Source organism: Periplaneta americana, chromosome 16, assembly GCF_040183065.1.
Source record: "Periplaneta americana isolate PAMFEO1 chromosome 16, P.americana_PAMFEO1_priV1, whole genome shotgun sequence".
Taxonomy (NCBI): domain Eukaryota; kingdom Metazoa; phylum Arthropoda; class Insecta; order Blattodea; family Blattidae; genus Periplaneta; species Periplaneta americana.
The window spans coordinates 165,729,625-165,866,601 of NC_091132.1; the positions used below are offsets into that span (position 1 = coordinate 165,729,625).

Sequence of the window (136,977 nt, forward strand, 5' to 3'; positions counted from 1 at the left end):
CGTCTGGGAAGGGTCCTTTATTGGGAGGGAGGCTCCCCAATCTAACAGTAAATTCATAATATGCATTATGTATCCCGTCATGCTTTAAATAAAATGTATTACTGTAGTTTAATTCTAAATACAGTCTACTGTACTACGGTAAATTCTTTGCAACTTTGAACTACAGAAGATAAGACCGAAAAAGGAAAATACAGCACTGTGCCATGCAATTTATTCTAGGTCTACAGATATGCAGTACTGTAATTTACAGTTTTCAACTTAACCTTTACGTTCAGGTGCCATGTCTCTCGAAACAGAACAACTGATTGAAGTGAAGAGAATAATCCTATTAATCCTATCATGTGTCGAATACAATTTCATGATCGTGGAAACCTTGGACCCATCAGACAGGTTAAATTTTATGACTTTGTTTATCCACCCACTTTCAGCTAACAAGGGGTAGCCGGCTGGGCTAATGGTAGCCTACGAGACCCTTATGGTCTTCTTTCATGTTAAGGAATTTCTGTACATCTCTCAAAACTAAATTTTCCATTTTTGTAACACATTAGGTCTTGAAATCCAAGTTCTGTCCGCAGTCAGGAGGTAAAGCAAGCTTTAGGACTGTGAAACAGCTGTCCGTGTCTGTGTCTGAGAGTATCCGTAAACGATGGTTAAATTTATCATTATTTCTATATTATTTCAGTTGGGACATAAAAATCTGTTGATATATGAGTGTCCGTATCTTGGAGGTCTCCATAAGGAGAGGTTTCACTGTATAGCAATAAAAATAAATATATTTTTTTTAATTACAAAAAAAATGATGGGTGGTAGAAAAATTCTGACTTTATTTTTGGAATCGGCAGCAAAAATTACATAAGAAATAGCGGAAATTGTACATTTAACAAAATCACTGTTGACCAGTAAGGTTATAAATATTTTTGTTTCATTCTGTTTATAATAACGTTAAGTATTGTACTAGTTTCTGTTTAAGTCGTGTTTCATGGTAGATTTGGTATGATGTGATAGAATTTTGATCCAAGTGATATTAAGAAATAACTACCAAAAATTTGATATAAATGAGGAAATAATGCTTATTCATGTTAAACATTTTGGTGAAATAATAAACCCCTTGGATATTGTACAGCTGAGATGGTTTTTAACTAATGTTACCGAGTAATGCCATATTTGCTCACAGATCTTTCGTAAAATAGCCGTTCATATCTTAGGATATTAGGAACAGAAGAACACTTTGAATATATGCTGCAAGGTCTGTCGTCTGTTACAGAAATTTCTACTTGGACTTGGTAGGATTTAAATGCAAACTGATGGCATGAAAATAAATGCAGTCTTTGTGTAAACTTGCGCCATCTTTCTGTTCAATTCTCTCTTTACTTTTATAGGAAGAGTTGTGTGACTTGGGCATGGTAAAAGACGAACTGAAACTGGAAATTACGACAGAGGAGAACGAGATACTGACCGATAGGTGAGTGTGTTGTACAAGTCTTGACATTGTCATTCTTTCATTGCTTTATTAAAATTCTCACTAATGACGTTAATTTCCAATCTGTTATGACATGGGTTAGTTTGTCATTGTAAATATGAGTGAGAATCATGGCGAAGAATCATGTAGGAATGGGAAGCTAAGGTAGACCATGGATATCATGGAAAGAGAAATTGGGAAAAACGTAATACGGCGAACGCAAAGCTCCGCCCACGTCCCCTTTCCACTTTTCCCCTACAAGCTCACCACACACCCTAGCAGGAAAGAGTGGAAATAGGGGTTTAGGGTGGGGTGACATCTAGTGTAGGAAAGTGGAACAAAAAGAGTAACGACACCTACGAAGCAAAAGAGGAACTTCGTCCAGTCACTCTCTCTCTCTCTCTCCAGTCTCTCCTTCTCTGTTCCTTGCTTAATGTCTCTCTCTTTTTTTTTTTTCTTACGACTTCGCACGAGGGGAGATTCGATCCGAGAAAGTTCGTAACTAAACCTAAACGCACGCTTTTTGTTCACGCTTTAGACCTCTCGGCTACCGAGGCGAGTTGGGGGTAGAAGGGAAAATGAATCTATTTATGTTTAAGGGAACTGCCATAACGTATTGTAGAAGGGGACAATGACCGAATAGCGTGGGTAGAAACTGGTGGGCTTGTGAATGTCGCTTGGTAGGGGTTGACTACGGGGGTGGCTTCATTGTGTCCGTGTCCAACTTCGTGTACAGACGTAACCACGTATAGTGATGATCCGTACCGAAGACGTGTACTCATTACAAGTGTCCAACCTGTGGGAAAAAAAAGACTATTGTGTTACTTCGAGGACGTGCAAAGTTAACAGGTGAGTGTTGTTCAATGAAAACCACATTACATAGTGTTGTGTTGTGTTGTGTTGTGTCAGTACATGTTGTGGACAGTTGTCTAATGCGTATTGCATTGTGGTTGTGGACAGTTGTCTAATGCATATTGTCTAATGCGTATTGCATTGTGGTTGTGGACAGTTGTCTAATGCGTATTACATAGTGGTAGGCAGTGATCCATCGAAGCGGGACAGATAGTAGAGAGAGAGAGCATGCAAGCGAGGTGCCAAGCGGCGCGGGTGGGGATAACTTCCCCTACTGGCGTTCGCCATAATACGTTTTTGCCGAGAAAGTTATGAAGGCATTGTTGGATAGACAGTTGTTGTTTTCAAATACCAGGTGTTTGACAATAAAGTCATTAGATCTCTTACACTCTAATATTTTTCAAAGATATTTTCATGGTCAGCCATTGACGCACAGATTTTGATGTGTTCCGAATCCATTTCTTGGTTTGTGTTGCACAATGGACAGTTAGGGGACTGATATATTCCAATTCTATGCAGATGCTTGGCCAAACAGTCATGGCCTGTTGCCAATCTAAATGCAGCTACAGACGATTTGCGTGGTAAATCGGGAATTAACTGTGGATTTTGATACAGAGAGTTCCATTTTTTTCCATTTTTTTCATAATTTGGGGGTATGCCGGGAATCGAACTCCGTTCGTCCAACCAGATGTACATCCTTTTAAAAATATGTAACATTAATCTATATTTTTTCAAGTACAAAATATTAATATATTGCTTCATTATCGTTTTCATCATAAGAAAGTTCTTCAACATATAGAGTAATTCGATAACTAATACCTCTGAGTCGACCTGGTTGGCGAGTTGGTATAGCGCTGGCCTTCTATGCCCAAGGTTGCGGGTTCGATCCCGGGCCAGGTCGATGGCATTTAAGTGTGCTTAAATGCGACAGGCTCATGTCAGTAGATTTACTGGCATGTAAAAGAACTCCTGCGGGACAAAATTCTGGCACATCCGGCGACGCTGATATAACCTCTGAAGTTGCGAGCGTCGTTAAATAAACCATAACATTAAAAATACCTCTGACATATTTCAGTGTGACCATTTTCTCTATATACTGTATGTGGTAATTCCGGATCATTCCTTCGATGTGTCGAGAATTTAAAGCATTAAATGAAATTAAATTAAATCAGATCCCTGGAGTGACAACACAATGCCGAAAAACTGGCTACTGGTGTAACGTCCACCTGCCTCAGCGGAAGCGAACGATCATCCAATCAAATCGGATGTGGTTAGCATGATGATCCTCCCAGCTGTTATGTTTGGATTTTGTAACCGGATTTCGTTACCTGTCATAGCTCCCCAAATTCTTTACAATGCTGGTAGGGCACCAGTCTAATAGAGTGACCGAAATTTCATGAGAAATATCCTTCCCTATGACATTAGAGCAAACTGGACAGTGTGACTGCAATTCTACTATTATATTATATATTATATACCCACATTCCATCTCTCACTCACTCAGTCCCAAATATACATGGGTCATTCAATAACTAGTGGCAACAATGTTTTATGTGGCACTGTCAGTGGTAAATGATGCAAGCTGATAACAGTGAGAAAGAAGAGCATCTGATGTATGTTATATATGAGTTTGAAAACAATAATCTCTCATATAAGATATTTGTAGTGAGTTTAATTTGTAGGCTGTTAGCTATAGTGTTCTAAAATGTTTAGCAAATACGAACAAAGATGCTTCATTGAAATTGAGATTGCAAGAGGCAAGAATGCTCGACAATGCCATACAGCATTACTGGAAGATTGTGGTAGAGAGACTTCACCATATCGTACCGTGACTAGGTGGGTGCTTGCATTTCGCAGCGATGTTCATAAAAAACGTGGAGCTGGCAGACCGTAATTAGCAAGTGAATGCTGTAAGAGCTCTGCTGGAAGAACACTGGTGTTGGTTATGATTTTGACGGAGTCCTCACTCATTCAGTTCCTGTCGAAAATCGTGTGAATGGTGCATACTACAGATACTTTCTGGAACACCATTTACAACCAGCAACGTCCAAATCTCCTGAATTCTCATCCTATTGTGCTACATGATGGTGTTCACTCTCACATAGGTACTGCTCCTGTGGTTAATTTACTTCGCAGATGAAACTGGGAAGTTCTAAAGCATCCTCCATCAATAACCACAAATATATTTAATACAAACTGGTATTATATATTAAACAAATGCTGTCAAATAAAGCTGTGAAAGAAGGGAAGAAGTAAAACCAGCACACTACACTCACCTCTCAGTCAACATTTCATCCTCCTCTGAAGATACTTCCAATTTCTGTTCCTGCTGAACTCTGTCCAGATCGAACAAATCTTCCTGGAAAAGTGAATAAATATTGAAGAGAGCTTTAGTTGACCATTTAGAATCACGTTTCAACCTTAAAAATATGTGCATCTGATGTATGAAGATTCTGCAAAATATCTAACCGAATTTGTTAGGATATTGAGTAAAGGTTTATACAATAATGCTTGTATCTGATGCTATCAACTGTATCTGATGCAAGCTAATAACAATGAGAAAGAAGAGCATCTGATGTGTGTTATCTGTGAGTTTGAAGACAATCTCATTTATAAGATATTTGTACTGAGTTTAATCTGTAGACTGTTATCTGTAATAATAATAATAATAATAATAATAATAATAATAATAATAATAATCCGTGGCGCTACAGCCCACGAAGGGCTAAGACCGACCAGCCGACTGCTGGCCTCACGGCCACATGCCGAAGCAGAGGTGGACGATCATCCAACCATAATGGAGGTATCGTGTGGTTAGCATGATGAGCCCCCCAGCTATTATAGGAGGTTTGCGTAACCGGATTTCACTACCTATCATAGCTCCCCAAGTGCATCACGATGCTGGGTGGGCACCGGTCCAATACACTGGCCGAAATTGCATGAGAAAATGTCTTCCCCCACGAGGACTCGAACAAGTGCGCATTCCGTAACACGAGGTCCTAGGCAGGATGCCTTAGACCACGACGCCATGGCGCGGGACAGACTGTTATCTATAGCATTCTAAAATGTTTAGCAAATACGAACAAACATGCTTAATTGAAATTCAGATTGCAAGAGGCAAGAATGCTCGACAATGCCATACAGCATTACTGGAAGCTTGTGGTAGAGAGACTTCACTAGGTGGGCGCATGCATTTCGTTAACAGGAGGGAAGATGTTCATCAGAAACGTGGAGCTGGCAGAATGTAATCGGCAAGTGAATGCTGTAAGAACACCGTTGTTGGTTATGATTTTAAACGGAATCCTTCTCACTCAGTCACTTCCTGTTGGAAATCGTGTGAATGGTGCATAGTACAGTTACTTTTTGGAACACGATTTACACCCAGCGGTGTGGCGTAAACATCCAAATCGCCTGAATTCTCATCCTATTGTGCTACATGATGGTGTTCGCTCTCACATAGCTGCCCCTATGGTTAATTTACTTCGCAATCGGAACTGGGAAGTTCTGGAGCATTCTCCATACTCTCCAGATACGAGTCCACGTGATTTAGACCTTTTCCCGAAAACGGAATTACCATTTAGAGGAGTTGGCTTTAGAACCAGACAGGCAATTATAGCAGCAGTAGAGCAGTCTGTTCGAAGATCAGTACAACAAGACGCTGTGGATGGCATCCGTCGTCTCTCTGAGGCAGGTTCTTCATGTTGGCGGAGATTACTTCTGAGCACTGCAACAATGTGACTGTTCCAAAAATTGTTAATTCAGATGTTGCCACTAATTATTGAATGACCCATGTTTATGCCTTCTTCACTCATTAGTTAACCATAAACATGTCCAGACCTCACATAACATATATACTCATGTATTATTTTCAGAAATAACATAACCTTTAAAAATCGGGCAATAGAAATATAATAACAATTACATGGGAATATTTTGTGATCGTTTTCATCTACACTCTCGACCACGACGTTATGGCAGTACTTGCTGTCGTACATTTAGCATTAATCAGTATCCTTAAGGGCACCATTAAGAACTTCTGGCAAATGGCAGCGTGTCTTTCTCTAATGCCCTTAGTAGATATTAAATACAGTACTGTTATGGATTTACTTGAAGTAGACTCCTCCACTTCCTGTTTTAGTAGTCACTGCTATAATCAGACAGCGCATTTTGGGCCTCGATACAGAAGGTTAGGTGTACGTCATTGCAGGGACGTCATTGTACCTATTGCTACTCTTACTTCGTGCACCAAGACATGTTACATCTTGTAACAGCATAGGAACCGATAATTCGATGTCTGGTTTTGTTATGTGATAGTTCATCTTCAGTAGTTTTATTTTGTAGCTGTGCAACCTCCCTTGGCTTTTAAAATGTCATCTGGAATAATTTCACCATAATTAAAGACTCCGTTTTTAGTATGATGGCAAAACTCAGAGTTTGGAAAATGATAAGCTTAAAAAAAAAAAAAAAAAAAAATTGCCTAGTATATAATATGTTACTGCAACTTAAATGGAATTCAAACTCTATTTGTGTATATGTGTATAGTGTTGCTGGTATTATTATTATTATTATTATTATTATTATTATTATTATTATTATTATTATTACTACCTCCATGCCCCCCAAATGCCTTCATGGCATGTTACTGGGACACCTTTAACTTTGTTTTTTACTACTGTTATTATTACTATTATTATTATTATTATTATTATTATTATTATTATTATTATTAACTGTAATTGGCCACTGACTGTTGTACAGCACATTAAATATAAGTAAATAAATTATTATTATTATTATTATTATTATTATTATTATTATTATTATTATTATTATTATTATTTCATTGCACAAATAATGTAACCATAGAAGATCCATGACAACTGGTCAAGGTTGACTGTGCTCGTCACTAATGACTGGACCATACGGATTCATGTGAAACAAATTCACATGTAATGTTGATAGTAAAATTCACGACTATTTTTTTTACCATTGGTTACAGTGGTCAAGTTCAAGATTTGAAACAGTGGTCATTTGAATGAACTAAAAACAAATGCTGAATTAGTGAGATATATCTGGTTATGACAGCAAATTGAGCAATAATATGTTGTGGTTCACGGAATATAATATTGAAATCGACGAAGCGACATTTTAGATAAATATTCGCTAAAGCATTAAGTTCGTAATTATCACTGCTTTGGCATTTTTATCATGTCTTTTTCGAAATTAGTTCTAGCAACCATTATGTTATTTACCACTTTGGTCATAATCTTGATCAAATTTAGGAAACAAAACTCATGAAGCGCCATGACCTTATCAAAAATCAGTAGCAAAGGTGTGCTGAAACAAGAGAATCCCAGCGAGCAATATGTTATCTTGTCACTTAAGTCTCCCCTCAAGTAAATCACTTTCATCTTGCAAATCAAGCTTTCAGGTATAACTCCCTGTAAAGTTGATTTGAATAATTTTGAGGGAAAAATTGTTCCGGTTCCGGGTATCGAACCCGGGACTTTTGGTTTAACGTACCAACGCTCTACCAACTGAGCTACCCTTGAACTCTACCAGACACCGATCCAATTTTTCCCTCTATATCCACAGACCTCAAAGTGGGCTGACATTTGTTGTTTTCAAATGCCAGGCGTTTGACAATAAAGTCAATTTTTCGCCATGATTCTCACTCATTCTTACAATGACAAACTAACCCATGTCATAACAGATTGGAAATTAACGTTATTAGTGACAATTTTAATAAAGCAATCATGTAGGAATGGGAAGCTAAGGTAGACCATGGATATCATGGAAAGAGAAAGTTATGAAGGCATTGTTGAATCAGTGTCTGGTAGAGCTCCCGGGTAGCTCAGTTGGTACGTTAAACCAAAGGTCCCGGATTCGATACCCGGCCCCGGAACAATTTTTCCCTCAAAATTATTCACTTTAATCTTATCACAATTCTCTGTATCCTGTCACTTATCTGTGCCGTCACCGATCCATTCTCTAACCTTGTCACATTCCTCTTTCTCGTGTCACTTATCTAACCTACGTAACATTTAAGTCGCAATATTTACGCAAATAAATGCCAGTCGGGTGTAAAACATAATCGAACACAAGGTTCTTTTCAATAACATATCGACAGTATGATGCTAATGTCAGTACATTTCAAAATATTAATAGGAAATAACATAATGCTAAGCAGACTATATTTCAGAATATAAATAAAGACCGATGTAATGCTAATGAGGGTTTATTTAAAAAATGAATTACCTCAACTTTGTCAGTGCACAAATATATGTCCTCATCAAGCCCTATCTAACCTTGTCGGTAACAGTGCCACTAGCTCTTAGTAATGTTCAGAACCAGGGAAGGAGAGAAAGAGAGAGAGCGAGCGAGAGAGAAACAAAAAGACATTTCTTCTTGTAAGTTGTAACGACATTACAAGAAAACGTAATGCCCTTACGTCGGTGACATTGTGTACTGCATTGCACTTAGAGATGGCCGACATTTCACAAACCGATATTTTGTCACACGTATTTTTTTTGTCACAGATAAACCTGTGACTGATGACGTGAAATATCTGTGACAAAATATCGCTATCGAAATCTGCTCCATATTCAGTACTCTGCGACTGATATTTTCTCCTCTACGTCGTAGGTTTCTGCCTGCGCATGATACAATAACAGCAATCGGATGGTAGTTTCTCCATCTTATTATAAATGATGTAGTTATTACACGATTTAAATAATAACACCATTGGTTACCAGTACTTAATCTTGTGTAAAATCCTGTCTGAACAACTGTGTTGTTTTGTAATTATTTTCCAATGTTTTTCCGAATACTTTTGTTTAATTAATTTTTATTCTCTGACTTAATATTATAATGTTAATGCACGACTTAAAATAATTTATCCATTATATTATATACAATAAAAAGGATCAATTTTTAAAACGATTAGGATAATCACATAACCTGAATTTCTCCATATGCCACTACATTTAAAAATGATCAACTGGTTCAATATCTATAATATAACCTCTTGGTACATGAGGTTAAGTTTCGACACGTTACTGTTCAGTTAGGTAACTATTTATTTGTTAATGGTACATGTACATAAATTCTTTGTTGGATTTTCCCATATATATCACTGATGAGTGGTGTGTATAGAGAAATCGTATTCATATTTCACTTCTCTTCAATATTTCCTGCTAATTTTTATCGGTGTGACAAAATATCGGTGTAATTCATGCATATTGTGCTTATTTATCGATATAAAATATCGGTGTGACAAAATCACCGATAAAAGTCACAGATATTTAATTGTCACAGTCACAGTTGTCACAGATACTCGAAAATATCGTTTAAGCTCATCTCTAAGTGTACTTATACTTGGTTATAATATTATTCACAGTCTAGTATATACAGTCACGAAGCTTGAGTTGTTGAGGATACAAGGAACAATAGACTGCGCAGGTACTGTTTCACATTGTATGTGATGAGGTGATAGTAGCGATCATAGTGGTTAGCAACTATTTATGGATGCATATTCCCTACATATTTAGCTTCGTGACTGTATATACTAGATTGTGATATTATCATAACGGCATTGTGTGAAAGCTACAGGTACTCTTTGTCCAGTTTAGCAGTAGACCCTTCTTCACTTTTCATTCAGTACTATATCACGAAATTAAGTGCCTAATAATGAAGTTCTTTCGATGATGATTGAAAATTCTTAGTGCAGCCACCTCATATTGTCTATTGTTGTGCAGTGCAGTTTAGGGAATTCTATTTTGTTTGTCCATCAGCGATAGAATAACAGTATTTTTGGTCTAAGCACCACCTACTCACCTACTTACTTCTGTAACAGCGAAAAGTATTGCATTTTGCCAAAAACATTATTTGTACATTATACATATTTATATAAGAAGGTATATTTAAAAAATGTCTGTACTAATTTTGGAGAAGCTGCGTCTTGAAATCGCACTCATTTATATTTGCATGCCACTTTATATTCTACATCCAAAGTTGGGCTGTGATCCTCATTAATACAGAAGTTTAAGGATTTACGCAATGAGCTTCCGTTACTAGCCTAATTTAAGACCAGATTTTTTCCAATCATTATTTTCAATAACATGGTTTCTGCAGTGTCTATAAGCAGATTGCATAAAGTAACCAGAGCATTTACGGTACCGATGTAAGTTGTTAGTGTTGATTTCTACAGTTCAAATGAGAAACAACTCAAAATTTAAAGCTTTGAGAATCCTATACTTTAAAAGTGTCATGTTGCTTTGAAAAATCCTAAGTTCATTGAAATTATTCAAAATTAATGTTAGTAGTGTTTCATATATACTGCAAGTTTCAAATTAGTGTGTATGAATTGGATTTTTCACTGCGGCACGAAGCTTTAAAATGCAATGTTCTCAAAACTTTAAATTTTGAGTTTCCCTTGGGAACTGGCCCTTTAATATATGACTGAAGTTGCATTTAATACAGGTACGTAAAATTCCAATTTTCCGTAAAGTATGATTCCGATCCTGCAACCTTCTCTTTAAATGTGATTCCTTTTGCGATTCATCTTGTGTGACTGCTGATTTCACGTCATTTTCATAGACTGATGATACATTTTTATGATAGTTTTGCAGACACGCATGATAACACTCTACCATCGTACTGCGAAGGATTTGGGAAGGAAGAGAACACATGTATTCACACGACTGACAAGCCATTCAAGTGCAGTGCTTTTGGAAAGTGTGTCTCGGATTTAAGTGCTTTAAAGTGTCGTGACCGCAATCATACTGGTGAGAAACCATTTCAGTGCGATGTATGTGGAAAGTGCTTCACTGGGATGAGTGGTTTAAGCGTTCATAAACGCGTTCACGCTTGTGAGGAACCATTCAAATGCGAAGTGTGTAATAAATGTTACAGCGATCTGAGTGCCTTAAAGCACCATCGTGCTCGCGTTCATATGGCTGAAAAAGCTTTCAAGTGCGATTTTTGTGGGAAATGCTTCTCCCAAAGGTTTTCTCTAAAAACACATGAACGCGTGCATACTGGCGAGAAACCATTCAAATGCAATGTCTGTGGTGCTAGTTTTTCTCAATCAGGTTCACTAATATCCCACAAACGCCAGCATACTGGCGAAAAACCATTCAAATGCGAAGTTTGTGATAAGTGTTACTCGTATCGGAGTAATTTGAGGTGTCATGTTCTCAATCACACAGGTGGGAAATCTTTCTTCGAATGCGGGTTTTGTGGGAAAAACTTCTCGCACAGGTCTGCCCTAAAAACACACGAACGCGTTCATACTGGCGAAAAACCGTTCAAATGCAACGTATGTGGTATTAGTTTTTCTCAATCAGGTTCACTAATATCCCACAAACGCCAGCATACTGGAGAAAAACCATTCAAATGCGAAGAATGTGATAAGTGTTACTCATATCGGACTAATTTGAGGTGTCATATTCTCAATCACACAGGTGGGAAATCTTTCTTCAAGTGCGGGGTTTGTGGGAAAAACTTCTCGCATCGGTCTGCCCTAAAAACACACGAACGCGTGCATACTGGCGAAAAACCATTCAAATGCAATGTTTGTGGTAATAGTTTTTCTCAATCTGGATCACTAATATCCCACAAACGCCAACATACTGGTGAGAAACCATTCAAATGCGAAGTTTGTAATAAGTGTTACCCCTATCGGAGTACCTTGAAGTGCCACATTCGCAATCATACAGGTGGGAAACCTTTCAAATGCGGTGTTGTCAGAAATGCTTCTCCCAGACCTCTAGTCTAAAATCACACGGACGTGTTCATACTGGCGTGAAACCATTCAAATGCAATTATGTGGAATTAGTTTTACTCAATCAGGTTCACTAATGTCGCCATAATTGCGAGACGAAGCTATAAACTGCAGCATGTTAACACACTATTCTTCTGCTATTTGTGTGGTAAGAGTTTTTTTACACTCAAACACTCTAGAAATTAATCCACGTCAATTTTCAGGCGTTAAGTTAAATGTATCAAATTGTTTTCCCTCATATTCTGTAACTGAAACACCCATTATATCCCGTGTATAGATGTTAAACTATTTCAATGCCGTATGTATTCACGTTTGTGTGACCTTAAAAAAAGGTTATTAAAGTAAGCGTATTTATGAGAAACCATATATTTCTCTTAATAATGGAACGTATGTGTTGAACTGGTTTTAACACAGCCTTGTATTCTAGGTATTAAAGTTCTCTGTAGTACAGTATTATTCTTGAAACGGATGTACAAGGTGTTCCATTCAAACGTCCCTCATTTCAATTCAAGCAGTGAGATCAGTAACCATTCAAGTCAATTTCTGGTCAGTCATTTTGTTTGCAAATTTGAAATTAAATTTTGGATATTTCCACACTTGTTACGACTTTAAAAGTTGGTATTCTACTTTGTCTTGATCTCTAAAGCAACCAGAAATATTACGTGCAAAAAATACTAATTCGCTAAGAAATAAAATAAAAAGTTTTTTTTTTTTGCATTTTTCTCGATACTTGTGTAAATAGACTTGAATGGTTATTGATCTCACCACTTCAATTAATCATTACTAACAAGGTAGCCACCAGCGTAGCCTGATCGGTTAAGGTGCTTGCCTGCCGATCCGGAGTTGCGCTCGAGCGCGGTTTCGATCCCCGCTTGGGCTGATTACCTGGTTTGGTATTTTCCTCGGTTTTACCCAATCCTAAGGCAAATGTCAGGTAATCTAACGCGATTCCTCGCCCTCGTATCGCCATATATCTCGCTATCACCAATTCCTGCGACGCTACATAACCTAGTAGTTAATATAGCGTCGTTAAATAACCAAGTAAAAAAACTAACAAGGTATGCGGATTTATGAAATGAAACTGGTACTAAAAGAAAGAGAAACTCGAAGAATTTGTATTTTATTTGTTTGAAGTTGATTGTTTTGTCACTGCATTGCGCAACATTCGCAAAAGCAAAAATGGCAACTCCAAACTCCACAGCAACGCGGGCAAACGGTGATGTAGTATGCGGAGACGAAATCCATGATTTTAACGCAACGAAATTACAGAGGTATCGGAGGCACGTTGAATTGTCTTGATGCCTGACGAATCAATTTACTCGGGCTTCTCTGAAATCCCGCTCGAATTTCTTTAATCTTTTCTTCTGCCACGGAACACCGAGTTCCACCAGATTGTTTTAGGACACTGCCGGCCGTGAGCAACTATTGAACGAGTTCCTAATTTATTTTGCATCAGGTGCAACTTCTCCGTACACCCGTCTATAATTTCGTTGCGTTTAAATTACGGATTTCATCTCCGCATACCACACCACCATTTAGCCGCGTTGCTATGGAGTCGCCATTTTTGCTTTTGCGATTGTTGCGCAACGTACTAGCAAAACATTCAACTTCAGACAAATGAAATACAAATTCTTTGAGTGTCTCTTTCTTTTAGTACCAGTCTCATTTCATAAATCCGCATACCTTGTTAGCAATGATTAATTGAAATCAACGTGGTTTGAATGGAACTTCTTCGTACTTGAACTTGTTTGTACTTCGCAATTCTCTATATGAGAAATATTTCCAAACCACGGACACTTCAATATGATTGAATGGCAGCAAACTCGCTGGAAGATATCGAAATGAAAGTGTCTCTCTTCACCCTGGACATTCTAGTCCTTAGCGAATTGCCGTATCAGTTAATCTATCTGGCTGCTATGTAAATAATTGCAGTACAATTTAAAACGATTGTAAGTTGTTGGGAATTCGTAGAATTCCTTATCATTTCTTCGCACGTTTAAGTGGTTGCGGTGTGTGATTGTATGGATCTTGATGCTTGCAAATTGTCGTATATCATATAATTGTTAACAGGTATAATAATAAAAATCGTTTGGTTAATAAGTTTATTCTTTACCATGTCGAAATGTAGTAATTATACACCTGGTAGCAGTCCTTTAATGCATGTCATTAAAGTACACCTATTCGTTAAAATTCAGATTTTCGATTATTCTCGGATATGCAATCGAAAGACAACTAGCAAAACTTCACGCAGGCTGGAAATGCAATACTGTCGCAGAAGGTTATGTTCTGTTACTATAATAATTAGCGTTAATTGTAAATAATATTCAAATAAATTCAATCTGTCATCTCGTTTTTCAATGTCGAATTCAATTTCAAGATTATATCAAGGTTAACGTTTATCTTAGTCTCTAAATTATATCAAGGTCGTCGACATTCGTTGCCCGGAAAAAATCAATACTTACGCGTCAGCGCACATCTCAGTTTACCAGATTGCACAAGGTCAGTTTGCTCCGCAGTCACATAAGAATAATATGAATACTTACGAATAATTTCAAGTTAGAAATATGGTCGAGCATAAAAAGTCGTATGAAACTTGCCTATAATGGTAATTAAGACGCTCGTATGAAAATTATGAACTCGCTTGCGCTTGTTTCATAAACATCCTCTCGTCTTAATTACTATTATTACAGGCTCGTTACATAATGTACTATTCAAATATTGTTCTTGGCATAACAATTAATTAATGAATTGAAATGTTACTCTATAGTGTAATTCCTGCACTAAAAGTGAACGGAATTTGGCGGTCAAACATCTAATGATATCATGAATGTAATACATTTTCAAATTTCATTTATTTTTTCAATAATTTAATTTTGTTTTTACTGATGAGCTCTCGCTAAGGACAAAGACGGGCATGGAGTATTACAGAAATGGTAACGAACACTTTTCCTAAATTGGTGCCGACTTATACTTTCGATATCACAAAATAACAGGTGATATATGCAATTTGTAGGTTCTGTAATTGATTTGAAGGTTTAAATTAATACTTTGAGAGGCAGTAATAGTGTACGCTAATCATTAATTATAGTCCACTATATTTTTGGGGATGATTCTAAAAATAAACAACTGCATTTGTCCACAATAGTGATCTTTATGTTGGAAGCAGTAACACAGGATATAGTTAATATTTGATGACCACGGGGGGAAAACTTGCTAAGTTACGTTTCACTGTTTTTACAGGAGAACAAAATCTGATTGGTTTGACCAATATTTATTGGCGATTGATTCATGTCGACTGCATTGCCATATTTCCAGCGACTTTACTCTGATGAAAAAAAGTTTCTTTTGGAGACAACCTGTCCAGCCATCTTTCACAATAGGTGATCAGTATTTGTCAGACCGAGGACATAAACTTTGTGGTGTTAGTTCCAGCACTTATTTGCATTTCTTGCTCCCTCAAGAAATCATGGCACGTTGTTCTTTTGGCATGAAAGAAGAGAAACAGAGGTTGTTTGCCGAAAGAGCTGTAATGATAAATTTATATAATATGTTCTTGAATTTTTTATTCTGACATTTTGTTTAACATTTCTATGTTTATATTTGTGTTTCATTTATCTTAAATTTGTTCCTAAATGTGGTTTTTATTCATAATGTTGCATATTAGGTAGTTCTTAAGTGATTTTGAAATTTGTGGATGTTTCTGACTTTCAAATATTAAAAACAAAACACTATATCTGTCTCATTACACCCCAAATGGCAGTGTCATTTAAGATTTCAATTGATTCTTATGTGTCTCTCAAGTCACCCCCACTAACAAGGTGACATAAGACAACATATTTCTAAAAAAAAAGAGGAAAGACACACTTGAGATATATAAGTGTAATGGAATGCTGAAATATATCCTGAGATATGAATTTCACTATTGGATTATAAAAAATATAAAAAGAACTATTACTAAAACAATATAGAACATAATATATAAAATGTTTCAATTCACCCCATTTGACGGTATATTAGCCACTAATCCAATAGCTAATATTTTGTATATTGTTTGGATATTAGTAGTCCTAGCATTTTACATGATATTCTAGCAATACAGAATCAGGTAGGCTATAATGAAAATATTTTGTAGACCTAAAGGTAAATATGTTGATTATCTACCATTTCACAATTTTTAATGACGTAGGTAGCCTACCTGTACAGCATTCCAATAATGATTAAGAATTAAATAATAAATAATGAAACGGGAATGTATTGTTTTCATTCCTCTACTTATTATATTTACAATTACAATGCAGACCTGAACTGAACAAGATTAGACCCAATTTTTTCTCATTTATTTAGATACCTAACTATCTTCTGATATGTATAAGCTACTATGTAAGTGGTTATCAATTTGTTGCCATTAATACAACCTAAAGCTTTTACATGTAACATAAGCATAAATAATAAGACCGCAAATTTCTTTAATGTTTCAGTATATTTTGTCAGTGGATACAAAATGTACCATAGGAGAGTGTGGCATTTGTCCTTTTCGTATAACCCTCCACTTGTACACCTAATGAGTTGTCCTTCATTCTGTACAACAGGGTCTCATAGACCCTCCGTTAGAAAATGTAAAATGTGTGTTCTTTTTTGTTTTATTCGTTTTATTAAATCGCATGTAAACCTTCATTGTATTTTATTTATTATAAGAATTGGAACTAATATTTTTACAACTTTTGTGAAAGAAAAATGTTAAATGTTATGTTTTATTTAACGACGCTCACAACTGCAGAGGTTATATCAGCGTCGCCAGATGTGCCGGAATTTTGTCCCGCAGGAGTTCTTTTACATGCCAGTAAATCTCCTGACCAGTGGCGAAGCCAGTATTTAAAGAGTGGGTAGGCAGAAAGTCTTACCTTAAATTTTTTTGTACAGTAGTTCCAAACTGAGAGTTTTCTTGGTGGCAAAACTGTCAATGAAACAATCCTTGTATATCTGGTCACTCATTAGTTCTTTCACTAGCTTCTTCTCAATGGCAATGGTATTAAGACACCTGAGTCTTTCATTGGTCATAGTATTACGCAATTATGTTTTTATTCTTTTCAAAATACTCATACTCCTTTCAGAAGAAACTGTGGTCACAGGAAACGTATAAAAAAAAAAAACGAACTAATTTGAACACTTCCACATACACACTTTCCAGGTCATTTAGGACAATATAATCTAAAAGTCTTTCAGGAGACATGTGTTTTCCTATGTCAGAATAAATGTTAATCAATTCATTTTCCAATCTCTCTCCATTAAAGAAGGGGTATTTTTTCAGAAGACTATTCAACTTTGTAGAAGGAAAATTTTATTTGTACACAATGAAGTGTTTGGATCACAAGTTCAACAAATTGAATACTTTCGAAATCACCAAAACGCACTTCTATCTGCATAATCAAAGTGTCAAGAATTTCGTAGGTTAACGTTTTCAGCATTTGGAATGTCCTGTCATCAACATTTTACCTGACTATTTATTTGGTGACATTTTTCAATGCACGAAGAGACGGTGTTTTCTGATCTCATGTCTTTAAGGACAGCAGCGGTTTTCTTTATTTCAGAGTTGCACAGAACTACATCAGAGGCAGTTTTATGTTGCAAGAGTGCAAAGAGATGATCAGTGTAAATGAATATTTGTTTATAGAGACAAACCAAGTAAATGAAATGGATCTTTTTGAGTATACTAAGCAACCCAACAGCAGAATTATATGACTCACATCCCAGCCTCATCATTCTCTGAAATGTCCTGAAAAACTTGTCTTAAATCATCATAGTGGAAAATATTGTATGGACTGCTCTGGAATGGAAGTTCCAACGGGTAGTGCATGCTTGTGGAAGTCCGAATCCTTTAGATTCCAGAAGCTGAGTTCTCTTTGAAGATCTGCTAAAAAATGTATGAAATGCTGTCAGATTATGGATGAAGAGCCTAACTGATTTTATTGTTTTGGAGCAATGAAGAAGAACGAGGTTTAACTTGTGAGCATAGCAGTGTAGAAATAATGCTCTTGAACAGGTTTGTTTAACATAGTGCTGAACACCTCCATGCTTTCCGGCCATTGCTGAGGCCCCATCATATGTTTGACAGACTATCTTGTCAACTACTCCCCACTTTACAAAACACTAACAATTAATTCTGATAAGCCTGATGCAGTCTTGTCTATTAAAACATCATAGAATCCCATAAATCTCTCTACTGGATCTTTTTTTGAGCAGAATCTGAAAATTATGCTGATTTGGGACTTATTTGACACGTCTAAAGTTTCATCTGCCTGAATGCCAATGAATTCAGAAGAATTTAACTCTTCGATAATATTCTCTTGAATTACATCAGTTATAGATTCAACTAACTAATTCTGTATGTCACTTGAAGTACCTTTAAAGCCTGACGCAGACTGGAGATGATCTCGAATGTACTGCTCCTGCTTAGAAAGCAGATCTAACAATTCTAGATAACTGCCCCTGTTGACTGAGTCTTCTCCTTCAAAATGACCTCTAAATGCAAGTTCCTGTTTCCAAAGAAAACATACAATGTCAACTAGTCTCTCAACAAAGAGTCTATTTTGTTTCACGGCTTCATTATGTTTCAGAGCCTGAATTCTTGCCCCTTCAGATAGAGCATGTTCTATTCTTCCACGTCCTAGTAAATGGAATCCCTCTTCATTCTGTATATGTTTATTTGAATTCTGATGTTTCTCCGTTTTTCTAACGAAGTTTTTTGAAACAGTTACCCCATGCAAAGCCCACTCTTTTTCACCACCAAATAAAACACACGTATAACAAAAAAGTTTGTTGGTGTCCGAACAGCCAGCCAAAGTTTCTAGATACTTTGCTGTCATAATATTTAAAATCTAAATTCGGGGTAAATCTTCTGCTTTTCGTATGTCCAAGAAGAAAATGGCTTACTTTTCAGTAAGTTCAGAACACTCGACAAATTACTACAAGAGTCTGGTCCACTCATTATTTCAGGCTCAGTCTGACAAATACACCTAATTCTCACAAATAATACAAAAATGGTCTTCACTCACTCATTATTTCGGGCACAATCTAGTAAACTCACACTTAATTCTCACAACAAAAATGATCTTGAGTAACTTTCGCGCCGACTAAATCAAAAGGAGCATTTCCCACTAAAGCAGCGTTGCCAACCGTATTTGTGACAAAGTCCTTAAACAGCAGTAAAAATTCATTATAAATATGTTATCAATGGAGAAAATTTTTATTCCTGTCGCTAAGAGGGCTTTAAATACTCGCTAAATTAACAAAAAATATATATATAATACAAATCTTTCATCAATGTTGCCACTGAAAATTTGTTAAACATAGTTAGCTCTAGCATAAATTGGCAACACTAACTGCAAGAGAGAGAAAGTTTGAATATTCTTTGTTGGTCACTGCGGTTGGTCGTGAGACATGCCTCCTTGCGACGTGGAGGGGGTTGCTAGAAATTCAAACAACCTCACGCTATTTTCCGTCCCCTCCAATCCCTGTCGTAAAGCCAAAGCCTGTTGAAGTGGCAGAAGAGGCAAGCGAGAAATTGTCTTACCCACAGATGCCCATCACCCCGGCCGAGCACAACACACAGATCCTGTCGTTGACATGTGCCACTATCTAGCGGCCGATGAGCGAAGAATCCTGTATGAACTTCTGATTTTCTCAATAACAACAATGATTACGGTCGAGAAATTTATTTTAATAGGCCTATTTATAATTCTTCATCTTGAGATTATTTTTGGGTAGGCATTGCCTCAATTGCCTCCATGTAGCTTCGCCACTGCTACTGACATGAGCCTGTTGCATTTAAACACTTAAATGCCATCGACATGGCCCGGGATCGAACCCGCGATCTTGGGCATAGAAGGCCATCGCTATATCAACTCGCCAACCATGTCGACTGAAAGAAAAAACAACAAAATAAATAGATATAGTGTTTTTGATTATATACATTGTATCAATATTTATTATTTAATTTGCTAACATTAACGTAATCGTAAAGTACTGTCTTCACTTAGAAAGTCAATACTGAAAATCTATTAAATACTAAAGAAAGCAAAATCTGGCAAAACTATATGTACACAAGTTCACAAAAGTCTGCATACTTTGTCAAAAGAATTACACTACAATTTCAATAACAGATTTTTACAAGGTTATCTAGCGTCTAATCCACACAGTTTACACATAGCTGTCCCTGATGTTCTGGCTTAGTACATATTTTACTGCAGGTAAATCTAGTTTTTTGTCCTCTGCATAGGGGCACAAATGGCATCTTTTTCTCTTTGTTCCTTCCAGCGCTGCAGTCGTGCGGGTTGTGTCACTACCAGATGCATCCTTTCCTAGAACCTGGCGAATTCTTGTTTTCACATGTTCCTGCATTCCAGGCATTCATATACTGTTTTCGCTGTAAGAAAAATCCTAATGTATACACAAGCACGTGGATGTCATACCCGTGATTAGCTCACAGTCGAAACACTCACACGACGCAGGAAAATGTAGTCCGTATTTGGAAACTATCATCTTGTATTATTTGAAAATAAAAATTGAATTCTAATTTTCTTAAATACAATGAAACATATAACTTCACCCATATGTAAAACAACATGTAAAAGAAAAGCTACTTTTATATTTTCTTAAGTACTATGACCGCGGATGAATACAAACAGTAATACCGAGGTAGTCTGTTCTTGTAACAAGTTGGCGTCACTTGAATTTGTATTTGTTCACGTAAGCACGTGGTACTGAAGTTTGGCTTCTGCATCCTCGGTGTGTGTGTGCGTGCGTGTGTGTGTGTGTGATTATTAAACATAAGATTGGAAACCTTCTCAAAAGGGGAGAAAAACAAATAGTCTCTTAAATGTATATAATAAGTTATGTGAGTTTTAATTAGAGTAATTATAAAGTAAATGTTTCCTAAGCAAATGAATGCATAGTAGTGAGGTTAGGCCTCCTTGACGAGTAACGGGAAATGTTTAACATGAAACAGAATGTACAACAGTAGGCGAGAACACGTACTGAGAATCTATGGCGCCAAACAGCGGCCAATGAAGCCTCACTTCAGTCACGTGCTATTGTTTATATTAGGATTTTTCTTACAGCGAAAAGGTTATAGTCTACTTTCAAGATGTTGTCTGGACAATTTCTCCACAAGGGTCTTCAGGAATTCCCTCCTAGTGTTCCTTGGATTGTTCTTCCATTCATGATTGGCCATAACGAATAGAATCATGGCATTAATGCCAGCATGGTCCATGATCGCAAACTAAAAGCGGAGTGGCTACCTGTTAGTACCTCTAGCTACAATATATGTATTACATAATTTGTCAAATGTATCGGTGCCATCTTTCGTCATGTTGTAAGTCATGATCATTTCAGGTTTTCCAGAGTCCTTATCCACAGAGTCATCACGGTGCATAGTTGAAAGTAGCAGTACTATTTTGTTTCGTGGAACAAAGGAAAGTAATGTTTTCTCCTTGTCGAATGCAAATAATGCTGTTCCCATTGCCTTTTTGTTACAAAAATGGGAGGAATTCCCCCCCCCCCTTAGTGTGCCGAGAGTTGTAAGCTTGTACTCTTTCAGCTGTTGGTATAGATGAAAACCAGTCATCGTAAGTTAAATTTCTCTTTGTTCCATGCACCGGTTCAGATAATTTCCGGACATAATATTCGGGAAAAGATTCATTGCTTTGTTTTTGAACTGTACCAATATATGTACGGTTCAGCAGATAGTCTTACTGTCGTTCATCATAACAATTTTCATTTTGTACTACGCCGGTTTATTTGGCATGTAGACTTTAAAAGGGCATCTATACCGAAAATCAACAAGCTGCTCATCAATTGTAAGGTACTTGTGGGGACTGTAGTATTGTTTGCAGTTCGAAATGAAAGTTTCCCATATACCACATATGGGTGCTAATTTGTCGGTTAGCCGTCTATCAATTGTGGTCAGCTTTTCATCACATCTTAGATAACAACACAGAAACTGACAACGTGTGAGACTCATAGTTGCTCTAAATATATCTATGCCAAAAAAAAAAAAAAAAAATCAGACCACAATTCATTTACATTTACTATGCTGCCTTTTAACGTTCCGGCAGCATAAAGCAAATCAAACAGGGCATTGATTCGAAATTCATTAGTAAGCTTTGTGAAGCTATACTCTATCCATATAACTTACTGCGCTAAATCTCATTGTCTGTTCTTGTAGTTATTTCTTTTGCAATTTCATCACTGATAAACAGCTTCCAAGAATCATTAGGTGATTTAACACGCTTTGCATCACCTTTTACATGGGGTAAATGAGTCACAATATTATCTGCAATAGGTCTTCCTCTCCTAGTTGGCATATGACAACTCCAGCAGTGACCATTTTTACCTTGAATAGATGGACCAGAAATAATTATTTCACATTAACAATCACTAGCTTTTTCCACAGATTCTTCACTGTCACTGTTTTCAATATTTTCTTCACAATTGTCGACCTGGTTGGCGAGTTGGTATAGCGCTGGCCTTCTATGCCCAAGGTTGCGAGTTCGATCCCGGGCCAGGTCGATGGTATTTAAGTGTGCTGACAAGCTCATGTCAGTAGATTTACCGGCATGTAAAAGAACTCCTGCGAGACAAAATTCCGCCACATCCGGCGACGCTGATATAACCTCTGCAGTTGCGAGCGTCGTTAAATAAAACATAACATAACATCTTCACAATTATCCTCTTCTTCGCTTTCAGGATCCAGTGCAAGATGTGTTTCCGCCTCCCAAAGTTCATCTTCGTTCTCACTAGCTGAACTTTCCAGCAGCCATTCTTAAATTTTACTCGTTGACGCCATATTGTATGTTATGGACACTGTAGATATAGATCGCACTGTACTAGAATAACTTTGAAATAAAGAAATGGTTACTGTTACAAAAAAAAAAAAGTCGCGTACCTATATGATACATCAGGGTCGCACATACTCATTTACGAAAGTGCGCGTGCGCCAAACAAACAAATATGCTGGAGGGTCTCACAGATCCTGGTATCTGGATGAAGGGTGAAGTTCTCGTACGATTTTCTTATTGATTTACGTGCCGTTCACGAGTGCGTTATAGTGAAGCAAGCTGGAGGTTGTTCGCAAAATAACTACAGCAATAATCAGCATCGCCTGGCTGTGATCGCCAAACTGTGGGAGGAGTCTCTACATCTGAAAATATTATTCTCTATCAGTATTTTTCAATAATTGTCACGGCATACTTTATCGCAGTGGAAACTGTACATACCCTGGAATCGTGTATTGTACAAACCGAATGGGTATGTGAGGTTATCGCTAATGAAATTGTGATTCATTTTAACTTTAATACTTCATAAAGGTAAGTCTTTATCTGTACATAATGCAATTTTTTCTGTTTTGTATAATTATGATTCGAATCTTACTTGTTTATTCTTTTATTGTGCTGTTACAGTCATTCATTAATTTTATTTTCATGCTACTTTTTAAGATGGATGTATCATTTAGTGTAAGTTACAAGTTATAAATTTTATACCTTGTAATTTATATTGCTTGAGGGCACTTGTAGAAATGGCGAATTTAAAGTTTGCATATATCGTGAAACTTCGGTATCTCCCCACAGCTCAGAATTTCCCGGCCTCGTGTCATTTAAAGAATCCCATCAACTAACATTGTTACATACCTCGACTTCATGTCTCCGCTCATTTAACCCATACAGAAACTTACATTGGACGTCAGCCCCGTGTGTGGTGCGGGGCGATATCGAAGATTGGCCCATAGAGTTAATAGGATTTATTTCCTCAATGTACTATGGCTTTTATGTAATCTAGGTAGACCTACACATAATGTAGTCAACAGAAATTACGATTTTTCGTGGTTGAAGCAAATACCTTATAATAATAAAACCGGGCTGTTGTATTTGACGTGAGTGCGAAATATCGCGGACTTGACATCTAGCGGAACGGCGTGGAATTACGTCCACAAATACAAATATTAACATAGCGGGATTCGAACTATTGTTTAAAACGTGAATTACTAATGTGAAATATTATTATGAAACACTTAAGAAATGTTGAATAATATTTAAGGTAAAATTATTATCTTATATCAAAGCTGCATATTATGAGAAATATTGCATACTTCATATTACATTCCGTAATAAATTGTTACATAATTGTTTTCATTGGTTTAGTGAGACAAACTCAATTCTTATATTAGGAATGAATTTACAATAATGCTTTATATACGCATTGCTGACAACTGCAAAGATAAAATTGATAGTAATCTGATGGTTGTAATAATTAGTAAAGGCATGTGGACAATAATAAAACTTAATTTGATAAAACCTTAAAATTTCCGATACATTTTAACTTCTATTCATTTATTAGGTCTAAATAAAAAGGCTAATTTGTATTTTTTTTATCATCACAAAGACGAAGGAATTAGGCCTACTAAAGAATGTTGTTGACTCACACTTTGTGATCTCTCGGAAATCGAAAATACGATTTGGAGCAATTTGTAATGCTGTAATTTTGTAGCAATTATAAACAGCACATAATATACACCCTGACGTTTTAACACAGCACTAATTAATAAAACTATTAACTAGCCCAGCAACAATATACATTGCAGTTGATTACAGCGTGCTTCGCGAGTATTGCCACACCGGCCGCCTAGGTAGCAGCACCAGCGTCGTTCGCGCGCAGAACTACTAACTGTCCGGTATTATTATAGTAAGGTATTTGGTTGAAGTAATGTGCCAGTACCGGTAAAATGGCCGCTAACAATGACTGCATTGTTTACATGTTTTCAGTGCCATCTACGAGTCAGGTCACGAACATATCCAACGCATCTCGTATTGTAACCTCTGAGCATAAGTCTCTTTCAGCAGTTTATATTCTGCAGATATGTCAATACTTAGATGTCTGTTGATGGCTGTAGTCAAGAAGGAACCCGAGGTTGACCCTTTGGCTATGCAATTGAGTGATGAGACTGATACAGCTGAGGAGAAGCCCTTGTCAGAGGTAAATTGAGAGACACTAGTTGTAATTTCTATATGCGATGTGTTTATCAAATTAAAGTATGACATGAAGTTTTATGAAAATATCTTCGAGTTTATTATCAGCAGACTTTCAGTATAGCCTAAGAAATTTCAGATTTAGATCACATGTTACATGCTTCTTTTATACTCTTTCATAATATTTTAATAGTCTATAATGGAAGATGGTTTAAACTTCGTTTTAAGATGACTTTGAATCAAAATGTTTTTCATAAATCCTCATGTGTATTAATGAATAATAATGTGTAATATCAAAAATAGAATTCTGTTGAAACTGAATAGCCAGTTGCATATCTCTCAAATACATGTTGCAGGCCAGATAAACCTACAGAGCAGCACCATCACAACAACCAACGTGAGCCCTTGTGATGGTGTTAGTGAACTATTACTGAAACGGGACATGTTTTGAATAATTTCTCTACACAAGATAATATAATTGTAATTTATAATAATTAATTAAGATTAGCAGATATTCCAAATCCGTTACCCTTTTTCACTTTCCTGGTCAGACGTGTGATCTACATGCAATATAAATCGATGTTAATACAAGTGCAGCCAATTATTTCCAACTGAAACAGTAGCAGTAGTAAAGCATCTTAAGGTACGGTCACACGTCGCTACTTTTGCAGTGCTGGAGTACAAAAAACTGCGCAACTCTCGTACTGCGACGTGTGAACAACGGTGCAACCCGAAAAGTAGCGTTTGCCGAACCTGCTGCCCGCTACTTTTCCATGCTGCGCGCAGCTTAGAAGTAGCGACGTGTGAACAGAGTTCTCAGGGTTGCAGCCGTAGCATTTTTGATATCGGTTTTGTTGAAACTTTTGCTGCGGTTGCGACCATTGTTGCCACCCAAATGTGCCAATCATACTGTTATTGTTTGGATATATTTTAATGTTATATGTGATGAAAATAAATTATTTGTAACAGTTATTAAATGCACAACACAGTCTGAGCATGTTTGCTGACGATATAATTCATTTTTTTAATTTTCCGTAGCGTAGTTTCAAACAGGAGGGTTGCCAACATTGATTACGTGAATATGCTGTTTGTTATCATTTAAGTATATAGGCGTTTTAACAGCTTTATATTAAAAATAATGCCAATTTCTAAATACTAGTTAGGACTGAAAAGCAAATAGTAGATAAGTAAGCTTTCGTGTGAGTTTCTTAATAATGCGAACATAACTACAAAATGTATATTGAGAAGTCAACACGGAGATGGAAACCTGCAGCATGACTGCGGCTGCAAAAGTAGCGCCTTGTGTGTGAACAGACTCGCAACCTTCAGTTGCAACTTTTGCAGCACTCGGGTTGCGCAGCACGAAAAGTAGCGTGCAGCGCGCTACTTTTGGCTTACGTGTGAACACGACACGCAACTTTTGCAGCTGCAGTACAAAAGTTGCTCAGCAAAAGTAGCGACGTGTGACTGTACCTTTACGCTGCTTGATAGTACGTACAGGGACATCATTTTATTTTTACTAACATTTTTAATATTAACCTGGCTATTCTTCGGATTAAAGGACTGGAACAGGAAACACCGCTTGCTCCCCCTTCCAAGACTGCAGTTCAATGATACTGGCGTAAAATACAAATCACTTTACTACGTATAGGAGGGAAGAAAAGTAGTTCATCCATTTATGTAAACTAGGATATATCGCGATTTTGAGTTTGATAATTTTCATTAGGTTTTTGTTTAATCAAAATACAGTACCATATTAACACTTTGTGTTTTTACTCACGAATTGAGCTATCCATTTGGACGTATTCATTATGCAGTGTATATTGTACTGTTACAGCACATTAGCATACAATTTAGAGAATGAAGTTAAATTAAAAAATAATCATAATATGGATATTTAAACACATTTTTGAAAATGGTGACCGTTCATTTCGATACAGGCTTCAGTTCTTTTGTACATATTATCGCACAGTAGACCATTGTACCTAATTTCAATGACCAGTTTCGGCCTTCGTACTAGTAACTCATGTTGAAATAATTCTGTACCTACTCTATAAAAGAGTACTTACGTACTGTAAATTCAATCTTCATTTCTGCTCGATCCGAAAAGATAAAATTACTCAGACATGGTATCTACTGTCCGTTCAAGGGGTTTTGTCGTAGAAAGGGGGGGGGAATCACGTGACAGTTAATTACTTAACGAGGCCCTTTTTATTTAAGTTATTTTAAACAGTTTTATAATATTACGTAGACGTCCAATTCCTAACAGAAATGAATGTTTTCAGAGAGGAGCTAAGACAACGCAGCTACTAGACTCTACAGAGGGGCGAACAGAAGCAGGCGGGGGAAACCGGGATGCGACGTAGGCAAACGGACGACAATACCTGTGCGAAAATATGATTCAATATTGAAAGCTCTTTCGTCACTGGAAAACGGGAACATATTTCTGGAACGTACTATACTCACTAACTCAGTACTGCATACGCGGCCTTGGTTCTGTGTGGAGAACGGTTGGAAGTTTACTAGTAGAGGGGGTGGGAGTGAAGTACATTCAAAAACTCAGGTACAATAAAAATGTAAGTAAAAATAAAATGATATCCCTGTATATGTATTAGTGTTCTGCTTGTATTATTAAAGAGCAGTTTTACGCATTACTGTTTTAGTGTGTTGACGAAGAATAAATAGTATATGACACCTGAATTCTATTTGGCAAGCATTCGACTTTTTTGGAACGGATAATTGAAGGGAAAAAATTCCAAATGAAGAAGTGGACTTCAAATAATGATCAAAATTGCGAGAATGAAGTAACAACTATTCGAGAGATCATTCGTGAATAGAAACAATCGTAATAACTTAGATATAACAGGTGGTAAAGGAATTTTGTATAATTGTAAAATTCTTTTCACATTAAAATAACACAGTTTTGTATTTATTTCTGCAACATATGCAACAAGAAGTAAACGGAAATTTGGACACATTACACTAAATAAAACTTAGCAATGGTACGCAAAAAAGTTGTAATATTTCACTGAGCTCCATACACTGAAATAGATAACCCGAACATACATTACGACCTGGTCTAGATCGAAAAAACATTGACTGTGCCATATTCCACACTGCTATGAAAAGTTGTGTAAACTGTGAAATGTTTGTTATCGGTTGTAATAACTGTAATTGACTTAAATACAATAATTTGAATAGTAATATGGGACAAGGAGACGTTTGTAGTACTGTACATTGTAAGAAAAAGAGGTCAGAGTTATCCTTCTTCCGAAAGATCCAGGACAGTGAGTTTATAATAGTACATTATGCAACGAGCCTATAATGGTAGTAATTAAGACGCGAGTATGTTTATGAAACTCTCTTGCGCTCGTTTCATAATTTTCATACGAGCGTCTTAATTACCATTATAGGCAAGTTCATACGACTTTTTATGCTCGACCATATTTCTAACTTGAAATTATTCATAAGTATTCATGTTATTCTTATGTGACTGATCTTGTGCAATCTCGTAAATTGTGAGATGTGCGCAGACGCGAAAGTATTGATTTTTTCCGAGGAACAAATATCATTGACCTTCATATAACCTAGAGAGTTAAATGAACATTAATCTTGATATAACCTGTAAATTGATTTAGACATAGAAAAACGAGATGACAAATTGAATTTATTTGAATATTATTTACAATTAACGCTAATTATTATAGTAACGGAACATAACCTTCTGCGACAGTATTGGATTTCCAGCCTTTTCTTTTTCAAAAGAACACGATATCGAAAGTACAATACATTTTATCGTCTGCTAGGGAAAAGGTCTGTGATGAGGCGATAGTAGCGATCCTGGTAGCGAGTAACTATCTATGGGTGCATATTTGTTAAGTATTGAGCTTCGTGACTATATACTAGACGGTGACTGTGCTTTCTGTAATATGAATTAGACTCCATTCTTTATGTGTCTGCTTCCTACAGAAGGCCAATTCGTTGGACCTCAACACGACTGGGCTAAAAGAGGACTGCGTGGACTGCAACTATGATCTCACATCAGAGATAAAATTCGAGGAAACTGCAGTTCCAATTGATTTTACTACGGTGAAGAGTGAAGCTAAGGTGAGTAGAATTCATGGGGTGTGCAAGCGCATTTTCGTTACCCAAGAAGTTTAGGAATGTTATCGGTTAGTATATCCTGGACCCAAATGCTTACGTGAGAACGCCAGTGAAAAGGGATAATAAAGAATGGACACTGAGCAAATTTTCTTGTGTTTTGTTTCTCTGTCCGTCGGCGTTTAGTTCCACTTTCAAGCGCTAGAGGTTAGTGTAATCGAGCATATGCTAAGATAATAATAGAGAATAGAGTTGAGACACAGGATCCAAACATAGCCTACCTTATTGCATAATCCAGTGATGCCTTGCTTCAAATAAATTCAAGTTAACAGCTTTTCCTTATTTCTCAGTGGCAAACTAGTTGTAATAATAATTTTTTATATTTCAGATATAATATATTATATTATAAAATAATATAATACATCATGTTGTTTTCTAATGCCAGGCATTTGACAATAAAGTCATTTGACCTCTTGCACTCCACTATTTTTCAAAGATATTGTCATGTTTAGCCACTGACGCACAGATTTTGAGATGTTCTGAATCCATTTCTTGATTTGAGTTGCACAATGGACAGTTAGGAGACTGCTATATTCCAGTTCTATGCAGATGCTTGGCCAAACAGTCATGGCCTGTTGCCAATCTAAATACAGCTACAGACGATTTGCGTGGTAAATCGGGAATCAACTGAGGATTATGATGCAGAGAGTTCCATTTTTTCCCTTGAGATTGTGTTATGAAATTTTGTTTGTTGAAGTCTAAGTATGTAGAAGTGCAACAGGAGCAAATAGCATCTTATTACTACAAAAAAGAGCACTGAGGGTAATATGCAATAAAAGTACCAAGGAATCATGTAAGCCACTATTTCGAGAGTTAAAGGTAATGTCAGTTTACAATCTATTCTTTTACAGAACCTTGATATTCCTTAGATCCAACATAGATTTTTATCAGACTAGATCAGATATAATTTTGGCTGGTGTATTACTAAAGTTAGGAGGATATGGCTTATTACGTGTATTTGTAATTTTAGTTAATTTTTCCGTACTTAATTATATTTGAATTTCTATTAGATTGGTTGGTGGTGTAATTGTTAGATTAATTTGTAAGCGTCAAACAGATTGAAAGCCATTAATTGCTAATTCTTCTGTAGCTCATATAGGAATTGTTATTGGGGGGTTAATAACTTTAAATTATTGGGGATTTTGTGGATCATATGTTTTAATAATTGCTCATGGTTTATGTTCTTCTGGTTTATTTTGCTTAGCAAATATTTCTTATGAGCGTTTAGGTAGACGGAGATTATTGATTAATAAGGGTTTAATGGGATTTATATTTTTTCAACACTAGAAATAAAGATAAATTAGATTACACAAAGTGCAGATTAAGTGTGAGCTCAAATACCTGCTTTTTTAATGGCATAAATATATTTAATAAGCTACCATTGGAGGCGAGAAAGTTACCAATAAATAGATTTAAGTCCTGCATACATAGATGGTTGCTGAACAGACCTTTCTATTCAGTGAGTGAATTCATGGAGTGTGATGTAAATATTGTATTTTAGAAATGTAACCCTTTCTTTATATTTTAATTTGTCTCTTTGTATTTTAATTGTTCCTTTTGTCCTTATATAAATGTGTTAACCTACAGCATACTCTGTATATCTCACAGTGTTTGTTTTGTTTATTTCTCAGTGTTTGTTTATTTGACTATGTATATTTATTTGCTTATAATTATTTGTTTATTTGTCTATATTTATTTGTGCTAAGTTTGTTTGTGCATGTGTGAGTGTATGTGTGCGTGTGTATACTATCGAACCTGACGATGTCATATCTAGGCCTTGTACACTGGTTTCTGACAAATAATATTATTATTATTATTATTTAATAAATCTTTTCACAGAGTAATACGTAGATTTGGTAGCAGGTCTGTAATAATATATTATAAAATTAAGTATCGAATACGTTTAATATTTGTATATAATATAATATAGGTATATGGTTTTACTTCTCATAAGAGTTTTGTTTTTCCATTTTCAGCGCTATCAAATCATTACATATTTTAATTGTTGTTGGGGTCAACGTCTCAACTCTCATTATAAAGGAACTCTAGAGTGTAGACATTACAGTTAATGACTGATTTATTATTTTATGGATCCAATTTATTTTATTTGAGTACATAATGTACCTAGATGTATTAATTATGTGTGTTATATTTCCGCTGTGTCGACTGCTAGCTGGTGTGATGTCAGCGCCAACTCTAGGTAGAAAGCAGAATCTCATGCTCTAGCTGGCTTGAAGGTCATTGAAATCAGTCCGGCTACATCAAAGGTACCGACGCGAAGTGTCCATTCTTTATAATCCCTATTCGCTGAGGACACTACGAAAGGTATCACGTATTGTAACCTAGTTCGGAACATAACAATAATGGAGTATGACAACTGTAAATGACATTGCTACTAAATTGAAATAGTCTGTCCAGCTACTTTTTAACCATATAAACGCATTAACGTTACGAAACTAGCGCTGTACAAAATATTAGTGCTACATATGACACGAAATGTAATTAGTTCGATGATAATACTTTTTTTTTAAGTTGATTATTTAACGACGCTGTATCAACTACGAGGTTATTTAGCGTCGATGAGATTGGTGATAGCGAGATGGTGTTTGGCGAGATGAGGCCGAGGATTTGCCATAGATTACCTGGCATTCACCTTACGGTTGGGGAAAACCTCGGAAAAACCCAAGCGGGGATCGAACCCGCGCCCGAGCACAACTTCAGAATGGCAGACAAGCACCTTAACCGACTAAGCCACGCCGGTGGCTCCTGATAATACTGAATTAGTATATACAATACATATTATAGAACATATTATTAACATGGTACACATTAACTGTAAATACTCTTTGTATTATATAATACCTATGGAGTAACGGTCAGCGCGTCTGGCTGCGAAACCAGGTGGCCCGGGTTCGAATCCCGGTCGGGGCAAGTTATCTGGTTGAGGTTTTTTCCGGGGTTTTCCTTCAACCCAATACGAGCAAATGCTGGGTAACTTTCGGTGCTGGACCCCGGACTCATTTCACTGGCATTATCACCTTCATATCATTCAGACGCTAAATAACCTAGATGTTGATACAGCGTCGTAAAATAACCCAAGAAAATTAATATATATATATATAATTCATTTAACGAGATCAACTCCGTTATGGTGAACAAAAATATATATTCTGAACTTATGAAATGCATATCTTTTACTATAACTACCAGTAAAAATTTGTTTAAGCTACGAAAATGTTCTTCCTACGTCACATTACAGGGACGAAATAATAATAATAAAAATCAATATACAAACTAGCAATTTTTACATATTACACAATATATCCAAATAATTCATTTATCAAAATCTATTCCGTAGCAGTGTATGAAAACATACATTCTGAGGTTCTAAACTGCAAATCTTTTACGAACATCACATAAATATGTTTAAACTAAGATAATGTTCTTTCTACGTGACATGACGTTACAGGGACAAAATATACAAAGTAGCAATATTTACATATTACACAATATATACAAATAATTCATTTATCAAAATCTATAACGTAGCAGTGTATGAAAACATACATTCTGAGGTTCTAAACTGCAAATCTTTTACGAACATCACATAAAATTTGTTTAAACTAAGATAATGTTCTTTCTACGTCATATGACGTTACAGGAGCATATTTATAATACATTACATCATTGTTATTTAATGACTCCATGTGTACCTGCTTGCAACCCTACTATCCTGCTTATGCATCCACATTACGTAATGAATGTACCAGAAGAAACTACTCGATCCGCTGTATATCTGGGAATTGGTATGCGCTGCCTGGGGCCTGTTTCTCAAAACTCATGAATTAGTATTATTAGTCTGTACAGTAGTAATATTAGTTTATTTTACAAGTTTGTGTTTCTAGAATCTACAAGGGTAAAGTAGTAGTTACTAGTTCACAGACTAGTAATATTGGTAGATTTCACCAGTTCATAAGTTTCTCAAAATGCTAATCTAGTTGATTATACTGGTATTCAACAGGAATATTACTACAAAGCTCTAAAGACTGGTGATTTCTGTATTATCAGTTACCAGTGACAATCTTTCTCAGACAATCAAAACAAAATATTGTACTGTAGTTGTTTTTTTTTTTTAATATGTGGTTTAGTGATTCCGATTGAAGTGATGAAGAAATTGTTGTGAGAGAGCTAAAATTATATCGAGAAAGAACAAATATTATTCATTTAAGGGAGCATTGTTTAAATATAATGAACGGTTTAGGTAAAGTGTTGAAAAGCTTGAAGAGTTGTTAAATGTAGTGGGACCTATCATAACAAGACAAGCAAATAGAAGTCATACATTATCAGCAAAGCTTCAAATACAATTATTGCTCTACAAATCGGGATGTTGATTATTTTCCAATGCCATCTGGTCTTTCTATCCTAGACCAGCAACATTTAAAGAATTTTTTCCCAATAATCTGATACCAATTCATCAACTGCAGTAATTTTTGCTGGCTTTCCTCCTCCACTGCCGGTTATTCTGACATTGTCAACTTTAGCCTACAAATTAAATTTAAAACGACACTATTTATAAATAGATCAAATATAAAACTGAAAAAAAAAAAAAAAAAATGAGTGAATTTTTCATCAAGTCATAAGTGGCATTCATGTCGGCAGTAGACCCACTTGCTACGTAATATGTTCACATTTTGATACTGTGAACTTGAATTGGTACTTATCAAAGTTGCTTTCTTAATGTTGGGCCAGTAAGTGTCCCTAACGTATGCATAATCTTTGTTCTGATGTATCAGTTCCATACACATTACAAAATTGTTTATCCATTCGTTTACTTTATCAGTTTTTGTTAATATGCTTGAAAAAGCACCCAATAATATATCCTTTGATTCATTAATCATATTGAGTATAGTTAATTTGCTTTCAATTGATAGAATTTGAACTGAAAAGAGAAATAAAAACCAAAGCACAAACAACTTAGCCTTCTAACCTCAAATAACAATACCTATCAATGACTATAAACAAATGAATTCAATCAGCTCACTAGTGAAAGAGATCATGTAACTAGTGAAAAATTGTCACAAGTTACTAGACTGGTGAAATAGTTTGAGAAACGGAATCTACTAGAGCTGGTGAAATGTACTCTGCCAACTAGTAACTGGTGAACTACTAAACTAGTACCGTATTTTTAAGAAACAGGCCCCTGGTGGTTATGTATAGACCTGCTCTGAAATGGAGGTGTATGGGTTAGTATGAACGTGACTTGTGCTGTGAAATTGTCTCTCATGCTGTGTTACTATCCCATCCTAAAATATCAGTTTTTTTGCTTTCTAAATTTCACGTTTGAATGTTGGTTTTTCAGTTATTCGTTCTGTAATTAATGTAATACGCTATATTTAGATAATTTCGATTTTAGCGTGTAGTATATATTTAGTGTGACCATCAGTGTGGTTTTAGATGTAATAGATCGACTATTGATCAGATTTTTTGTATTCGACAAATATTGGAGAAAAAATGGGAGTATAAGGGTACAGTGCATCAGTTATTCATAGATTTCAAAAAAGCGTATGACTCGGTTAAGAGAGAAGTTTTATATAATATTCTTATTGAATTTGGTATTCGCAACAAACTAGTTCGATTAATTAAAATGTGTCTTAATGAAACTTACAGCGGAGTCCGTATAGGCCATTTTCTATCTCATGCTTTTCCAATTGACTGTGGGCTAAAGCAGGGAGATGCACTATCATCTTTACTTTTTAACTTTGCTCTAGAATATGCCATTAGGAAAGTCCAGGATAACAAAGAGGGTTTGGAATTGGACGGGTTACATCAGCTTCTTGTCTATGCGGATGACGTGAATATGTTAGGAGAAAATCCACAAACAAATAGGGAAAAGGCGGAAATTCTTCTTGAGGCAAGTAGAGCGATAGGGTTGGACGTAAATCCCGAAAAGACTAAGTATATGATTATGTCTCGTGACCAGAATATTGTACGAAATGGAACTATAAAAATTGGAAATTTATCCTTCGAAGAGGTGGAAAAATTCAAATATCTTGGAGCAACAGTAACAAATCTAAATGACACTCGGGAAATGCCTGTTATTATTCGGTTGAGAAGCTTTTGTCATCTAGTCTTCTGTCAAAAAGTCTGAAAGTTAGAATTTATAAAACAGTTATATTACCGGTTGTTCTGTATGGTTGTGAAACTTGGACCCTCACTTTGAGAGGGGAACAGAGATTGAGGGTGTTTGAGAATAAGGTTCTTAGGAAAATATTTGGGGCTAAGAGGGATGAAGTTACAGGAGAATGGAGAAAGTTACACAACGCAGAGCTACACGCATTGTATACTTCACCTGACATAATTAGGAACATAAAATCCAGACATTTGAGATGGGCAGGACATGTAGCACGTATGGGCGAATCCAGAAATGCATATAGAGTGTTAGTTGGGAGGCCGGAGGGAAAAAGACCTTTGGGGAGGCCGAGACGTAGATGGGAAGATAATATAAAAATGGATTTGAGGGAGATAGGATATGATGGTAGAGACTGGATTAATCTTGCTCAAGATAGGGACCAATGGCGGGCTTATGTGAGGGCGGCAATGAACCTACGGGTTCCTTAAAAGCCAGTAAGTAAGTAGTATATATTTATTAATTTTAGTGTTGAGTTAGCATAATGTCATCTTCTAAGTTACGGAACAAAAAAGTAATTCATTCTTAGGAACGAGAAATTATTAATAATGTGTGTCTAATGCCTACCCACTTCACTTGCGTGATTCGGGTTCTGCATACTGCGGCTAGATGGCAAGACTGTGACCCATTTTCAAGTTGCACACAACTTCGGAGGGCCACATTATGCATGATGTGTATCTGTGAGGAGTTATATCATGTACTAGAGTGAGTGTGTGTGTGTAAGTGTTCCTGTAAGTATTGTGTAGGGAAATGGGTGACGGTGTTGATGGTGAGAAAGAGAGAAGGGGAAACCCGGTGCCAGCATGTAGCCTACTCCTAACAAATAGCACCAAGGGGGCTGCCGGGCTTAACGTCACCATCCAACAGACAAATCACTATGAATATTGACATATGCCTTTCCTTCATATGCACTGCAAAAAGATTTGGGATTTAACCCAGGCATATTGGTGCACAATTTAGTGATAAGAATTTGTGCATTGCCATCTCTCGTAGTCCCTAGATAGAAATATTACATGAAAAATTCTGACCCCTCCAGGAATCAAATCGGGTCTGCTAGTCTGGAGGCAGACGCACTACCGCAGAGCTATCTCGGCAGACAATTGTTAATAATGTATTTGTATGAAAACTCATGCGTACTGAAACTGTAAAAAACTGCATATTTCCCTAAGATGCGTAGCAGAGTTGTGGCTGCTACAGGGATAGCTAAACGCACTTACACTGTATTGTAAAGGAAGGCAAGAAGGTAGACAATGGTACTTACCCATACTTACAAATGGCTTTTAAAGAACGCGCAGGTTCATTGCCACGTCATATAAGCCCGCCATCGGTCCCTATCCTGTCCAAGATTAATACAATCTCGTCATATCCCATCTCCTTCAAATCCATTTTAATATTATCCTCCCACCTACGTCTCGGCCTCCCAACTAAAACTCTATATTCATTTCTGGTTTCGCCCAGACGTGCTACATGCCCTGCCCATCTCAAACGTCTGGATTTAATGTTCCTAATTATGTCAATGCATGCAGTTCTGCGTTATGTAACTTTCTCCATTCTCCTGTAACTTCATCCCCCTTAGCCCCAAATATTTTCCTAAGCACCTTATTCTCAAACTCCCTCAATCTCTGTTCCTCTCTCAAAGTAAGAGTCCAAGTTTCACAACTATACAGAACAACCGGTAATATAACTGTTTTATAAATTCTAACTTTCAGATATTTTTACAGCAGACTAGATGACAAAAGCTTCTCAATCGAATAATAAGAGGCATTTCTCATATTTATTCAGCGTTTAATTTACTCCCGAGTGTTGTTTATTTGTTACTGTTGCTCCAAGATGTTTGAAATTTTCCACCTCTTCAAAGGATAAATCTCCAATTTTTATATTTCCATCTTGTACAATATTCTGGTCACAAGACATAATCATATACTTTGTCTTTTCGGGATTTACATCCAAACATATTGGTTTACTTGCTTCAAGTAAAATTTCCGTGTTTTCCCTAATCGTTTGTGGATTTTCTCCTATCATGTTTACGTCATCCACAGAGACAAGAAGCTGATGTAACCCATTCAATTCCAAAACCCTGTCTTTTATCATGAACTTTTCTAATGGCATATTCTAGAGCGAAATTAAAAAGTAAAGGTGATAGTGCATCTCCTTGCTTTAGCCTGCAGTGAATTGGAAAACCATTAGACAGAACCTGGCCTATACGGACTCTGCTGTAAGATTCATTGGGGCACTAGTTTCGTATTTCACTGTCGATTATTTTCATAATATTTTGTATTTCGCATGTGCCATAAGTAGCAATCAGTCCCATTAATGTATGCCATGTAAAGTTTTACACCACTTATTTCAGTTTACCCTAAATATCATGTGTGATGTCTTAATAAATATATCTAAAAATCAATTTCAGGTAATACTATAATACTATATTACTTTCTTATGGAAATGTTCTTAATTAGTGCAAAGATGCATGGAGTAGGGGCATAGTTTCATTTCAGCTTTACGAATTTAAACCTGTACTTACATTCTTATATTATTTCCCATTAATGGAGTGTTGTTGTACGTGTAAAAATTAACTGTTATGATAAATGAGTACCTCTGATTGAGGTTGTCGCTGATATGTATATCTATATATATTATCGGGCAATACATTTCACGTGACAATATATGTCAGAGGAAGTACAATTGTTAGTATGCGTCTGAAGTCTGATTAGTGAATATGTAGCTAATCGGCGATGTATGCAATGGAGGGAGCATTATGGCTTCAAATGGAAAGATTGATTTTATTGTCAACAAAAATATCTTTAGTGGTGTAAACAAAACAAACTTATTTGCGTCTGCCTTACAAAATTCAAACAATTAAAAGTTCAAACAACGAAACATGCTGAAGTTGAGGTTTAAAGTATAATGCGATTTGCGGTGCGGAACAGTGATGTTGGATACTTCAATTATTACTACTGACCTAAATAGAAATCGATCTTCATATACATTAATTTTCAGCTTGATAATGTGCACGATTTGAAGTAAATAATTGAGAACTGAGAATGGAAGTATTTATTGTTACAATGTGTAGAGGAGAAAAGACCTACATTGTGTCCACAGAAATGTACTGGGGTTATAAACTGCTATAATTTTATCAGTATGTGTTTTACGATATTCATACCAGTGTCATTAGAAAGAACGGCTTAAAGAATTTCAGGAAATGCGTAATTGATTATTGTTGATCGAAAAAACAAATGCCAGCACAAGAAGAAAGAAAAAAACGCCGTTTCCGCTATTTCGCTTTTCATTAAGCAAATTGTGTTAAATGATCTGAATGTTATATTCATTTTTGTTGACCGGAACAACAGATGGCAGCACAAGAAGAAAGAAAAAACGCCATATCCGCTATTTTGCTTGTCATTAATGTATTGTTGGATATAAGCAAATTGTGTTAAATGATCTGAATGTTAAATTGATTATTGTTGACCGGAACAACAGATGGCAGCACAAGAAGGGAGAAAAAATACGCTGTTTCCGCTATTTCTCTTATTATTAAGGCAATGTTGGATATAAGCAAATTGTGTTAATTGATCTGAATGTTAAATTTTCAAGTCTGTGTGAATTCTGCAGCATTTAGAGGGTTATTTAGGTTAGGTTTTTAGTGACAGGGCAACGTTTCACGTCAGTGAAAAAGTAAACAAGCATAATGTTAGGATTTGGGGGAGCGAGAATCCACATTTCATTTTAGAGGTTGAACGTGGCTCCCCTAAGCTAAATGTGTTTTGTGCCATTTCGAAACAGTAAGTGTATGGCCCATTTTCCTTCCAAGAGAACACTGTCATCGATATGAGTTATCTTGATATACTTACTGAGTGGCTCTCTCCACAATTGGGAGAAGAAGGCAACGAATTTCTTCTCCAACAAGATGGAGCACCTCCTCACTGACATTTTGATGTATGGAATATTCTATATCAACAACTTGCAGGAAGATGGATTAGGTGCGCTGGGAACCAAGATGTCTTTTGCACCTGACCTCCAAGGTCCCCTGACTTGACCGTCTGTGACTTTTTTATGGGGTCACATAAAGAATCTTGTCTATATACCTCCACTACCTAAAAATCTGCAAGAGCTCCAACTTCGTACCATGGCCGCGGTCGAGTGAATCCCTATAGATATGTTGGAATGTGTGTTGCATGAGTGGGTATTTCGCCTTGACAGCGTGACACGTGGAGCGCACATCGAGTGTTTTTGTGGTAGGTAAAAAAATGTTTGAGTTTCTCTTTCTAATGATACCAGTTTCGTATAAATCTGGCAACTGGCAGCGACACTATAGAAGTTTATACCCCCAGAATGTTTCTGCGGACATACTGTATTATAATCAACTTTACCGATACTGCTCTTTTAAACAAACTGAAGTTTCATACAGAAATAATGAAATGTTAGAAGAGAAGTGCTTCATGCTTCATGCTTATGTTTGTCCAAGATATTAAATTTTCTGTGTGTGTGCGTGCGTGCGTGTGGAAAAACTATTTTGGACAACTACTAAATATACTTAGGCCAAATAGAAATGATCAGGAAGAAATTCATTTATACCCGAATCCACATTTTCAGAAGTCGAAATTTCGATAGAATATTTGAAAAAGTACAAGTCTCCAGGTATCGATCTAATTCCAGCAGAATTAATACAAGAGGGTGGAAGTGCATTGTCTAGCGAAATTTATAAGTTTGTACATGCTATTTGGGAAAAGGAAATTGTACCAGAACAATGGAAGGACTCCATAATCATACTTATTTTTGAGAAGAGGGACAAGACTAACTGTAGTAACTTTCGAGGTATATCACTTGTTGACGTCCTACAAAATTTTGTCGCATATCTATTTGAGAAGATTAACTCCATATGTAGATGAAATTATTGGGGGTCATCAGTGTAGTTTTAGGCGTAATAGATCAACTATTGATCAGATTTCGTGTATTCGATAGATATTTGAGAAAAAATGGGAGTGTAAGTGTACAGTATATCAGTTATGCATAGATTTCAAAAAGGCATATGACTCGGTTAAGAGAGAAGTTTCATATAATATTCTTATTGAATTTGGTATTCCCAAGAAACTAGTTCGATTAATTAAAATGTATCTTAGTGAGGAACAGAAATTAACAGTGTTTGAGAATAGGTTCTTAGGAAAGTATTTGGTGCTAAGAGGGATGAAGTTACAGGAGAATGGAAAAAGTTACGCAACGCAGAACTGCACGCATTGTATTCTTCACCTGACATAATTAGGAACCTCTAATTCAGACGTTTGAGATGGGCAGGGCATGTAGCAGTATGGGCGAATCTTGAAATGCATATAGAGTGTTAGTTGGATGGCCTGGGGGAAAAAGGTCTTTGGGGGGGGGCCGAGACGTAGATGGGAGAATTATATTAAAATGGACTTGAGGGAGGTTGGATATGATTGTAGGGACTGGATTAATTTTGGTCAGGATAGGGACCAATGGCAGTCTTATGTGAGGGCGGCAATGAACCTCCGGGTTCCTTAAAAGCCATAACTAAGTATATAATGTGTGGATTTAAATGGTTTCAGTTTTGGTCTCCACTTTAGAAAATAGTGCTGTAGTTTTTCAGCTACCAATTTGTCATCTCTTTTTTATTACTTTGTAGGATGAATCATGTGACAAGGACACAGTGGAAAGAGATCTGATGCCGAAGCCATTCAAATGTCATGTCTGTGGAAAGTGTTTCTGCGAGTTGGAAGATCTCAATACCCATGTACGCGTGCATACAGACGAGACGCTATTCAAAGATGATAGTTGTGATAAGTCTTCATCCAGTTCGTCAGAATTAAATAAACGTGTTCCGAAAGAATCAAACAAGAAATCATTTAAATGCAACATCTGTGAAAAGCGTTTCTCGTATTATTCTAGTTTGAGATTACATACACGCGTGCACACTGGAGATAAACTATTTAAATGCGATATCTGTGAGAAGAGTTTCACGCAGTTGTCTCATCTTACATTGCATAGACGAATACATACGGGTGAAAAACCATTCAAGTGTGATGAATGTGGAAAGTGCTTTTCGAGGTCCACTATTTTAAAAAAGCATTTACACATGCATACAGGCGAAAAACCTTTCAAATGTGATGTCTGTGAAAAGTTCTTTACCAATTCGTCGGTACGAGATGCACATGTTCGTCATCATACCGACGAGAAACCATTTAAATGCGACGTGTGTGGAAAGAGATTCTGGCGGTATTCACAACTAACAATGCATGCACGGGTACACACTGGTGAAAAACCGTTCAAGTGCGATGAATGTGAAATGTGCTTTTCTAGGCCGGGGAATTTGAAAGAACATTCACGCGTGCACACTGGCGAAAAGCCTTACAAGTGTCCTGTATGTGAGATGTACTTTTCGCGGTGGCATCATTTAAAGAAGCATTCTACTATACACTCGGGTGAAAAGCCATTCAAGTGTAATGTGTGCCAAAAGTGTTTCTCGTCCTCTTCGTGTCTAAAAAGGCATTTTACAATTCACACTAGGGAGAAGCCTTTCAAATGCTATGTTTGTGGCAGAAGTTTTTCACAGTCGACACTCCTAAGACTACATTCACGCACGCATACAGGGGAGAAATCATTCATGTGCGATGTGTGTGGTAAATGTTTCTCAAAGTTGAGATCCTTAAGATTACATTCACGGAAGCACATAGACCAGGGCTCATTCATGTGCGATTTGTGTGGTAAATCTTTCTCAAAATCGGGATATTTAAGAATACATGCACGTTCTCACAAGCGATATGCTATTCTTGCAGCAAATAATTCTCGCAGTCGGGACAATTCGGAATACATTCACGCAAGCACACAGACGAGAAATCGTTCAAATACGGTGACTGAAAATTGTTCTACAGAGGAGTATCAATAAACTATTCATACGTGAACAGGGATGTTGCAATTTAAAAAAACGTTTTTTTTTACTATAGCGTTATCATTTTAAGATGCAAATTTATTTACATTCTTGGGTTCTAGACTCATAGGTATCGTAAAGAAAAAAAAAAAAAGAAACTGAGTGCCGACGCATTTTTAACACCCAAAATAAGGGTCGAAATTTGCTGTGGAAGTGCAGCCTGTGGAGATTGCGCTGCTTCCTGCTTTCGCTATTCTACTTGTTAAGGGTATATGTACCTGAACGACCACAAATATTATCAGAAAATTCAGGCTCTAAATTTCTATAATTTTATAAATGAACTCACAGTTGGTCAAAAATTACAAGGTACCATAACAAGACTTATTAGAACTTAAATATCTGATAAAAGTATCAGAAGATTACTAATAATATTTTTCATACAAGTTTTATCAGATTATGAAAAAAAAAAAAACAAAACAAATTATTTCTGCAGTTACATTATTTGGTAACCATAACATTGTTATGGTCTCTCTGACATCTTTAATATTTTTCCTGCATATAATAAACACTTATTTCTGAAAAGTAGACTACTCTCAGACATGTAGAGTTGTTTATTTTAATACAATTAATTTTTTATTTGTTCTATATAAAATATATTGAAATTTACATAATGTTGTGACCTAATTTTTCTATTTTAAAAGAAATGGGCATTATTGCAGTCTATCTTTTGCATAAATGCATGGTATATCAATGTTCAAAATTTCAGAATTCGTCTCTAATGGTTTTGAAGTTATGAAATAATGTGTGAAAATTGTCAAATTTTTGGAAAATTTAATTTAAAATAAAAAATGAATTCTTAAAAATGTTATTAGTAACCTTTTTTAATACCCTTATCAGATATTTAAGTTCTAATAAGTCTTATTGTGGCATCTTGTAATTTTTTGTCCAATTGTGAGTTCATTTCCTTATAAAATTTTTAGAAATTTAGAGCCTGTATTTTCTGATAATAATTGTGGTCGTTCACGTACATATACCCTTAATGGATATGTTCTCGGAAAAAGTGCGAAGATATCTTGCCTAGTTACACTGTTTCGTGTTGATTTTACAGTTTCTTGCTGTAGCCCGAGTTCTTGATGCGTCTAAAAATTAACTCTCTTCGTAAATCGTCTCTCGAATAACTACCTTTTTTTTTTTTTTAATTTTAATTCATCTGTAATATATTCTAGTCACGAGATATGTACGTAATGTACGGTTATCTCATGTTTTCTGACTCCATCTGTTGAATATTTTAAAAATATTTGCCAATATTGTGATATAGGGAAAAAAATTTAAACCGTGCATAGCATTATTGGTTTTATGTACTTTTTTGATACCAAAGTGTATTTATTTTAAATAGAGTTGAGAACACTTACATGCAAAAATGTCTGTACATTCCAGTCTTCACATTACCACAGTCTAGTATATAGTCACGAAGCTTGAGTTGATGAGGATACTAGAAACAATAGACTGTGCCTGTACTGTTTCTCATTGTATGTGATGAGTAGGGAAGGAAGTTCATGCATTTGCATATTAGTTCTCTATCGTTGTGTGAATGTGCTGAAAGATTATCCACATGAATCGTAAATTTCTGAATACAATGATACTACTTTTATTATGCATAAAAGTGCATATTTTGCCTTTATTTATGAAATCATCATATTTTAACATTTATGCAGGGAAACTGCATATTATGTTTGTTTATTTGTCTTTCCCTCATTTTTAAAAGTGTGTAACCTCGTAAACACGACTAATTTATGTTTATGAATTTTTAACGTAACGATGACGCCTTCATAGCAAGCCTCTCAAGTTAGCAATTGGTATTCTTTTACTGCAGTTTTTAACAGATTTCGATAGAACAATATCCAGTTTAACATCAGTTCCAGGAAATGTAGGAGATAAAGTGAACTAGAAAACAGCAAATATTCTTTCCAAAAACCCTGGCTATTACCAACTTAAAGAAATTCAAGATATTCTCGAAGGAAAAACACCCCAAAAACCAACAAAATTTTCTATAGAACAGTTCACAGCTTTTGTGCAAGCCCCTCTTACTTATTGTAATGTAGAACGAAGTTCTTTGCGCTACAAAGCTATGCTGAGAGAGAACAGGCGAAGAATGACAACAGAAAACATACGTCACTGCTTAGTTGTGAACTGTAACAGCATAAATTGAGCATTCAGCAATGAGGCAAGCACTTCAAAATCCATAGACTAAACGTAACTTACCTATAGCCTATTATTCTGTTAATATAATCTCAGACTGACAATGCATTTTTTGTAGCATATTTATCTATTTTTACGGCATAAATGCATACATATTCTTCACGTTTGTAGGGCATGAACTTTCTTTCTCTGGTGATGAAACGATAGTAGCGATCCAAGTGGTTAGCAACTGCAACTATCTATGGATGCATATTCCCTACGTATTGAGCTTCGTAACTGTATATACTAGACTGTGACATTACTGTCACTAAAGCATAGATGCAATGCCTTTATAACTAATTACAATTTTTAACGTTTGTCAATTTTGTTAATTTAGTTTCTACTAGACTCATGCCTGGTTGATTATTCCAGCTCTTTAGTTTTATATTAAGACGCTTTGGAGTGCAAAGGGAGTTCAGTATCAAAGGCGAGAGGTCGCCGTTTAATTTTGCCTGCAATATTCTGTCAGGCACCTACAGGGTTATTTCACGTGCTATGAATATACAGCTTGGAACCCTGAGTTGTTTCCCTTCCGAAGGGTTTTACCACCCTGTAAATTACATCACTCTCATCCATAAGAAAAATCACGAAGATCGGATTCAATGGCCAGTATGGTTAGTTTATAAGAAGTCCAAGTATTGTTTGTTGACGATGAATCTCTCTCCACTGAAGAATTAAGTCCTAGGAAACACAGGAAATTCAAAAGACTTTGAATTTTGAAGTGAGATAACTTATCAGTAGAATCCTACTGAAACGGGTTATAAAATAGTGCCTGACATTTATGAACTTTGGTACTGTTTAATATCTTTGCGCAATAAAGATATGGATTTATGAGTGCATTCGAGTTTGCTAAAGGATCACCCTTCAGTAAAATTTAATGGTTTTATTTATTGTATGCTATTTCCGTATTATAAATATTTTTATGCTCAACCATGCCGAAATGTAGTAATTATACACCTGGTAGCAGTCCTTTAATGCATGTCATTAAAGTACACCTATTCATTAAAGTTCAGGTTTTCGATTATTCTCGGATATGCAATCGAAAGACAACTAGCAAAACGTCATGCAGGCTGGAAATCCAATACTGTCGCAGAAGGTTATGTTCTGTTACTATAATAATTTGCGTTAATTGTAAATAATATTGAAATAAATTCAATTTGTCATCTGGTTTTTCAATGTAGAATTCAATTTCAAGGTTATATCAAGTTTAACGTTTATCTTACTCTCTAGATCAAGGTCGTCGACATTCGTTGCCCGGAAAAAATCAATACTTCCGCGTCTGCGCACATCTCACAATTTACGAGATTGCACAAGGTCAGTTCGCTCCCCAGTCACATAAGAATAACATGCATACTTATTAATAATTTCAAGTCAGAAATGTGGTCGAACATAAAATGTCGTATGAAACTTGCCTATAATGGTAATTAAGAGCTCGTATGAAAATTATGAAACTCGCTTGCGCTCGTTTCATAAACATCCTCGCGTCTTAATTACTATTATTATAGGTTAGTTGCATAATGTACTAATATGCAAAAGATATAATTCTATTAATCTGAACCAGTAATGATTTTCTGTTGATGACTCTTTTGAGGAGAAAATTCTTGATTCTTAAATTTTAGATGCTTCACAATATTGTGATGTCCTTTATACAGTTGAAAACGATTGCACATGGTATGTTGAACACCATGAGTTTGGATATTGTACCTTTTTTTGACTCCTTTAATGTGCTGTATAATAAAATTTCACTTTCGCACTTTCCTGAGTACCTAATAATATATTCGAATAGACTTTATTATGCATGGTGTCCAACTGAAATCATCTTCTATTAGAGATATTACAGTATGGAAATTATTTCTATAAGGAAAACCTCAAATATTATCATACATTTCTTGTTTACTTTAGAATCTCATTTCAATTTTGCCTTAAATTTTCCTTTCTAATTTGTCGCTTGAGTTGACGGGGTTAGTCAATGATTGCCCTGCACAACCATTACAAGTGATGCCAACATTAAAATAGCTTAATAAAATTATACACGATGTCTTTATTTTCTGTAGGAAGGATATTTATCGCATCTGGAAGTGATGGACATGAAAACAGAATCGTGGACCACAGTTATGATATAAAAACAGAGATAAAGGTTAAAGACACCACTCCAGTGCCTATTAGCTTTATGGTGAAAACTGAAGTAGATGTAAATGGTTCACTGTCAGAGTATACTTATAGGATGGAAGGCGACTGATGCACCAAAATTTAAGAATTGATTCTAGATACAATTTTATTAACCTACATTTTTCCTTCGATCAACCACAGTTGAGAAAAAAAAATAGCCTTTGTCCAATGTTTGCAGCACTTTATTGAGGTAACTGCACGAGAGAAATGGCTGATTGATATACAAGCAAATAACAATAATCTGAACAGTTACTGTCTTGAGTCTTTTGTTTAAACCGTTTGGCATTAATTGAAATTAAAGAATTGCAAAAATTGTTAAAATAAATCTTGCAACGCAGCTTGCTGTTACGTGCCTGTGACTGAGTACAGCAGTGGAGGAGGGCGAGGTAAGGGATGAGGCAATGACGTAGTTTGACCTTCACTTGCTCTGTTGACATTCACGTTAATTTTAACATTTTATAATCTAAAATTATAAGTAAATAATACCTTGTGCTGTTATGATTTATTTTCAGGAGTGTTCATTTAATGTAAGACAAATAATGCTAGTAAAAGTTATTATAATAATTGATTTCTAATATACAAGATGCGTATTTCCGTTTAAAATTGCGATCCGTCAGCTACAAGTGCATTGCATAATTCGCTTTCTACCTTACAGAGAGAGGGAGACGAATGCTAGGGGTTGCTTTTGTTTACGTACTTCTGCTGCAGATCTACATCATCTCGAACTACTAACTCAGCCCTGCCACAGTGCGGGCAGCACTGCTAGAGTTATTGCAGTAGCCGTGATGTTGCCTAATGTCTCATAGAAACATAACGATTTCCTCTAAAACAGTGAATGTTAGAAGAAAAACTTCCTTAGATATTTCAAATCTCTCCACTTGATCTATTACCAGTTTCATTTTTGTGCAGTGGTTCTCTTCTACCCTGTATACCATAATATTAGATTTATTAACAATCTGAAGAAATACAGTTAACTAGTTTTTTACAACATTTTCTAAATTTAGACTGCTTTCATTTTTAGATTTCAAATAGTAATTTGCAAATATATATTTCTGGTATATAACAGACAATTATCTCCAATGGTGGAGAAAGTTCTTGAGCATATATTAAAAAGATTTTATTTTGTTGTTCTTGGTCTAGCGATTAGGATTTGTTCAAAGTCAGTAACATTTCGAAGTCCTCCAACTTCATTAATAATTACGTAGGCTATATGGAAAAATAATATTGCACTTTTCTTTATAAAAGAGTTGTCTTTATTTTGTCATAAAACAAACTGTGACAATATGTTACACTGTTGACTAGCGCATCTGCTGTCCCGTCGGAAATCGATTCAGGAACTGCATGCTGCAATGCTCCATATTCCGAATTTTTTTGTTATATATATGTATATATAGGACTGTGCCCCTGGCAATCACTGTACATTCTTCGAAGCGTCGACCTGGTTGGTATAACTCTGGCCTTCTATGCCCAAGGTTGCGGGTTCGATCCCGGGCCAGGTCGATGGCATTTAAGTATGCTTAAATGCGACAGGCTCATGTCAGCAGATTTACTGGCATGTAAAAGAACTCCTGCGGGACAAAATTCTGGCACATCCGGCGACGCTGATATAACCTCTGCAGTTGCGAGCGTCGTTAAATAAAACATAACATTAACATTAACATTCTTCGAAGCGACGTTGGAAGCTGTCAATTAGGCTTCTTAATATATCACCAGTGATAATATTGACTGCAGCTCTGATGGGGTTCTTCAATTCGAAGATGGTCGTAGGAAGTAGATTATTTTACGACGCTTTATCAACACCTTAGGTTATTTAGCGTCTGAATGAGGTGAAGTTGATAATGAGTCCGGGGTCCAACACCAAAAGTTCCCCAGTATTTGCTCATATTGGGTTGAGGGAAAACCCCGGAAAAAACCTTGCCCCGACCGGGAATCGAACCCGGGCCTCCTGGTTTCGCGGCTTGACGCGCTAACCGTTACTCCACAGGTGTGGATTCGAAGGAAGTGTTTGGAAGGCTTTTTGCCTGGAAAAACTGTTCTGCTCCAATGACACACATTAGCAGAAAATAGGTCTATAAGAATAAATTATTTACCAGTATTTAATTTAAATATGTAAGTTTCATTTGGCAGCGTTTATAATATGGTTATCTGAAATGAGCGCTAAATTAAAGTAATATTATTGGTACATTGTTATACCTATTAACTTTAACGATCATAGACTCACTCTACTTTTATTTATAAATTTCATAGTTAATGTGGTTAAACTACTAAAATAAATAATATAATTCATGAAGGGAAAACTTGAAATGGAGACTAGAATCCAGGAAAGATGAACCTACTTCAGTAGGTCTACCATTTATTTACAAAGTTGACTGGAAGTCAGCATAGTCTTGTTTATATTACATAATAACTGATTCCATAGATTTATTTCTTCAGATTTATTGGACGGAGGTCATCAGCAATTAAGACCTATGGTGAACAGAGGAGGAACTAGTAGACCTGCAAGTAAAGCGAACTGCAATTGGATAGGATATAGGCTGAGGAAAGAAAACGCCAGGAGGAGGTAGTACTCCAACAAAGAAAGGAAATGGAATTGGATGGAACCAGTGGCGTAGCGTCAATGTAAGCTAAAAAGCTTAGCTTCCCCAGTTAATAATGATTTCATAATAAACCTGCAGTTTATAGAGAAAATTATTTATCAATTTTAATAGAATTTATATTTACGCTTTAAATGTTGTGATGCGGCAGCTCAGGATGATTTGAGATGCAGCAGTAAACAAGAAGCGTGCACACACCAGCTTCCAAGCAGACCGGTTTCTTCTGCGTAATCCACCCCGCAGATTTAACATCCCTCTCTAACTAAACTACCGGTACCCTAGTCGCAAGGCTTCCAAGAAACTAGCTTTAACATTTAAAATAAGTAGTTTCCGAGTTATCCCTTTTCGTCAGTTGTGTTCAGTTGAAGTGTTAGTGTGCATTGTGGCTGATATAGTAAATAATGAGCGAAATAACAGTTCCTGGCACTAATTTACTTGAATTATTTAGGACAATTGTATTATCAAGACTGACTTACGAACAAAGGTGTGATTTAAAAAACAAATGACCGACTCCCTTGCTGTCAATGAAGGACACAACCAAAAGACAGACGCATACTTACGTAATGATACTAATATTGTGATTTCTCTAAGTATGACAGGGAGTGAGCTAATGTTATACGTATACGTGTCTATTTGTTAAGAGATATGTGTAAACCGTGAAATCATATTTTATTACGTCTCATTTCAGGTCATGCCTTATTGGTGTTACTTACGAGGTTCCAACCAATCTTCGACTGCTGACTTGAAATTGACTACTGTTTATTTAAGACTGTATTTTTGTAATATTGCATGAAAGACAACTTTAGTTAGCTTCCCTTGCTCAAAATTTCATGCTACGCCACTGGATGGAACATAGCCTGAGCAAAGAGAACGCAAGGAGCTAGAAGTTATTAGATGGTACCTGCAAGTAATCGTCACAGAGGCAGACCTCCGAAGACTTGGAGAAGAGTAGAAGAAAAGATGCGAGGGACTAGAAAATCCAGGGCAGATCTAAAGTACTGGATAAAAATAAAGGAAGGTGAAGAAGATACATGTTGCAGCCCTTGGCTGCAGTGAGATACACAATTTGATTGCATTTGTAAATTTGGATTTTTTTCTCATTTTTTCATATACCTATTACTTTACTTACGATGAAACAATTGTTTCGCATTCTAAATTCTGAAAAGTAGGGTGTATTGAGTAACTCTGCTAGATTTAACTCAATTTTCAATGCAGGGTTGCCAGATTTGTATAACTAAAAGTAGCGAAAGCTCGCTGGAAAAGTAGCCAAAATTCAGAAAAAGTAGCCCAATATAAATGGCAGATCAATATTTCGCGGATTATATATGTTTAATTGAATGGGAATGTTTTTTTTTCAAGTCTCCTTTATGAGCACTAATTTGAACTTTATAAACTTTACAATCTGCTCTATTGCTGTCGTCTTTCACATCCTGAAGCCAGTTTGAGAATGAAGTACCATTTAACCCCTGCCTATTAAACGTTTTGGTTTACTTCTCCCACTTTCCCATTTTCAGCATTACAGAACGAGATAATAAATATTTCCATTTTCAGTATAATCACAAAACAAAATAAATGTATAAAAAAGTTATTCACTATCACAATTTAAAAATGTTACTATATATCACTTCTATAACAAACACAGTTCTCTTAAAATTATTTCACTATAGGACTCAGAATTGAATAATTAGCCTGCATTATAATTAGGATACAAAAAAGTTAAAAAATTAATTCTCTAATATAACTTAAAAACTGTATATCACTTTTACAAAATATCCTATACTTGTTTTTTTGAAAGATGGGACATGACAGGAGCGTTGCGATCAGAAAAACAACTGAATGTCACATAGCGTGGTAGGCCTGTTGCTATGGTAACAACGGTTGAGTTGCCAAACTTAACGTTTCCACATGGCGAGTGCTTATAGCTCTCTTGGCGAAATTTATTGTGCACACAATGTTAGCATTGGCACATTTTGTGTTTGATTCTCTGTCGATTTTTGTATTGTTTTCTTACCTTTGCGTCAATTGTCAATGAATGTTTTAACGTCAATTGCTAGCTTCCTTCATCTGGCAGCATGGTAGTGCATATTGGCAACATAGCACTGTAGTTCCAAGCTCGGCCGCTTAGCTGTCATGTACCATCTTTCAAAAAAATAAGTATAGTTCCTAATTTAAGATTATTGTAATAAACTACATCGACATTCACAAAAATACTAACGCTTGAATTGGAGGAAAAACAGCAACTGATTATTATGTGTCTGCAGGCTGCACTTCGCCACTGCATTTCTGCTGGCACTGGTCGTGGTAAAACGAGAAAACCCCCTTACACTGGCTTGGTCATGTTACATGTACAATAAATATATATTTCGCATAGGTACGTCGTTTCTCGTGGTTAAGGTGGTGGTGGAATAAAGCGAGGCGTACACAGTAACAACGGAGAGGAAGACTGTTACTACGCCTATTATTATTAATTTTCCACAAATTCAAATCAGAAAAAATTAGCCCAAAAATAGCCCCGAAAATTTTTGAGTAGCCCAAATAGTCGCAAGTAGCCCAATGGTAAAAATCAATAGGCAATTAAAATGTTAAATAGCCCAATCTGGCAACCCTGTTTTTATGCTCTCTCATAAAAGCATTGTGGTTAACACAACGAGTTAGATTCGTTGGGTTAACATGACAGCGCATCTCTGGAGCAGTGAGATGAGATCTATTTTGTTAGCAAATTCACGGCAGCATCGATCATCTTCGTTCCTGAAATAAAATTTACACTTTCAATGTTATATCCATATTTGTGTGGTAGGGTTGCAGTTGTGGGAGACGTAAGTTGCAGTGTTTACTTCTAACGTATATACAGTAAGTCAACATAAATTTCGGAGTCAAATATAACCGTCACTCTGTTTTTATTACGTACAGTATCTCTTTCACTGGTACCTCACTGGGTGCCCCTACCCCTTTATCTCCTTGTTTAGTTCCCGTATAAGTGATGCCTTATTTGTGGCATTTAGCCTATGTAATTCCAACCTGTCTTCTGATAGTTTACCAAACAACAACAAATAACGATTTCAGTCGACGTTTGAATTGATTTTCTGCAGTGAAACTCGTACACTAACCCTTTAATAATAATAATAAAAATAAAAACAAAAACTTCTTCCTGGTGTATGAGTTTCACTTTGGAGTCACTGTATACATTACTGTTTAAGCAACACTAAAATTAGTTTTCTTTTCAATAAACACTGTCTTTAAAAATAGATATACAATTTTAACTATTATTTTCTCTAATGTATATTGGATTATTCATACAACCTGTGTTGAAAAACAGATACTTCACCAATCTTGCCTACAATTTCACCAACAACATTTCCTTTTTACGGTATCTCTGTTTTTTTAACTCCTATCATAAAAGGCAGGATGATTGGAAATATAATTAAAGTTTCATTTATTTATGAGAAATTGCTAATACACGATGTTTTGCAGCCATATTTGTGATACTGCCATTTGTTTGTTTTCTGAATGAACCACGATCATTGCTGTCAATTTGAAGCCAATTCAATCCAGAGTGATGAACACAGCATAGATTGTTGCAGCCCGCGCAGAACGTTGTAAAGAAACCAGCTCCATTTTTACAAGTAGAGCTAATCGAGCAGCATTGTTTGCTCGACTATGATCGCCATAGTGGAACCATAACTTAAGGACATCAACTTAGTTATGAGCTATGAAAATGCGAATAATATTAACATGTAAAAGTGATTCAGCAATGTCATGTTAATATTATTAAATGCAAGAATGGAATATCGTACATGCTAGAGAGTTTTACTAGTGAGTAATGACTAATTTTTGTAATTGGGTTTAATTGATCAAATGCTACAAAAATTGTTACGTCATGAAATTGTACGTCATCACACGATTTTTTTAACCTAATGCTAACATCTAATTCTGCTTCCTCTCACAACTATTCACTAGTGTTGAAAGTTAAACAGTTGCATTTACAATCTCAAATCATTTGTAATTTCATTTAACTTGGGAAAACTGGAATATGCAAGCGTCTCAACTGGACCTAGTGGGGACAATGGTATGGTACTTCTTTAACTAACAAGGGTGCAAGTTTTATACACACCCACACGCTTCTGTGACTGATATACTGTTTTTAGGATTTCGAACTTTGCATCAGCAGAGACGTGAACAATTAGAAATGACAAATGTCCACAGTATTTTGGATTTATCAAATTGTTTCTTTTAAATAGATCAACTGTAAGGAATAGGAGAAACAATAACTTCGAGTTGCAATGATTTACAATCCTATCTGAAATAAATAATGTCTCCCAAACATTTATACATATTACAATTTACTCTGTTGTTGCTATTAAACACAGTAAGCTACATCGAAACTTGTTTTATTCAATATTTTCAACTATAACAGAGAGATAATATAAAAAGCTGTAGATCAATAAGTTACTTGGTTATATTTGTTAGTCTTAACCCCAAATCATTTATTTATGTTGGCTGCAATGGATATAAAGACACTACAACCACTGTTACCACACATGACCATCCACGACTTAATGTCATATAGAATGCGGTCATTAAGAAATTAGTAATATTACTGTAAGTATTTTATGAGATGCAAAACGTTTATAAACCAATTTAGTCAGTTAATAAAATTATTTTTATGATTGTAATAATATTACTTAATATTATTACTGTGTTTATGAAACAGGCCTCTGGTCAAATCGGGACGTCTGAAATGTGTATAGAGAAAGTTTTTTTTAACTAATGTTGGGTATTGACTCTTCGTTATTCGCCCATATGATGCCAATTATGTAGACCAATAGTATTTACCAGCAGAATAGTTTTCCTGCGTGTGTCATAAGAGTCAGGTCTATGCTACGACCACGATGAGATAAGATGATGGTGGTGATTTGTTGGGATGCTGGAAAGGAACCTGAGATAGTGCAGAAAACCCCTTTCATCTACATTAGTTGAATTTTCTCTATAATAGTACGTACTAAATATGTCCCATATTCTTTTGTAGGAGATTATTGTCTTCAGACGTGTTTAGATATTTAAACTATTTATTATTTAGCCTATTTATTAATCTGGTAGGATAAGGCCATCAGACCTTCGCTTTTCCTCTTCCAGAACGTTACAACTAGAATACACTGAATACAATTAAAATAACAATTATTACAGTAGCACTATAACCTAAGTGTTAAAATACAAGGTAGACCAGTCAAACGGAAAGATTTGATGGGAGTATACTGTTCATATGAAGAGGGTGAGAATGAATATAGCCGTCTTTTCTCTATCTACTTATTTTACAATTTATGACTCCTTAATCGGTGACATCACTATCTCCGCATTCCTTAGTAACCAAGTTGTTTGTCTCTACCATGTTTTGTTAAATGGTGCTCATCATTACTGCAAACTGCAATTAATTGATTTCAATGGAGCATTGGACCAGGGTACAGCGTGACTATGCGCTTAAAGCGTATTATCTTCATAATGAGAGTTTAGTGCAAACCCGACTGGAATAATCGGCCCATTCTTTTTTGAGAATGAGGCCGGAAATGCAGTGACTGTTAGTTCAGTGCGATATGTTGAAATGATACAGAACTTTTTTACACCACAACTCGCCCATTTTCCACTGAATGAAAACACACTGTTTCAACAGGACGGAGCAACAAGCGACACCGCAAGAATTTCAATGGATGCTGTGAATGCTTTGTTCCCGCGCCGCGTCATTTCTCGGAAAGGGGATATCGCTTGGCCACCTAGATCACCTGATTTAACGGTATGTGATTTATTCCTATGGGAACAATTCAAAACGAAGGTGTTTGGAGGCAATCCACGCAGAACAATTCCAGCCTAAAACAACGTATACGAGAAGAGGTCGCTACGATGCCTGTCAATATGCTGAGAGGGGTTATGCAACAGTTCGTGGCCAGACTCTAAGAATGTCTGCGTTTCAATGGAGGTCACTTGGCTGACGTAATTTTCAAGAAATAATTTTTTTTCTTGTTGCATACCTAATGGCTATTCATGTACTTGTCATTTCTACTCATTAAATTGATATAATAGTAGCTTTTCAACCTTTTTCTGCGCCTTGAAATCTTTCCGTTTGACTGGTCCAGCTTTTATTACCTAATTAATAAAGACTATACAGTTTAGTAATGAACTACGAAGTTATTTAAGTTAAGTAATGATTTGACAGTGTTAAGAATTGATGTTTTGGTATTATATCTGATTATTGTGAAGTCGTTATTTATTTAAAGTGACTTAATAGTGATTATATAAAACGTGTTTTTATTTATTTTATTAGGTTATTTTACGATGCTTTATCAACAGCTTTGGTTATTTAGCATCTGAATGAGGTGAAGGTGATAATGCCGGTGAAATGAGTCTGGGGTCCAACACCGTAAGTTACCCAGCATTTGCTCGTATTGGGTTGAGGGAAAACCCCGGAAAAAACCTCAACCAGGTAACTTGCCCCGACCGGGAATCGAACCCGGGCCACCTGGTTTCGCGGCTAGACGTGCTAACCGTTACTCCACAGGCGTGGACATAATAAAACGTGTTAAAGGGTTGTATTCAAGAATGAAGATAGACAGTTTATTATAGAAATTAAGAAATTAGTTACTGAAGTGCAAATTAAACACAGAATAATTATATATAGATGAAGTTACTGGAGAGTGAAGTATTTTATGCTTGAATAACACAACTATGTATAAGAAGCCATGTCTGCATAATTCTCAGTTACTGACCAAGTACCTAGTAAGTTTGCGTTTCAATTTAATTTTAATTCGACCATTCTTAATACTAGCAGGTAGCGAATTCCAGGTCTTGGTAGGTCTGTTGTGAAAGTATAGAGTTACGGGGAAGTGTCATGTGAATTAGATCATATCAACTTGTATGAATGTTTTTCAACAATTCGTTTCTATAAATCACTGTCACTTACATAACCTCTTCTTTCAGTTGTGATGGATTTAATCAAGATGGAACCTGAGTATGATTCTTTGGACTTACAACATGACGGCACATACAAAATAGAAGAAAATATTTCTTCATCAAAGGTAAAGTGAAGTGTCTCCCTGTTTTTTATTCGCTTGTCTAAAAGTGCCAGAGGAGGATGTATTTGTTATTGTTCTGCGTAATGGTTAATAAAATATTTTACTCGAAAAGGCATTTACACACATGGTGTAGTATATAGAGAGTGGACCGCTTGACTGTACCTAGTTTTAATTGTATATGACTGGTAAACGGTTGGAGATAGAATCAAACAGTACGTTTATATGAAAGGAAAACTCAGCAATTTCGATATGCACATCACCATATCTCTACGTGAGCTCCAGCTGTCACTTTGATGATATAGAGGCGATGAACGATTTCTTGCCTATCACATTGGAGCATGTCTTCTGGAATGCTCTCAATAGCCTCTATGATGCGCTCCCGAAGATCACGAAGGTCTCTGACTGGGTGGCATACACTTTATCTTTGACGTAGTCCCAGAGAAAGAAATCGAGCGGTGTTAAATCAGGATCAGCGCCGAGGCAATCTAGCATCTTATAGGCGAATTTCACTTGTTTGGGTAGGTCATCCGGCTCCAGACATTGCATTAACTGCACTTTGTATGCGTACAGTTTGAGACATTTGTGGAGAGTTCGTTGCAATGTTGATTTGGTACTGGAAGTTCCCGCAAAGCTCTTCTTAATGACTCCTGTGGGCTTCGCTCATACGCGGCTTGAACATTTGCAACCATATCGTCGGATGTTCTACGACCACCATCATGCTTCTTCAACATTGATCCTGTAGCTAAAAATGTATCGTGCCATTTCTTAATGCTTTTAGCAGTTGGAGTATCATGGTTAAACACTCGCCGATGCTCCTTTGAACTCTTAACAATTGGTTTAAACTTCGCAAGTTTGTGCTTTCTTCTGCAGTGTCGCCATTTTCACAATCGATACAGTCTACGAAAAGAAACCATGTCTATGCACCATCTACTGACAGGATTCGAAACTTTTTGAGTTTTCCTTTCAGATAAACGTTACCGTAAGGTTCTATCTTCAACCATTCACCAGTCACTTACAATTGAAATTAGGTACATTCGAGCGGTCCACCCTGTATATCAGATTATTGTACACACATCACAGTAAATAAATTATTTGCACAAGAAACATCTGGCCTATTACACTGGACAACAAAATTTAATTTCTTTTCTGTTACTGAAACGAAAACACTGAGGTTCAATGTATTTTCTCATGCTGAATATGAATATGACAGTCTAGTTCTTTTGTAATTTGAGAAATAAATCAATAAAAATGGTATTTTCCTGAACATATTCAACTGGGCTTACCTCAATTATTATTACAGACGTCTCCTTTTAGTTTGTCTGCTATACTGGACCTCGGGAGCATTCTTCACCACCCTCCAGCAATAATCAGCTAACATGGCTGTACTCCATTTACCCTGGTATCCTTGAGATGTTGAAATTGTCTGGTGAAACCTTTCCCCATGTTCATCAGAAACTGCACCATAATTTTCGGGGAAAAAGTCCAGATGAGAGTGGAGAAAGTGTATTTCCAATGACGTAATTGCACCTCATTTGATGATATGCCAGGATCATAATGTCCACTATTTTCCTATATTTTGGCGTAGTTCATAGGAAATTTGAGGTGAACATTCTCAAAAATTGCCAAGCAGCATGTTCTTTTTTTTGTCAGAAGTCTATCGAAATGTTGATTTGAAAAGAGCTCTCTTACTTGGGGTCGTCCACACCTGTGGAGTAACGGTCAGCGCGTCTGGCCGTGAAACCAGGTGGCCCGGGTTCGAATCCCAGTTGGGGCAACTTACCTGGTTGAGGTTTTTTCCGGGGTTTTCCCTCAACCCAATACGAGCAAATGCTGGGTAACTTTCGGTGTTGGACCCCGGACTCATTTCACCTGCATTATCACCTTCATTTCATGCAGACGCTAAATAACCTAGATGTTGATACAGCGTCGTAAAATAACCCAATAAAATAAATAATACTTGGGGTCCTATCAAAATTCCTTCTGTAATTTTAACTATACTTATCATTGGAAATTTTCAGTGTAAATATCTGCACGATGGTTTATCACAGCCAATGCTTTTACGAAATTCTTAATCATCCCAGTTTGATTTGTAATGGCGGGAACAAAATTTTTCTAGATTCAATCAATAGCTGGTGCCTTATGTTCATCGTTCCTGATTCGAAAGTTTTTCGAAGAGGCCAGTCTTTTCTTTTGTAGTACATAGTCTTACCCAGCTGTCCCATTCACATATAAAACAGTAATACGATCGTATTTTATAAACCCTTGTTATAAGTCAAGAAGAATCATAACCATCTTCAAGCCACCACATATTTTCCACTTAAATCTGTCATAATTTATGTAGTTTAAAATATCTCTCATATTTTGATATTTCTTTTTCATATGGACTGCTAGCCAATTGGAACTTAAGGCAAAGTTTCCATTGTGCTATACAGCAGCTTTAAGGCTCAGCGTGGAAGCATCTAAAAATAGCTTCCATTGTTCTGGTGTGTGTTGGATATTCATAGCTTATTACTATGCAGAATTAAAAATGAGTCTACTGGCATATATTTGGTTAAGCACAGTAGTACAAAAATTTTATGAATTTACATCAAAAGAAAGACGAAAACCGGTCTCCACTCAGCAATGTCTTATATCTAACTAAACAAACAATCCTTTACAAGCAAACACAACCCCTCAGGATCATAAATGTGTCTCCACATCTCCTGTGTAATGGATTTGCTGTAACCTTGACAAAGAAACCGCTGACGCTCTTTCTGAAATGAATAATCCTAGACATATGCTACACATTGAAAATCAGACCACTGCGTCAATTTTATCTGTCATATTCGTCATTAGCTGTACTAAATTAGTCAGAAATCGCTTATATTGTTTCCTTAACTTTCTCGCTGTTGTTCAGTGTTACCAGTGATTGTCTGTGTCCCCTTTTGCTTTCAATTGCCTTATCTAACCTGTTGCCTATGTTGAGAGATGTAGCCAATAACGGCATTCAGAACCAATTGACGGCTATTAGAAATGAAGTTGATTTTAAAACCGTGAAATAAAATCATTAATATATATTATTTTAATGTACCGAAGTACATATGATATTTCCATGCAGATATTCTGCGTCATCATACAATGAAAGACTAATGGAACGGAGAAAAATTCTCTCCGGCGCCGGGATTTGAATCCGGGTTTTCAGCTCTACGTGCTGATGCTTTATCCACTAAGCCACACCGGATACCCACCCCGGCGTCGGAAAGAATCGTTTCAGATTAAGTTCCAACTCTTGGGTTCCCGATTCTGTCCGACGCCGGGGTGGGTATCTGGTGTGGCTTAGTGGATAAAGCATCAGCACGTAGAGCTGAAAACCCAGGTTGAAATCCTGGCGCCAGAGAGAATTTTTCTCCGTTCCATTACTCTTTCTTTGTATGATGACGCAGAATATCTGCATGGAAATATCATATGTACTTCGGTACATTAAAATAATATATATGATATGCGTAAATCACTTCGTGATTTAAGATGGTGCTTATTCCGTCGGATCCCGGCCAACTAGTCACTCATAACGAGTGCACTTCAGCACATGTGTGGACTCCAGTCCTACGTTCATAGACATCTATGACGTAGTGCAGAGGGCGGCCACTAGAGCGAACCCAAGAGTTGGAACTTAATCTGAGAAGATTCTGTCCGACGCCAGGGTGGGTATCCGGTGTGGCTTAGTGGATAAAGCATCAGCACCTAGAGCTGAAAACCCGGGTTCAAATCCCGGCGCTGGAGAGAATTTTTCTCCGTTCCATTACTCTTTCATCGTAAAAATCATTAATGTTGTCTTTTTGTTCTGTAGGAAGAGGATTTATCGCATCCGGAAATGATGGGCCTGAAGGCAGACCATACTTACGAAATCAAATCAGAGATAAAAGTTGAAGATTCTCCAGTGCCTACGAGCTTCGCATACGTGAAATGTGAAGTTGATGTAAGTTGTTCAGCATCAGTATAGTGACATCCAGATAATGAATTTTTAGTTAAGTCAAAACCCCCAACAGTGTGCATTATTAACTTCTTTCTTGTTTCCAGTAATTTGTGAACTTGGGTGGCCTTCATTTTCAGATTTGAAATAGAATAATAATTCACTAATATATATTTCTGGTGGTTAACACAGAATTATCTGGAATATATGGACAAAGTTCTTTTGCCTAAGTACAGGATTTAATTTAACTTTACAAAATTTCCCTTTCTTGTACTGGTCTATCAATTACTATGCTAGACATTCATCAATAGGTTCAAGCTGATACAGTAAAACCTCGATAAGACGCACCCGCTTATTACGCTATCCCGTGTAATACTCTTTTTTTCGCCCGGTCTGTGCACATTTCATATATAACGCCTTTATAAAATACCCCATTTATTGCGCTCAAGTCCCGCATAATACGCTGTTTTTGTGGAATATTTTCGATGTAATTTTCAGCCATGTACTGTAACAGCAATGAAACATCTTGGTCATTGAACTCACTGATGCCATTAACCTAAAAAGTTTTGGTAATCGACCCTTTACCTGCGCATTTAAACCTTCATACTTCATACCTTAGTATACCCCACCCTCTTGTTACGCTCTCTTATTCGACTCCTTACCTGCGCGCTTAAAGCCTACATACAGTTACAATACCTCACCCTCTTGCTAACCCTCTCTCTCAAACAACATTTCTCACTTGGCCGTAATAAAATTCTGGAAATTTTTGCTGTGCAATTTGTTGTCCTTTTGTGTACTGACAATGAATGTTAAACGAAAAGTCCTTTCTGTGTCCGAAAAATTGGAAATCTTACGAGAGTACGACGAGAACAGTACTCTTACTCAGAAACAACTCCCTGATGCATTAGGAATCCCATCATCGGCATTAAGAACGATAATAAGAAATCGCGACTCAATCACTACAGCTGCGATGTCGGGAGAATGTAATCGCAGAAACTGAAGTGTGGTAAACATGAGGACTTGGAGAACACGCACACGGCAAGCAACTATAATTTTTTTTTCGAAGAATTAAGTACAGCACATATTGTAAATGTCTTCGACGTACAGTACAGTAATTACATAATGGAGTAATACTGTATTACCTTTCATGAATCATGTATTTCAAAAAATAAAAATGCTAATAGATACTGTATATAAGTCAAAATTAGTATACCCGCCTAATACGCAGTCCCGGTTAATACACGTTTTACACCCAGTCCCTTAAACAGCGTCTTATCGTGGTTTTACTGCATATAGGTTTATTCAAAACTCACAAGAGATTTGCAAGTTCTCTGTGTTAAGAAGTACGTTTATAGATAATAATAATAATAATAATAATAATAATAATAATAATAATAATAATAATAATAATAATAATAATAATATAGCTTTGTTTATAAGAGTTTGGATTTATTTTGTTACAAACACATCTGTGAAAATACGCCACACCGTTGAGTAACTCATGTGCTGTCCCTTCTAGTATGATTCAATGTACGTAGGTTATAATCCTTTCAGAATGCTTTTTATAATCTTGTGGACTTATATTTATAAAATCAGCATTAACACCATTTATTACGGATTTTGATCTGCCATAACTCTCTTTATCTCTCACGAAACTGTTTTTTTTTTACAATCAAATTTCAGTTTCCATCCCTCAATGCATTTCGAAATGTCAATCTTCTCAGTCCCCTGAAACTATCTGTTTACGTATTGTTTTATACGTTTACTGAATAAGGCCATATGCATTAAGTGTAGGAAGGAAATTTATCGCATCTGAAATTCACGAACATGAAGACAGAATACGTGCACCAGAGTTACAATATCAAAGTTTGAAGGTGCCACACCAGTGCTTACTAGCTTTTCTATGGTGAAAACCGAAGTTGATGTAAATGGTTCTCTGTCAGTATACAAATATACAAGTAGTGGATTTTATAGTATGTCAGATCTATTAACAGTCTCGATTGGTATTAAACCTTTTCCCTTTTTCCATTCCGTTCACAAATTAGACTGTTTTCATTTTAGATTTGCAATAACATAATAATTTGTAAATGTATATTTCTGGTAGGGAGCAGAGAAATTTCTCGAATACACGGAAACAATTGTTTTTTTTTTATTATTTTATTGGGTTATTTTATGACGCTGTATCAACATCTAGGTTATTTAGCGTCTGAATGATATGAAGGTGATTATGCCAGTGAAATGAGTCCGGGGTCCAGCACCGAAAGTTACCCAGCATTTGCTCGTATTGGGTTGAGGGAAAACCCCGGAAAAAACCTCAACCAGGTAACTTGCCCCGACCGGGATTCGAACCCAGGCCACCTGGTTTCGCAGCCAGATGCGCTGACCGTTACTCCACAGGTGTGGACGAGACAATTGTGAATAGGAACGGATTTCATTTTTAGTTCACGATTTTTTTTCATTTTGTTGTTACTGATCTAGCAATTACTATAGTAGACATTTAACAGTGTATTCAAACAGTTTTAAAGATTTATAGAAAACAAACAAAAGATAAGATACGGTAGTCATCTAACTTTGTTAAGAAGTAAATTCATAGAAAAATAACAGGAGGGTGTATTTTATTACCTACATACAAATCTGTGAAAATTTGCCACACCTTCGAGCAGTTAATTTGCTGTCCCCTGGGAACCTGATTCACAGTGCATCTTTCATATTGAGATTTTATTATAATGTTCTGGACTTCCAGTTACACAATCAGCATTTACACCAATTCCTATGGACTTTGATCTCCATAACCTTCATTATCTGCCACGAAACCTGTCTCTTCAATTGTTTTACAAGCTTGCACATTGACGACATATTCCAGTTTCCATAGCTCATGCATCTTCTGAATACGAGGGAACAATCTGTATTACAAATTCATTTGGAAGTGTGGTGGAAAAACCTTTATTGTCTGCTATTGTACTACGGTTGGATAAAAAGTAATGGCAACAGTTCGATATTTCTGACATGGCTTTATTCCCAGGGGTACAACATTTACGTACCTTATTTATTACCTTTTGCCAAATGTTTGGAAGGCGTCGTACACCATCAGCGCGTCCATCTTTGTTGATGTTCCGTATTGACCGCCCTATAGCACGGATAAGTTCATCTCTGGTATTGTACCAGGTCCCTCGCAGTGGTTCTTTCACTTTAGTGAAAAGATCGTGATCGCATGGACTCATATCGGGAGAGTACGGTGGATGTTCCAGAATCTCCCATTGCCAGCGGCAGCGCAAAAGGTCCATGACAGCAGCAGCAGTGTGATTCCTTGCATTATCATGAAGAATGATGGGATTCTGTACCACCAAGTGTCGTCGTTTTCTCCTGAGGGCTGGACGAAGGTGGTGCTGCAGGAACCTGCAGTAGTAGTCCGCATTTGCCGTCTGCCTTGGAGGTACAGCTTGGTGCAGTATTACCCCATCAATGCCATATGCCACAATGAACATCACCTTCACAGACAGCACTTTGTGTATGGAGCACTTTCTTCGTACGAGGAAAACCTGGATGCTTCCATTCATTTAATTGACTTTTCAAGTTTGGTTGGTTCGTATGAGCAAGCCCAGGTTTCGTCCATAGCGACAATTCGTCCAAGAAAGTTGTCATCTTTCTTTTGGTACAGGTCCAACAAGGCCTGTGCGACTGCATAGCGGTGCCATTGTTAAACCTCGGAAATTTGATGGGGTATCCAACGCCTTGTAATTTTGTGGTAACCCAGAATGTCTTGCAGAATGTGGAGCACAGTTTTGTGACATACTCCGACTTCTGCTGCTAACTCACGCGCAGTCCATCGGCGATGAGCATCCAACAGGGAAGCAAGGAGTTGAACTGTGTTGTCCTCCACGCGGGGTCGTCCTGAATGGCATCCCTGCCTTCTCGGAACACTTTAACCCATCATGCCACTGTGCGATATGGCAACATTGCATCGGCACATGCTTCACGCAGTCCCTGAAAACATTCTTGTGCACTACGGCCTCGTGCCACTTCAATCTTGATCCAGGAACGTTGCTGTAGTTTTGTAAACATGGTCTTAGGGCGCTTGCACTATCCCTATGAAAGTCAAACACACTCCAGTAGATTGACATAGTACTGTCGCCGCTGGCTGCACTAACTCATCTAACAGTCCTTGTTCATGTCCACACAGCTGGCAGCTCTCGAACGCACCATCATCACGTGACAGCAGTGTTGCCATAACTTTTTATCCAACCTTTGTATATCAGAAGAAGTCTTGTTAGAGCGTCTGCATTTTGAGCTAATATTACTCTTTATTTACTTCAGATATTCTTGCATATTCTGTTTAAGTTTTCTGCAGGCCATGTATACATGACATGCACATATTTTCAAGGCTCAAACTTGATCTAATGTCTTACAGTACAAGCGAATAGCCTGAATTTAAGGAAGGATGTATGAAGGACGTAAATCAATGCAGTTCGGGGACACCAATTGGATTTTGTGTAAAACTCATTACAACCTTATCGAAAAGTTGAATTGGATTCATTTAAGAAGCGTAGTATCAAGTTACACAACTCCATTTTTTGCGATTTCGAGATATCGATTGTTTCTTATAGAATTTTGTGTGCTGAATGCGATTCTGGAACTGTTTAGGTTAAAAAACGGACAGAACAGAGCGACAATAGCACTTAGTTGTGCACTTTAAAATCAAAATGTAGATAACTCCAATCTGGCTTGGTTTCAAATTAGGACAATTTCTTTTTCAGTAGCGAATGAGAAGACCACATTCGTATCAACTTTTCCCATCATGCATCGCGAATCCAAGATGGCTGATTGTTTATGTAATGGGTTTCTAGATAAATAAGTACTTTTTTATGTAAATTTGCTTTGAAACCGAGTTAGAAGATACTTAGATTCAAAAGTAGACGAGCGTAGAGCGACTTCTTTTTCTATTGCGGATATGCACCTTCAGCCGTCTTACATGTCGTACCAACATAACTTACGAGACATTACGAACGCTTCACGCTAGTTTGCAATGTTCCAGCGGGATAGAAATTCGGCCATTTTCATACCTCAGGGAAGTGTGTAGAGGTAAGAAAATGGAGTGTTATGACAGGTTAGGTTAGTTTAGACTTTTATTAAGTCTTACATACTTATCTGTGACGGTAGTTTAGGTTTTTTATTCCATGTATAGGCAAATGTGTGACAGGTTAGGTTAGTTTAGGATTTTAGTGACAAGTTAGCTAGGTTAGGCTTTTATTATGCTTTGCATATGCCAAACTGTGACAGGTTAGGTTAGAATAGTTTAGGTTTTTGTTATGCCTTGTATAGGCGAATCTGTGACAGGTTAAGTTAGTTTAGGATTTTAGTGACAGGTTAGGTTAGATTAGTTTAGGCTTTTATTATCATCAAGATGAAGGTGAAAGCGATTGAGTGTGGCACTCTTGAACAGGTAGTGATTTTTTTGTTTTCTATCTTGGCAGTTCAAGTGCGTTGGTCTCTTCCAAAATCGGCGGAAGTCACTCAGCGCTCGTTTCTCCAATTTCTCTTTAAATATGGCTTCGTTTGATATCAAAAACAGACAACTCAACTTTAAATATGACTTAATGTGGTTTCAGAAACAGACAACTCCATGACTTAATTTCAGAGATGGACAACTCCACTTTTTAAACTTAAATTTTGACCTGAGTATTAATTTTAATCTCATTTTGAGACTGAAAAATTATTTCTATGGCCCATGAGAATGTTTAAAAAAAAATGTACGTATAACAGTGACATTGGTTTCCAAGGATCTAGTTATTCGTTTTGTAAAAAAAAAGCAAAAGTGGAGTTGTCCAACTTTGATACCAAGCTCCTCATTTGGTTTGAATAGTGAGGTGTCTGACATAGGAAACCAATGACTGATATGGTCAGTTAATGCTCTCTCCATTATTTACTCACATTTCCAGGATGATTTGTTGGATGAGGACAGAGTTCAGCAGGAAGAGAAAGTGGAGGTATCTCTAGAGGAGGATGAAGTGTTGACTGAGAGGTGAGTGTATTGTACTGGTTTTTGAAATTCCATTCTTTCGGAACTTAATTTAATATCGACGTAGGAAATACATTTTATAATGTATGATACTATTTTTTATCTACTATATTTGTGTGGTTATATTCTTATTTACCCCTCAGCATATGTCGGTATAGAAATGACATAAGATTCACTAATAATATAATTACCATAACAAGTAACACACTACAACTCAGCAGGAATATTCCCATATCCCCATAGCCAATACTTCATTTGCAGTTATGTTTGAATCGTTATCTTTAATTAACCAAGTAACACACTACAACTCAGCAGGAATATGCCCATATCCCTATAGCCAATACTTCATTTGCAATTATGTTTGAATCGTTATCTTTAATTAACCTTGTCTGTGGTTTAAAACCTCTTCTATAGTTCTTCAGTTCTTTATAGAATTCGTTTACCTATCCGTTGTATTCAATATTTATATTTTGTAACTTATCCAATATAAGCTGTTTTTTTTCTCAACATATCATTAACTGTTCTTCTTCCCTCTTTACACTCCATTTCACTAACTCTTGTTATGTCTTCCAGTCATTCTTTTATACGCTATATTCTTTTCTTGTAATATTGTAACGTATTCTTCATGAAACCATTAATTCCCTTTGGATTTCCCTTCTTTTCCAATTATTACCTCTGCTGCATTAGCTATAGTATTCTTTTATTACTTCCAACTTTTCTTGACTACTATCACTTCCTCTCCTATTCTGAATTCCTTGTTTAACCATCATCACGCACTGATTTCTTATTTCTGGTTCCTCCAGTTTGTTAATGTTCCATTTTGAGAGTTCACTTCTCTTGTTTTGTTTTGTAGTATTAATACTAACTCTTAATTTGGCTATTACTAAATAATGGTTGGATTCAATATCTGGTGCAGATATCTCATACTTTTAACATCATTCAATGATGCACTGTATCTTCTATCTACCAAAAAATGATTTATTTGATTTTTAACTGAATTATTTGGAGCACGCCAAATAACCTTCTGGATGTTTTTGTGTTTCTACCAGTTCTTTCTACGGCCATGTCCTTGCCATTTGCAAACTGTACCATCATTCTCCCATTGACATTTGTAACATCATGTTGGCTGTATTTTGCACAAACCTGCGCTAAATATCCTTATTTCTTACGTTGGAGTTAATATTGCCTAAAGGTGCACACCTATGGAGTAACGGTCAGCGCGTCTGGCCGCGAAACCAGGTGGCCCGGGTTCGAATCCCGGTCGGGGCAAGTTACCTGGTTGAGGTTTCTTCCGGGGTTTTCCCTCAACCCAATACGAGCAAATGCTGGGTAACTTTCGGTGCTGGACCCCGGACTCATTTCACCGGCATCATCACCTTCATATCATTCAGACGCTAAATAACCTCGATGTTGATACAGCGTCGTAAAATAACCCAATAAAATAAATAAAAATATTGCCTAAAATTATGTTCCTATCACAATTACCAATTTTGTCTTAAATTCTTTCCAATAATTACTTACTTACTGGCTTTTAAGGAACACAGAGGTTCATTGCCGCCCTCACATAAGCCCGCCATTGGCCCCTATCCTGAGCAAGATTAATCCAGTCTCTATCATCATATCTCACCTCCCTCAAATCCATTTTAATATTATCTTCCCATCTATGTCTCGGCCTCCCTAAAGGTCTTTTTCCCCTCTGGCCTCTCAACTAACACTCTATATGCATTTCTGGATTCGCCCAAACGTGCTACATGTCCTGCCCATCTCAAACGTCTGGACTTAATGTTCCTAATTATGTCAGATGAAGAATACAATGCGTGCAGTTCTGTGTTGTGTAACTTTGTCCATTCTCCTGTAACTTCATCCCTCTTAGCCCCAAATATTTTCCTAAGCACCTTATTCTCAGACACCCTTAACCTATGTTCCTCTCTCAAAGTGAGAGTCCAAGTTTCACAACCATAAAGAACAACCGGTAATATAACTGTTTTATAAATTCTAACTTTCAGATTTTTTGACAGCAGACTGGATGATAAAAGTTTCTCAACCGAATAATAACAGGCATTTCCCATATTTATTCTGTGTTTAATTTCTTCCCGAGTATCATTTATATTTGTTACTGTTGCTACCAAACAGCTTGTTACGAATCCTTCAAATAAGCCTCGGAATGGGACTGATTCTCTGGCACGACCACAGCAAAGGAATAGGAATAAGGTTTTGAGATTTGGTACTTGGAATGTTAGAAGTCTATATAGAACAGGAGGGGTAACATTAGTAGCAAAATTCTTTCCAATATTCATGATAAAACCCTTCTTTGATGGTTTCTGATTACGGTCACTAGAGTTATATTGTAAAATTTTTATGTAATTCGAGTCATACATGTACTTTCGTCAACTAGAAGAAAATATGAAATATTGTGTAATATTATGTTGGAAGCTTAAAAACAGTTCGAAACTCATGTTTACCATCATTATTCCCAAAATAAAATAAGGAGCATTTGGATTTATGTATAACTCATTTACCTGCCCATTTCATTTCTTGAATTGCAATATATCAGTCTTATTTAACTGCAATTGTTCACACATTTCCCTCATAGCTCCATGTTTATACAGGGTTAGTTAAAAGTCCCGCACCACCTAAATAACTTTTTGAAGCATACGGTTCAGTGACATGAAACTTGGTATGTGAGGATAACCATATACTAAGAACTCAATAATGGTATGACCGCGTTTTTTCTACTTGCGGTTTAACCGGAAGTAACTCCAAGTCTCTTGTTTTAAATGAAACACCCAATATATATTTTTTTATTTTTGAACTGTGCTCATTAAGAGCTTTTCAAAAAGTACCCACACACTCTGTACAAATTCAGTATTGCTAAGTCAATAAAACAATAAAGTGTGTCGAATATTAAAATAATAAAACACTCCTTCCTTAACAAAAACAAAACAAAGCTAGCACACCTTCTAAATTATGTGTTCAAATTCGTAGCCCTCAGCTGCTTTACAATGTGTCACTCGATCATAAAAACCATTTAAGGAAAGATATAACCAGGCTTTAGGAATATCTTGCACCACTTCCATTTTTATTTAGCAACACTGAATTTGTACAGAGGTATCAAGCGTGGGTACATTTTGAAAAGCTCTTAATGAGCTTTATTCAAAAATAAAAATATATATTGGGTGTTCCATTTAAAATAAGAGAGTCGGAGTTACTTCCGGTTAAACCGGAAGTAGAAAAAACTCGGTAATACCATTATTGAGTTCTTAGTATCCTCACATGCTAAGTTTCATGTCACTGAATCCTATGCTTCAAAAGTTATTTAGGTGGTGCGGGACTTTTAACTAAACTGTAAAATGATCGCACATTTCATGTTGCACATTTTATCTCATTAGTTCTTTTCCATCACTGGGTCGTTTGTTCATGTGATCTGTCCTTCCGAAACTCATTTTGTTTCCTAACAGTGTCTTTTTACTGGATGAGTCGTTGGCCACACGGCAAGCCTCCATCCTGGAGGGCCAGATAACTACAGGGTGGCACACGAAATGTCATATCATTTAATTATCACACAAAAAATTTTAATATTGTTGTTTCAATGTTTCTAACTGCGCTAGTGGATGCCAAAATTCATGGAAAATCCGATAGATAGCATCACAGTTTGGATGTAACCATAGCTACGAGCACAAACATCAATTTGTGAAATGGCGCACAATGGGCGATTGACTGTTGAACACAAGGTGAAAGTTATTCTGTGTTGTGAGTAAACAAATCTTTCGATTATGGGCTAGGGAACCTCGAATGCTGCATGAAAAAGAAATATTTGGGGCAAAAATTTCTGTATGGGCCACAATTTTGATTCACGGAATCATCGGTCAATTTTTCTTCGATGAAACTGTCAACCAAGTTCGATACAAAACCATGTTGGAAAGCAGTTTTATCCCCCAGCTCATGGCAAAAGGTCTCTCTATGGAAACACAGTGGTTCATGCGTGATGCAGCCCTTCCACAGACTCCAAACACCGCTCTGGATTACCTGCACGAGATGTCACAGCGGTTTCCTGAACATGGGTGCGGCAAAATGTGGCCGCCTCACAGCCCGCACATTAATCCGTGCGATTTCTTTTTATGGGCATTCCTAAAAGAGAAAGTGTACCAAAGGAGGCCAGAAAATGTGGTGCAGCTCAGAGCCTTTCTAGTGGAGTTGTGCCATGCGCTATCTGAAGACTTGTGTCGAAAAGTTATGACGAATGTAAGGGTTCGTTTGCAAGAGATTGTGAGGCAAAACAGGGTCATATGGAACATGTTCTGCATTAGAGATAAAATTCCAAATCCCAATTATTAATTCTGTATAATTTTGTAAAGCTTGAATACAAATCAATAGGTGTTACGTGTAAAATAAATGGTATGACATTTCGTGTGCCACCTTGTAACTTAACTTAATTGACATACTTCTGTAATAGCGGAAATTATTGCATTTTCTCCAAAACATAATTTGTATAATCTGCATGTTTATATAATAGGGTACATTTAAAAAAGTCTCCTTTTATTAATTTTGGCGAATCTTTGTTTTGAAATCCGCTCATATACTCGTATATTTGCATGCCACTTTATAATGTACATTCGAAGTTGGTCTGTATTGTCAGAACTTTAGGATGTGGGCAATCGCCTTCCTTTACTAGCCTAATCTAGAACCAGAATTTTCCATCTATTATTTTCGATAATATGGTAAATTAATTGCCCATTCACAGCTTGCATAAAGCAACCAGAGCAGTTACAATATAGAACTAAGTTCTTTTTTTTTTTTTAAATTTATTGAGTATGCCCCAACGAGTATAACTCATATGTGGGGCTATACAAAAACACGTACATATGTTTTACAATATAATTGAAAAGTCATGAAACTACAGTCTGTGAAAAATAAACAATATCACAAGAATTTATGAAAGAAAGAAAGCAAAATAAGAACAAATAGTAAGATATCATAAAGTTTTGGGCAGAAAGAAGAAAAAGTTTGAAACCATGAAATAAATAAATCAACTGAGAATTAAAATAAATAATCTTCCCAAAAACGTATTTTTAAACAATTCTTAAGACACCGACAATTTGGTAAAACTCTATGTTCTAAAGGAAGGTGGTTAAAAGTTGTTACCAAAAAATTGTTAATTCCTTTTGTTTCATAAGTTACGGAGCTATGCTGAGAAAAATATATATTGTCTTTTTGTCTTGTTAAATACGTATGTATATCTTTATTAAACTGAAATGTAATATTACCATGAATTAAATTGTTAATAACTTTGTACATGAAAATAGCAGCACCTAATTTGATAATTGATTCAACTGGTAGAACGAAAGGAAATTGATATAGATATTTAACTGGAGTCAAATAATGAAAACCCAACAAATTTCTTAAAGCTGTATTTTGAATAACCTGTAAAGGTCTCAAAGCAATTTTCTTATTATGTCCCCAAATAAATGACATATACATTAAATTATAATGGATAAAAGCATAATATACATTCAAGAGACAAGATATAGGCAAAGATCTTTTAAGCCTTTTCAAAATACCAGACATTGGAGCAATTTTCTCACAGACAGCCTAAATATGCTTATCCCATGTTAAATGTTCATCAACAATCAAACCTAAAAATTTAACTGATGCAACGTTTTGTATTCCAGAATCATCAAACTTTAATTCTTTCGCAATAATATAATAAAATGAAGGTTTATTAAAAATCGTATAGACAGTTTTTTTTCAAATTCAAAGAAAACCTATTTACACTTAACCAGTTTTCAAGAGTAATAATGTCTGTCACAAACTTTTGAAATAGTTCTTCAATGGAGTCAGTAATATAAAATACACTAGTGTCAACTGCAAAAAGAGTGGCAGTCCAATGTAAATGAAGAAATTTTATGTCGTCGACATAAATTGAAAAGAGAAGAGGTCGCAAAATTGATCCTTGATCTATGTAAACATGCTAATAAGAGTTGCTAGTGTTTATTTTATATAAGATAGCATATGTAACTGATGTTATATTTAATACAGTTACGCAAAATTAAAATCTTCCATCAACTATGGATCTGACCCTGCAAACTTCTTGTAGTTGGATGTTTAAATGTTATTCTTTGTACAGCTCCTATGAGAGTACTGGTTTCATGTGACTTTCGTTGACTGACTATATTTCGTAACAGTTTCGCAGATACCCGTGACACAACTGTACCATCACACTCCGAAGACTTAGCAAAGGATGAGCACACTACAAGCGGAAGAATTTTGTGGAGTCATGGACGTGAGAAGCTAATGAAATGCGATGTCTGTGGAAAGTGTTTCTCACAATTAAGTTCACTAACATCGCATAAACGCGTACACACTGGCGAGAAACCATTCAAATGCGATATCTGTGAAATGTGTTTCACCCAATCAGGTTGTCTAACATCGCATAAACGTCAGCACACTGGCGACAAACCATTCAAATGCGACATTTGCGGTAAATGTTTCCGCCAATCATGTTCACTAACATTGCATCGACGTCAGCATACTGGCGAGAAACCGTTCATCTGTAATGTTTGCGGCAAATGTTTCTCTGGTCGGACTGTCTTGAATTCCCATGTTCTCATTCACACTGGTGAGAAACCATTTACGTGCGGTGAATGTGGGAAGTGTTTCCGTCAATTATGTTCATTAACGTTGCATAAACGTCACCATTCAGGCGAGAAACCATTCAGCTGTGACGTTTGCGGCAAGTGTTTCCGGGGTCGGAGTGCCTTAGTCTGCCATGTTCGTATTCATACTGGCCACAAACCATTCAAATGCGATGTTTGTGGAAAATGTTTCTCCCAAAGTAATAACCTAAAAGAACATGAACGTGTGCACACTGGTGATAAACCATTCAAATGCGGTGCTTGCGGGAAGTGCTTCTCTACGTGTAATTCCTTAAAGAACCACGAACGCCACCATACCGGTGAGAAACCATTCAAATGCGGTGTTTGCGGGATGTGCTTTTCGCAGTTGCCTAACTTAAAGGCTCATAAGCGCCGGCATGCTGGTGATAGGCCTTTCAAATGCGATGTCTGTGGCAAGTGTTTTTTTGACAAGGCAAGTGTTAAAGTTCATATACTAAGCCATGTTGCTTAGAAACCATCAAAATGTGGTTTGTGGAACGTGCTTACTGATTAAATGCCACAAACGACAATATACTGGTGAGAAAACATTTTTATCCATGATCATAACGAAAACCATGCCTTTACTAAATACTTTTCCGTTTGTAAAGTAGGCTTTTATTCAACATTACTTTATTCCACTAGTGAGATAAAGACTTTACCTCACAGTTTTAACTCTATATCATAGTTCATTAGTATTTTTCTAGTACCCAGGCAAACACGTATACTTTTCCATTGAACTATTACTCAAGAAGTTAATGTATTAGTTAACTAGATGTCACTACCTCTACTTCTTTATTACCATTTCTTAAATATATATATATATGCAAATAAAATTAATTGGTATGGACCATAATTCTATAACAAAACAGGTTTTAAATTATAATCCAAAAGGTTATCGTGATATAGGACGTCCGGTAACCAGATTGAGAGATTCTCTGAGTCGGAACAGGCCATGAGACAGCCTACCATGAAGATGATGATAAATATACATACACTCAATCTCCTTCTCTTTCCTCCATCTACTGCATCGTAATTTGTACATTGCATCCATATCTAATATGCATTTTTTTTTTAATTTGTAATAATGTACCTTCTGGGAAGTGAGGAGACTTGAACCTGCGAAGTTGCGTTTATAGGATTTTATAATTTTATAACAACACGCGTTATTCAACTGAGCTAAACAGACACGACGATTAACTACTTTTTAATATTCCTCTTAAGTTTACAGAAGTAAAGTGTGAAATTATTTTAATTACATTATTCCCATGAACGCTTCTAAATAATCCCTGAAACTTCAAAAAGACGAAAATACACGTTTGAAATGAAAAAAAATTATATTAAAATTAAATAATTAATTATAATTTGTTATTTAACCAACGCCTTAGTTATCATTCTTCACTAATCATGGCCTCCTGCATCATGACCTACCTAGTACACATCGATTCTAAAATCTATGCCATGATACGTGATTATATGAGGACTTATTTTCGACATATTTTTCTTTTATAAAACAGAATTTTTCGTTATGGTCATGGATAAAATTACGTATGGCACTTGTGAGCTTGATCTTTATTGCGCGAGATGCACTTACCTCACAAGTACCATAAATAACTATTATGCTACGGTTGTGGAAAGTGCTTTTCGCAGGCAGATAACTTGTAGGCCATTCAAATACGATGTTCGATCAAGTGCTGCTCTCTTAAGGGCAAGTGTAAAAGTTAGTGCACTGAATTGTATTGCTTGGAATCCATTAAAATGTGATGTTTGTGAAAATTTCTTGCATTGGGGGACTTTAAAGAGATTTGGACGCCAGCAAATACACGAAGATTTGTGCTGCTATGTATGTGGTGGGAGATTTTCACACTAGAAAAATCTACAAAGCCATCGACGCCAGGTTTCTTGCGTGAAGAAGCCAAATGTATTTGTGGACGATTTTTCTGTATAGTTTTTAACCTAAATACTAATATTTTCTAGTGTACTGCTGATGATGTGGTGTGTCTGTGTTAGTATGTCACCTTAAAAATGTAGTACAAAGCGTATTTGTGAGAAGACATTAACCCAAGTCTTGATCTGCAGCATGCTGGCTTGACGACAATCCTGTATGGTGTATTTGGATATTGTTTGAAGCATATTGTCAAGTTTGAAAGTCATTGACTTCACCATTATCTCTAAGGCAAGTGATTTCCAAGTAAAGAATACTTCAAAATAATTTAATGCCAGTAAACTTGCTGGAAGATACAGGGTTGCCAGATTGGGCTACAAGTAGCCAGTTCGGCTATTTGAAATTTGAATTGGTAGTGATTTTTACCATTGGGCTATACAAAAATTTTCGTGGCTATTTCTGGGTTACTTTCTTTCTGATTTGAAAGTCAATAATAATAGGTGTAATAATATTCTTCCTTTCCGTGAAAAACTGATACAGTGTACGTCTAGCGTTATTTCACCACCAGGTTAACCGCGATAAACGAAGTATCTTTGCGAACTATATTGCAAAAGTCACATGACCAAGCTAATTCAAGGGGATTTACTCTTTTCATCATCACCAGTATTAGCAGAAATGCAGTAGCGCAGTGCAGCCTGCAAGGAGATGATAATCAGTTCTTGTTTTTCCTTTACTTCAATTGTTAATATTTTTGTGAATGCAGATGTAGTTTATTACAGTAATCCTAAATTATGAACTATTGTCTGTTGTGAAAATAATGTACAATATTGAAATTATATAAGGGAATTGCTTTTCTGACCTTTTTTTTTTTTTTTTTTTTTTTTCTTTGCAGCCTAAGTTAGTTATAAGTAGGCCCTGAGTCCGATAGTGGAAAAATTTTAAAGAACTGTGTTTGTTGTAGAAGTGATATACTGTACCATTTTTGAATAGTGATAGTGAATAACTTGTTATACATTTAATTTATTTTTTAATCATACCGAAAATGGAAATATTTGTTATTTCGCTCTGTTATTACTGAAAATGGGAAAGTGGGAGATGTAGGGGAGAGTGGCCCAAAATGATCCCTCTAAGATAAAATAGGCTTAAAGTTCTAGATATATTAACAAAATTGTGAATTTCTAACGTGAATATATGCATCATATATCCCTTTATAATATGTGTAATTTTCACATTAAGCACTCACATAATGAAAATGTCAAAACATATAAATACTGAAATACAAATATTTTCACACAGAATGAATTACGGTGGGGCTACAAACATAGAACTAAGTTTATTATTCTCTTAATACTGCAGAATCTCTTTCAAAGTGGTATTTTAGGCGCAAATGTCACATACATATTCATCATTGGTCTTGTTGACACATGCTCATTCGTCATGTGCCCATTTTAGGCACTTGCAGCATCTTATCCAACCTTCGCCTTTGCCAGAACTCGAAAAAGTCTCTGAACAAAAAATGCATTCTGTTTCACTTCCATCACCAGTTTGATCATCCGCTTTAATTCGAGAACTTCGTGATTTCTCTTTCTGTTTGGCGCTTAATTTTCCTTTTTGTGCAATGTTTCTTTGCTTTTGTCTGGCCTCCATGGTTTCAATTCGGCGTTTTTTTCTATTTCGTTCGTTCAATAGCTCATTCTTGTATGGGCTACTGGTCAAAACAACATAGCCTGTACTTTTCCTTGATCTGTTATCTGGCTGTTTAGGTAAAGGAGAAATTTCTTCTGGTCCATGAGTAAAAGAGGTGCTTGTTCTGAGAGGGCTAACAGGTTCAATATGGATAGATTGTGAGGTTGATGGATGGCAATTGCCATTAGTGGAAGATGGAAGAACCTTGTCATTGGAGGTTCATGGAAGAATTTAGTCATTAGATGATGACGAAGGTCTAATATTGCCATCATCTGAAGTTGTTCTTTCAACGTTTAATTCTTCATCGTCTTATGGTTACTCCGTTGTTATCCCTGCTACAAAATCTGCATCATTGAAAACATCTGGGTTGTAAGGAACTATCCTAGTTTTCCGGAATCCGCTGATTGCATTCACTTGAGTGCACGCTTTCAAATAGGATTCACAAAATATTTGTGCAATCTGGAATACAGTAACAACTCCTCCAGTGCTTGATCATGATACGCCTTCAGTGGAAACATAACACCAACGTCTAGCGGCTGCAAACGATGAGTGCAATGAGGTGGCAGGCACAGTATAGTAACGTGATTAGTTCTTGCCCTTTCAATGACCTCTAAATTTATATATGGGACAAATGACCATCAAGAATAAGAAGTGCGATCAAGGAGGGTTTGATTGGCCATCAGTTCTATTTGTGTTGCAGAAAAAACAATCAGTATTTGATCGGAGATCAGTCTTCCATCAGATTTGATCAACAGATTTTTGCTGGTTAAGTCACTGATCAAGTATTTATGTTGTTCTCTTTATAGTGCAGTTACTGTAATTTATATAGTAAATAGTTATTGCGTAACAATAGTTTTCTGATGAAGACATTTTAGAATGAAAAAATATTGAGAAGGCATTTCCGTGATAGATATGAATTGTTTTTATGTATAATGACAGAGAATTTGAGCAAAGATTTAGGTTGAGTAAGGATTCGTGTGTTTTGTTACTTTCAAAAATTGAAACAAATACAGGCAGACAGACAAATCGAAACCTTCCACTTTCTCCTATGAACCAAGTTCTAATGACGCTGAAATTTTATGCTGTTGGAATTTTTCAGGCAGTCTTACGTGATCTTGTTGGGGTCCACAAATCAACTATTTGCCGAGTAGTTAGGAATGTTACGAATGAAATTGTTTGTTGTCACAGGATCATATAAAGCCCCCTACCTCAGACAGGGAACGATTTGAAATCCAGAGAGAATTTTCAGCCATGTCAGGATTTCCAAGAGTAATTGGTTGTATATACTGCTCACATCCCCATCCAATTACCTGGTTAAAATTATTCCGAACTTTATCGATATAGGAAAGGTTTCTTTTCTGTGACTGTACAGGCAATATGTAGCCTCAATCATATTCAAATTTTGGAATGTTGTAGCCCGTTGGCAGGGTTCTACACATGACTACACAATATTTTTGAGTAGGTTATGAGCTCAATTTGTAAACAGAGAGATGGGAAATGGAATTCTTTTGGGATATGGAGGCTATGCATGTTCCTATTTCTTGTCGACTCCTCTAGCAAATCCCACAACAGAAGCCCACTCACGTTTTTTGTTTGCTTCATTTTTTTTTCACTATCAGTCAAAAAAATCAGACATCAACTGATTGGCGATCAGGGACTGATTTAATTTGCGTTTCTGCAACTGGGCCTTTAAGAATGCAGCAGGAATTGGTCAAACCATGAACAGAATACTTCTTGCCTCATCCATCCTGATTCATTGCAAGCATATATTGAACCAGGTGGTGCACCATCCATGAGCTCCAGCTTCATTCTCTGACGAGAAAAGATGAGCATGGGAGGGATGAAGTTCCCACCAGCAGACATGCAGACCACAGCTGTAGTTGAATCTCCACGCTCAGCTGAAGTGACCCGCCCAACTTGGTTTCTTCGTCTCTTAGCCATTATTTTCGAGCACCTTCCTGGAACTGTGCTAACCGATGTCTCATTAACATTAAATATGCGATGAGGCAGAAACTGTCCCTCGCCATTCAATGCATTCAATATTGAAAAAAATGTTGAAACTACCGGCTAAAAGCTCTAGCCCTTGCTGCTTATGTCGGTTCTGAGTTCCTTAAAGAAATTTACGGAAATCCACAAGCCAGTCCTTTCCAGCTGCTTGTTCGTTTTGAGAAAACAGGTGGTGAATATTATTTTTCTCCGCTAGCTGATAAGCCAAACTACGTAAATCGCGAGCAGTTAGACCATACAACCTACGTTCCATATTCAGAATATGATCGATTAGCTCCTTTTCTTGCTCTTGGGTAAAAACACATTTCTTACTCCCAAGACATTTCTTAGCATCTATTGCAAATACATTTTTGTTGTTAATTCGTCTCTTTAGAGCCATTCTGGGCACGTCAAACTGTCGGCTTGCAGTTCTTAAACCATATCTCCATTGACATCTTCTATGGCCTTTTGCATGTTATCTGCATCCCAATTTTGTCTGTCACTTTTCCTCTTATAATTCTGAACCATTTTCAACCTAAAACAAATATTGAAATTAGACTTAACCACAAAAAAGTAGCACCAGGTCCGAGCGCAGCAATTTTGAAATATAAGAAGCAATGATTTTTTATAACTGGAATTATTATATTCTTAAATTAACAATATATTGGCGTACAGTGTCTCCCATTAATACTCGGAATAAAAATTCTAACAGCCAAATCAATGGAGAGATAATTTGCATGATAATACAGTTTAGATGTTTTGGCGTTTTTCAAGATTTTAATTGTATGACTTGAGGCTATCCCGGCGTTTGATGTAGAATAACTCTTCTCGGGTTCTCAGCCAGGGGAGTTGGAGATTTGCTTCCAAGCTTTCGATGGCTAGCTCTGCTATCTTCTCCAGGGAATGAAGTGATGTGGGACCATGTCTAGCCGGTATATATGCAATAGTAGGGCTTCCTGCTGCGGGCCAATCACGAGCTAGTTCCTAGTCCCGACTGCCAGGCCAGAGTCTTCTTTAGTTACAAGCCGGGGCCATACGTCGGCAACACTGTAATTATCTGTCACCCGGAGGCTGACCGTACAGTATACGTGTTTGTGCTAATGCCGATTTCCAATGTAAATTAATGTTACAATATAAGTATGTGTCGATGGAATTATGTTTGCGGTCGTACCAAACGTTAATTGTTGATGTATTATAAACTAAATGCGTGTTGGTGATAAAAAAACAACACAATAAATGAAAATAAGATGGTTGCAGTCTTTGGGAATTTTTACGGTTATGGATGACAAAGTAATTGACTATTCTATTAAATATTGTATAACCACATTTTTATATTCTTATTTGTGATTTGTGTGTATCAGAATTCTAGTCAAATTGTTGGGTCTCGCCTGCTATATCAATAAAGTTACGCCGTTGGTTTTCAAAGTCATTGTAAACAGCTGTTTTGTGATCCCATAAATGTTGCAGTTTTGTTGAAGATTCGGAATGCCTGCTATACGTCAGAACTATCTATAATTTGTAGATGCATATAATCACTTTGTTGGTTTGGTCAATGTTACTTATGTCCCGCCCACTATAGAGACATAGGCCAATTTTACACATATTTAGTATAACTTGTTGCTTCTTTGACAGGTTAGGTTTGGTTAGTTTAGGTTTTTGTTGTAGCCTACCTTACATATACGATTATAGCGCAACATTGGCAGTGCTAAAAGTGAAATATTCGTTCAGTGGGCGTTGGATACTCTACATTCACCCACTTGGTATTTACAGGATTTCAAGTCCACTGAGTTTACGCTAATTGATACATACATGTACTTAATAGATAATGTTGCGTTTTGTTACGTATTATGTTGAAGGGATGTGTTGTCATTTTTTCATAGATTGTTTTACTTGGCTTAACTATATTTACATCCTCATACTTTTATTATAATAGGAATGTCAATAGTTTCTTCTGTTTACATTTTATTTTAGGCCTATTTGCATAATTCACATTCTTAGCTTGTTTTCTGTATTTATATTTATTTAAAATTATATTTTTAAAAGTTTATAACAAATAATTTAGGATAACAGTATTGTTATGGTGACTGGCCAGGTTCAAACTAAAATTGGCTTCCTGGACATCTGAAATATTTATAGAAAAGCACGACATAATCACATGAAATTAAAATGCATATGATATCCTACACCTTTCATGTCAGAGGTGAAACAACATTAAGCGGCAAAAACATTGTCAATTTACTAGCCACATAATGGTTAATTGATTGGAATAGGGTATTGCGAAAGTACGTCATTATTTTATTTATTTTTGGTACAAGTAACATTTCTTTAAGCATTTATTTATTTTCCCTTGTACCATCAATAAAATAACAAGTATGTTTTTATTTTTTTTTTTTAATTATAAGTGTAGTTGCTACGACACATAGGCACACAGCACTTTCTAGGCATCTGAAATATTTGTAGAAAAACACGATAGATAATCGCATAAGATAATATTAAAATATATCCTAAACTTTTCACAGATGAAACACTATTAAGTCTCAAAACATTGTCAATTTGCTAGCCACAAATTTGTTAACTGAAAGGAACGTAAGAATACTGCGTAGGAACTTACGTCTTTATTGCATTATTGATTTTATTATTTTCGGTGCAAGGAATATCATTTTTATTTATTTATTTATCTTCGTACTATCAAAAACATGTTTTTTTTTTTGTAATTATTTTAAGTGGCAGCCTTTGTATGTAAGTAGCCTACTCACGCCGTATTCTGAAGTATAGCTAATTGATTGCAATAAAACACTATTTTCGAACCCGTAATAATTTACATCACTACTCTGAATCTTGATCTTACCTTTGTGCATGAAGTAATATTGAAAAAATACGCGTTACGTATAACGAAAGCAATGAGCAAACACAATATCACTCTAAAATCTCCCGCCTCCACTCTGCGTTGCCAAACCTACCCATGCCCCGGCTTGTAACTAAAGAAGGCTCTGGCCAGGCGCATTCGAAGTATTTGTTTCTGCAAACTAAACCACGTGTTAATCACTATGTACATACCAAGTGTTAATCAGTATATACATCTCGCAAAAGTCGGTAAAACAAAAGGAAATTGTGACTTCCTTGGTCTACCTTTTCTGGAGAAACAGCTATGAGATTTAACAGAATTAGTAGTAATATATAGTATATTCCTTTTCACTGAAGGAAAATAAAAGCATGTTGTGTCATGTTTTACTCACGTTACAAGCTTAGAGGTAAAGACTGTTTACTATAGTTAGGGCCTACTTTCATTCTATAATATCTTATCGTATAATAAATAGTTTTACAACGTGTATAGACTGGGAAAATAATTTAATAAAATCATCCGAATCATACTCGTTTATTTTGCAGGCAGTCTTGCAAGTCGCACTAAAAAAAAAACTTTAATGTGACAATAATTAATGACGGTTGTGTTGAACATAACAAATCAGGAGGAAGACGACAGTCTGACCCATCAATATACGAGTAATTTCCATTCAACAAACATATTACTTATGTCAAATTAATGTCAACGTTTTTGCCATTCCTAACATCAAAGAGAATACTGCCAAAATTTATCTGTACCACGAAGGGGATGCAAAAACGGTCCCAATGAGGTATGCTGTTTTCTTATGGATTATGTTAACTGAAGAGTTTCATATTTATTCTAATAATTGCGGGGCCAAAATAAGAATCACGCCCTCTCCAGATACCTTTGTGCACAGACAGATAGGCCAACAGGAAGATTAAAAAAAATTGAACACTTTTCCCCATTAAGAGGGCACAGCTTCATGCCGTGCGATCGGGATTTTAGTACCAGGTATCATCAAGATGTCACTCAAAAGAGTACTGGTAGATCGTTTGTACAATATGAAAGACATAATGCATAGGATTATTCATAGTTCTGACAATCTGCTAAAGTTCATTGTGAAATGAATTCTGACCTCTTACACATTAAATTTCAAAAGATGATAGCCTCAATTTTATTCCAAGACTGCAGTTTCAGAGGATGTTAGAGGTAGAATTGTCCAGGAGACAGATAAAATTCATTTTAACATTCACTTCTTTTCATATCTTTCTTATAATTCAGAGTTCAGGGGTGTTATAATTGTTAGGACATTCATTTATAACGATTTTTTCAAGTCATAAGTAGCATCCATGTCGCCAGTAGACTCACTTGCTACATAATGTGTTTATATTATGATACTGTGAACTTGAATTGGTACTCGTCAAAGTTGCTTTCTTAATGCTGGGCCAATAAGTGTCCCTAACGTATGCATAATCTTTGTTCTGAAGTATCAGTTCCATAGCCTCACTTATTACAAATTTTTTTGTCCAGTCGTTTACTTTATCATTTTTGTTATTACGCTTGCAAACGCACCGAATGATATATCCTTTGAGTCATCAATCATATTGAGTATAGTTGATTTGCTTTCAATTGATGGAATTTCAAGAGAAGAGAGAAGAACCAAAACACAAACAACATAGCCTCCTTACCTCAAATAACAATACCTACCAATGGGTATAAACAAATGAACTCAATCAGCTGACTAGTGAAAAATTGTCACAAGTTACTAGACTGGTGAAATAGTTTGAGAAACAGAATCTACTAGAGCTGGTGAAATATACTCTGGTAACTAGTAACTGGTGAACTACTAAACTAGTATTTTTTAGAAATAGGCCCCAGGTGTTATACTGACGGGGATACAATTTATATGTTGGCAACACTGTTTCTACCCCTTTGCATGGCTTGCTTGATCATATCCATCGTGAAATTACTGTCAAAGGAATCTGCAATATTATCCTTAATACATTATTATGTATTAATATTTGACGTGGCTGAACAGGTGAAACAGGAATGTCAATGCAATATATTCTTTCACAAAGGTAAGTATATTGTTACATTTTATTCTATATAAATGTAAGTTACATTATCTCTCCTTCACAAGTGGACTTCCCAATCCAAGATACAACTGTCGGAATAAAACAGCATCCACATACTTTTCGCTTGCATTCCAATCCCTCTCTCCTTTATGGTGTACGTCTGCTCATAGTGAAGAAATTTATTTCATTCTTTGCACTCGTATAATATTGTACAGGGAAAACTCCAGAACATGGTACCCCAAGTCACTAGGGGTCGGTGGGAACTATGGGTAATATTGGGTGGGGGGGTGGGACGGCGATGTGAGGGAAAAAAATTACCGGCTTGGGAATAAATTCCCTATTCCTTTCCTTCCTCTTCTCTCTCTCTCTCTCTCTCTCTCTCCATGTGGTATTGTTGTGTTCTTCTATGTCCTTGTTGTTATTCTTCAGGTTGTTCATCTTCTTTGTTGAATCTTGAATCCTCAGAAGTCTCTCTGGAGAACACGTGTTCTTGGTTGAAAAAATTCGGAACTCGTGTGTATATATATGGACCAAGGAGAAAAAATGGCAATATGCGGGATGCAAGTGTCAATGATGAAGAATAAATTACTGCGTAGATATGATGGTATGTGATATAAATGATCGTGAAAGTAATATTTCTCCCCTTGTAATAATGTTGAGGGATATATATGTTATCATAAAGCGATTTTATGTTGTATTTCAAGTGCATGAATTAATATAAATTCATGTCACTAGTTGGCAGGCGGGGGATTGAAGTAGCGTGGAGTTAACGGTACCTAAACCACGACTGTCCAATCAGAGAAGGAAGGGGTGGCGAAATTCATAGACAAATAAGAGGTGACGCTGGACATCTTGGTGTGCCTACAGTTTTGTGCCGACGTGCGAAAGGCTTGGATGTGCGACTGTGTTCCTCTATCAGCAACATGGAATCGTTCGTCGATATTTTCGCCGTGCACAACTTCAGCAGCGAGGTTAATTCATCCCCCGAGCAGGCAGGACCAAGCGAGGAGACTTGCTAATAATTCCCCTGCAAGCAACAATCGTGGTCAAACCGAAAGGTACTTTTCAGTGCCTACAAATAATCAGAAAAGAGCAGAGTCAGCATTTGTCAAATGCGCATCATCATGTTTTCGAAAAGGCACTTTTCAGTGCCCGAAACCCCGCTTTATTTCATCATGTGCTACACGTGGGGTCATCTTCGGGGCTTGCAGCCCCGAAACCCCGCTTTTTTTCATCATGTGCAACACGTCGGGCCATCTTCGGGGCTTGCAGCCCCGAAACCCCGCTTTTTTTCATCATGTGCTACACGTCGGGTCATCATCGGGGCTTGCTCGGGTCCGCGATGTTTCGAGGTGGCGCGCGTCTCGAATGGAGCGAGATGCAGCGTGAGAACGCGAGAGAGGGAGGAGTCAGCAAGGAAAGTAGCAAGTTGCTAGGTAGGTGTGGTGGGGGTAGAGGGGAAGGTAGGGTACCGTGTTCTGGAGTTTATCCGCGGTTCAGTTTCCCATGGTCGTACGCATGCAATCTGAGAAGAATATTGAAAGAATCAAGATTAAAACGCGCGTTCAATTAAGATTTATGAAGATTTTATGTCTATATGGTGCGCCGTTTTCAACGTCATCTTCACTACGTAGTGTATTATAGCCCTAATAATTAATATTAAATATTAGTATTATAAGCATTGCTTGAATGCTTAAAGTTGAAAGAAATGTTCAACCGTGTAAATGCACCTTACCATAACTCGACGGTGGTGAAACGAGCGTTGAGCGACTTCCGCCGATTTTGGAATAGACACCGACGCACTTGAACTGCCAACATAGAAAACAAAAAATCACACTCTATCGCTTTCACCTTCATCTATATGGTGCGTCTGTGTCTATTCCAAAATCGGCGGAAGTCGCTCAACGCTCGTTTACCCAATATTCGTTCAGTGGGCGGTGGATACTCTACATTGACCATTGTCGTAATATCACAGTCTAGTATATACAGTCACGAAGCTCAATATGTAGTAAATATACATCCACGGCTAGTTGCTAATCAGTAGGATCGCTACTATTGCCTCATCGCAGACAATGCGAAATAATACCTGCACAGTCTTTTGTTCCTAGTAACCTGACAACTCAAGCTTTGTGACTTTATACAGGGTGTTAAAAATACGGGGCATAATTTCAGGTATGTATTTCCCACATGTAGACAATCAAAATAGTTCATTACAACATGTGTCCGGAAATGCTTTATTTCCGAGTTATGGCCTTCACAACATTGAAATTCACCGGAACGTTTTTCTTTCCGCAGGTCGTTGCCGTCAAAGGAGACATTAAGAGGGCACTCTGACAGTTCATTCCAAGGCAAAGGTTACATTCAGTGTTGTGTAGGCGTTAGACTGTGCGACATGTATTCAAATCAAGAGCTGGCAGAGATACACTTCATGTACGGTAAGGCGGACGGCAATGCTGCGCTGGCTCGTCGTTTGTACCAGGAGAGGTACCCACAGCGACAATGTCCAGATCGGAAGACATTTGTACGTCTCTATTACCGTCTGTGCGAGTATGGAAAATTTAACTCTCCTGGTTTGGGAAGGGGACGACCAAGATCTACAACTCCAGAAGTAAAGGAGGAGATTCTGGAGGCTGTGAACGTGACTCCTTCTATCAGCACACGAAGGGTAGCGTTGCAAGTCACTGTTCCTCATACGACTGTCTGGAGACTGTTGAAAGAGTATCAATTGTATCCTTATCATTTGCAACGTGTACAGGCCCCTGTCACCAGCAGATTACCCTGCACGAGTTAGGTTCTGTCAGTGGTTCTTGCAGCAGTGTGGTGTAAATCCGAACTTTCCTGCCTTAGTATTATTTACAGATGAAGCACAGTTCACACGAGATGGCATAACAAATTTCCACAATCAGCATGTATGGGCGTATGAAAACCCACGTGCAACTGTTCCATCTCATCATCAGGTGCGGTTCTCCATCAACATGTGGGCCGGTATCATGGGTGATCGATTAGTTGGACCCCATGTACTTGTAAACAGATTTACGGGGCAGGCATACACAAACTTCCTGGAAAACACCATACCTCATGTTTTAGAAGACACTCCACGGATCAATCGTCAACACAGTCACTTCTTGCATGATAGCGCTCCTGCACACTTCAGTCGTATGGCTCGCCGGTACTTGGATCGAAGGTTTCCTGGTCGATAGATAGCTAGAGGTGGCCCAATTGCTTGTCCTCCACGCTCACCTGATCTGAACCCTCTCGATTTCTACTTGTGGGGCCATTTAAAATCATTGGTTTATTCGTCTCTGGTGCTCGATTTGGAATCCCTTCGGAATCGAATTGTGGAATGTTCTGAGGACATACGCAATACTCCTGGAGTTTGGGATCGTGTTCGCAGGTCAATGAGACATCGATGTGAGGTCTGTATTCAAGCAGGAAGTGGACATTTTGAACATCTTCTTTAATGACAACGACCTGCGGAAAGAAAAATGTTCCGGTGAATTTGAATGTTGTGAAGGCCGTAACTCGGAAATGAAACATTTCCGGACACATGTTGCAATGAACTATTTAGATTGTCTACATGTGGGAAATACATACCTGAAACTATGCCCAGTATTTTTTAAACACCCTGTATACTAGACTGTGGTAATATGTTGCTAGTTGTCGATGAATGCAATGGAGAGGGAAAGGAACTGGCCATCCTACCCCTATTATCTCCTGGCTTAGTTGCTTCATAAGTGGTGCCTTGTTGGTGATTACTTGGGTGAACGAGCGTTGAGGTACTTCCACCGATTTTGGAATTGACACCGACTCACTTGAACTGGCAACATAAAAAACAAAAAATCACACTCATTCGCTTTCACCTTCATCTTGACAGGATAATAAAACCTTAACTAACCTAACCTAAGTGCGTCTGTGTCTATTCCAAAATCGGCGGAAGTTTCTCAACGCTCGTTTAACCAATTCGTTGTGAGGTTCAGACCTGTCTTCGGACAATTTGACTAAATAATATTGTATTTTTCAGTCGTAATGGCCGTGAACGAGATGAAACGTGAGATCGACCCTCTGGCAACAGACATAAGTAATAACACAGCAATAGAAAAGGAGAAACCTTTATCTGAGGTATGCTATATTGAGAGTGATTGCTAATTACCGGTACTATTTCATTTCTAAATGTGTAGTTTATAACAGTATAGCTTATCGTGTGGCGGAAAAGCAGCCTAGAATGACTATGAGCGTGGCAACCCACACAGGGGAAAAGACCGATCTGCTCCTACTGGCCTCACGTAAGCATACCTCACTGATGGTGCACTATCGTCCAACCTGTAAGGGGGTATCTTATGGTAATCACTAGGGAGCGGATTCCTATGTAATTAAATATTATTTTTGCGTGTGATAAAACACAATTAACAAAGTTAAAAATAGTTTCAAGATTAAAACCCGAATTTTATTTCACATAAAACACATATTTTCACAAAAAAATTATGTAAATACATATTTTCAGGAAATCTATCATAAACACATAAATCTTGGAGTTTTTGTACTTTAATAATTTTTTACTCAGAAGTACGTTATTTCTTTTTTAAGAATTCTCCTTTGCTTCATGTTTCTAAGCGCTGTGTGGTGTATCCATGATCCATTTTTGTAATAGTATCGCCTCAAGTTCTGAGAACTGCTAGACAGCATATCAATGTTATTACTAGAGAATAAATTAACATGTACAAGGAGGAGAGATCTTGTAAAACATAATTAGGAATGTTAATTGTTGCTGAAGATGATTTCATTTCGCGCTTTGTTTGTGAAACACAACAGATAAGAGCTCGGGTATGAACATTATTTAATTTAAACAAATCTCTCTCCTCTCGCTCATGTCTATCAAGTAAGGCAATATATCTTGTTGTGATTCCCTGTTATTGGGCTTCGTCAATCGATATCCTTCAAGATATACTGAAAGATGGTTATTTGAAAAACGATTTGGCTTTCCTATTAGCAAACTTAAGCTTTTTGTGTGACACCATAAAAAAACCGGAAACATCCAAAAACCTGTTGTCTGAAACAGGGAGGTGCGTGCCGTGGAAATTAAACTAGATTCGCTACCAGGTTCAGAAGCATTACTAAAGGACAATTTCCAGAATGTGTTTGGGAAAAACAGTGGATATGAAAAAATGTGTAAAGTTGCTCAAGTATTGGAGGATGTGTCTGTAGGTGAAATTGACGGTGTATGTGTTTGTGACATTTCTTTCTTTAAATATGCACGTCTGACGTCCTGTGATGTGGAAAGATCGTTTTCACAGTATAAGTTGTTGTTCAGAGATAATCGGCATGCATTTGTGATGGAGAATTTGGAGATGACCTTTGTTGTTCACTGCAATTCTCGGCCAAGTACTAGCACTCAAGTGTGGTTGGTGAGTACCTAGTAACATTTTTTTTTAAGTTAAGTAAGATATTTTGTCATACTTAAAAAAAAAAAAATTTTTTTTTTATTTTTAGCAAATATTTTTGTACTTTTTACCACAAAAAAAATAAATATATTTAAATTTTTAGCACATAAAAATCCGCTCCCTAGTTATCACAGTCTAGTATATACAGTCACGAAGCTCAATACGTAGTAAATATGCATCCATAGATAGTTGCTAACCACTAGGATCGCTACTATCGCCTCATTACGACAATGCGAAATAGTACCTGCATAGTCTATTGTTTCTAGTACCCTCACAACTCAAGCTTCGTGACTGTGTATACTAGACTATGTGGTTATCATAATGTTCTCCTTTGTGGAGTCAGATTTCGACACCTGTTGCAGTTGCTCAAACTGAAAAGTACGCTAGATGGACTGCAGTATCATACACTGGTTAAAATGGCATGACAAACTTCTACTCCGATGAAGACTAAATAGGCTATTGCGCATGACAAATTCAGTTCTTAAACTGGAAGAATAGGTTATTTGTGATGGCTTACTATTAGCTTCATCAGCAAGAAGATCACTGAATAGGGATTATATAGAATAAACACTAAGCGAATTTTTCCTTTTACTTTTTCTGTGAGCCGGTGTTTTGTTCCACTTTCAAGCACTAGAGATTAGTGTAATCTCGCACATGCTGAAAGTTCCTCGATAATAATTGAATATAAGAGTTGAGACAAAGAATGCAAACACCACCTTCCTTGCTGCATAATCCATAATCGGTGATAAACTAGTTGAAATAATAAGTTCTTATGTTTTATATATAATCGTGTTCTAAAATAATGTAATACATTATACAGGGTGTTTCAAAAATACGGGGCATAATTTCAGGTATGTATTTCCCACATGTAGACAATCAAAATAGTTCATTACAACATGTGTCCGGAAATGTTTCATTTCCGAGTTATGGCCTTCACAACATTGAAATTCACCGGAACGTTTTTCTTTCCCCAGGTCATTGTCATTACAGAAGATGTTCAAAATGTCCACCTCCTGCTTGAATACAGACCTCACATCGATGTCTCATTGACCTGCGAACACGATCCCAAACTCCAGGAGTATTGCATATGTCCTCAGAACATGCCACAATTCGATTTCGAAGGGATTCCAAATCAGGCACCAGAGACGAATAAACCAATGATTTTAAATGGCCCCAAAAGTAGAAATCGAGAGGGTTCAGATCAGGTGAGCGTGGAGGCCAAGCAATTGCGCCACTTCTACCTATCCATCGATCAGGAAACCTTCGATCCAAGTACCGGCAAGCCGTACGACTGAAGTGTGCAGGAGCTCCATCATGCAAGAAGTGAATGTGTTGACGATTGATTTGGAATCCCTTCGGAATCGAATTGTGGCATGTTCTGAGGACATACGCAATACTCCTGGAATTTGGGATCTTGTTCGCAGGTCAATGAGACATCGATGTGAGATCTGTATTCAAGCAGGAGGTGGACATTTTGAACATCTTCTGTAATGACAACGACCTGCGGAAAGAAAAACGTTCCTGTGAATTTCAATGTTGTGAAGGCCATAACTCGGAAATGAAGCATTTCTGGACACATGTTGTAATGAACTACTTTGATTGTCTACATGTGGGAAATACGTACCAGAAATTATGCCCCGTATTTTTTAAACACTCTGTAGAATCATGTATCAAATTCGTTTAATATTTGTATACAATATATATGATATGGTTTTACTTCTGATAGGAGTTCAGTTTTTCCATTTTTAGTGCTATAAAAATCATTACGTAGCCTACATATTTTAATTATTGATGGGGTCAGTGTCTTACCTCTCATTGTAAAGGAACTCTAGAGTCTAGGTATTACAGGTAATAACGAATGTATTATTTCATCGGTTCAATTTATTTTATTTGAGTACATAATGTGCCTAGATGTATTAATTGTATCTCTGTTATATTCCGCTGTGTCGACTGCTAGTTGGTATGAAGTCAGCGCCAACTGTAGGGAAAAAGCAGAAATCTCACTCTCAAACTGGTTTGAAGGTCATTGAAATCAATCCTGCTACATCAAAGGTACCGATGCGAAGTGTCCATACTTGTAATTGCCTATATGCTGAGGAGATGTTGCTGCTTAAAATGTGGCACCGATTTATTCCTTACCTTGGCCATAGCTTTGAGTTACGGACTAAATAGCCTTCATTCGAATTTCTCTCGCTGTAGTAATATAATGAGAAAAGTCGGAGGTCGTAGATAATTTCTGTTCGAATAAACATTTAAGAGAACAATCTGTTATTTTGTACTTGGGATTACTCTCAAAACATACATCTAATGCACTAAATCATTTTAAACTTCTTTTTTTTTTTTTCGCATTTTCCGTTTTTTTTTTTCGCATTTTCCGGCATTAATTTCCTGTAATAATTTAGCAGTCATTCAGAATTGAAATATATTTCATGTGGAAATGCAGAAGGAAGTAAGCATGTACTTGAACAAACAATATATTACACAGCTATTCTTTTGCATGCTGCGTTTCGTTCAAATTATGTGACTGCAGACTCTGTTGTTTGTGTATGTGCGTTTGTTGACATATTTAATAATAGAGTGAAGAGACATTAAAAATAATCACTGGTTGTTCGTAAAAAACTACATAATATGAGTCTTATAGGTGCAAACCCCGACATTTCCATCTTTGTTAATTTTTCAGGAAAAAAAAAAAAAAAGATTTACTAACAAAGTATGTTACATAAAATGTCTAAACCGTACTAATCGTTTAAAAAAAGAAGTAACACCATAATTATTCCTTTATATGTAAAGAAATGTTAGTTGTTTTCTATAAATATGACAAGATGAAATGGAAATGTCTGAGTTTGCTTTTTAATGATTATCTTAATTTTTTTAATGTCCATTATAGCATTATTTTACATCTGCTACTAACAAAACTGCATGAATCTGACGCTAAATTTATTTATAATATATATTTCATACAACATTACTGAAAAACAAAAGTTAAAAATTAATTATGTGGCAGATCTGGTACTAAGATGACTTCAGAATTGCCGCACTTTTTATACTTTTTCTTTAAAAAAAACGTTTTAAACTTATTTGAAAGTATCCACAATAGTTTATATTTTATATACAGCATTATAAACATTTTTATTTAGAAAAAAAAGATACTTAGAACTGCCACTGCACAAAGTTCAAGTTCTCAATAACTCCGCTTCATTCTGTGCTTCGCATAGGCATCCTTCTTCCACTGGTAATGACTTACTTTATGCTGCATTATCAACCACTCACCTTTAGAATTCAAGGTCGCTTTGTTCCTTCCATTCATCTCTGTAATGACGCTTTAGTAATGTATCAATATCAGAACATATTTCTTTTTTAACTGGCGCACCTAAGGACAAAATTTCAAGTTTGATTTTGTCAATGTTATTACTTTTTTATAAACAAAATTTTCAAATCACTCACCAGATCTGTAGAATGGTTCACCTCTGATTTTCACGAATCAGGATCATCCTCTTATCCTCGTTGAATTTGAAATGCCACTGTCCAGGAATTTTCAAAGTTTAGCATATTTTTTCCAGTAATACTGCTGCGTCCGTACCACGTTATGTTACTGTACCATATTGCTGGAATATATCTTTATGGTCTGGAACTAATAATCGTTTATCTTTTCCTTACAATTTTTTAGATTTGCCCGAAAATCCTATTAGAGGGAAGATAGCTAAGGCCTGCTGTAGAAAATACTTATACTTTATTACTTTATACTTAATATTGTAAGTAACACAGTTACAATATCCAATTCCCCAGCAACAAAAATGAAGTGCCTAAATAAAGGGTTATCGTAATGGGATAAATAAAGTAATCTAAAATTACCTTTATTACATCTAACAGAATTAAACTATTACCTAAAATATCAAACATTTTTGTGCACCATACACCAAAATGTATCCCAAACCAAATATTATATTAGAAAAGTAAGCTAAATAAGCTAATGGGTTCATACCCCATTTATAAAGAAAATCGTCTCTTCTCTAATGACCAACAATTCAACAATACATCGAAGTACAGCTGGTAAGTGGTAGCAAAGGCGGGAATCATATGACTTAATTCGCATCAGGTATTGGCTAATGGAATTCAAATACCTTGGAGCAACAGTAACAAATATAAATGACACTCGGGAGGAAATTAAACGCAGAATAAATATGGGAAATGCGTGTTATTATTCGGTTGAGAAGCTCTTATCATCCAGTCTGCTGTCCAAAAATCTGAAAGTTACAATTTATAAAACAGTTATATTACCGGTTCTTCTGTATGGTTGTGAAACTTGGACTCTCACTCTGAGAGAGGAACATAGGTTAAGGGTGTTTGAGAATAAGGTGCTTAGGAAAATATTTGGGGCTAAGAGGGATGAAATTACAGGAGAATGGAGAAAGTTACACAATGCAGAACTGCACGCATTGTATTCTTCACCTGACATAATTAGGAATATTAAATCCAGACGTTTGAGATGGGCAGGGCATGTAGCACGTATGGGCGAATCCAGAAATGCATATAGTGTGTTAGTTGGGACACCGGAGGGAAAAAGACCTTTAGGGAGGCCGAGACGTAAATGGGAGGATAATATTAAAATGGATTTGAGGGAGGTGGGATATGATGATAGAGATTGGATTAATCTTGCACAGGATAGGGACCGATGGCGGGCTTATGTGAGGGCGGCAATGAACCTTCGGGTTCCTTAAAAGCCATTTGTAAGTAAGTAAGTAAGTAAGTATTGGCTAATGGAAATGTCAGGAATTGTATCTCACTGCTCTGAGGAAATGTCGGCGTTTGAATCTAAACTCTGCATTCGTAGTGTTCAAATGAATAGAAATTGTCGCTACTTCCTTATAAATTATTAGTGAACATTTACATTTCAAAACGGAGAGAATTTTTGCGTGAAAATCTTATTGAAGTTTGGTGTGCTGCAGGAAGGGCAATTTACTGGAATAAAGACAGAATGTATGGACCACAGCTATGATGTACAATCTGAGATGACATTTGATGAAACTCCTGTGCCAATTGATTCTTCCAGCGTGAAAAGTGAAGTTGAGGTGAGTGCCGTTTATGAAGTAAGTTGGTCAGTAGTTCTCTCTCTGTTATATATTGGCTGATATGGCTGCTACATTCAGATGACCAGGAGACACGACTTTTGTTCTCATGTTGTACATTTCTTCATCCTTTATGTTTCTTGAATCTTTTCCACCCCAGTTTTATCATAGAAACTGCAATGCTGAACCTTCACAAAATCGTATACATTTTCATCATTTCATCCCCTCTGATAACTTTTACCTTGTGTGCACCTGGTTTAGGAGATACACATAATAGTGACTGTTACAGTTTTCTTTTTAAATAAGTTTATTAGCCAAATTCCACATATTTGATTCTATTTTTGGGACCAATTGAAGAGTTCAGAGCCATAGTGGACCAAGCGCCATTTATTAAAAACGGAGAAAGCAAGTGAATGCCATAATTTAATGAGGATTGAAATATCATTTAGTTTTTAATGTGCATACTTGATATTACTTGCTATATGTTTCATTGAATTATTATATTCACTTAATTTTAACCCTCACTTTCTCCGTTTGTAATATATGGCGCTTGGCCCATTATCGCTCTGAACCCTTCAATTCCTTGTAACTATGCATTAAGTCAAATTAAAAAGATTACTTCACAGATTCTTTACAGTCCTCCTCCATTCTGCTGTTACTTGGGACGTAGAATTGGTCATGTCTTCCGGTCCAACTCCTTCACTAAAACGACGGACGGGATTCTGATCCATAAAATCAATCTAGACGAGGGTTTTCATAAAAATATGTCGCTACTGATTCTGAAGTATTTTTATACGTGCATTCATTGACATCAGGATTTAATAAGAGAGGGAATAGACATTAATAATAGTGACAGGTTTTATAGGAAAACTACATACGATGTATTACATAATTATTATGATTTGTTTGTTGCAGGAAGAAAAAGTATTCGATCTGCACGTGATTGAAATAAAGACTGAATATATGGACCACAGCTATGATCTCAAATCAGAGATAACGTACGAGAAAACTCCTGTCTCAATTGACTGTCCCATCGTGAAAAGTGAAGCTGAGGTGAGTTCTGTTTACATAGTATGTTGGTCGGTAGTTCTCACTGTGTATATTTATGTGTCTAGTGGCTAGTACATGATATTTACAATCATTGACTCAAGGAAAAACAAGAAAGTAAGGAACAAAACTACGGATTAAGTAATCAAAAACATTCGGGCTCTGGCTTCCCAATAACGGTCGACATCCTTGGAGTATTTCAGAGCAGGGCATTTTGCAAGATGTTGTCTATCCATGTCTTGTTGATTGCACAAAATGCAGGCAAGACGATTGAGGTGTTTACCCAGGCTGTGATGTTCAGTTTTAAGGCGAAAGCTTGCAACTGCTAGTCTTCTGGGTTGAGAAGGTATATCCTTCAGTAATTTCTTACATTGTTATGCCCAATTCTTTTTGGTGATTTTTTTTTTTTTTGTAGTTGCTTGATATATTGTTGCTTTCATACTGTCCATTTCTTCATCCTGTAGTCCTTCGTGAATTTTCTCCACTCAGTTTTTCTATAGAGACTGCAATGTTGGACGTTCACTAAATCATACCCACTTTGAATTTTTTAATAACCATGTACTAGTTTTACCATGTCCATTTCTAATTTAATTGTCAACTCAATATAGAAGTAGTTCAATCTGAATTACTCTCGTGGTTGATGAGTAAATCTCTGGTTTGTGTCTGGTGTAAGAAATACTGATAATTTGGTCTCTTGTAATATTTCTTTTTAAATTCATTTGATAGCCAAATTCCACATTATTGATATCTATTTCTTTGGGGGCACTTGTCGGTAAATACCCATGAACGTCACAATTCACAAAGACATCTTCAGAGTTCTGTTGCCATTCTCCTCTACTCTTCAGTAGCAACCTCAGCTTCCAAGAGAAAATAGTCATCGAAAAATGTCTCCACTAAGATACTGTCCAACCAAGAAGGTCCCTAACCAAATAGTCCCACATTTAATGTCCCACACACATAATAGGGTCAGCATAATGAAATGGACCACAATAAAAATGTCCCACATATACCATTTTCGCTGTAAGAAAAATCCTAATGTAAACATAAGCACGTTGCTGTCATACCCGTGATTGGCTCCCAGTCGAAACACTCACATGACGCAGGAAAATATAGTTCGTATTTGGAAACCACAATCTTGTATTATTCGAAAATAAAAAATTGAATTCTAGTTGTTAAATACGATGAAACATTTAACTTCACTCATGTGTAAAACGCTATGTAAAAGAAAAGCTACTTTTATATTTTGTTATGTACTATGAACGCAGATAAATACCAACAGTAATACCGAGGTAGTCTGTTCTTGTAACAAGCTGGCGTCACTGGAGCTCGTAGTTGTTCACGTAAACACATGGTACTGAAGTATGGCTTCTGAATCCTCAACTGTCCATTGAGAAGACATAAGACTTAAAAATAATTTAATTACAGTAATTATAAAGTAATTTTTTTCCTAAATAAACGAATGCATAGTAGTGAGGTTAGGCATACTTGACGAGTAACGGGAAATGTTTAACATGAAACAGAATGTACAACAGTAGGCGGGAACATGTATTGAGAATCTATGGCACCAAACAGCGGCCAATGAAGCCTCACTTCAGTCACGTGATATTGTTTACATTAGGATTTTTCTTACAGCGAAATGATTATAGATGGAAGGTCCACATGTCAAATACTCCCATATGAAATGTCCTACATAAAATTGGTCAAACTATTAAAACGTTTTTCAACTAAATGTCCCACACACTTAGGCCGGGTGTGCACAGAATCAGATGCAACACGACGTTTGCTTTACAACACCTTGCGTCAGGTTAACATGGTCTGTTTGTGACAACTGATTTGTTGGCTGTGTGGGTTTGGAAAACTGGCGTAGGCTAGAAAATGGCGTCAATGAAAGAGGACTGTCTATATGAGAAGTTCCATTGTATTTTTGGTTATTATTTCATGAGGACGCATAATACGTCTATAAATCTATACGATTGAAAGAGTCTTAAAATTAAATACTAGGCTACTAATGTAGTGCACAAACGTCATTTTGTATGTTTATGGCTACTTCAAGACTCATAATAAAGAAAAATAATATATTAAATCAATAATGAGTTATAGTATACAGGAGAGAAGTAGGTTTACTACAAATTATTATTATTATTAATTATTATTATTCACCTGGTGCTTTCATTTCATTTGCAATTTCTTACATATTTTTAGAAACCACATTATTGTCGTGATATTGTTTCAAAGATTGTACAGAACGTATCTTTCCTATACGAAAATAACTAATTTATCCGCATTGAACTCCATTATGAATAATGTGCACTACACAACAATATAGTATTTGTAGATAATGAAAGCGTGCAATCATAGCCACTGCTAACGCATGGGCAGTACACTGCAGCTATCAGACAGTCTCCTCGCGACGAACTTCAAGCAGTCATTCAATGTTGTCTCTCCGTGTCTCCTTGTGTCTGCTCACGACCGTCGCACCGCATCTCATTCTGTGTGCACCCGGCCTTATTTACATCGCATGTAATAATGTTTTCAGTAATAATCGTTTATGGTTGTTTATATATATGTATTTATAACTTTCAAATGCAAGCAATACTCTTCTTTTTCCGTAATTTCATGTTCCAGATCGGAACGTTGTTCTAATGTAATACTCTGAACTTGCAGTACAATGCGTTTCTTAGATATGTCCTACCAATTTAATGAAATGGATCACATTTTATTTCTTTGTGGTATTTATGTTGAGAAAGATATTCGTCTAGTTTTAAGTACTTAATATTTGCAGCAATATTTTTTACCTGTTTCCCATGTAATCTCAATATCAGATGCACTCTTCTCTGAGAAACAGTCACCAATATGCGAACATAATGCAGGGGTTTAAATGAGTAGTAGCAGAGAATAAAATTTTAATTCGTAACATGTGCGTAATTCAGCCACATAATTAGTTTTTAGCATAACAAAAATTATGTGGGTTGATATTAAGAAATTCAAATACAAACTGCTGAGCCATTTATACCCGAATCCACACTTTCTGAAGTCGAAATTGCGATAGAAAATCAGAAAAAGTACAAGTCTCCAGGTATCGATCAAATTCAAAAAGAATTAATACAAGAGAGTGGAAGTGCATTATCTAGCGAAATAAATAAGCTTATGCTTGATATTTGGGAAAAGGAAATTGTACCAGAACAATTGACGGACTCCAAAATTATACCTCTTTTAAGGAGGACAAGACTAACTGTAATAATTTTCGAGGAATATCACTTTTGTGACGTCGTACAAAATGTTGTCCAATATTCTTTTGAGAAGATTAACTCCGTATGTAGATGAAATTATTGGAAGTCATCAGTGTAGTTTTAGGCGTAACAGATTGACTTTTGCTCAGATTTGGTGTATTCAACAGATATTGGAGAAAAAAATGGGAGCATAAAGGTACAGTACATCAGTTATTCATAGATTTAAAAAGGCATACGACTCGGTTAAGAGAGAAGTTTTATATAACATTCTTATTGAATTTGGTATTCCCAAGAAACTAGTTCGATTAATTAAAATGTGTCTCAATGAAACTTACATCAGAGTCCGTATAGGCCAGCTTCTGTCTGAAGGATTTCCAATTCACTGCGGACTAAAGCAAGGAGATGCACTATCACCTTTATTTTTTAACATCACTCTAGAATATGCCATTAGGAAACTCCAGGATAACACTAAGGTTTTAGAATTGAATGGGTTACATCAGCTTCTTGTCTACGCAGGTTACGTGAATATGTTACGAGAAAATCCGGAAACGATTAGGAAAAACACAGAAATTTTACTTGAAGCAAGTAAAGGATTAGGTTTGGAAGTAAACCCCGAAAAGATGATTATGTCTCTTGACCAGAATATTGTAGAAATGGAAATATAAAATTTGAAGATTTATCTTTCGACAAAGTGGAAAAATTCAAATATCTTGCAGGAACAGTAACAAATATAAATGACACTCGGGAGGAAATTAAACGCAGAATAAATATGGGAAATGCGTGTTATTATTCGGTTCAGAAACTTTTGTCATCTAGTCTGCTGTCAAAAAATCTGAGAGTTAGAATTTATAAAAACAGTTATATTACCGGTTGTTCTATATGGTTCTGAAACTTGGACTCTCACTTTGAGAGAGGAATAGAGATTAAGTGTGTTTGAGAATAAGGTTCTTAGGAAAATATTTGGGGCTGAAAGGGATGATGTTACAGGACAATGGAGAAAGTTACACACCGCAGAACTGCACGCATTGTATTCTTCACCTGACATAATTAGGAACATTAAATTCAGACGTTTGAGATGGGCACGGCATGTAGCACGTATGGGGGAATCCTGAAATGCATATAGAGTGTTAGTTGGGAGGCGGAGACGTAGATGTGAGGATAATATTACAATTGATTTGAAGGAGGTGTTGTATGAAGATAGAGACTGGATTAATCTTGCACAGGATAGGAACTGATGACGGGCTTATGTGAGAGTGGCAATGAACCTGCTAGTTCCTTTAAAGCCATTTGTAAGTAAGTAAGTTGTAAGATATTAAATTTCATTACGTTAAAAGAATTAATATTGTTTAGCCAGTCTTACCTCTTACATTTATTACTTCCAGGAAGAGACATTTGACATGGCTAGAGTGAAACAGGAAAATAAGCTGGATGTAGCTGTGGAGGAATCTGAAGTCTTGACTGAGAGGTGAGTGTAGTATACTCGTGTTCAATTAGTACTTAGTTTTGCTGGCTGACATATGAGATGACGTAGGACATTAATTCCATGTTTATTTGAATATACAATTCCTTAAACTCTATTTTACCCGAAAGTACATCAGGATTATAGTTATTGAATGAAAGTTTAAATTATTGTAACAAGAATGCATTTAACTCGGATAACCCAGTCTATACTATACTTCGTACATGATTATGATATAAGATGTATATTTAGAGACCCGAAGTATAGTGCAATATACTTGCATTTGTATCCTAAGTGTAACCTCGTGGCCTTGGTTTGACAAAGTTCTAACTAACAAACTTGGCAAAAATTTGTTTTTCATTTGTATTCACTCTTTATAATATTATCTAGCTCATAAAGACAATTCAGCATCATTTGGTGGAAAATGAACGAACTAGCAATATGACAGAGTTCTATCTGATGACAACTTTTGAAAATATTTATTTTGACAAAGTTCTAACTGCAAGCTGCTACTACTGTCTCTCAAAGATCCATAAATTTAATTTGTGTTATGCACAGCTAAGCATGATATCATATTTTATTTGTAATTTTCATGGCATATTGATAAATATATGAGTAGTTCAGATTATTAATAATTAATTGAAAACAAATATCAGTATACTGGTACTTTTCTCTATAAGAAACAGCTATCGGCATATGTTCCGTGAAGACTATGATGACTACCCTGATTATTACATTGATGCTACTTCATCTGAAAATGAAGATAATGAAGAAACAACCCCAAAAATATAATTATTCTATGTAATGAACCTAACCTCAGTCGTAACACTATAATTTGTGAGTTTCATAAACTATTACAATTTAAGACTCTGGATTTAAAAATGTATAATTTTACAGTGAATTTTCTTTCGAAGGATATGGTTTCTTTACCATTAAATTTTCTGCTCACCATTATATGTCTGAAACAAGGCAAATAATTTATTTAATGTCAATTGTTATACAGTTATAAATTATAAGCGAACAACTTTTTTATAAAGTTCAAATGTTTTATGTAAAGAATAATAATGTTAATAATGTTCTATGTAATGAATAAAAATAGTTTGACAAAATTCTGTCAACACTTAGAACCTTGTCTCACTCTGAAAATTCATTACGTAAGGACGTAATTTTAACTGCAAAATTAAATATTCTAAATCAAATGAATAAATGGTCAAATTAGGCCATGAAGGTATGTAATTATATGTTTTTTTAGTTGGTTATTTAACGACACTGTATCAACTACGCGTTTAGCGTCGATGAGATTGGTGACAGCGAGATGAGGCCGATGATTCGCCGTAGATTACCTGGCATTCACCTTACGGTTGGGAAAAATTTCGGAAAAATCTCAACCAAGTAATCAGCCCAAGTGGCAATCGAACCCTCACTCGAGCGCAACTTCAGACCGGAAGGCAAGCACCTTACCCGACTGAGCCACGCTGGTGGCTTGTAACATAGCCCTCTCTAGTCATGGCCCGGCTTACACTTCGTGGCAACGTCGGACAGCACGTTAGTTGCTGTCCTTTGCTGTTGCGTAACTGTTAAATGCGAGAAAAGCAGTAGGCTACATCGTTTTTCTGTTTCAAAGGAAAAGTAATGACTTCCTAAATCTTCGGTGAATTCACTAAACATTATACGTAGATCACCCTATTATTGTCAGTTTTGACGCACAATGTTTTGCAATCCACATACATGTATTTGTTATAAAATATCTTTACATATTGTATTTCTGCTGAACTTGGCCTTGTAAGTTGTTTAACCAAAACAAGTCTTATCACTTATCACCTTTTCAAAATTACCAAAATGTAGCACTAATTAAAAAATTATCAATACAATACTTTTCGCGAGATCATCTGTTTTATTTGCAGCAACACCAAACAATCGTCCATTTTCGTAGTCTACAGTTCCTTATACCGTACTTGAATTTAATCTACTTGAATCTTCACAATTTTTTCACTCTCTGAATACTGCCTAACGTGCTACAAGAACTATCTAGTCTCAGATATTGAAGAAGGGGATAGTTTAAACAACGAGGGAAGTTTTCTTAGATAGGCTATCGAGAGTGAGGTAATGACAAGATGTTGTTCAGTCTAATCATATCCTAACACTTGGCATTCTGGATGTAAATTAAAAATGAGTTTATAAATTATTGAGGATACATCGTACTGTCGCCCTGGGTGACGTAGTTGGTATAGTACTGGTCTTCTGTGCCCGCGGTTGCGGGTTGGATCCCGGCCTTGGTCGATGGCATATAAGAGTGCTTAAATGCGACAGGCTCATGTCATTAGATTTACTGGCATGTAAAAGAACTCCTGCGGGACAAAATTGCGGCATATCGGCGAATTCATTCTGTGGGCAAAGAATTTCTACAGCTATTAGCAAGTTAGAGACTGTCCATATTAAAACTTCATTCGGTAGACGTGTACCATTCATGTGCATTTGCACACTAAAATCCCTGTTTATTCTAATGCTAACAGTTATTTTAGTAGCGTTAGTTACGTTTAGTTCATATACTATTCAACAAGATTCGTTTTTAAATAGTGACCCGTCTTTTTTAGACAGTTTCTTTGATATATTATCCAAAAAATTAGGAAAATGCTACACACTGTTTTCGTCTGCCGCTTTCTTTTCGGTTTTTAAGGCGATTGTCAATTTCTTCTCTCCTCTGTTGCGGATTTTTCCATTTAGTTTCAGTCACACTGCTTGGATATGAAGGAAAATTTGGAAACGCATTCGAAATTGCACCTTCACATAAAACTGGATGACCGCGTTTCCGAAAACCTCCTCTTTTCGTCCTTGCCGGTGTATTTCTCAAAGCTCAAGTCAGTTTTTCTGAAAATATTCCTTTCATACCACAGATGTGTTGATTGGTTACCAGTCTCCCTGTGAAACCCAACGAATCCATTTAGCGCGTAGTTCGGGATCTTTAGGAAACCGAAAACAACTTATAATATTATCCTTCTGCTTTTATTGTCTTATCGTAGTTACCTAAGCAGCCCGTCACTACACAAACATCTATCTGACATGGTTATGAAAAATTTATGTTATCACTGACAACATAACAATGGACATATAGGCGCAAATGCACAAGCGAGGAGAGCGTCTTACACTGAAACACATGGCACATTGCTGAGCTGATAGGACGGGCTGCGACGTTGCCACAATTACCAGAGCCGGGCTATGCTTGTAATTATAAGTTCAGTGCTTTAAGATGCCATACGTAACATTTCATTAGTATAAGAAACTAAATGTTCGTATTAAAATAAATTCAAACTTTGAAGATCTGCATCTCAAAAGTATGGAAAAAACAGTTAGAACTTTGTCAAACCATGGCCACGACCTGCAGAATTTTTTCAGCATTTTCCCTTATGTCAGTAATTTTTTTTAGGTGTAAAATTATATCGAATTTCAAAAATAAAACAACAAATGTCTCAGGGCTCAGGAGGCTATAGAATTACAAAAGTTTACAAGAAGACTTTACTTTTTTTTTTAGGAAGATAAACTCTAATTTACCCTTAAGATGTGTAAAGAGTGGGAATTTAAATCGTGTAATACGAGTTTAGATATCTTGCAAAGCACTTGAGAAGTTTTACTGACATTGACTTCTTGCGTTTCTACATATGTTGCTGACTGCAGAACTATACGTCCTGTGGAATCTCGTTCTCCAAACTGGGTTATCAAAAAAGCATATTGGGACGGATTTCCGGAATCTATTTTGTTCAGTAACGGGCATGAAAGTGTGGACTCTGTAGTAGAACACTTGTTAAATGTGGTGATTAAGTCAGCAGAGTTATCTGTCCTCCACTTGTTCTGCAAGCCAAAACATGGGTGTCCATTGGTGGATGGATGCTTGCAGAGATGCAGTCCCAGACCGTAAACGTGCCTTACGCCAATTTGAGCGCCATCGAACCCAAGAAAATTTTGTCCAGTTCAAACGTCTTCGAGCCAAAGCTCGTCGCACTTTTAGCGATGCTAATAACACTTCCTGGAAAAACTATGTCACTTCCTTGAAAAATAATATCCCAGCTAACATCGTATGGGACAAAGTCCTTCAAATAATGACGAAACATAGTTCTCAATATCAAGTGTTTTGAATATTGCCGCAACGACCACCAGTACCATAGAAATTGTTGAAATATTTGCAAAGAAATTTGATTTGCGCCTTTTTTAGTTGTCTGTAAACAGTTCGAAACACAACAGCACGGCATTTTTTTTTTCCCGATTTATATTACATTCGTTCTCCTCACAACAACCATGCATAGCGCGCGCAGGAACAACAATGGCCGATTGTCGGCATTTGTAGTACTCTGGATATCCACGGACTCTGGTACAAACAGGTCAGTCATCCATCTAGCGGAGTAACAAGACATCATTGCACTCGCTATAGTAGCGCCTCCAGTTTACCCTATTCCGAGCTTGGTTAAGTAATAGATCCAGGTTTCTTATCAGTTCGTGAATTTCAAAATGGAACTACGTTCCTTCTTTTTTGCATATTGTAAAACAGACAAAAACGAATGTGGCCTAGTTAAACATTTCATAGCGTTATATATATTGGTCATTTGGCTTAGCACTTTTTTGCAAAATATAATTGATGTCTTACATATCCGAAAAGAGTATTCATTTTCAAAAGCAAGTTTTTTTTAGGTTACTTTCTTTTTACATAAGTGCATCCAATTGTGATATTATTTATATAAATTAAAAGAGATTCAGTCAAAAATATCAGTTATCTCGGTTACCAAATTTCATATGAAGAAGAAAAGGATTTGAATGAGAAAATTATTAAATTCAACAGAGGAATAGGGATAATTAATCAGATATTCAAACCAACCTTAGTACAAAAACACACGCGCACCAGAATTTATAAAACATTGACCAGATCTATACTCTGTTTTGGTAGTGAAGCTTGGAGATTCGTAGTATTGATTCACACAGATTAACGGCGGCAGAAATGAGATTTATGCTTCGTACAGCGGGATACACGAGAATGGATCACATTAAAAATTTTTACATTATGAAAGAACAGCAGATTGAATTGATTACGGAATACCTACAGAGATACAGACAAACCTAGAGATCACATGTCATCAGAATGCATCGTTCTAGAATTCCACGGCAAATTTTAAATTATCATCCTGTGGGCAAGAGATCCTTGGGCAGATCGTTCAAGCGTTGGCAAGTGACCGTAACGGCCCAATGCATGCAAGGATGATGATGATCATCATCATCATGAAAAGATATTCAGGTTGTAATTATTATAAACTTAAATCATTTCTGAACTTTACCTAGGATAATGGCAGAGAGTATTACAAAATCATACAAATACGGTGCCACAAAAATTTCTGTATACATCACAAAACTATTCACACAACAATAATATTCTGTAATTAGTACTTCGTAGGAAAACCTTTCTGTTCCATTACACTTTGTAAACATTAGGCATCGATTTAAAAAAATGCTTCTTATTTCTTTTGAAATAGCCTGCTGTTTGTCTTGGTATTTTCGGTTAAGGGGACACTATGGTGAAATAATGGTGAAAAATTAAGAAAATCCACTTAAAAATGTTTTGTGACTCTCTATTTAGACCGAGCTCAAAAAGCTAATTAATTTATGTTCCCGTGACTATTTTGAAGCTTTTGATATAATATAAACTAAAAATTGTGAAAATTGTGACGCAAGGAGCTTTTTTAGTGATGTCAATATAAAATACATTTAAAAAATATAATTTCAAAACTCTTAGTCCTAATGGCACCAAATTTTGTACAGATGATAGTATTGTAGGCATGTTTATGTAGTTTAAAATTAATAAATTTTGGAAGAAAATTGTAAAAGATTTAAAACTCATAGAAGTGTCCCCTTATGATCAGGAGTGTTTCCAATTTCATGTCTTCGAATTTGTTTCCGACGTTGAGACTACAAATGTTTTATCGTATTACTCTCTTTATAGCACTCTTTTAAATTTTTCAGAAGCTCAGAGGATTTCAAGAAGCATGCACGGAAAACCAAATACGAAAGACCATTGTGCGAGATATGTGGTAAATCCTTCCGGGAATCGGCAGATTTAAAACGACATGCACGAGTACACACGGGAGAAAGGCCATGCAAATGCGATATATGTGGAAAATGTTTTCAACAATCGGCAGATTTAAAAAGGCACGTACGCATACACACTGGCGAAAGGCCATTCAAATGTGAGGTGTGTGGAAAGTGTTTCTCATCATCGTCAAATTTACACGGACATCAACGGCTACACACAGGCGAAATGCCATTCAAATGCGAGTCGTGTGGAAAAAGTTTCTCATCATCGGGAAATTTGAACAAGCATAAACGCATACACACGGGTGAAATGCCATTCAAATGCGAAATGTGTGGAAAGTGTTTCTCATCTTCTGGGATTTTATTAACGCATGCACGCATACACTCCGGTGAAAGGCCATTCGATTGTGCGATTTGTGGAAAGTGTTTTTCACAGTCTAGTAATTTAAAGCGACATGTCCGCATTCACACAAGCGAAAAGCCTTACAATTGCGTGATGTGTGGAAAGTCTTTTTCGGATTTGGGAAATTTCAACAAACATGCTCGGTTACATAAAGTCGAAAAACCATTTAAATGCGAGGTGTGTGGAAAATGTTTCAAAGCATCTTCATTGTTAAGTGAACATGCACGCATTCACAACGGTTAAAGCTATGTGCTGAATATTTTTCACATACAGCAATGAGATAAAAATGCATATGTGTTCATACGGATTCACAGCGACTTTGGTGAATTTGTGTATAGGTCACAGATACGTTGGTCTCTGACGTTTGGATCAAGTCTTTCACTCAAAGTTGAATTTCGGTCACTGGATATTGCTCAGAATTATTACTATTTAATACGAGAAAAATTCGTACCGGAACCGGGAATCGAACCCGGGACTCTCAGCTCTGCGCGCTCTTTCCAACTGACCTATGCCGGGACACGATCCACGGCGCCGGCCGCACCCCTCTCGCAGAACTGAGATGTCCTGGGTTCGATTCCCGGTGCCGGTACGAATTTTTCTCGTATTAAACAGTAATAATACATATTGGGTACTTCATAGTAGTCGTGTAATATTCAATTAGGTGGGCGAGACGTCATACAAAATGAATATGTGATGTATTGCTCAGAATTTTTAGGTCACTCAGTGCATTTGGGTCACGATTTTTCGGTCACTGAAATCGGTACCTCATTTCTTCGGTCAGATTGCAAGAAGGCAATATTTCTTTACTGCATTTTATTTTTCTTGTTTGTCACATAAGCACATTTTATTCGTAATCGTCTTAGCTATCAGTTTTTTCACAATTCTCGCTTGGATTGAATTTCAGTGTGTACGCTACATCTCTTAGGTAAATATGCATATGCCCGCCATCTTTATACTCCATATCTTTGCACTACAGTTAGTATTCGATCCTGGTTGTTAATATACTTCTTTTTCAGGCTGGTCAGGAGCCATGTAATACCTTCTTCATTGTCATGTGTTTCTGCTTTAAGCTTATCCATAATTTTCAGAGTGAAGATTGAAGTGTAGAAACTGCTATCCGAAATTTATTTTGCCAGTCTTCGACAGCATTGTTGGTCTGAATTATTTTTGCTATTTTCATTATAGTAATCAAGATTTTGTAAAAATAGTGACGGAGTGAAAATTAATGTGATTCTAAACCGAATACCAACGAGGTACATTGGTAGGATACAGTCGATACAATCGAATAATGGATACAGCGAACACAATCGGATGACCATTATGTCTGTGATACCGAAACATGGTATTATCCAAGTATTGTTGTACCCTAATTTCAGCCACCGGTGTGGCTCAATCGGTTAAGTCTCTTGCCTGCCGGTCTGAAGTTGCGTTCGGGCGCGGTTTCGAGCCCCGCTTGGGCAGATTACCTGGTTGGGTTTTTCCGACGTTTTCCCAACCGTAATGTGAATGCAAGGTAATCTATGGCCAATCCTCGGCCTCATTTCGTCAATTATCATCTCGCTATCACCAATCTCATCGACGCTAAAGAACCTCGTAGTTTATACAGCGTCGTTAAATAACCAACTAAAATAAAAGAAATAAATATCCTAATTTCGTATTGACCGAAATGTCTTTTTGGCCGAAATGTATGATCGAAAAGATTCGTGACCTAAGAAGAGAGACCAAACTGCCTGAAACTTTATACGTACACTAACTGTAATATACAGTATATTTATTTTCTGTGTAAATTTCTGCTGAAAAATTCATGCAGTGAGGATTTTTATAATTCGTTGGTGCTTATGGCGTAAGTGCAACAGCCACAATCACAAAATGGAAGATTCGGTCTGCTCGCATAAACGTAGCATTTTTATTTAGTAATCCTACATTTGCTGAAATGATAAATTGATATTCTATACACAATGATGATAATAGAAATGACCTCTAAATGATGTCTATGACCTGCTTTATATTCCTAGTATGTTCTTAGGAAGTATCTTGTTAACGTCCATACGACCATCATATGGTATTTTAGTAATTTTTTGTTGTACACTTTCTTACATGAAGGTTAATTTTTGATTGTACAGAATATATTTGTTATTCTAACAATGGTTGCTAGAAGAAAAAAATTATTTCCGGCCCTGAGGATCGAACCCGGTTCCTTGGTTTTTACGTACCAAGTGCTCTAACCAATGAACTACACCGAAACTCAATCCACAGCACCGGATCGAATCTCTCAAATCTACTACTGTTTTTCCTTTTTGTCCTGACTCCAAGTTACGTAGATTTTTCGCTCTAAATGACCTCTAAATGATATCTATGACATGCTTTATATTCTTAGTATGTTCTTAGGAAGTATCTTGTTAACGTCCATACGACCATCATATGGTATTTTAGTAATTTTTTGTTGTACACTTTCTTACATGAAGGTTAATTTTTGATTGCACAGAATATATTTTTTATTGTAACAATGGTTGCTAGAAGAAAAAAATTCGTTCCGGCTCCGAGGATCGAACCCGGTTCCTTGGTTTTTACGTACCAAGTGCTCTAACCAATGAACTACACCGAAACTCAATCCACAGCACTAGATCGAATCTGTCAAATCTACTAATGTTTTCCCTTTTTGTCCCGACTCCAAGTTACGTACATTTTTCGCTTACCAGAGCATAATACTGTGGAATCCCGGCCACCAAGCCACTCAATTTAGTGCGCTCCTTGTATAATGGTGGTTGTCTTAATATATGTCAACATATATGTCGAACTTGGAGTCAGGCCACAAAGGGAAAACACTGTAGTTGAGATATTCGATCCAGTCCTGTGGATTGAGCTTCGACGTAGCTCAGTGGTTAGAGCACTTTGTACGTAGAACCAAGGACCGGGTTCTCTTCTAATAACTTTTGTATATTTTCCTTTTAAGGGAAGAAGAGCAAAAATTAACACAGACTTTACTCGAAGAACGCACCTAATAAAATACGAATGCAAATCATATGTTGAAGAAGCATCCCTGAAACTAACAGCTACTTGCAGTATACTGTTCTCTAACCAGATCAACCGTGAAAGGAATGTGCTTCCTATTGCCTCATCTATTGGAACGAAGTAGATAAATAATATTACAGTTATAACGCCAGTTTAAAAACCATGCGCTCTCCTGCACATTTTATTTCCTGTATGAAGAGATTAAAAGACCAGGAGGTTAACTGTGATCTAATTTTGTAAATAGGGTAGTATCAATATGTATGTATCAATGTTATGGTTTGTGCTGTGAGCGCTAGCCAATAGAGATAAGAGTACCCACGTGTGTGACCTTATGACATCTTATGACATCAACATTCATTCACAGCATTACCCCCCCTTCGTCTCATCCGGCAGAGACTTTCTCGTAGTTGGAGCACAGTATGGGCTTGACGACTGGGTTCTTCCAGTATGTAGCCATAATTCAACCTCACTATACAGTATGTATGGCTGTGATATATATTGTAAAGTTCTTTAGGTCAGGGATTCTTGCCATGTATTAGGAGCGTATAATAAATGTTTACATCATAGACACTGTTAGACTTTTAGTTAGTAACAGTGTGAACTACTAAATGTACAGATGTGTGAAAATTATTAGAATAATCTTAATTTTAAAAGTTTTTTAATAGTTCCTTCACGAATATTAACTGAATTGATGAATATTGGTATATATTACTATACTGATGTAGGATATATTTACTACTAACAATGCCGGAAAGCATTGTTGTACATTGGTATATATCTTATTTTACAGTTGTTATGGGAATTCAGAAATTATTATATTATGTTGGCGGTATTGGAAACATAAAAAATTATAGGCACAAAACAGATGTATACGTTCATTTGAACCTTCACAACAATGTAAACGCAAAGAACAATTTGTTTAAAGTATTTCTTAATTAATTTTTTATGTTTCCAATTCCTCCAACATAATATAATAATTTCTGAATTCCCATAACAATTGTAAAATAAGAAAAATACCAATGTTCAACAATGCTTTCCGGCATTGTTAGTAGTAAATATATCCTACATCAGTATAGTAATATTATATACCAATATTCATCAATTCAATGAATATTTGTGAAGGAACTATTAAAAAACCTTTAAAATTAAGATTATTATAATAATTTTCACACCTCTGTACATAGGCCAAGTAGAAATGATCGGGACGAAATTCAAATATAAACTGCTGAGCCATTTACACCCGAACCCACACTTTCTGAATTCGAAATTGGGATAGAAAACTGAAAAAGTATAAGTCTCCAGGTATCGATCAAATTCCAGCACAATTCATACAAGAAGGTGGACACGCATTATCTAGCGAAATTTATAAGCTTGTACTTAGTTATTTGGGAAAAGGAAATTGTACCACAACAATAGAAGAAGTCCATAATTGTACCTATCTTTAAGAAGGGGGCGACACTAATTGTAGTAACTTTCAGGGAATATCACTTTTGTTGACGTACAAAATCTTGTACAATATTCTTTTGAGAAGATTAACTCCATATGCAAATGAACTTATTGGGGATCACCAGTGTGGCTTTAGGCGTAATAGATCGACTATTGATCAGATTATTTGTACTGGACAGATAATGGAGAAGAAATTGGAGTACAAGGGTACAGTACTTCAGTTATTCATAGATTTTGAAAAGGCATATGACCCCATTAAGAGAGAAGTTTTATATAATATTCTTATTGAATTTGGTATTCCCAAGAAACTAGTTGGATTAATTAAAATGTGTCTCAGTAAAACGTACAGCAGAGTCTGTATAGGCCATTGGCATGTAGCATGTATGAGCGAATCCAGAAATGCATATGGAGTGTTAATTGGGAGTCTGGAGGGAATAAGACCTTTGGAGAGGGCGAGACGCAGATGGAAGGATGATATTAAGATGGATTTGAGGAAGATGGGATATGATGGTAGAGACTATTAATTTTGCACAGGACCGATGGGGGGGGGGGGCTTAATTGTAGGTGGCAATGAACCTCCACGTTCCTTAAAATTCATAAATAAGTAACAGTGTGAAATCAACTATAGTTGCACGTACACTGTTTCTAGCAAATTGTGTTAGATTATTTTTCCATTAGTTTTGCTCATAGAATTCTTACATTGTGTTATTATAAACTCTGTTACATACAGTACTCCTAGGAGTTTTGCACTACAGATGTATTCAATGGAAATTCTGACATTGATGCTTCCAAGGATCGCTTCTATCTTTCATGGTGAAGTGTCTTTAGTTGCAGGGAATTTCCCTATAAGCAGTGGACCAATATTTCGAGTTCGAGTCCAGATACGTTAGAGTGTAATAATGTGGTGAACAATACCGAAAATAGTGCAACGTGTGGTTTATTTGAGTCAGGCGTTTCCGATATTAGAAACAGTAATAATAACGCGGAATCGATTATTTCAGTTGATCCAAATCACAAATATAAGGCGAAATAAGGAGCGGAAATATTTTTCTTTGCCTTGAGGCGCCTGTGTATGGAGTTGAGTGGGCTACGTTTAATTCCATTTTTTTTATTATCACTTTCTTAAAAGCTTTGTGGCTAACACGACAGCGCGTCCACACCTGTGGAGTAACAGCGCGTCTGGCCCGCGAAACCAGGTGGCCCGGGTTCGAATCCCGGTCGGGGCAAGTTACCTGGTTGAGGTTTTTTCCGGGGTTTTCCCTCAACCCAATACGAGCAAATGCTGGATAACTTTCGGTGCTGGACCCCGGATTCATTTCACCGGCATTATCACCATTTCATTCAGACGCTAAATAACCTAGATGATACAGCGTCGTAAAATAACCCAATAAAATAAACACGACAGCGCATCTCTGGAGCTGTGAGATCAGTTTTGTAAGTTTCGTTAGCACATTCACGGCACCATTGATCTCTTTCTTCCTGTAAGTCCAGGCAGAGGCAAAAGGCAATAAAGTTTACTTTTTCGGTGGATAGTTCCAATATTTGTTTGGTAGGTTTGCAGTTTTGTTGTGGTAAGTTGCAATTTTTACCTCTAAAGTATATAAGTCAAACTACAGATTAGAATATTACCGTCATTTTCTTTTCATTACATCTGTTTCACTATTACCACAGTCTAGTATATACAGTCACGATGCTTGAATTTATGAGGCTACTAGGAACAATGGTCTGTGCAGGTACTGTCACAGTCTACTATATACAGTCGCGAAGCTTGTGAATTTTTTGCAAATCTCGTGATAAAGCGCTCCAAGCGGTTAGCAACTAGAAACAATAGACTGTCCACGGTCGACTTTAGATTGTGTCGTATTTCCATCGAGTGCTAGCTCGTTGCGTATTTCACATTGAAATAATCTTTATATTAATAATTTATTTTATTTATGTATAATTATAGCGTTTTTGGTTAGGATACCTTTATGGTTGTGAAATGTTCGTTATTGGTTGTAATGAAAATGTTAATGGCTAAAATACAATAATTTGAATAATAATATTTACCGGTACTAGAGACGTAGAAAAATTAAGTTTGCTTTAATGAAATTTATTGATCACGTTTTATTTTCAATTCTGGTGGGATTATTATTGCTTAGGCCTGCTTTTTTTTTTTTTCAAAGGATATGTTTTTAATTATAGCTGTTAATTTTGTTGTTATTTTTATTTGCCACTTTACTAGAGACGTAGAAAAAGTCTGTTACAATAAAATTTATTGATCACCTTTTATTTCCAATTCTGGTGTGATTATTATTGCTTAACCTCATCCCGCTTTGTTAACTGCATAAGCCTACACTACAAGTACCGGTACACGTAAGTTACTCCATTAATTCATACTTCCATTATTATTGTTGTAAAGGGAAATGCAAATTAATATTTATTGGTTTCATAGTTAATTATCGCTATAATCTTGAATGAGTGAAGCGATTATAGTAAATTTCAGTTCGTTTTGCACAAACAAAAATAATATTAACCTATTTCTTGCAGGTATCTTCGAGTTTATGGTGGAATTTAATATACTTCATTAAAATGATAAATTTACTTTATGCATTTAATATTTCAATAATGGAAGGAACTTGTTAATTTTCCCAAAAGAACACGACACGGAAAGTGTAACATATTTTGTCGTCTGCTAGGAGAGAAATCTGCGATGATGAGGCGATAGTAGCGATCCTAGTGGTGGGCAACTATCCATGTTTGCATTTTTACTACATATAGAGCTTCGCGACTGTATATAGTAGATTGTGGTACTATTTCCAATGTCTGTAATGGGGCGATAGTAGCGATCCTAGTGGTTACCAACTATCTATGGATGCATATTTACTACGTATTGAGCTTCGTAGCTGTATATACTAGACTGTGCTATTGTCCCTGTTCCGTGGCACGTTTTAGTTCGCGGAAATGTAATATTAAAGGAGGGGTAAATGAAATCTCCTTGGGGAAAACGAGCGTTGAGGTAGTTTCGGTGATTTTGGAAGTGAAAATGGTCGCATTTGTACGAATTTCTTGCGGAGGTGGATGTCAAAACTTAAAGATTTTATAGAGAAATATTTCAAGTAAAACAAATTTTTCGGAAAAGTAGTAGATGACGTGTGAAATGGGAGGTGCGTGGTAATGGAAGTGCAAACGTTGTGATCTGTAGTAAAGAAAAGGAACTTAACGATCCTAGTGGTTAGCAGCTATCTGTGGATGCATATTCCATACGTATTCAGATTCGTGACTGTGTATACTAGACTCTGATACTACTGCGATCATATTGTATCATCTTATCAAACATTGCATATGGTATTTGTACAACTAGAGAAATAAATACGTGGAATTCAATCCCGATACGTCCACACCTGTGGAGTAACGGTCAGCGCGTCTGGCCGCGAAACCAGGTGGCTTGGGTTCGAATCCCGGTCGGGACAAGTTAGCTGGTTGAGGTTTTATCTGTGGTTTTCCCTCAACCCAATACGAGCAAATGCTGGGTAACTTTCGGTGCTGGACCCCGGATTCATTTCACCGGCATTATCACCTTCATTTCATTCAGATGCTAAATAACCTGAGATGTTGATACAGCGTCGTAAAATAACCAAGTCAAATAAATAAAAATCCCGATAGTCCCTTCCCTATAAAAACACATTGGTGGCTGCATACCCTGTTTTTAGCGTACGGTACTTAAATAGGTCTACAAATGTTTAAAGGGGCGATATTCACCTTCGACAAAGTTCGTATGTTTTGTAATCGTCCACCTCGTTCTTAAAGTTGTCGTTTATGTTCATGACCATTCATTCAAATACTCGTATTCTGCATACTGTAAATTTTTCCATTCAGCTTTTAAGGGGAATTGCTAAGTAGCAATTATACAAATTTACGTCATTATTTATTGTAAATTAAATTATGAGGTAAGAAAGTACTGAATTATATTAAATTATACCATGTTATAGAAAATAATTATAAATACAATTTTGACACGCACAAAGCCAACAAGTGGGAGAAGGTAATCAACTGTAGCATATGCCATAATATAGCCATAAAATGTTGTGCCGTATGGAATGCTCCTGCCAGCGAACGGTAAAACTTCGTATAAGATATGCTTATAGTATCACTTGTTTACAAAATTGACTAGAAATAAGTCTTCATTGATCACTGTCTCCATAGATTTCTCCAGATTTATTGGACGGAGATCTTCAGCAATTAAGACCTTCGAAGGACACAAAAGAAACTAGTAGACCTTCAAGTAAAGGATAGGAAATGGAATTGGATAGGACATAGCTTGAGGAAAGTGAGCGCAAGGAGCTGGAAGTCCTCAGATGAAACCCACAAGGTGGTCGTCAAAGAGGCAGATATTGAAAGACTTACAGGAGAAGAGTGGAAGTGGAGATGCGGGAGGCTAGGAAATATGGGGCAGACCTAAACCTATTGGATGAAAATACAGGAATGTGGGAATTAACTTGATGGGACCCTTTGCTCCAGTGAGACATACGAGATTTTATTCATTGAATTTGTAAATAAATGAACCACTTATTTATGTCCAAAAACATATTTTTGTAGGAAATAAAAAAAAACTTTATTGAAAATACTAAATATTTAAAAAATCTGAAAACATGATATGTTATACTACAAAATAAAGGAAACATGTTAAGAAAATTTTCAGTTACTATCATCAAAATTGTCAAGCTTACAGCTTTTTGAAAAGACTGGACAAAGGACCTTTCTTAAATAAACACATTTTTTTTATTCGTCAATGACATGAGATATAGGCCTGTGTATTCTTATTTTTTTACCCTTCCCTTCTGTGTTGCTTCCACTTGCCTCCTACTTTGCTTTTTGGCCATGAAGATGTGAGAGTGCGCAACAGTTCGCTTTTGTCTTCGGGAATGTCGTGTAAAAGCGATTTCAGGTCACGAACTTTGTCCTCTGTAATTGGTTGACAATCAGTGTAAGCCTTTTGCATTTGGAATAGAAGAAGCTTTTCCAAACCAAATAGAAAATGCTTCATTTGTAGTCCTCCAATGTAAGGTAGGCTAATGCCTCTAAGTATCCATTTATTTCTTTGTCCAGATGAACTCGTAGTATGTTGATATTGCAAAGACTTCTCTTTCCTTTCTTAGAATTCTTCAATCTGTGAACTTAGCTTCCTTCTGATACAGGAGATTTCTTATACATAATAGAGCATCAGGTTTGGAAGTCCAAGATGTCTTCAATTCTAATAACCCTAACACGAAATTTGTGACTTGCACTTGCAATAATTTCTGTCACATCTCTGACTGCATAATGTCTATCCACTTTGTTTAAGCTGCGCTTCACCGTACCAAAATCCCTGTCATTTGGAAGGTATGAATGTCCACGTATTGATAGTCTGTACACAACTCTCGAAAAACCAACCCGTATCCACAAGTGCCATCAAGAAGATAATCATGAAATGATTTTTGTTTTGCTTTGGTGAGTTATCACTGTAAATATACAGCTCATCGATGTTGCTTGACACCTCTTTCCTCATATATGTCAGCAAGAAAGAGCACACTTCACTACTCCCTTTCCTTGCAATGCCTTCATGATACATAAAAAAGTAGGCCTCATCAGACTTAACATTGTGAATAGAAAATACATTCATTGTCAGTGGCCTTAAGTAAAACACCTGATAGATAGGAATATGAGACCGATATGTATTATATTCTGCATATAATCAATGGTTAAACATAAAATGTTCTTATCTTTGCAGTATTCCTTCATTTGCTTCGTCGGTGTAGTTGGCGCAGTTGGTATAGTTCTGGCCTTCTATGCCCGAGGTGGCGGGTTCGATCCCGGACCAGGTCGATGGCATTTAAGTATGATTAAATGCCATGTCAGTAGATTTACTGGCATGTAAAAGAACTCCTGGGGGACAAAATTCCGGCACACCAGCGACGCTGATATAACCTCGGCAGTTGCGAGCGTCGTTAAATAAAGCATAACATTTTTCATTTGCTTCAGTGATGCATAAAATTTAATGCTCCTCCTTTTGTGAACAATTAATTGAGCTTCTTTTAGCAGTTTCATTAAGAGTAGTTTTTTAACACGGACCTGAAGCTCCTCGCATTCACAGCATGTATCTATCTGCGGTTTGCAAAACCTGTAGTCAAAATGCTCTTTAAAAATGTTATAGTAAAAACTATATTTTACAGAACAATCTGGATATTTCACCTTAAAAAGGGTATACATTTTTTAATGTCTAACTTTGCATGAAGATAGTTTACTTCCTTGGAAGAGTAATGACTTGTTTTCAAGGGAAAACTTGCAATGCGATATTTTACTTGCATCACTGTAGTGATTGGATTAGTCTTCTGGTTCTGTTGTTTCCCTCTGTTGTCCTCTGGTTATTTATCCAATGAAATGAGTTTTTGTAACCTCCTTACATTCTTCTTCTTACCAACAGCTAACTGACTCGTGAATGCTTTCTTACATACTTCGAATTTCCTTTCACCAACCATTACAACCCAAGTTTATTTATGAAAGATCTTTACTCTAGGACATAGGGCCATTCGTAAATAAACAGTTAATACGAAACCACATACTACACACACAATGAGTCGGACATGCGGCCTTTCTTGCCTATATGAAGCGCCTTGGTATAAGGGCCTTTCTTAAATAAGTGATTCAAATATGGATTTTCTGTTATTTTTCATGTGCCTATTATTTTAGTATGATCAAGCATTTCAAATTCTGAAGAGTAGAGCGTATGGAGTAAATGTGTTAGATGTAAATTATTATTATTATTATTATTATTATTATTATTATTCCGTTAAATGCTTTGTGGCTAACACGACAGCGCATCTCTGGACCAATGAGCTCTCATCTCATTCACGGCCGTGCTAAAGGATCCAGAGCGTGAGGGAGGCAATGAAGTTTACAATTTCCTTAGATACTTCCATATTTATTTCGTAGGATTGCAATAAAATTGTGGAAGAGGTAAGTTCCAGTTCTTACCTCTAACATGTATGTCAACATACACTTCAGACTCGAATATAAGTCCGTTATTGGGATAAATTTCAGAACACGGATTCCTTCCTTTCCCTCGTCAAAATTCCAACCTTGAAGACACAAAATAAATTATTGTTACTGAACTGGACGCAACAATAATGAAAAAAAAATACTAAAAAAATGACCTGCTGATGACATCATGAAGCAAAACAAGATATAGTAAAGCAACTTCAAATAGCTGTACAAGTATATATATATATATATATATATATATATATATATATATTGCAAGACATCTAGGTGGGACTCTCCAAAATCGGGACAGCTGTGATCCCTAGTGTAGAGAAAGTTTCTTTTTTAACTAACGGTGGGTATTGGCTCTTCGTCATTCATTCACAAATATGACGCCAGTTGTGTAGACCAATTTTATTTTCTAATAGAATCGTCCAGGGTCTGCCATAGCATGCATGTCTATCCTACGACCAACAATGAGATAAGATGATGATGGGGATTTGTTGGGATGCTGCAGGGAACATGATATAGTGGAGAAAATTCCTTTCTTTTAGTAGTGAATTTTTCCTTATCATAATACTAAATTTATTCCATAGTAGTGTGGTAGATTATTGGTTTTAGACCGGTTTAGGAATTTAAAATAAAATATTTAGTTTTTCTGGTATTTATTTAGTCTGGTAGAGATACGGCCATCAGGCCTTCCCTTTTTGTCTTCCAAGAGATTACAACTAGAATACCCTCAATACAATTAAAATAACAATTACAATATAACCAAAGTATTAAAATAAGTATTACCTAATTAATAAATACTACACAATTTATTGATGAAGTCCACACCTGTGGAGTAATTGTCTGCGCGTCTGGCCGCGAAACCAGGTGGCCCGGGTTCGATTCCCAGTCGGCGCAACTTACCTGGTTGAGATTTTTTCCGGGGTTTTCCCTCAACCCAAGATGAGCAAATGCTGGGTAACTTTCGGTGCTGGACCCCGTACTCATTTCACCGGCATTATCACCTTCATCTCATTCAGACGCTAAATAACCTAAGCTGTTGATAAAGCGTAGTAAAAATAACCAAATTTATTGATGAACTACTAAGTTATTTAAATTTAATAAATTATGACTTCACTGTGTTATCAATTTAAATTATCAGTTATTATGATTTTTCACTTACTACTAACATTTATTTAAAATAGCCTATCCATCTTCAAGTGAGGTTGACCACTGGGATCCGGAATTAACAAACATAAAAAAGTTAAAGGGAAATGAAACGACTAAAATAATTATTCGATTTGTACATTAAAACAAAAAAATTATGTGTTAACATATAAATGATAGTGTAGAATTTGAAGAGAGGACTTCAGAATTTCCATCACAATCTTCTGAACCTCATAAAAGGAAGTTTTATGGATATTACATGTAAATTTTGGTAGACAACCCCTCGCTCCAAATAGTAAGCCTTTAACATCCCAGTTGTAAAGCGAAATGCCATATTTTTCACTGAGGTATGGAAGACAAGGTACATATTTATCTCGCTTATCATCATTTATCTGCAGTGCCTGATTCATGTCTCGCTCAAAGCATATCGTAGGATCTAAGACCATCGCTTTCTGGGTTCTTTTTTTTTCCTTCGTTATTTAACGACGCTGTATCAACTACGAGGTTATTTAGCGTCGATGAGATTGGTGATAGTGAGATGATATTTGGCGAGATGAGGCTGAGGATTCACCTGACATTTGCCTTATGGTTAGGGAAAACCTCGGGAAAAACCCAACCAGGTAATCAGCCCAAGCGGGAATCGAACTCGCGCCCGAGTGCAACTCCGGATCGGCAACCAAGCTCCTTAGCCGACAGAGCTACGCCGGTGGCTTTCTCGGTTCTTCTATTGATGGCAATTATATCCACCCTTCTATGAGAATCATCTTCAGACACACAATGAATCTCCTCATGTACTTCATCACTGATTATACAGGTGTTAAAAAAGTTTATTCAAGAATTAAGGCAGATGTTTTAGTATAGAAATTAAGAACAAAGAAGAAATTAGTTACTGAAATGTAAATTATACGTAGAATAATTATGTATGGATGAAGTTACTGGAAATTGAAGCATTTAACTGTATGGTAAGACAGGTCTGGTTTACAAGAAGCCGTGTCTGGACGAGTTTCTGTTACTGATCAAGTGCATAGTAAGTTTGTGTTTAAATTTAGTTTTATCACAGTCTAGTATATACAGTCACGAAGCTCAATATGTAGTAGATATGCATCCATAGTTGCTAACCACTAGGATCGCTACTATCGCCTCATCATAGACAATGCGAAAGAGTACCTGCACAGTCTATTGTTCCTAGTAACCTCACAACTCAAGCTTCGTGACTGTATATCGTTGCTTACGAGATTACACAGTGTAATATGCTTGGTATATTTATAATATTCGTACTCAATCAGTAATGCACAATTAATCGAACTATTTTCACGATACACAATGCTTTGTAATGGTACTATTCATCATTTCTTAGGGCAGCGAGGCGAACCTAGCGGCAGAAATTGTCATGACTCACAGAGACCTACTCTCGATCGTGCTATGCGCCAGCTTGTGTAATCTCGTAAGCAACGCTGTATATACTAGACTGTGGTTTTATTTCGACAGTCCGTAATGCTAGCAGGTAGCAAATTCCAGGGTTTTGGCAGGGCTATTGTGAAAGAAGACGAGTACGAGGAAGTGTCATGTGAATTAGATCATAGCAACTTGTATGAAAGTTTCTCAACTGAGTTTCTATAAATCAGTTGCGATCACATAACCTCTTCTTTCAGTTGTGTTGCTAACCACTAGGATCGCTACTATCGCCTCATCACAGACAATGCGAAATAGTACCTGCACAGTCTATTGTTCCTAGTACCCTCACAACTCAAGCTTCGTGACTGTATGTACTAGACTGTGGTTTTATTTCGACAGTCCGTAATGCTAGCAGGTAGCGAATTCTAGAGTTTTGGTAGGGCTATTGTGAAAGAAGACGAGTACGAGGAAGTGTCATGTGAATTAGATCGTAGCAACTTGTATGAAAGTTTCTCAACAACTGAGTTTCTATAAATCAGTGTCAGTCAAATAACCTCTTCTTTCAGTTGAGATGGATTTAATCAAGATGGAACCTGAGGTTGGTCCGTTGAACTTACAAGAGAATCATAACACATACGAAATAGAAGAGAATAAGGCTTCTTCAGAGGTAAAGTGAAAAATCTCCATAGTTTTATTATTTTCACAAGAAACACCTGACCCATTATCAGTCATTGCCTGTGTCTATCCCTAAGATCCTGTTCCTTTTTTTGCCTTTAATTTTCTTATGAAATTTGCTGCCTCTTTTGAGAGAGTTGACCCTTAGCCAATAACAGCCATGCATAACCAGATTCATTACTGTTACAAATGAAATAAATTTTAAAACAACTAAATAAAATTATTCATGATGTCTTTATATTCTGTAGGAAGGGAATTTATCACATCTGGAAAAGACGGACGTGAAGACAGAATGCGTGGACAACAGTTACGAAATAAAATCAGAGATAAAAGTTGAAGACTCTTCAGTGCCTACGAGCTTTGCATTCGTGAAATGTGAAATTGATGTAAGTTGTTCACTGTCAGTATACAAATATACAGGTAGTGCATTTTTAATAAATGTGAAAACCATTAACACTGCAATATTAACTGTTTTCTTGTTTCCAGTAGTTTCTAAACTTGTACTGTTTCATTTATACATAAAAAAAATAATATTTCGCAGATATATATTTCTGGTAGAACTGAGAATTATCTCGAATGTATGGAGAAGGTTCATGTGCATAGAGACAGGATTTCATATTAACTTTACAAAATTTTTCCTTTCTTGCACTGATCTAGCAATTACTATGCTAGACATTCATTGATAGGTTCAAGCAGATATATGGGTTTCTTCAAAACTCACAAGAGATTTGGAAGTTCTTTGTGTTAAGAAGTAAGTTTATACAGGGACATCATTTTATTTTTACTTTAATTTTTATTGTACCTGAGTTTTTTAATGTACTTCACTCCCACCCTTTCTACTAAGGAAGTTCCAACTCCACACAGAACCAAGACCGCAGATAGTAAGCAGTACTGAGTTACTGAGTATAGTACGTTTCATAAATATGTTCGCGTTTTCCAGTGACGAAAGAGCTTTCAATATTGAATCATATTTTCGCACAGGTACTGTCCGTTTGCCTACGTCGCATCCCGATTTCCCCCACCTGCTTCTGCTCGCCCCTCTGTAATAGCTGGGCTGTCTTAGCTCTTTTCTGAAAACATTAATTTCTCTTAGGAATTGGAAGTTTACGTAATATTATACAGCTGTTTAATTTAACTTAAATAAAAGGGCCTTGTTAAGTAATTAACTGTCACGTGATTTCCTCCCTTTCTACAATCCTGCGGCATAACCACTTGGACGGACAGTAGATAGCATGTCTGAGTAATTTTATATTTTCGGGTCGGGCAGAAGTGAAGATTGAATTTACAGTACGTAGAGTAGGTACAGAATTATTTCAACATGAGTTACTAGTACGAAGGACGAAACTGGCAATTGGAATTAGATGCAATAGTCTATAGTGCGATAATATGCACAAAAGAACTGAAGCCTGTATCGAAATGAACGGCCACCATTTTCAAAATTGTGTTTAAATATTCATATTATGATTATTTTTCAATTTAACTTCTTTCTCTATATTGTACGCTAATGTGCTGTAGACAGTATAATATACACTGCATAATGAATACGTTCGCATGGATAACTCACTTCGTGAGTAGAAAACACTTATTCTTAATACAGTACTGTACTTTGATTAAAGAAAAACCTAATGAAAATTATCAAACTCAAAATCGCGATATTTCCTAGTTTACGTAAATGGATGAACTACTTTTCTTCCTTCCTATACCTAGTAGAGTGATTTGTGTTTTACGCCAGTATCATCGAACTCCAGTCTTGGAGGGGGGAGCAAGCGGTGTTTCCGGTTCTCTGAAGGTATAGACAGGTTAATATTAAAAATGTTTGTAAAAATAAAATGATGTCCCTGTAGAAAAATAATATTAATAACAGAGTTGTGTGTATTCTGTTATAAACAAGTTTGTTGAAATATGCCACATTGTTGAGTATTTCATCTGGTGTCCCCTTGCAACGTAATTCACAGTGCATGCTGCAATGTTCCATATTCTAATATTCAAATATAATTTGCTGGACAACAATAATAAAATCAGCATTTACATAATTTACTTAGAACTTTGATCCGTATGTTTTTATCTGCCATAGAATTGGTCTCATTAAAAATTTTACATGTCTTTCAGGTTCCATACCTCAATACATTTCTACTTACGAATCATTGCATTGCTCTTTAATTATATATTTTATATGTAGAGCTCGGAATTTTAGGTGCTAGAAGTTAATATTGTTCCTCGCTATAGTTTATAAATATAGAAGCCATGCCCCCAGTTCTTTGAGATGTCATTCAGTAGTTTCCCTTAGGTATCATTAAAGGTCTTTAATCCTCTTAACCACCACTTACAAATTAGCGCACAGTTTACAAGACCATTACTCAGTTCTTTTGACTCTGTTGTCTATTATTACATATCAGACTCGTGTGAACTAAGCTTAAAACTCTCCTCACGGGTACCACTTCTATTCATCTACACTCAGTGTCATTCTTAACTTTTAGCACCTAAAATTCCGTGCTCTAGTTATATGAGCCGTTCAGAGCAGAAGTGGTGTAAGTCAAAATTGGGTAATGAGGTTTAAAGTAAAAATTCTGTAAAATACAGCGGAAAGTAGCAATTAATGTCCTTCTTGCTATACACTGACTACTAATAGTTTAAATAAACTGAATATTAATCGCTATTATGCGCTGTATTTTACAGAATTTTACTTTAAACCTCATTACCTATTTTTGACTTACACCACTTCTGCTCTGAACGACTCATATGTTACATATTATTTTATAGTAACTATGGGTAAGGCCAATTTGCATATGTGGAGGCAGCCTTTATATTCTGCTATCTTACGTGAAAAGAACGTTTCGTATTAGAGATTCTAAATTTTGAAGAATGATGTATACAGTGATAGTATTAATTTTTCAGTAAGTAACTGTTTACCTTTTTTTTACACAAAATATTATGGCAATTTGTTATGCATTTTGCGGAATGTTTATGAATCACATGCACACGTGTTCAAGTTTGAAATCGATTCCAAGAGCTCAACTAAAGCTGTCTTCATTATTTAGTTGTTTTTTTTTTTCAGGAAGATATGTTCGATCTGGACAGAGTTCAGCAAGAGAAAGAGGAACTATCTTCAGAGGAGGATGAAAATATCTTCTCTGAGAGGTGAGTGTACTGTGCTGGTTTGGTTTTCTTCCAGTCCTTCATAGCTTCGTTTAATCATGGTGACAAAAATTTGATAATGAAAATTACTGTGTTCTATCATATTTATGTAGTTAATTATATTGTCACCTCAATATATTTTTATACTTAAATGAATTAAGATTAACTGAAATTGTTATTACCATGGCAAGTAACAGATTACAACAGTTATTATATCTGCATCACTTTCTCGTGCATGTGTATAAAGATCCCCTTTGCTCCATACAGTTTTATATGGCTTTCAAAATTCTCTTCACTGATGGTAAAGGTCCTCTATATAAATGTTTCGTAATTACCATTCATATGTCCCAGAACTTTAGCAGCTGTTTCTACTTCCCTTGAAACATTAAATTAAAATTATGCAAGGATTTTTAGAAAAAGATGGATTATAGGACCCATCCTAAATATAAGAATATGCAAAGCCACAAAAAAAGTTCAACGGAAGTAGCGTTTCGATCAATTAAATTATCGATATATATCGCTTTTATTATGTTTCCAGCCAACGAATATTGTAGTAAATTAGTTTGATTTTAATCATGGCGGCAATTTCGAATGCTATAGTTAAATATCAAAAAGAAGTGGATCAAATTCTTCCTGTTGGCTTAAAATGTAAGCCTAGAGTTTGAAATTATGGAATTATAAAGAGAACGTTTTTACTTGCCTTATCCATGAATACAGATATGTTCTGTGGTTTTTTATGTCATTGTGATTTATTTAAGAGTGAAATCTTCTGCGAAACACGTAAACCCGGGATGGATTTGAAGAAATGCAAAAGTAAACGAGATGCACTCATGTGGAGATGTCATCGGAAATTACAAGGTATTAAATGATGAACACATGAATGCCGTATTGGAGTACTTTATGAAATCACTTGGATAACGGAGAAAGTGAAATGGAACATCTCCATGATAATGTTTACAACAACGTTTTATTTAAATGTTTTGGTCCAGGGAAAATACTAGTAAAACTGTGTTTTTGCAAACACTGGTATTTTCCTAGGACTAAAAATGCAGCAAAAATAGAGTAAAATTAGTATTTTACGTGGACCGTATTGAATTTGTGGTAAAATATTTTAAGATTTAAGTTTATCTTTGGTTTGTTTCTTTAACTTTATTTGGAATAAAATATTATATATTTTAAAAGAAAGCTGACTAATATGTGCTTAATTTCATTGTTGTCGGTTTCATTAAATGATACACGTTTGTAGTATGCTTTAGTTTTGTTAAGATGGCATACTTGATATAATAATCGAAACTATACGATATATAATCGATACTATGGAATACTCGGGGTGGGTCCTATAATGCATCTGTTCCGATTTTTATATATATTTCTAATATCAGAATTATATTGCATATATCAACACAATAATTCCTGTAACCTTCCTACCTTTATTTAATTTGTCATAAATAAACCTCGCAATAATTACATTCTTCGTAAAGTAATCAGCATCAGTCACTGGCCGTTTACGTAGTCCATGTTTTTCTCGCGTAACAAGTGGGATCCCAATCTGTGAATTTGTTATCACTTTCTTATTTGTAGCAAATCCATGCTGCAATATCAAACACTAACATAATGCTTCTAAAAATTATTGTCACATCATAAATTCATGATCAATACCAACATTTAGGGCTATATGAATAAACAATAATTACCATGTTAGGGTAGGCCTAAGTAGCTTAATATTGGGGTAATTACTACAGAAAAACTACACCAAAGAAGGGACATTTCTCTTTTCTTTTAGTCACTTCTGTGATATGTGTATAGAGTTAAACACGTTGTTTTAGTTGACAGTCACAAATACTTTCAGCATAAAAATCCTTTCACACTTACCTGTATATTCTAATGTACTGTTGTAGGCACCCTATAAACTTGCCACTAATTACCAACATAATATCAAAGAGATCCAAGGTGTAGGGAAATGGTTAGTTAGAATACCACATTTAATATTAGATCAGTCATGAATAAATCATTCACCCAGAGCCATTGTTTCTAAGTTTTATAATGTAGCGGTAATTGTATAAAATTGAATTCTCTTTGAAGCACCATAACAGGCCAACATTCATGTAATATTTGCTAGAATTTCAAGATAAATATTACAACAATATTACTAGTATTTTCTTTGGCCGATGTGGCACGTAAACTGTGATCTGAATGGTTGTTAATTTATAGCATAAGAGAAAACTGAAAATGTATTTTTGTGCTGCATGCTTTTCCGTCTAATTTGTCAATGCAATTCAGCTGTTATCTACTGCATTACATTATCTTAAATGTATTTTGTCTGGCAATATGAAATTCATAGGTTTGACTAAACAGTTGAATCACGAGACCTAACCTAAAAACGTATTTTGTTTCACCACATAAAATTATTAGTATACAAATTCCGAAAACACAATACCACTTTAAAATGTATGCTTAAGAATACTTATTCCAAATAATTTTGCTGTTTTTGTTATAATTGCTGTTTCTGTATGCATAATTACTTTTTTATTATCTTCTTTCTTGAATTCATTATGCAAATGAATTACAGTAAGACTTCTGAAACACACTCTGAATAGCACACGCTTTCTTTCTAGGAGGAATCACTGCCATGCTTTTTCCTTTCTTTGACATTATTCCAGTAAAAATCGAAACACGAAAGAAATTCATTAAAATGTGAAATGCAGTCGATTACCCACCTGCATGTATCAGTCACGCCACTTTTATGTATTTACATTTACCAGACAACATTCTTGAATTGTAGCCATAACGGAGAACATAAATTGACTATTATGTATTAATATTAATACTGGTATTAATTAATTATTAATGTATTCAAGTTTCACTAGCTTTCAGTATTCTGCTTAGAAATGTAGAACAATAATTTAACTACTGTCAATGGCTATTACTGCTGCCAATATAAGAGTTACAAAATCACTACCAGTTTTATTTATCAGTACCGACATTCGAAACAAAGTAGGCAAAAGAAAATTCGACCTGGAAACTAGAAAATAACCATAATCCACTATCATTATATAGTAATGGGGGAAACTTTAGGGCATAAAGTAAGAAGATCCGAACTATACATTACTACTAAGATATCGATCTATGAAGTGATCAAATTGTAGCACTTTGAGATATAGCTCGAGTAGATTTATATAGGTACATCTCAATATTATTTGACATTGCTTGCTACTTATTACATGTAATAATATATTTGTGTTGGATGTAATTTCATTTTTTTGTGACTTATTGCTTGAACTAAGAGCATATATTCTTCACAGCATTGGAGTGCCATCTTCTTGCGACAGAATTGCTGAAAATGAGGTCCTGGAGACAGGCCAGAAGATATACAAATGTGAAGTTTGTGCAGAGAGATTTTTCGACTCGGCAAGGCTCAAAAGCCATGCTCTTTTACATAGGCAGAAGACACCATTCATTTGCGATGTTTGTGGAAAGGATTGTTTGCAATTGGATCGTCTAAAAAGACACGCATTCTTACACACAGGGGAGAAGCCATTCAGTTGTGATACATGCGGAAAGAAATTTTCGACTTCGAAATATTTGAATAAGCACAGGATCGTACATACAGGCAAGAGGCCGTTCGTTTGTGTTATTTGCGGTAAGAAATTTTCGCAGTCTGGTAGTCTTAAAATCCATGTTCGCCAACATACTGGGGAAAGGCCATTCGTTTGTAATATATGTGGGAAGACTTTTACGCAGTCTGGTAGTCTAAATGTCCATGCACTTGTACACGCAGGGGAAAGGCCATTCAGTTGTGATACATGTGGAAAGAAGTTTTTGACTGCGGATACTTTGAAAAAGCATACGTTCTTACATACAGGCGAGCGACCATTCGTTTGTGATATTTGTGGAAAGAAATTTTCGCAAATTGGTACTCTTAAACGGCATGCTCGCATACATTCAGGGGAAAAGCCATTCAGTTGTGATACTTGCGGTAAGAAATTTACTAACTCTGGTGCTCTTAACACCCATGCACGCACACACACGGGGGAAAGGCCATTCAGTTGTCATATATGTGGAAAGAAATTATCGAATCCTGCTACTCTGAGAGCTCATGCACGCGTACACACAGGGGAAAGGTTATTCAGTTGCGATATATGTGGAAAGAAATTTTCGCAATCTGGTAGCCTTAGAAGGCATGCATCCGTGCACACTGGGGAAAGGCCATTTAGTTGTGATATATGTGGTAATAAATTTTCGAAATCTCATATTCTTAAAACTCATACACTCGTGCACACAGGGGAAAAGCCATACAGTTGCGATTTATGCGAAAAGAAATTTTCTTCTTCTGGAAATTTGAAAAAACATTTGCGCGTACATAGGGGCGAGAAGCCATTCGGTTGTGATATATGTGGAAAGAACTTTTTGGCTTCGAGTAATTTGAAAAGGCATGCACGCATACATACAGGGTAGAAACCATTCTGTTGTGATATATGTTGAAAGAAATTATCTCGTTCTGCTAAATCTAAAACTTCTTATATTGATGAAGTTGTATCCTAACAACGAATAATTAGTGACGTGATTACTAACGGGCGTCTCATTGGTTCACGCAATTGTTGCAGTCCACGTGGAGATAGAACAAATTGGTACTAACAGATTCTAATTGGGTGGACATGGAACAAATGAATTCATACGATATTGACCTGTAGTCCACACCTGTGGCGTAGACGGTCAGCGCGTCTGGCCGCGAAACCAGGTGGCCCGGGTTCGAATCCCGGTCGGGGAAAGTTACCTAGTTGAGGTTTTTTCTGGGTTTTTCCCTCAACCCAATACGAGCAAATACTGTGTAACTTTAGGTGCTGGACCCCGGACTCATTTCACCTTCATTTCATTCAGACGTTAAATAACCTAGATGTTCATACAGCGTCGTAAAATAACCCAATAAAATAAATGAATAAAAAAGATATTGACCTGTAGAGTGCAGATAGAATACACAGGGTGCAAAGGAATATGTCCTCGCATATAGAACAAATTGGCTCCAAAATCTAAAAGAATGCTAATTTGGACATGAAACAAACTGGTTCTCAGCCAGCGACGAATGTCAACTTTATTCATATACTAGATTCAAATTATTTGGAAGTTCCGGGAAGTGATGTGGGTGCTCAGCATTATGTGTGTGGTTATGTCGCCAGTTCTCTTGACAGAAAGTTAAATTGTGACACTGTCAGAGAATTGAGGGCAAAATACAGAAAATGTGTATTGTGATTTTCTACCTAGAGATTTAGCTGTGACATCTGATTGTGTAATTTTTTTTTTTTTTTTTTTTTTACACATGTTTTCCACATTGGAATATGTCATTAACGATCTGCAACTTCAAACGAAATTTCCGAAAACAACTAATGAAAAAAAGTTTGTCTTCTGATCAGGAGTTATGCTCGGGTGTGGCTTCGATTCGCGCTTGGCCTGATCACCTAGTGTTTTTTCCGAGGTTTTCTCCAGTCGTAAGGCGAATGTTGGGTAATCTATGAAGAATCTTCGAGCTCATCTCGCTCAATGCAATCTTGCTATCATCAATCCCATCGATGCTAAGTAATCTTGTAGTTGATACAGGATCCTTAACCGAGTAAAAAGAAAAGAGCTGAAAAATGTATACACTGTGAACGGCAGTTCAGAAATACTGTTAAGTTTATTCGTTTTGTATTGGCAAATGTTACGATAAATAATATGTTAAATACAAAAACAACTCTAAAAATGAAAGCTAGTCTAATTTCTTGAAGTAAAGAAAACTTCAAACATTAAAAATGTGAAAGATAAACATGCACCTTGCTCTATTTATATACCTACTCTTATCCTATCCAAGAATATTGGTCTATTCTTCAGTGTTGCCAAAAAAGGAACAATAAATCCCCTAAAATTCAAAGAAACTTCATAAATTTTCTAATTTGTACTTAGAAAATAGGGATTCCGGAAAAATGTAAAATAAAAATGAGCAAATGTGACTATACATACAAAATTGAATGGAAAAAAATATTCACACATCATGCACACTGACAAGCAGTAGAATATAATATTCACGGTACAATAACAGTCTAGTATATACAGTCATGAAGCTTGAGTTGTATGGGCCTTAGCACAATTGACTGTTCTGGTGCTATTTCGCATCGTCTGTAATGAGGCGATATTAGCGATCCTAGTGGTTAGCAACTAATCTATGGATGCTTATTTACTACGTATTAAGCTTCGTGACCGTATATACTAGACTGGTACAATCCAGTATGCTCTTGCTCTGGAAGACGATTTGTTGATACTTTGATTATTAAGTATTTGGATTAGTTGCGCACTATCTACAACGTCTTTTTTTTTTTTTTTTTAATAATAACAATATTTATTAATACTATACACTTGAGCTACATTAGGCATTGCAGCCCGAAAGAGCAGAAGCTCGTGCTCGGGCGCAGTTCAGATAAGTTATACAAAATATATCACAAAATTACGAGAGTTCATTGAGCACAATCACATTAATAAATGGTAAAATACATACAGCATGTAATAACAGGGTCTATATACAAATAGAAAATACAGAAGTACATGAATATTAGAGTAACAATTTTAACTCAATTAGCTTAAACAATTAAATAATTAATCTGATTTGTTCCTTAAATCTATGTGTGTTAAGTGTACTTAGCTCAGGGTAAGCTCTAATTAATTAAAGCTCTAATTTGGTTGCACAGTATGTCCAAATATGACATTCAAAGAAAAAAGGAAAATATGTAAAAAAATTATTTAATATTCAAAGCTCTGGGAGACAAATCCATTGTTGAAAGGTAAGTTATTATTTTATATCCACTTATGCTACAGAGTTGATATTTTATACTTGGTAGCACAAAAAAAAATTATTTAATTTCTTATATGCAAAGATATTTAATTATTAAAATAAGATATCTATTCTAAAGGTACAAATCCTTGAAATTGCTTTATAAATAAATTGATAGGCTTAAAAATTGTGAAATAAGAACATGCATTATTTTTAATTAATGATTTAATTTCTCATAATTCGTCCTCGAATTATGAACTGGTTGGCTCCTGATGGAGCGGGACTACACTGTGTTAGGTACATTTTGCAAGTATTGCGACAGTACACTGAAAGTCCATTACCCTTGCACCTTGTTGAGTGCCGACTGTGATTCTGGGAAGTCGACAAATTACTTTCGAACTAAAAATGTTATTCATGCCTTACGTCACTGGCAATTGTATATAATATTTAATATGAATTAAAATCTAATTAGAAAACATAGATGTTGAATATAAAAGAAACGAAAATGATTTGTATTAAAAGCATACAGTAAATGTAAATTGGGGAAATTGTTTAACTGCATTTTACTGCGGACGCTATTGTGTGTGTTCTGACTTAACCAAGACAAGGAGAACATGACGTGTGCAACGCGAGGATGGACGGAAGACAGCGTCATAATATAATGCTAGTAATAAAGAGAGCAAGTTAGAAAACATGGTTACAAGATTCGATACTGGCCGAATAGAGAATTCATCATGATATTCATTGTTAAATTACGGTACACAACACAATAGTTTCGCTGTAATTGACTTTAAAAATACATCCCAATGACATAGTTTAGAGAAACGCCTCAAAAAACCGTCTACAATTCATTTTCCCCCTCAAAATCCCCCTAACATTTTTATCATTCCAAAATACCCCTGGAAAAATGTTCCCCCCACCCAAATTTAGGGGGACAACCTCCTAATTTGGCAACATTGCTATTACCACCCAAAGAGTAAAAGAAATGTTGCAGACTGTTACAAGATAGGCCTCATGTAAATATTTTAAATTAATTTTAAAAGTTATTACTTTTTAATAACTTGTGTATGAAGGCTTAAATGTGTATAGTACTGAAATAACAGTTCATGTTATGATTATTTTAATAAATTCTGTAAAGTTACTATTTATGGCATAGTTTTGCATTGCTTTTTATACCAATTTTCTCAAATTTTCCCCTCTTCTCCAATTGTGCATAATTCAAGTCATTGCTACAACCCATTACAAATAATGTAAACCAATCCCACTCAACAACACCTTAGAATAAATGAAACATATACTGTATATTGCGAGTGAAGTTGGAGTAGGAACTATGGTTGGATTGCTAATTTTTACATTGCTAGAAAATTCTGTACAGTGTTTGATATATAAGACCCATTGTTGGTCATATGATTAAGGAAAATGCGCAGTAGGCCTATTTCCTGGGTCGAGGAAGATACGATACGTTTGTTTAAACAAGTGTCAAAGATCGGTGACAAGTTTCGGCGTGTCAACAATGGTAATATCTAGTACGGTACCGTATTTCATGTCGGTCATGGATTGGATTAGCGACGTATCGGAAATGAACTACTCAATAAAATAAAGTAAATAAAATGAAATATATAAACGATTACGTGAGGTTTTTCTGTGTCGCCCAAATTTAAGAAAATTCCAGACAAAATTCATGCTAATGGCGACAGTCGCTATTCTTAAAAAAAAAAAAAAAAAAAAAATTGGTCACAACACCTCTATTTATGTAGCCCAAAAGGCGAAATATCGCGCAATGTTGCAACCCTGTTCAATAGGTGTCCATTCAATAGTTTACTAGTTAAGGAATATGACATAAAATAACGATATTATATTAATTATCATAAGAACACACACATTGAGATTACTTATTTCTAAAGTAGAAAATTGTCAACATTGGACTACAATAGCACAAAGTTTCGGTGATTTTACGTCATATCAATCTGGCAACCCTGCTATTGAATTCCATTGACGAAGAGACTTGCGCTACAAAACTATTGACAATAAAGAATATCTGTCTGTCTGTCTCTGTCCGTCCATCTATCTAATATTGTCCTTACATATCTTAGTTTAGCCTGGTACAATAAAGCAATATGAGATTCTTATTTTCATTGGAAGGCTAAAGGACAATCACAGCTTCCTTGATCACGGTGTCGCCAGCCAAGTAACAGCATGGCTACAAAAATTCTGTAGTGCTCGGGAAAGTGGCACAAGTCAAAAATGTTAATTTTAGAGAAGGGAAAAAAACTATCTTCCCACTGGTTTATGTCGATTTTATTCCCTTCTGTATGAATTATTGTAATGGGAGATATACTTATGTCTCTTTTCCCAAGCCAGCAGATGTTCCGTAAATTGTCAATAAATTATTAAAAATGTTTGTGGAAACTAATTTATGCCACTTTTCCAAAGCACTGCAGAATTAAGGAGACCTTGTTTATGTGTGCGTGGAATAAAGTAACGAGAAGGTTTTGAAGTCGCAACTTTTCGGGGTGGTGCAGCGTTATTCACGTTTGGAATATGAGAAGTTTCGAACCAATGTGAACTGCAAAAGTACTGATTCTATAAAAGTGATTGTGTATGAAGCAAAAATCACGGCTTCCTCAGCCGTGGGTGTCTGGGTGAAACGGTTGCTCAGTTACTCACTTCATCTTTTGCCTGCTTGCTCTCACTTATCTGTGTCTTGTATGAGCAATCCTAACTCAGTTTCGCTCCGATGTCTTTGTGAACTGGAAGAGAAGAATTTGTTGCAACTGCATTGAGAATAAGATGGATTGCTACGGCTTTGATAACATATCGGAGAACAAATCTGATAAATCTCCAGTGCTGATCACAGTTCCCGTAGTAAGATGTGAAACTGAGGTAAGATACAGTTTTTCACATGGGATAACTAGGCCTATATGTAATATTTCCAGTATCCTGATGATGATAATAGTGGTTTGGAAAGACGAACGTTGAGGTGGTTGCAGTGATTTTGAAAGTGAAAATGGTCGAATTTGTAATGGATTTCTTGCGGTGATGGATTTCATTGGGAAATACAGAATGTAATTAAATTCTATACCCAAAATTCTAGGGATGATAGAAGAAACCAAAAGAAACGTTTTTTGTTAAATGACTATGGGCCTGAAACTGAGTATTGCATGACAAAACCAGAAAATCTACTGTACTCTAAGGAATAAGCACTACAGTTGTAACGCTACTAAACTGTCAATATTTACATTAATCACGGTGAATATTAGTTATATCCCAGCCATTACAGTAACTTGATAAAATGCCTTGGATTTATAGCGGTGAATGTTACTTATGTCCCGCCCACTATAGGAGATATAGGCCAGTTTTACACTAATCCTAAACATATTTAATATAACTTGTTGCTTCTGGTAAATGACCTAGTAGTGGATACAGCGTCGTTAAATAACCAATTAAAAACGATATAATGCACATTAATATATTATATGTAGTAATGGCCGAAATATGCAAGAAAATATGCACGACTAGCTTTGTATTATCACAGACGTTCATAACATATCTAAAAATGTTTTTGCATTTGCATTTGTATATGAATCTTGGCCCTATTCATCATATTGTAAAGCTGCTGCATATGGACATATAGAGAGCAGCTTGTAATGTTAGAAGTCGTCTTCTAACATTGTGTAATAAATTGCTCATTTAAGATGTCTCTTTGTAATGCAGGAAAGGAGTTTCTTGGATCAGAATGTGACTGATATAAAGCAGGAATATGTGGACCAGAGCCATGATCTCATATCTGAGATAAAATTTGAGGAAGATCCAGTGCCAATTTCGTTCCCTGTGTTGAAATGTGAACCTGAGGTGAGTGGAGCACAAAGAATACGCTGTGTGTCCTTCTTCCAGTGTTTGTCTTGTATTTTAATCGTATTGAAAACTATCTCTTTACAACAGTACTTACAGTGTCTTTTACTCTATGATAGAGACAAAATACACTTATCACTGTTTACTATTACAAGGTATGTCATATTGAAGAGAATTAATGTTGAACTGTTATCTCGTTTTACGTTTTAAATTGCTTTTTATGCTTACTCTTAATGGTTCCCAAGTTACACATTCCCACAATGTGTTTGAAAAAATATTGATGCTTAGGACACGACTTCGTTTTGTCTTCTCTGTGTCTTTGTCTAAAATTCTTAATACCTTCTACCGTTTCCAAATCAGTTAGCCTATTTTGCTTTAGATGTATATATAAACATTATCATCTGGCGTCATTTTTTTCACATATTGTTTTTTTTTTTTTTTTAGTATTTACGTATTTGCAATATATCCTTTGTAGAACATTGTCTTACCCATAGAGAAAAGCTATTTTATAATATTACGATAAATTATGAAGCTGATTTTTATTCGATTCCATAATAGGTTTTAACTTTTGCAAAATGCTGTTAGTGCCCCAGCTCGGAATAAATGAAACATAGAAAATTATCTAACTTGTAGAGAAAAGATATTTTGTAACTCTGTGATAAATTATGTAGCCGATTTTGAGTGGATTCCAGAATAATTTCTAAATACTGCAAAATGTTCTGATACATACGTCCAAGTACAGCATGCATGAAACTGTTGTTTATTTTTAACTCTTATTCTGTCAGTGAAGTGCATTTCAGTTTAATATAGCTGAATAATAGTTATTTATGGTACTTGTGAGGTAAGTATATCTTTATTGCGCGAGTGGAAAGTTTTAAGCACGAGGCATCAGCCAAGTGCTTAAATTACACGAGTGCAATGAAGATCACGCGCACAAGTACCAGACGTAATTTTATCCATGACCATAACAAAAAAATTTGTTTTATAAAAGAAAATATGTTGAAAATAAGTCCTCATATAATCAGATATCATGGCATGGATTTTAGAATCGATACATGTACTACATAGGTTATGATGTAGGACGCCATTAAATGTGAAGAATGGTATCTAAGGCGTTGGATAAATAACAAATGATAATAATATTTTAATATTTTTTTCATTTTAAACGTGTTTTTTCATATTTTTGAAGTTTCAGGAATTATTTAGAAGCATTCATGAGCCTTATGTGATTAAAATAATTTCATATTTTACTTCTGTAAACTTAAAAGGAATATTAAAACGTAATTAATCATTGTGTCTATATAGCTCAGTTGATTAAGGCGTGTTGTTATTAAGTCCTATAAACCCAAGTTTGCAGGTTCCAGTCTCCTCGTATCTCAAAAGGTAAATTATTGCAAAATTAAAGAAAGAAGAAACGCATAATTAAATATGGATGCAATGCACAAATTACGACGTAGCAGTAGTAGTAATAGTAGTAGTGATAGTGGTAGTATATGTAGATATATGAAATGGTAATAAAGAAGTAGAGGTAGTGATATCTATAGAGTAACTTCTTGAGTAATAGTTGAATGGAAAAGTATAGATGTGCCCATGTACTAGGAGAATACTAATGATCTCTGAGGTAAAGTGTTTATTTCACTATTGGGATAAAATAATGTTGAATAAAAGCCTACTTTACAAACGCAAAAGTATTTAGTAAACGCATGTTTTTTTGTTATGGTCATGGATAAACATAAAAGGAAGATATACATTATAGGAGCCATCCATCACACATCACACGCAAAAAAAGATCAGCAGAAGTTATGGTTTGATTAGCGTTTCTAGCATTCGATATTCGATAAGCATTAAACAGTTTCTTACTACTGATGTGATTTTAGTCAGTTTGTATTATATTTTTGATCCAGGGAAAATATATTTTAGTATTATTGCCGTTATGTCCATTTTGAAGTAGGCTACAAGTCAACAATATAATACTGACTGTTAATTTAGAAGTTGGCATCATATTTTATGTCGATTATAACAATACATATCGATAGTAGCATTCATACCATTCAATCAGTAAGGAGATTGGCCCCTATAATGGATCTGTTCCACATAAAATTGGAAACTTCAATTTACCAATTTTAAAATTACTAGAAATCAACATAATGAATTTGATTTTTTTTTGTACTTCTTATAAGTAGACTCCAATTTCGTTAAAATTCTCGGGAAAGTTATCAAGTTCACGTAATGGTTAAAGGAATTTTATAACAAATTTTTTCTCTATGATATAATGATCATTGTATTCATAGCAAAGGAATATTTGTGTGGTGGAGCTTTAGTATAATT

General features: G+C 36.1%; 5 protein-coding genes across 12 annotated transcripts in view; all 5 read left to right on the plus strand.

The window, feature by feature from the left end:
• The window catches only part of LOC138691781 (zinc finger protein 493-like), a 75,731-nt gene extending 59,439 nt beyond the window's left edge, over positions 1-16,292 (plus strand). For all 4 annotated transcript variants that reach the window (XM_069814167.1, XM_069814166.1, XM_069814164.1 and 1 more), the window contains exons 4-5: positions 1,380-1,462; positions 10,934-16,292. In XM_069814167.1, coding sequence (XP_069670268.1) covers positions 1,380-1,462; positions 10,934-12,089 — 1,239 coding nt within the window. In that variant the 3' untranslated portion in view covers positions 12,090-16,292. The remainder of the gene's footprint in view (positions 1-1,379; positions 1,463-10,933) is intronic.
• A 7,066-nt stretch (positions 16,293-23,358) lies between these two features.
• On the plus strand, positions 23,359-75,705 carry LOC138691782 (zinc finger protein 568-like). Of its 5 annotated transcripts, XM_069814174.1 has the most exons (7): positions 23,359-23,458; positions 24,911-25,121; positions 29,084-29,221; positions 56,307-56,404; positions 60,228-60,356; positions 66,287-66,369; positions 72,557-75,705. In XM_069814174.1, exons 4-7 carry the CDS (start codon positions 56,312-56,314, stop codon positions 72,564-72,566), a joined length of 315 nt encoding a protein of 104 aa, XP_069670275.1. In that variant the 5' UTR covers positions 23,359-23,458; positions 24,911-25,121; positions 29,084-29,221; positions 56,307-56,311; the 3' UTR covers positions 72,567-75,705. The 5 variants fall into 5 exon arrangements, with proteins under 5 accessions (XP_069670275.1, XP_069670271.1, XP_069670272.1 ...); XM_069814172.1 differs by lacking the exons at positions 23,359-23,458; positions 24,911-25,121; positions 29,084-29,221 and adding an exon at positions 52,019-52,156 and having other exon boundaries at positions 72,549-75,705; XM_069814173.1 differs by lacking the exons at positions 23,359-23,458; positions 24,911-25,121; positions 29,084-29,221 and adding an exon at positions 52,081-52,190 and having other exon boundaries at positions 72,549-75,705.
• A 7,657-nt stretch (positions 75,706-83,362) lies between these two features.
• LOC138691785 (uncharacterized) lies at positions 83,363-121,252 on the plus strand. Its single transcript, XM_069814177.1, has 7 exons — positions 83,363-83,475; positions 87,494-87,591; positions 93,857-93,979; positions 94,892-95,029; positions 99,636-99,718; positions 120,758-120,858; positions 121,115-121,252. Exons 2-6 carry the CDS (start codon positions 87,499-87,501, stop codon positions 120,759-120,761), a joined length of 441 nt encoding a protein of 146 aa, XP_069670278.1. The 5' UTR covers positions 83,363-83,475; positions 87,494-87,498; the 3' UTR covers positions 120,762-120,858; positions 121,115-121,252.
• Positions 121,253-123,921: 2,669 nt separating this feature from the next.
• On the plus strand, positions 123,922-129,817 carry LOC138691784 (zinc finger protein 235-like). The gene is made up of 3 exons (XM_069814176.1): positions 123,922-124,004; positions 124,760-124,859; positions 127,304-129,817. The coding sequence occupies exons 2-3, from the start codon at positions 124,840-124,842 to the stop codon at positions 128,454-128,456; spliced, it is 1,173 nt and encodes a 390-aa protein (XP_069670277.1). The 5' UTR covers positions 123,922-124,004; positions 124,760-124,839; the 3' UTR covers positions 128,457-129,817.
• Positions 129,818-132,999: 3,182 nt separating this feature from the next.
• The window catches only part of LOC138691783 (zinc finger protein ZFP2-like), a 12,293-nt gene continuing 8,315 nt past the window's right edge, over positions 133,000-136,977 (plus strand). Inside the window, exons 1-2 of the mRNA XM_069814175.1 lie at positions 133,000-133,680; positions 134,512-134,649. Of these exons, the coding sequence (XP_069670276.1) occupies positions 133,588-133,680; positions 134,512-134,649 (231 nt within the window). The 5' untranslated portion in view covers positions 133,000-133,587. The remainder of the gene's footprint in view (positions 133,681-134,511; positions 134,650-136,977) is intronic.

Bases quoted from the DNA above. Each gene is read 5' to 3' on its own strand.
- LOC138691782 (XM_069814170.1), top strand. From the start codon at position 25,005: ATGTCAATACTTAGATGTCTGTTGATGGCTGTAGTCAAGAAGGAACCC. The intron at 25,122-29,083 runs GTAAATTGAGAG...TGCTTCCTACAG, and splicing joins AGGAGAAGCCCTTGTCAGAG to AAGGCCAATTCGTTGGACCT. The intron at 29,222-41,097 runs GTGAGTAGAATT...ATTACTTTGTAG, and splicing joins CGGTGAAGAGTGAAGCTAAG to GATGAATCATGTGACAAGGA.
- LOC138691785 (XM_069814177.1), top strand. From the start codon at position 87,499: ATGGCCGTGAACGAGATGAAACGTGAGATCGACCCTCTGGCAACAGAC. The intron at 93,980-94,891 runs GTGAGTGCCGTT...TGTTTGTTGCAG, and splicing joins GCGTGAAAAGTGAAGTTGAG to GAAGAAAAAGTATTCGATCT. The intron at 95,030-99,635 runs GTGAGTTCTGTT...TATTACTTCCAG, and splicing joins TCGTGAAAAGTGAAGCTGAG to GAAGAGACATTTGACATGGC.
- LOC138691784 (XM_069814176.1), top strand. From the start codon at position 124,840: ATGTCATCGGAAATTACAAG. The intron at 124,860-127,303 runs GTATTAAATGAT...TATTCTTCACAG, and splicing joins ATGTCATCGGAAATTACAAG to CATTGGAGTGCCATCTTCTT.